We start from the raw sequence: 130,027 nt of genomic DNA on the forward strand, positions 1-130,027 counted from the left end.
TAGACTTTTATAAAGTATTTCATACTTTTGAAAGTATAAAAGTACAAAAAGCATGACATAGCATTTGTATTATGTACTTCATACTTTTTGTTGGAAAACTTTAAAAGCACGAATTAAGCATTTTATACTTCGTGCTTTTGGCGAGATTGTGCTTTCGTTTTCGTGCGAACGGGTGGTACCACCCTTCGATAAAACTCCTGATCCTACCTCCACTTGCAATTTCTAGAGTCAGATTGTCATCATTGGTCTTAGACCCCGAAACCACTGGAAACCGTTATGATGAAGTACAAACGAGCTTGCTTTTGCCAAACAAAAAATGACACTTTTGTTTTGGAAAACATACTTTTCAATTTTTTATGTACTTTTTAACGCAAAAATACCAAAGTAAACATATTTTATGTACTTTTTAAAAGTACATAAGTAGAAATATATCTAAACAATACCTAAATTTGGGTCCCATTTTGAAAATCTCATATTAGCTTTCTAGCTTGTATGCATGTATGTATATATGTATGTATGTATTATGCATATGTATGTGTGTATTAATATAAATTTGAAACATTGAATTTGTTATATATATTGATTTATATAATTATAAAAATTTCATATATTAAAATCAATATATATTATAATTATAATCATATTCAAATTTTAATTTAATTGGATGGAGTTAAATCCAAATCAATAAAATACATGTGCGTGTGAGAGACAACATTTACAAAATAGAGGAAAAATATAGAAAGACTTAGTGCCCTCTACAATCTAGACAATGAATGCATCCATGTTTAATAATTAGTTGAATGGATCAATGGGCCCATCCCAATTATCATTATCTAGGCATATGTGCATTTCATAAAAAAGTGATTATGGGTTCCATTAGAAGATTAGCAAGTGTTAGGCCAGGTTGTGATGCATGATCTCAACCCACAGCCAGTTGGGTTCCTTTTGGATGGCCATTACAACTAGGATCGTCAATGGGTAGGGTTTACCTAATAGAATTAAATTGGCCGAACTGAATATCATTGGTTTTGGTTTCATGATTTTATCTCAATTAATAATTGGGTTAGTTCTAATTCTTGTCTGTCTTGAACCAATCGGACCCGAAACTGATTGTTTTATTAAATGTGTATAATATTTTCTTAATTCTTTATAATTTTATCATATTTTATGTTTGAAGTAGTAAATTTGATAGATGATAAATAAGATAATATTAGTTAAAAAAGTTTTATTTATTAACATATTAATAATCTACTATTTTTCTATCATTTTTATTAAGGTTATATCATCAAAATTTAAATTTTAACTTATTATTTAAATAAACAAATATAGTTTCAAATATAATCAAGTTTATTGGATCTAACTAGGATGATTTTGGGTCTATAATTTTGTCCCAATTTTCGAAACAAGTTCTATTGAGACCTGACCTATTGACAATCCTAACTAGAATAGTTATAAAGTTATAACTATTACCTAGGCTATAAAATGATTGACCCCTTGTATGTGATTGCACCATTAAGGTGGTGTTCGATAGCATATTTATATCGTGGACAGTCATCGTCCCCAATAACTCATGGACTGGGACCTTCCCACATTAGTTTCTCGTCAATGCTTATTTTTTGTGGATGGAGACCATCCACCCATGGACAAAAAAGATAATTTGGTATTATACATCACATTACACCTAGAGGCTATGTTTTTCTCCCTCCTTTATGGATAACAAAGCAAAGATCCATTATTGACCAATGGAACCTATAATTTGATGATATATCTTTTAATTTTTTAAGCATAAGTTCAACTAGGACTGCAATTAAGCAAAGTCGAGCTGAACTTTGGCATATCTTAACTTGGCTCGAATAAAATCAATATTTTTAAAATCAACCCAAAGGTCAACCTGATTTTCCCAACAGGTCGCGCGGATCACCGGTTCGATCCAATGACATCATAATTAAAATAATAAAAAATATTATATATATGTATATATATAAAAGCTGTATAAATATCTAGAAAGTGATAATAGGTCATGGGCTTCCAATTCACAGCAGATAGAGAACCACGTAGCACAAGATTCTTTCTTCCCTTCTTGTTCAAAATCAAACTGACCTATTCATGGGTCCCTCTTCATCCAAAGGTGCACACGTATCCTTATGTTGTCCACATACATAATCTTTGTATATCAGCCTTCCAAATGTCCTAATTGAAAGTCTGTGGCGGTGGGTTGTATAAAAACATATGCATCAATTCATGTCTTAGGCCTCCGTTTGGGACGGTTTTTATGTTTGGTGCAAGTTGCATTAATTGAACCATTTTGGTTAGGCATCCATGTTTTGAATAAGTTATGCAGAGTACCCTCATCCTCTTAAATCCATATGACAACAAATTGAAGTACATACTTCAATTCAGTTTTCTTGCCTCAACCAATGAAGCTGAGTACGAAGCCTTACTTTCTGATCTTCAGCTAGCTAGAGACCTCAGAGTTGAGCACATTGAAGTTTTTAGCAACTCACATTTGATTGGAAATCAAGTAAATGGAGAGTATGAGGCCAGAGAATCCAACATGATCAAGTACTTGAGTAAAGTCCAGGACTTGGTCAGGTAGTTTCAACACTTCACTCTGAATCAAGTACCCCGGGCCGAGAACTCTTGGGTTGATGCCCTTTCCAAGTTGTGCAACTTCTTGGGGTTGGTCCTCATCCACACAGTTCATATAGAAAATTTGGCATGACCTAGAATAGAGGAGAAGCATGTTGCGAAGCGAGCCAAATCTCTCTTGTGATCATCCAAGGCCTTATAGTCGGCTATGGCCCACGAAGAGAATTCCTCGAGTTGTTGCTCTAATGAGTTAATAGAAGACCTTAACTCCTTCACTGAAATCTTGGCATTGGCCTTCTTCTGCCACTCGTATTCCTTGCGAATTCTCCCCTCTGCCACCTCTCGCTCTGATTGCATCTCGGCCACTTAGCGCTTGAGCAGATCGATCTCTTCTTGTGATTGGCAAAGCTGTTGAATTAGGACCTCCACCTTGTCGCAAAGTCCGACGGAGCAGGTGACCATCTGTGGATAGAAAGGTACAAGTTAGTAGGGGACCAGCAACATACATAATAAACAACGAAGTTCAAATCGGTATCTCAATTGCTTTGTCCAATAAGGTGTCCTAGACATAGTGAATAGAATGTTAGGTCTAGGACTGACGACCGCAAGGGAGCACCATCCCTACAAGAAGTAGTTGGTCGATGCCTGCTGTCGACAAGGTATCCCATTCCCTAACATTCCATGATGGCTGGAAGACCCGATGTGCAGCCAGAGGCTCATGATCTTGAGGATCAGAGGAGCGTGGCACAGCGGGGTGAGACCCACCAGAAGTCCTCTTGGCTTGACAATCCCTTATTTGGAGCTTTTTGGTCTAGGAAAACTTTAAGCAAGCATGTTGTAGAATATGAGTGAACCTTACCTGTCTTCCCCCTCCTTTTAAAGGAAAATGAACAATGAGATTCACTCCACTCGATGGCCATAAGTGAACCGCCTCTCAAGCCCGTGTCAACAGCCTCCATGTGGCGTCAACCTCGAGAAATGCTAAGGTCAGAATCCGGTTCACCCATCTTCCCCGGCTTAGCACATGCCAAACCGACATGACTATTTGAACACTCGTCTCATACATGGTCTCTAAGCAGTAGAAACCAGGCTCATCCTAGATACGATTTTTGAATCACTCAATCCGATGTCCTTCCTGGATACAGATGTTAAAGTCAAAGAAGGAACACCCGTACGAGACATGGTGATTGAGCCACAATCATGGCCATTAGTTCCGATCATGACTCACAAACATTAAAACTACGCGAGACTATCAGCTACTCTCATCAGATGAGACCAAGGCCTCAGCATGAATCACTTAGTACCCTTGGCCTCAACCTCAAGAGTGGGAGGCAAGTGATGTGGGTATATTTGGTCGGCTCGACGAATCCTGACATGTCGCATTGGCCAAGGGTATTACCAACTAGCAACTTTTCGTTAAGGGCAATCGAGTATTTCCCATCTTTAATGGTTCACTGAGCACTTAATGTGGACGCACATCCTATGTGCATTTACTCCTTGGCCAATGGCATGGGGTCGTTACTAGCTGATATCCCATCATATCCCCTTATGTGACCGTGATACACAGAATGGTTACATGTCGTGCATTACCCTACCGGGCGATTCTTGCTATAAAAGGGATACTGCAACCAGAGGTAGACACACTTACTAAAGTTATCATTTGCACTCTTGTGGTGATCTCTGTTCTCCTTGAGCCCTTGGATAATTTGACCATTAGAATCCCTACCCCCTAAGAACACTCCTGGGGCCTCTAATGTCTTTCCACTATTGATAGCTTTGGACCTCAGAAATTACTTGGCTGCCCTGTACTCGAAATTTGGCAACATCATGTATATATGTCTATTATTGTAAATACCCAAAATGAAGAAGCCATAAGTCAATAAAAAGCAACACGGCAAACAGTTTCAACCTAGTCAAGAGGCCATGCCAAATGCAAACTAAGTTTCTATGTTAAATGAGCTGTGAGACACAAGTAATTCATGTAGGATAAGTATGGGTAGAGCACATGGGAAAGGAGACTAACATCATAGAGAGCAAGATAGGTGCTGGCTGAATAAATGATAAGTAGAGGTGCAACTTGGGAGGGTTTAGGTTGGGCTTTTGTTAAATTTTGTATGGGCCTCGGTTACCTGGCCTAAAGGTCCAAGCCTGAATACATGATAAGTAGTGTAATCGGTAAGTGGCAATACTTGGCTCCTGTCATGGTTGAAAAGAAAGCGTTTGACCACTTCTTTAATTTAAAACCTAATAAACTCTGAAACTTAAATTCTAAATTTTTAAACCCTAAACCTTAAACCTAAGGTTTAAACTCTAAACCCTTAAATCATAAAGTTAGTGTTTAAGTGAAAACGAGAACTATGATAGAAATAATAAAAAATGGATATGGATAGGAAAGATGAGTCTAAATGGCTCAAGGCCTCAATCCAACCCATCCACAATAGGTTTGTATCTAGGGGTGCAAGTCAGGCAAGTTGGGCCGAGTTTATGGTCAACCCAAGTCCGACTCTAAAACTTGGGCTCAAGGCCCGAGCCCAAGGTCAAGCCTGATTTTCTCAACCCGAGCCTGGCCCGTATTGTAATTTGATGCACTCGGGTTGGGTTTGAGGTTGGGCTGGGCTCGAGTTGGTCAATGAACCCATTCTAAAATTATACATATATAAATGTATTTATGTAAATATGTATACATATATTTGTATATATATATAAATATGTAAGCAACACTTACATATATACACATATGTATGTATAAATGTATATAGTTGAGCCAAGCTTGGGCCTGGGTTCAGGCTACCTAAGGGCTAGGCCCATGCCTGAGCCCAGGCCAAAGATCAAAAATCCAAGCCCAGCCTGTATAAAATTCCGGGTTGGGCCAGTTTGGGCTCCAGCTAGACCCACCCAAGTTGCACCCCTAGTTGTATCAAGTCTAGGCCCCTCTTGGTTCACAGGAATAGGGATCTAGAATCAGAATCAGAATGAGGTATTCCAATTTCAACTGTTTGGTTGAATGGAATTAGAATCTCATTTCCATTCTTACTAGATTGGCATTCCTGCATTTGAGGGAATAGCCATTTCCTACCCTTCCCTTGGAAATGAAATCCCATTCATGTTGATTCCAATTCTCATTTTCATTCCTGTCTAAACCAAACAGACTATAAAAATAGACCATTCCGATTCCAATTTTGAAGAATTTCAATTCCAACTCCAATTACAAACCAAACGGACCCTAAGATTTGCCAAAAGAAACCCGCATTTAAGTTGGTCTAAAATCTGATTGAGGCAGTCGGGTTTAATGTTGGGATGATGATGATACGGTCAACCCTCGCCATCAACCAAACTGGAGATATTTTGGATCATTGTCCATGTGCTCAATCCAATCACTCGGTATATGTGAGTTCTACTTCCCATTTCATCTCACAAACAATTTTATTTTCTTAAATATTAAAAAAAAAACAAATATTTTATTTTAACTTGTCAAAACTTTGAAATTGTATCAAATAAAGCAGCTGAGGGCCCACTTAAGTGTGACCCATGAACCTTATGACTTTGTTTGGTACCATTAGTGTTGAACCTTTTGGATTGATTAATACAAATAGGTGACTTGTTACATTATATATTTATATCTATGAGAACCATTTCGGTTAAAATGATAAGAAACCTACCCATATAACAAGAAAGTGAATTTGACAGTTCTACAAATAGCCTCCCACATGTGAATTTTTAAGGTATGTTTCTTTCAATTATAAAGAGCCTCAAATACTTGTTGTAAGCCAATTTCTATTAATCAATCCAAAAAATGTTGTAGGTTGAAACAGCAATGGTATTGAATTAAATTATTGTTTTTAAACTATCTTTGACCTGGACAGTCAGACTATTTGTCTTAAGAACCGTCCAGATAATCAGTTTTGTTTTACCCTTTATCCGATTCTTGACGAAAAACCATTAACTTGCTTAATAATTTGCTACCCTAGGCAATCGAATCGTCGACCTATTCAATTTGGATAATAATTTTTGGCCATTTTTTATTTTAATTATTTTTTTTATTTTTTTAAGTTGGAGCAACCATCCATTCAAACTAGGCAATCTAACCGCTAACCCAGAAACTGGTTGCCAAAGTGGTTCCGGTCCCGATTCAATTTTTAAAACCTTGAATTAAACAACCAGAGTTCATCAATAGGTAGTATGCAAGCTCAATGGAGAAGTGTAGAAAACATGGAACTCTTATAAACCCCAACCCATTCTGCCTCTTGGAAGCATGGTTCAAAGTTCTAACTTTAAAATAATAGTGTATCATCATGTTTGGATCAAGTAGTGTTGTAAAAATAGTAAAGAAGGCAGAATGAAATTTATCTGTAATCGCTTTCCAAACTGAAGATGTGGTGTTGTGATATTATTGTAGGAACTCGAAACTGGGAATTGCAGGAAGAAGGAGGGCTGAGTTGTGCCACTTGGTCACTCCCCTTAAAACCGCATTTGCCCCCTATGGTATAGCCAGGTGATCGCAAATCGGTTGCCAAGATAAAACAACCCACAAGCCACTGGTAGGCATGCACTCGCTTACCAGACCTCCATGAACCACAGAAAGATGATGCTTAGATTTCACAAACAGAAAAGAGAAGAAGAATATCGGAACTTGTTGGATTGACTAGGTCGGCCAAGCACTCTTTTTATAAAGTGCTCTTAGACCCAAATGGACACAGATGTGTCCTTTCAAACAGGAGCCTCTTCAGAATAGTGTACCTGTTCGAAGAGGCACAAGGAGGAAGAAGAAATACAAAATAAACGTTTTAATTTTAAAATTAAATTCAAAAATTGAAAAGGTTTAATTCGATTAAAACAAAATGATTCGGTGCATCGCATACCTGCACCCACGCCTATGTGCCGACCCGGCTCGGCTTGGCTCGACGCCCGCGTGTGAAAAGCACCCCCAACCCCCCTCACATGCATGGAATATCTATAGTGCTTTCCTCCTATGAATCCCTACCCATAGAGAAAACAAAATAATAAATATACTTTTTATTCACTTCTTTCCCAAGCAACATGGGACAACGAGTTTTCCCATGCACTCAAGGGTGAAAAGAGCAAAAGACAAAACAAGAGAGAAAGAAGAGAGATTCTTGAAAATTTGAATCTCCCTCCAATAGATAGGCACAAGATTGTAAGCATGGTAAATGAGCACTTGAAATTTTTTTGGACACTAGCCTGTCCTTAAGCCTACCCTCGAAAAAGATTAATATCCTTTGACAGTTGTCAAAACATTTATATAATATTTATTTAACATGCTTAATTCCTTGTACCTATTAGACCCGGTCCCATATGCAACACGCTAAAATTGCATATCACACGATTTAAAGGAACGAATACAGTGACAAATTGCCATATGTTGAATCTTAGTTGGAGGAATGCTTTGGACAATGACTATTCGAAATGCCTACTTTAGAAAATAGGACTGGATGTATAAGGATCTTCTTAAAATTTTTATGAATCTAATGTCTATTTCAGATGAAATGTAAAACTTTAATGTAATGTAATTTGATTTTGGTTGTACTAAAGTGTGAAATAATTTGAGATTACATTTTCTGCGACCCTGTTGCATGATAAACCCCAGACCCCCAATAATTTTTGAATACGAGTGTTCGACATGGTTTTAAAAGGCTATTGAGGCAAGGCTAACCAAAAAGGCCTGGCCTCAATAGCCTTTTTCTCTATTGTCAAGGCTTAGGCTTTGAGTTGTTAGAGGCTTACGCCTTTAAGCCCTTAGCCTTGTGATTATTAAATTATTATTATTAATAGACATTTTTTAGAAATATTATTAATGGAAGTTGTTATTAAATTATATATGTTTGTGTGTGTGTTGGGGGGAGGGGTGCGTGCGTGTGTGGTAAAATTTTCAAGGGTATAGCATTATACCCAACTTCAATTTATGCCATTAAAGAGTCCACAGCCTCTTTGAGAACTTATTCACTAAAAGATAAATCCATTAGTTTTTTCAATTCAGCATATTCAGTTATTATCAAATAATATCTAAGTTACCTCATCCAAATAAGTTTTTTATGGACTATGTAAATAAAATTAAAAGTCTAAAACAAACCAATGGAACTATAAAGCAATTTCTTTTATCAATAATGGAGCTACAAAGAATAAATCAACCTCAATGCTTTTAGACCATAATGAGAAAAAAACCCGAGGAAAAAGTATTAGAGAAAACATAAAAATGAAAAAAAAAACAATAGGTTTGGCACTTTAGATATATGATTAATTAATTTTCTAAAAAAAACTTTTGTTAGATTGGTCCCTAGATCGGGTCAAATTCAGGTTGTGTCACGTAATGCAAATATAGAAAAAATAACTAATCTTTCCTCCATTTGCTTTTTCTAATAAATATAAATACATAGTTTTTATTTTTCTTTTTTTTGGTTTGAGGCTTACGCCTCAAAATGCCTTGAGGTCTTGCCCCTTTCACACTCAACCGCCTCAAATAATTGAATGGGTCCTTGCGTTGCCTTTGGAGAAGGCCTGAATTCTCTTTTAGACCAGCAATGTCTATAATCAAGACAGCCATTAAACATCTCTTCCACATGGAGAAGAGTGGGTTTCACCTACGGCCATTTAATTTAAATGGCCCAACTATTTCATTATCAATCCTTTAAAGCTTTGATTGGTTTGAAAGAAAAGGTAAAGGAGCCTTTTCTCTCTACTTTCTGTTACTCTCTTGTTTTCTATTAAGACAACCCTTTTGCCTTATCATTTTGTTCTTAATCTAACAATTAATGAATATTAAGGAATTCTGATTAACCCAAGATGCTTTTCAACCATTAAGGCTGAATTTGAAAGGAATACAAATTTAAATATATAAAGTGCAAAACATATATTTTGTATTATTTTGTATATATTTATATTGTACATAATTGCATTTATAATGCTTCCAAACTGAGCCTAAGAAGCTCATAAATTATTTATCCATGCATTTTTCATAGACTTTGATTTTGAGAGCAATACAGTACAAACCAAAAGTCATTTGGATACAAGTAACGAGGGCCGCCTCATCACAGGATTGGAGGACTAATGCCACCCAACGTGGCAAATTAAGATGAAAACAAGAAGCTCTCCCTCAAGTTTTGGTGCGACTACGACCCATCAACAATTGAACTTTGTGTTGATAATGGAGCAGGCCCCATGTGTGATGCGTGGGGCGGGCTTGTTGTTTAGCAAGCGTCAGCCACACCCACCAATACACTGTAATCGTCCATACATGGTTTTCAAAATGGGATTGGATTGGACAGTCATATCGGAAAAACTGGGAACAAGTTAAGTGATTGGTTCTGTTTTTTTTTTAAATTGGATTTTTTTCTAAAAATTATTGATTTTAGCTAATAAATCATTGACCCAGGTGGTTAACCGTTCAAACCATTTAAACTGTTCAAATGATTTTGACTGTTATTTTATTTTATTTTTGTTAAAATGAACCAACTATTTGATTTGAATAATTAGATCATTTGACCTAAGAATCGGACCTCTGACTGGTTCAGTTTTAAAAACCATGCGTCCATGCTTTCAACCATACTGAGACTGGTTTATCGGCCGGCCGGCCCTTAATTTTGATAAATAAACACTTCACCACTCGACAAGAAGCTAGCTCGGACCAATCAACCCACAATATCTTCTCTGTCAAATCACTCGGCCAATCAACTGCAATCTCTGTTGATTGGTTTTTCATTATTTTTGTTAATCCAAAAGAAATATTACTTTTATCTTCTGTTAATTGAAATAGGGGTTAATATTAGTTAAGATGGAATTTTATTTTCAAGAAAGAGGGAGGGAATAACCATTTCGTCAACTGAGGAAAAACCATTCCACCAGGAATGAAAATGGGATTCTAATTTCATTCAAATATAATAATTGGAATTTTTCATTTTAATTCTGATCCCAAATCCCTATTTCTATGAACTAAATAGACCTGTTTAGTTTCCAAATTATTGAATCCATCTTTCTCTTGGATATAAGAAAGAAGGGTTCAATTATGATATGGGAAAGATATGATATTTGAAAATTTTTTGACCAGTCAACTAATATCATAAACATGATAGCCAATCAGGTATTATTTATCAAAAATTTATGGATAGATTTTGATTGGTCAAAACTCTTCGGATACCATATCTTTCCCGCATCATAGATTGGGAGCAATTTGTTGTTTGTGTCGGTATAGTTTGCTTGATTTCCAAATTATTGAACCCATCTTTCTTGGGAGCAATTTGTTGTTTGTGTGGCATATTGAAACTTGCATGGCATTGTTGTTTAGTTAGAGTCAGTCATACCCACCAATACATTGTATTTTGTCAACACTCAATCCTCAATGCCAGTGAAAGTGGTTATTCAATGTGATGTGATAAGACTATTTAAAAAATTTGTATTTAACAACTTAAAACTTGCAAGTAGAAGTGCAATGGAACCAAACATAACCTAATTTATATTTATATTTAAATATTTAACAAAACTTAAATGTGCCATATAAACATCTGATATTTTTTCAATCCAAATTTGTAAGATTAAACAATTTTGTGAATTATATTTATTTCATCAAATTATATTATATCTTTAAATTTTGAAACAAAAATATACATGGAATTTTCTTCCCACATTTTTTTCCATAAACCAAATCTCTCACAATGTACATAACCTCTCAACCATTCTAGGTGAACCCCCCTACTATAGGGTCTGTGACAAAGACCCCTGTACTTTGTTTTGTGATAAAGACCCTCCTGTACTATAACCGTGAGACAAAACCCCCTTCGGTTAACCTTCCATTAAAATCAACGGTTACGAAAGAAAAACACTGTTCAGCTTCCCAACCTTACCATACACGAACAACAGCGGGGCGGACTTCCGTTAAGTCCTCCACCCACAACGTTCATCCCCACCGCACTTATTTCCTGTGGTTGAGAACTAGTCAATTCAAATCCATTCCTCTTCTCCAGCTCCGAGAATATGCCATGTCCCTTCACATCCACCGTCGTATATGGCTGTAGCTTCGTTCCATCATAGCTTCTGTATGCTTGATAATCTGCCAAACCCCCAATACCATCTAAATCCTTCGTTGGAAATACTGACACACAACCCATGTCCAGGTCATTCCTCTTAACAACTGGGACTGGTTGCTTCCCTACCCTGTAGGATGGTGCTGAATAATCACCGAATGCTGCTGGATATTTTGCGAATAGCATAGCAGAATCTGGTTGTGACGAAAGCCCAGTCTGTATTCTGCTCCCATTCCAGAAACCATGACTCCTCGCTGGAAATCTTCCAATCCCGAATAATTGCTATGATCAAGCTTTATTAAAATTGCAACTCCATCAACCGCATGATTGGAAGTAGACTTCAAGTTGAATGAACTGCTGCCTAGTTTGGACGATGCCCCATTTTCATTGTTCTCTGGAGAACTTGAATTTCGCTTTGAAGCAGGAGTCGGATGGCTCGGTATCTCCGAGAATATGCCATGTCCGACAACAGGGAAGCAGGAATGAACGTTGTGGGTGGATGTTCTCTGGATGAACGTTGTGGGTGGATGTTCACCACAACAGGGAAGAAGTGCGGTGGGAATGAAGTGAAGTTCAACCCAGAAAACCCAGAAGCAGAAGCAGGAATGGCTGTAGCTATTGCAGCTATTGAACTGTAATTTTGGAGCAGTTAGTACAGGGTTGGCATCGGACACAACTAAACCTGCCTCCGGTGTCGATGTTCACCCAGAAATCTTGTTTTGATGTGCCCAGTTCGATTTCTCTCCATCTGCAAAGAACGGAAAACAGAGGAAATTGGAAAGAAGAAAGGGAAGGAGAGAAAGGGGAAGAGGAAGAAGAGGGATATGGGGAGAGAGAAGGAGAGAGAGAGGGAGGACTTCAACGGAAGTCCACCACCGCTGCAGTAGTTACCGCCTCTTCTGTTCGTATACGTGAAGAGTGTTTTTGTCTTCCAAATGTTTGAATAGTTATTATGAGGGTAATGTAGGGATTAAAAAAAATTGTAACGGCGGATTTCAAGGAAGGCTAAAGGGGGTCTTTGTCTCACGGTCATAATGCAGGGTTCTCCGGAGGCCTTTGTTGAACTTCTACAGCTGTTGATTGATTTAATTCGATAACCACTTGAAGCAATATAACCATTTAGTCGAAGCACACCTGAAGAGCATACCCAATTCCTGCTGTACCTGTGTTTGAGTCCGAATTTGCTCCTTACACCTGAGCGCCTCACAGGCGCCTCACATGCACATACTATCATTAATTGAGAACATTTTCCGTACTTATAATTATTATTTACGGGAGATGTTCTCAATACAGGGTGGATGTGCCTGTGAGGCGCCCATTTGTGAGGAGAAGATTCCGTCACACTTGTGTTGGGGTCATATGCATTGGAACGGGTGGCCATAGGCCCTTGATTTGGAATCCTCAACGTATAGGAGAATCCACTAGTCATGTGAAAAGTCACACGTTGATGAAGCAGCTTAATAATATCATCCCTATGAACACACTAAAACACACTAATTACAGTTTTTATTATGTTATTATTTATTTCTAGTAAAAATAAATTTGTTTTCTATAAACTATTTTTGACTTGTTCACAGGGTGGTTATTGGGTCTAAGTTGGATCCATTTCAGCCTTTGACTAAGTCAGCAAGAGGACGTTTTGGCTTAGGATGGGCTGAGTGATCATGTGGTTTAAAACCATGATCATGGAGACACTTGTCTCAATGTGAAGGGGTAGAACAAGATTAATGTTGGTGAAGTTTATCCTTTCTAATGGCTCTTATTTCCTCTTTCATACGTGAGACATTGTGGCAAATACCTATAAAAGGGAAAGAGTAGAAGTCTCAAAGGCACCGACTGAATATCCTCTTTAATGGAAGGCTATCAAAACCTCCAAGAAGTTTTGCCCAGTTCGAATTGTATTATCAACTTTGTGAAGTCCAAGGTTGTGGTCAAGTGTTGCTGGATCCATCAAGAAAAATGGAGTTATTCTTTGTTTGCAGAATCTTATTTGCATTTTATTTTGTCACTATTTTGTTATTGTTTTACAATATGATCCATCTATAAATAAACGAAAGTGAGCATTATTTCTTTTCTTAGAAAGAGGCTAGATGTTGCTGAGGGACCACTGCGATGCAAAGTATTCTCCTCATAGGCTCCCATAACCCTTTTGATTTGGTTTAAGATGGTCAGTTGGCATCCCTCCAAAATAGAAGACATTAATCAAACTTGCAGAACCATAGGGTTTTTGTAGTGTGGTCGCTATACTTCACATGAGCCCTGTTCTGTCCAGACCCCTAAGGGGTGTTCGGTTATGTGGAAATTGGTGTAGATCGAACAATTAGAAAGGGACCACGGGTTCGACTATGATATGGAAAAGATGTGATATCCCAAAAACATCTAACCAATCAAGTGGAATCATACACATAGTAGCCAATCAGATGTTATTTATCAAAATTCAAGGATGAATTTTGATTGATCAAAACTCTTTCTATACCATATCTTTCCGGTATCATAGATTTTCTCCTGAATATATTACATTGTTTCTTCCATGCTTGTGGATTGGTCGATGTCATGGCATGAATGATCCGATTTTTATAGCAAAAATTGATTCAATGTTACATGCTACTACCCATTTTTCTCCTCTTGCCTTTTTATTAAATTTATTAATGTTAGGTATTTGTTTACTTTAATTTTTATTATTTATTATTAGATAAATTTGTCTCATCTTTCACTATTTTTTATTAATTAATTTCATAACTAATATTTTATAATGATTATTTTTATTAGTAAATACATATGTTCATGTCTTATTTTAATCATGGATAATTTATGGTATTTTTTCAGTCTTATTTATGAAACATTATAATTTTTATACTAGATGAACAATGTAGATCACCTCATACATGTTATATGTGAAGCATGCAATCTTATGTTAGGTGTGGGCTGACCACACAAGACCTTGTGGAATGACTCTATAAGCATGATGTGGTTTGGTGCATATGGTGTGGATTCATCGGCACCTTAGCGATGTGTCACACTATCCAATTTCTCCTCACACTTTACACCATAGTTTTAAAAAATGATTCGAAAATGAAACTGTTTTAACCACCGGTTTTTAGATCGACAGTTCGACTATCTGGTTTGAATGGATGATTTATTATGACAAAAAAATTTAAAAATAATAAAAAATTAAAAATAAAAAATAAAAAATGACTAAGAACCATTGAATTGATTGATGGGTCAACAGTTCTGTTGTTTGAATCAATAGGCCATCGATTGATTTAATGGTTTTTTGCCAAAGACTAAGTTTAGGGTAAATGAAACTGATTGACTAGATAGTTTTCGGGCTGAACAATCCAACCGTACAAATCAATGGTGGTTCAAAAACCATGCTTCACACCATAAAATCCAATAGGTATATAAAAATGTATTGCACTGTTCATACTTATTTACTAAATAGTCCAAAACAAACAACCTGCTCCCAATGTTTAATACCCTATTTAATTGGGAGCTCAAGGGGAACCCAAGATTAATTAGTCATGAAGTCATTCTTATTTCTTTGTACTAACAAGGTTAGGTGTTATACTACTGTTATCTAAATAATATAAAAAATAAACACCATCTCGTTGATAAGATTGTTCCCAATACACGGTTACAATGTGCTGTGAAGTGTTGTGAGACGCTGGTGTGAAATTGTGAATTCCATACCTCTTCCAAAATTCCCAATCTATCATGTGAAAGTCACGTGATTCCAACAATGTGGGCCCCCATTCCTGATGCCCATGATGTTTTTGGACGTCTAAATACAGTGGGCCCCAAATGAAAGAATCCTGGGTCCGTCGAACATGCAAAATTCTGTCCCCTCTCCCACTTTGCACGTGTGCCACGTATGCCATGTGAAACGAAATTACCACTGGCTCCGGTTCATGTGCCGAAAAACCATCTTCTCAATGTCTTTTTCCTTAAGATATCTTGCTATCAACATGATGCTTTAGTCGGATGTAATGTTACATCCATTTTTCCAGCTAATTCATCAATTTCGATATATTCATTTTTTCTGGCAAATTCTAAGTTCCAACTCTCAATAATAATGTTAGAGCAAAATGCTATACCAAAAGAGAATTGAATTACAGCTCTTATGGGAGCAAAGATGAATAATCAACACACACACAAAAAAAAAAAAACTCTCAATTTCCCATTGTCCATAGTTTTATCTCCACCAACCCACCGACAAAAATATAATTTGATCAAATTGAATACTTTAACATTTATATGCTTATATTTGCATATTTAGTGGAAAGGTGTGATATGGGATGAGTTTTAATCAATTAATACACCATACGTCCATACCACCCTGAATTTTGATAAATCCAACAAGCTTTCACCAATTATTAATACCCCCTTCCACCGTGAATTTTGATAATAACCACCTGATTGGAATTATATATTCTTTCCTATTATGGTTTGACGCATCACCTATTGGTTTTTATACAGAAACCTTAAACCTTAATCCCAAATTAATAAAACCCAAATCTAAGTCTTCAAACCTAAACCCAAACCCTCCTTCAAACTTAGCCTTAAACCCTAATTTTTAACTAAAAATGCATTTGAGAGCTATCCTTATAGGTCTTTCACTTGAGTTATAAAACCAAATTAGATTTTTTTTTTTGAACTTTTATTACTGGGTATGAGGTAATTTTCTGAACTTGTTTAAAATTCAATTTCAATTTCTGAATTTGATAATATTATATTCAATTATGAATATTAATGAATCAACTTGGATCAATACAATTTGACAACTCCATATATTTGCTCTCCCAAAGTAACCTTAGATTATCTACCTTCAAAATTTTAGAGAAACTTTGCAAAATTTTGCTTTCAGATATAGCAAAAGGAATTAAATATTAAGAAAAAAAATCAGTTGTCAAAAGAATTGGGATTTTAGCCACTTATTTTTCCAAAATTTTGTATTATCATTGTCAACTAAGCCTTATCCCAACTATATGGGATCAACTATAGATCCTTTCTTATTACTTTCACACGAGTCATTTTCGAGATACCCCTAGATCTTTTAGCCTTTCAACTTGTTACAAAATAGGTGTATAAGATACCCTTGGTTCTTTTAGCCCTTCAACTTGTGACAAAATTGGTTTTTTATGCACGTGATTATTTTTCCAGAATTTTGAGTAAAATGTTAATATGGACAAAATAATAATAAGTATAAAAATATAAATACTAACAAATATTAATAAAATAACATTTATTATAAAAATTTGTTCAGAATACCAAAACTAAAACAGAATTTTGAATAAAAGGTCATCTGCAACTTAAAACCTTGCATGCAGTGTGTATCTTTGTCACCGCACTACTTAGAATGGTTATTGGATGAGAATAGACTCTCGGCTTAGCGGTTAGACCAGGACTTCTAAACAGGGTGCAACTTGGGTTGGGTCGGGTTGGGAATTTATCAAATTTTCACTGGTCCGGTGGTACCGAACCCAAATCCAATTAGCAGCCCCCATCATCAACCCTTTTATTAAATATTAGTTTTGGTCTATTAAAACAACACCCTCTTATCAATATAAAATGCGCTTAAAATAATGTATCTGTTGGATTTTAATCTCATAAGAGATTAAATCCAATGGGTTTGATTGGTCAATTATATGAGAAATTGCATTTGCACATTGGATTGAAAAAAAAAATCAGTTTTTCTCTTACAAAACCCAGTTTTGAACTTGTCCCACATTGAAAAATTACAAGTTTTGTTTTCAGTATTTCAATAGGAGCTGATTTACACTCCTTAGAATTAGTAGAGGAGAGTATGGGGATTTGATACTGTGCAACGCGCGCACATGTGCGTATGCGGCGCAATGAGGCGCACTTTGCTCGCACCTGCGTGACTCGCGATGGGTAGCTTTGGTTTTGGTGCGTTGCTGACCGATCACCGTTGATGAGATCAATGGTCACGATTCGATCGGGTGTGATCAAGAGGCACAATTCAAAGTTAACAGTCACTAACTGTTAACTACTTTTTAAACAGTCACAATGTTTGAAATTGTGACTGTTCAAGGTGCCTTCTCTAAACCAGCACCTACCTTTTCCTCATACCTCTTCACAAATTATTTAAGGAGCATGAATCAGACTCCAAAGCACACAATTTCGAAATTCACTATATCTCTCTCTCTCTCTCAGTCCGGTCTGTTACAGTCTCACAGAAGGTTTCTTTGGAGACTCTTCAATTTTGCTGGTTGCAGATTCTCGCCCAAGGCTCTGTTGTATCCTGAGAACAAATTTGCCTGTAACCCAACAGCAAACTCAGTGCAACTGAGTGAGGGCAAATAACGTTCTAAAGACAGTGTCTTCAGACGCGCCTTAGAGCTTCTTCTCCTCCAAAGTTACAGTGACCCACTTTGTCCAACAGTATCTCTCATGGATTACCAATGTTTTAAAAATTGATCTGGAATAGAACCACTTTGGACACCCAATTTTAGATCAATGGTTTGACCATCGGGTCCTAATGGATCAGCCTGTGACATTTTAACAAATAAATAAAATAAAATAAAAAATTGGTGCAAAAACTGTTGTCTAGGATAAACAGGTCGATGGTCCAAACGTATCCGGATTGAATGGTCTAATCATCTGCATAAAAAACGGTTTTAAAACCTTCCGTGCTACATAATTTGCCTCTTTTCTTATTTGGTTTTAGTGCTTATTTGATAAAGAAGTACTTATTAAAAAAGCACTTGTAGGTATTTGGTAAAAAAGTATCAAAAAATTACTTATTTGATAAAGAAGTACTTATTAAAAAATCTACTTGAGAGTTGCTTTTTTAAGTACTTATTAATAAGTGGATCTGTGAAAATTTTGGGACTAAAAAGTTTCTATTTATGTTTTTAAATACCCAGAATACTCCCGTTTCTCCTTAAACCCCCTTCTTCCTCACTTGAATAAGGTTGAGCATACCAGTGGTGGCACCTTTCTTGGGAGTGAGGAACGACCCACAACCGTCAAACGAGCTGCAAATTCACCGGTGACCTGGTCGTTTTCATGTTTGGACTTATTTTCTACATATATTTTTAAATATTTTAGTTTCTTTTGAGATTTTAAATACTTGAAACTCTCTTTACCAGATTTAGTTTTTTTGGGGTGATTTCAGGCATTCTCACTATGTTCATGTTGGCAACACTCACGTCAACCATCCTCCTTCTTCGTATTTATTTTAAAACTACTTTTAATATAATATTTTGATTAAACCCAATCTATGAATGAAGACCAAAATTATCATTTATGTCAATATAAACATTTACCGAAAAAGTAATTTACCAAATATCTCAAACCTAATAAATACTTAAAAACACTTATTAAGTAGCTTACCAAACAACCTTAAACAACCTTTTAAGTGATGGTTAAAATAAATAGCATTCATCTTTCGATGTCTTTATGGTACAATCCTACATGGCAAATGTAAACCGGCCATCGACATGACCCGTTTCGACAAGACAATTGGCCGTAAGCCCATAAACATTAATACATGACAGATATGGACTATTCGATTATCACCTATGCACGACATTCTAGCTCGATCATCTCTCAAAGTATAATCCGTTGGATCGGAACATCGGATATTGGGAACTGGCAAGCTGCATTTGCTCTACAGTAAAAGCCGTGTAACCCGATTGGGGTCGGAAGATCCAATTTCAACGGTTTTCATATACGGGGCCTATAGTTTTCTGGCAGATCCAATTCGGGCAGCTTTTACTCCGTACTTGTATGTTTTATTTGATGGGAGATATTCTCAATGCAACAGGCAACAGCTTTGATCCAGTACCAGTAAGGACAATTGGAATCGGCCCATTATCTAGAAGGAATTCAAGACAGTAAAACGAACGAAATAGATAAAACTCGGACCACCTCCGTTCCAGTATTTACACGTGTCTTGCCACTCTTAAAGTTATCCATTACCGTACGAACAAAACACCACGTGTCATCACCAATCACAGAAACCATGTCAGATGCTGACTCGGATTATAGTCATGTGGGCCACGCTCCATCACGGTTTCACCCCTTGTGAGGCTCGATGTGCGCTTTGGCTTTTTCTCAAAATATACGCCGCAAGCTTAATAAAGTTGTCAAAATCTGTGCATATTCACAACCGCCCATTTTGGACCTCGTGGTCCATGTTGGCATGTTCAAACCAAGCCGCCTTGGACTACTCTCTCTCCCACTTGATAAAATTTTTCATTTTAGTTATTTTAATCCAAATCATTGTCCTCTACCGACTTGCTGCATAGAATTCGGTTTCATTTTGTATAGGCGGTTTAGGTTTTTATCCCAATCGAACGATTGAAAACATGCTAAGCAGAGTGATCAGAAGGCGGAGAATATTATTCAGATCAGGCTTATGGTGGAATTGGTGCAGCATATAATTTCCTGGCCTCCTGCCAAGGGCAATAAAAAGGCGAGAAATTGGCGAGATGGCATGTGACGGTCAGAATAATCCAGAGAAGTTTGTGCTGGGAGCTGACGTCTGTGGGTCCACGTGTCACATAAAGAAGTCCAGATTCACTAACCCACCCTCTGTTTAAGAAAGCTGTGAGCTTCATCACCCCGGGGGGCAGTGGGGCCCATGCTGACACAGCACACAATCAGATCCAGCCGTGGCTCCAATTTGCTGTCAACGTATTGATCAGCAGTGGGGCCCTTGCTAGATACGAACGAAGAGCTGGCAGCTTGGGTTACGTGTACTTGACAACGGATTTTTTTTATACATCGAATCACGATGTGGCCGATAAGTCAATTAAAAAGATCTACTTCTCGTTTCACCAATATATCGTACTCCCTTCCTTTCCGTGACTCGGGATCTTCTAAGCAGTGTATCACTACATTGTGCCGATCGGCCCAACGAGGTATTTCTGTTTTCTGATGCTTTGATTACGGACCACGCATTGGACGGCTCAAAATATCCATATCTGGGTCCCACTTAGCTTAGTACATTATAATGCTGTGAGTTGTTAATCAGATGCCGTTGTTTTTTGTCGCTACTGATTCAGGTGGCTTGTCAAAGAAAAGGAAAGGATTTGCTTCCTTTTGGAATTTACTCGGATTCCGAAGGCACTCTCGACCCCGCAAGAACCCTGCCCACGCCTACCCACATGTCCAAATGTTCTCCATGTGTGACTGTGATATACATGGGCAGGAGATCCGGACTCCGCTCGACTCATTTCTTTTTCTTCCCATGTGAGTGAGTGTTATGTAAGTATAAATTACACGATATAAAACGGCACATCGAGATCCCTAGTCTCAAAAGATCTGCACCGAACATCATTACTGGCTCGTCTGTGCCCTGTGATAGGGAACATCGCTGGACTTTCCTGCACCAAAAGGGAAATACGTCTATTGGGTCCTTTCCAAAATCCTTCTTTGTTGTGATATAGTTCGAACATTTTAATAATCTTATAGAATAGTAATGTGAAATCATTGGACGGTCTTTCTTGCCACGTGTCGTTGCGAGGTGAGATCTAAGAATGGAATATGCTCGACGTTTAACGCTTGGGTACTATATAAGAATGTTTTTCCAGCTTTCTCGTCATCCATCGTATTTGTACAATATATTCAACCAGCAAAGCTGTTGAGGCATTCCTGTTGGATTACACTGTACCGAGTGATTCCAGTTTAGGCTTTTCGATTCTTCTCATTAAATCTCTCTCCGTCTCTCTTCTATTCGATCGAGCTCGAACGGATAAAAGCTCGCGCATCGCCGGCTAAGATCCACAAAGGTGAGTTCAAAATTTGAACAAATACAAGCTCTCTGTGTTGAGTGGTTTAGTTCTTTGGAGGAATTTTTTAGTTGTTCTCGCGTGTTTGGCTATGGTGCATTGGAATCTGAGGTTGGTTTTTTTGTTGATGTTTAAGATGCTTAAGGAGAGAAATGCAAGGCGGTTGCGCTTTCTCTCTAAAAACTGATGATCCTATATGTTCTTTTGATCTTCGGTCTGGAGATTTATCTGGTAGTTTCTGGGGTAAATTAGATAGTTCTGTGAAATTTAGGTGATTATTTTGTTGTTGGTAATCGCACGATCAACTTGAGATTTCTAATTTGTAGTTGTGGAGAGGTTTGCTGCAATAATTGGTGAATCTGGTGATTGAAACAGAAAGTGATAGTACGGACCTCCTCGGTATAGTGAGGAGCTTTGCTTTATCTGTTGATACATCTCGAATAAATCTGGAGACTTCGGTTGGAGTTCGTTTCGTCATTGAACTGCGTGTCTAAAGCCTAATAAATCATACGCGGAGGTTCTAGAATGAACTTATCTGGGACCAAAATATCTGGAATCTCTTAGCAAGATCCTTTTAATTTCGATTCATATTTCTAAGCTGTCGTGGTCGGACATGTAGGTTTTTCTTAGCGTCTTTGCATTTCAAAATCCGTCCGTCCATTTGCCATCTCTTTCCCCATTCTCTGTCTCCTTTTAATTTAGAGCCTTGATTTCATTTCCTCTGCATTCCTCCTGTTTTGAAGTAGTTTTTACGCGTTTCCCTCTCAAGACTAAACACGAAATTTCGAACGTACAAATGAAGCAAAGAGTTCTTATCAGTTTATGCGATCTATGCATCTCCTCCCTCTAGGGCTGAGGGCTCCAACCTCATTTTCTCTGTTCGCTTTTCTTTCTTTGCAACGTTTCATGGTTTGTCCTATTCGGTCTTTCACTGTCCCTGTTAACTTCTGTCTACTACGAATATGTCCGGTGATGGGCATCAGTATGCAGTGCCATTGAATATTTAAGGGTTTCTAACCGAAAAGGGCAACTTTTTGCCCTGAATATCAATAAAAGATAATAGTTTTATAAAATAACGACAGTAAAGTAACTTTTTTTTGAAAAATATCAAGGAAGGGCAATGACACTGTTCATTGTCTTCCTGTTTCAGGCCTCTTATCTCTCTTATGAAGCTTCAAAAGTTTCATAAAGATCCACGAAGCTTCGAGTTCTCAAAAGTCGCACATCGGGTTTGAGGTCATCTCGAGCGAGTCTCCGTCTCTCATGGCGTCGCGTGCTGAAGCTTCCTGATTCAGAAATTGGAAAAATCGAAGCTTCTTGGATCTGGAAACCAACTTGCATTCTTTACACCACGTGTGCTGTAAGATCTGTTTTTCCTCTTCAGTCTTCCCTTCTGCAACAACATCGAATCCAGGGAGAAATGAAAAGAGAGAGAGAACCTCAAACCCGATGCGATACTCAGCTTCAAGAGAACGGTTTCATTGCAATTCTAGAATAGTAACTGTGAAGAAAACGCGCCTGTGCCTTACTCCGCCTCTCGTATGAACAGTGTATTCGGATGAATAAGAGGTAGAAGAAGACAATGAACAGTATCATTGCCTTTTCTTGATATTTTTTTTTAAAAGTTACTCTATTTTAATTATTTTATAAAACTATTATTTTTTATTGATATTCAAAGCAAAAAGTTGCCCTTATCTGCACAAAAACCTAATATTTAATTCTTTTGAAAAATTTAGAATTCGATCCACCTCGTTATGGCTTCAACTCTGAAAAAATGAATCCCCACTGTCCACACTTTACAGTAGAGCGCTTGCCGTTTAGTGGGTGGGTATGTCGGTTTTGTTGATGAGTGATACCTCCTAACCTAAACCGCTTAAGGCGCAAGGCGTCATGGCGTCATGGCGTCATGTTCATAATTGATGATGTCACCGACAACTAAAATTAAGAAGTCAAGATCTGCTCCTCAGATATCCCGTTCCCTCAGAGAGCGCAATTCACACCGACTTCACTACCCATCTGGCCGTGTAGTGCGAAGCAGATTCCGATTCCAAATTAAAATCTCGGACTTGGAGGCCCCATGCCCCCAAAATTAACGTATCGGCTGATACATATGATCCACCGATACGCAATACAGGCTCGCTAGGGGTAGCCGGGCCAAAATTAACTTATCAGACTGTCTGTGTGATATTTTAATTCTTGTTCGGGCCTAAGATTTGGGTTCAACAATAAAATTTGGGGCTAGGCCAGATTAATATCAGACATGGCCTAAGGTCCGTTTAAGTTCGACCCAATCCAATTGGTTGATCATTTCTAATTCGTCCCAATCCAGTCTCAGCCCGGCCGTAATATATTTATATATTATATTTTGTATTTTATTTAATAAAATGACATATGATATTTTATATTTATATAATGTGTGATAAATTATATACAATTATACATACAATATAAACTATTATATATTAAAAATATTGTGAATAGGCCAAAAAATGCTTATATATCAGGCTCGTGGTCACGGTCTATAGACCTTGATAAGGTGCTAAGCCCAGGCCCAGCCCATGATCATCCTGTTAGTGCGAATTAAAATTTGCTAGCCTCAGATTTGGACTTAGCCCTCAAACAGCCCATAAAATTTGAATGACTCGAATTAGGCTTAGAATCAGGACAGCCAGGGTGGTTAGTGAGGATCTTTTGGGCTCAATGATGTGTGTTTGTTTGCACGCACATCTCAGGCTTCCCCCCTTCCCGAAAAAGAAACGCCCAAAATTACCTTCTTTTGTGGGTAAAATAACCATGCATATTTCAAAAAGAAAAAAAAAACAACTATATTAACTTGTAAAATTAGAGTTTACATGCATTCTGCTCAAAGCAATTTGGTAGAATATCTCACCAATAGTTAAACCTGACCATGAGTTTTCAATCAAGCTGAGCGGCACCGTGCCAAGAGATTATGGGCTCCTGGAATCGGACTTCACAACCAAAGAATTACACCCGACTTAAAGTGATGCTTCATAAATTTCTTTGCTTCAGTGGTACGAGACCTCCCAATCCTGGTCAATGTGGGAATCGATCCTAGAGCCACTTGGCACCTACATTACGTAGCGCCCATAAATGCTATGACTTGCATGAGACAATTGAAGTGGAAAAGCTTTTCAATGTGATATTGTTTGTCTGTTTGAAGTGAAATCTGTTCAATTTTGTTTTTTGTATGTTTTAGTTAAACGCCTGCCTGCATGAAGTCAAAATTGGAACGAATATCATCGTTTCAAACATCGCCCATCTCTAATAGATCGATGGCTTAATGCAATTCTTTGCTTTCTTTTTTCTGGGTTATGATACTGAAATGCAGTGCCAACGGTGTTGTTTTCTGTTTTATGGCAGAGTAAGCATAAAAATGACGGTGACACCTAAGATCTCCATCAACGATGGGAAGTTGGTTGTCTATGGGAAGACCATACTGACTGGGGTGCCGGACAACATCGTCCTGACTCCCGGAACTGGCGCCGGACTTCTCGCCGGTGCTTTCATCGGTGCAACAGCCTCCTCTAGTAAAAGCCTCCACGTCTTCCCTGTCGGTACCTTAGAGTAAGCCCACCTATTCCAACCCCTGATATAATTCCTTTCTTTTAGAATTTTTGTTTGTATGAACATGATTCTGTCTTCTGTAATTTCTCTCTATTAATCATAGGAGAAGCTTGCCAAGACAAAGAATTTCTTTTCTAAGGTCATTTTGAATTTTGATCATTATATCATCTATTCTAAAAAAATGCATTAACATTTCCATAGTCGCTTCATTACTCTGTATTTAACCCTAAACCATTTATATCCTGTTCTGCAGTTTTTGTAATGAGTTTTTTTTGGCAGCTTTTATAATGAGTTGGAGTTGTTTCTTTCTATAGGTTGAACTTTGAACGGAAGGGGGATAACCCCGCCCAGCCCGGGCTTAGCATTAGATTTTGGATTGGTGCCGGTTTAGCCCGAGCTGGCCAGGGGACTAAGAAGGATCACTTCATGTTGTATTTTCGTGTTATTAGAGCCTGCAGGCTGCAGGCGGCCTCCAATTTTGGAGTGATGCCGAGTGATTATCTGAAATATGCCATTGGTTATTTATTTATGGCTTATTTACCGGTCTGCACCCTTTATTATCGAACCTTTATAGGAATTTACCTAGTCCTATGTATCAAAATATAATTTATTTGTTTTATTTTCAACAGGGGTCTCCGGTTCATGTGCTGTTTCCGGTTTAAGCTATGGTGGATGACCCAGAGAATGGGGATGTGCGGTAAGGATGTTCCTCTGGAGACCCAATTCATGCTCATAGAGAGCAAAGATGGTACCGTAGAGGGAGGTGACCAGGAAGATTCCCCAACCATTTACACCATCTTGCTGCCTCTCCTGGAAGGCCAGTTCCGTGCCGTTCTCCAGGGCAACGAGAAGAACGAGCTGGAAGTCTGCCTTGAGAGTGGTGAGTTATCAAGAAAACATTTTCAGTGTACCCAGTCCTATCCCATTCCCGTCGGTGAACGATTCATTTCAAAGGAGACGAACCGTCACGAGATTTGGGGAGGGTTGGAGCTGTCGTTACGTTCGTTACTCGGTTGTAATATGACAACTACTACAATTCGAAGTCGGATCAATCAATCAACCTATGAACAATCAAATTTATGGAGTTCATAGGTTTTGGTTGGAGAACAAAATAAGGGTGGTGGCGTTCGAAAGAAACGAAACGACTTTGTTTTTGTGTTTGTTCTGTGATTGATTTTGCAGGAGACAATGCTATTCAGACCAACCAAGGCCTTCACCTTGTTTACATGCATGCCGGGGCTAACCCCTTCGAAGTCATCAACCAAGCAGTAAAGTGAGTTCATTTCTCTTATTGTTCTCCTAAAACTATTTCCCCTTTTCTGGAAAGGGCCCTGAGCAACAGGGAATTTCCCCAAGATGTTATTTTTGAGGCATTTATGACTAACCATTCGTTTGCTTGCCTGTGAAAACACAGGGCCGTCGAGAAACATATGCAAACTTTTCACCACAGAGAGAAGAAAAGGGTAAGACGTCTCTTTCTTTGTTTCTTTCATTTCATCAAACCTCACTCCGTAGCACAGAAACATCCGAGTGCTTCTGAATTAATCTGACGATTATTTTTTCTTTTAATTGCTATGCAGTTGCCTTCTTTCCTTGATTGGTTCGGCTGGTGCACATGGGATGCTTACTATACCGGCGTGACAGCCGAGGGCGTCGAAGAGGGTCTTAAAAGGTAGCAATCGAGGTTAATTTTGAAAATCGATAAAGGGGTATAGTTCTGGAGAGATTGTTTCTCAACTTGAGTTTGGATTTTATTGCAGCTTGTCGGGTGGAGGGACCCCTCCACGATTCTTGATCATTGATGATGGTTGGCAACAAATTGGCAATGAAGTAAAGGATAACCCCAATTGTATTGTCCAAGAAGGAGCACAGTAAGATATTTTTTCTTCTCTGTTTTCGCTGCACATTCAATGTGCCATCTCGTTATAGTTGCACCCATACCAGGTCGTTTATAGAACATTTTGATATTTGCTATGCCTAGAGTATACTATATTTGCTATGTCCTACCCAACTTAAGTAACAGATATCATCTCTCATGATTTGAGCTTGGTTTTGATCAACTGTTGTCATACTTAATTTGTCTGGTCATTGGTGCTCTGCATTCTGGATCACACTTGAGTAGCTTTAGGAAATTTGGCAGGGGATTGGTTGTTTTCTTCTGGTCTTTTACCATGTGTGATGTCCCCTTCATCTGTGCACGATGCTAATTTCTTTTTATGGATGATTTGAAATTTTGAATGGAATAGTTGACATATTGTTAAATTGGTTCTTGACAGATTTGCTAGCAGACTAACAGGAATCAAAGAGAATGCAAAATTTCAAAAGAGGGGCAAGAACAGTGACCAAGCCTCGGGCCTAAAGCACGTTGTAGAGGAAGCTAAAGAACATCACAACGTTAAGTAAGTAGCTCATCTTTTTCCTTTGTTGGTTCTCTTTATATTTGGCTAGATGTTTTTGAATGCTTAAGGGCCTTCAACCTATATATAGTATCCACTCTGACATCAAATATGCCCTGTTTTTTTTTTTCTTTTTTTTTTTTGTACCATTGTTGCGTGAAATCAAGTACATGAAAAAAGCTATTAGGTTTTCTTCTCTCCACATTTTCCAGTCTGTACAAAATCCAATACAAATTAAAATCACTAATTCAATTCATCAATCCTTTAGGGCCTTGACCAAGGCCCCTAGTGGTTCATGGTTGTCCATACAAAATAAAAATCGTAAATGAAAAACCAAAACTATAAGACCATTAGACCATTAAACTGTTTGTTTCATTTAGAATTTTCTTACGAGCTAGACTTGTTGTGCAGGTTTGTTTATGTATGGCATGCTCTAGCTGGTTACTGGGGTGGTGTAAAGCCAGCTGCTGCTGGCATGGAGCACTATGACACTGCATTGGCATACCCTGTGCAGTCACCTGGGGTGTTGGGCAACCAACCAGATATTGTCATGGACAGCCTTGCCGTGCATGGTCTTGGACTAGTTCATCCAAAGAAAGTCTACAACTTTTTCAATGAGCTCCATGCTTACTTGGCCTCATGTGGAGTAGATGGAGTTAAAGTTGATGTACAGAACATTATTGAGACCCTTGGTGCAGGCTATGGTGGGCGTGTTTCCCTCACCCGTAGCTATCTTCAGGCACTTGAAGCTTCCATTGCTCGTAATTTCTCCGACAATGGATGCATTTCCTGCATGTGCCACAACACTGATGGTTTGTACAGTGCCAAGCAGACTGCTGTGGTAAGAGCATCTGATGATTTCTATCCTCGGGACCCAGCTTCTCACACCATCCACATCTCTTCAGTTGCGTACAACACTCTTTTCCTGGGTGAATTCATGCAGCCTGACTGGGATATGTTCCATGTAAGTACTAATGGATCAAACACGCATTCCATGTAGTCCACTGGGTTCTTATTGGAGTGATTAACAGGTTCACTTCTTCTAAAATTATTGTCTTGATCATGATGTAAACACTCATTTAGCCATGTCACTAGGCTTTCAACGGACTAATACTAGATTTAGTTGTCCTGAAGTATTATCCAGTTATAGAGAAGGCCTTTAACATCAAGCATACTGATAAGATACCATTCTACCATGCAGAGTCTACACCCTGCTGCAGAGTATCATGCTGCAGCTCGAGCGATTGGTGGATGTGCAATCTATGTCAGGTATATCATGCATAACGTTATCAACAACTTTTCTCTATTAAATTATTTTGTTAGGCTAGGAAACAATTTGAAACTTTATAGCCTGAAATTACTGGACCAAACGTAAATGGCATCTAATAAGTGTTCTCTTTGCCATATAACAGTGACAAGCCAGGATATCACAACTTTGATCTCTTAAAGAAGCTGGTTCTTCCTGATGGGTCAGTGTTGCGTGCCCAACTTCCTGGCAGGCCTACCCTTGACTGCCTTTTTGCCGATCCGGCTAGAGATGGAACCAGGTCTGCTGCTCTATATCCATCCTTAAGCATCTATTGCTTTTCCACATTACTACTACATCCTTGCTTGCTAAGGTGAAATCAATCTAAAGGCATAGAAATTTATAATGTACAGCTTGCTCAAAATATGGAATGTGAACAAATGCTCTGGCGTGGTGGGTGTATTCAACTGCCAAGGTGCAGGATGGTGCAGTATTATCAAGAAGACACGCATCCATGATGCATCCCCTGGTACTCTCACTGGCTCTGTCTGTGCCACAGATGTTGACCAGATTTCTCAAGTTGCGGGTTCCAATTGGGATGGTGAAGTTGTGGTGTATGCAAATAGATCAGGTGAGCAAGGTCCCCAAGTTTGTTGCGCCCACAATGTGCACAACACCAGAGGGCCACCCAGTATCTTTTACAGTCAACTGAAGGTTCACTGTTGCATTGCAGGGGAGGTGGTTCGGCTACCAAAAGGAGCTTCACTGCCAGTGACCCTCAAGGTGTTGGAGTATGAGCTTTTCCACTTTTGTCCCCTGAAGGTGAGCCTATTTAAATCTTCAGCTCGAGTGCAGACCAACATCTTTCTGGATTTTGTGTGATTTTGAGCATACTTAATCATAAGTTAGTTGTTTTTTCCCCCTCATCCTTTATTCTGTCACTGCAGGAAATAACATCCAACATCTCCTTTGCACCAATTGGCCTTCTTGACATGTTCAACACCAGTGGAGCTGTGGAGCAATTTGATTTCCAAATGGCAACCGAGAAGACGGGACTTTTTGATGGGGAGGTTCAATCTGACATCCCATGTTCCCTCAGTGAAAACCGGTCACCAAGTGCGACAGTAATCCTCAAAATCAGGGGATGTGGAAGATTTGGTGCCTACTCATCCCAGCGCCCACTGAAATGCATTACAGAAACCAAGGAAATTGACTTCAACTATGACTCCAACACTGGATTACTAACCTTTACCCTTCCTGTCCCGGAGAAAGAGATGTACAGATGGCCAATAGAAATTCAAGTTTAAATAGATGTAGAAGCAAAGTAATAAATCATGTCACTATTTTTAGGGAAAGGCTGAGGTTGTGTAGGTGGCGTTGGGAGTGCTAGATGACAGGTAGGAATTTATGGTGACATGCATCTGTTTCTGATTAATTGATTATTCAATACTTATGTATTCTGATTTCTGAGAAGGAAAGTAGATCACTTGTTTGTTCTTTGAAATTCAATTTTTCATGTTCCACTGTTTTCCTATCTATCATGGAGCCTGAATCTCTGTTGGACTGTGTTTCCTTTCTCCTCTACTCAAACCAACCATTACTTGCAGCTATCTCTGTGATCTGTTCTGAAAAGTGTTTTCAGATCGTTGTTGACCTGGCGGTTAAGCACTGATTTAAAAAGTTGCCTAGGGGAAGTTCTAGCTTCTTTTCTTGGTTCTTTCTGACTGGGTCCATGAGCTTATCACTCAATTGAACTGTAATATCTGTCACCCTAAATCCTAATAGCTTTTCGGGTTCAACACTAGTAGGAAGAATTAAAAAAATTTCATCTTATGTAAATGAAGCACCCAAATATGCTATCAATTCAATGAAGTATGGAGATTTTAAGCATTTTGTGGCATTTGTAATTGGCTGTTTTTTGCTAATTTGTTCGCATTAAAGTGCCACCACGGTTTAATGGTTTTGTACTTTTGTTCTACATGTTTGGTGTAGCTCATGTGCCGAATTAATAGAATAGCAATTATGCTTTGATCCAAGTATTAAAAATGCCAATAGTTTGTAGGAAAGTTAGATTTTATAGGTTCCAAGGGAAACAAATTAATGTGAAAAAGACAAAAAAATGTAGGTTAAAAGTGATCAACTGTAGGCAACCCAAGAAATGGGGATACGAATTTGGGCAGAATCTGGTCTTGAGAAGGTTATACAGGTTATTCTTCAGAAAGTTATACATGTTCTAAGATTCTACATTTGAAATTGGAAATACATACGATTATCTTTCTAAAAGCTGGCCATGTATGGGATTTCTGTATTATCCGTTATATATTTGCTTTCATTGTTGTAATGAACTATTGAGTTGTGATAAGGGTGGATTTGGCTCTCCAATGATATTGTGACACATGGTGACACCTGGAATCACTTTGGCAACAACTTGCCTTATCCAAGTTGATGGTGTTCCAACACAGGTGCGACCTGCCGGCCTGGCCCAGGCGTGACCTGGTGGTCTGCGAGACGTGCTTGCCGACGAATTCGGCATGCATATCCTAACATTCCCACGATCCTTGGAAGTTGGTCCACGTGCCGAATGATCCGGAGGGTGGTCAACGTGCATGGCGGTTACCTCTAGGAATCTCGTACCACTTAGATGATCTCGCAAAAATCTCGGATATGGTACGTGAAGCTCACACCAAACAATGCCTATATAAAGGCACCAACCCCAAAGCAAGCGAGCAAGTAAGCAAATTCTAGTTCTCAGACTTTGTGGTTTTTAGCTCGTAGTCTACTATGAGAGTACTGACTTAAGCATCGGAGTGACGTTGCCGGGTTAGCCACCCCGGGTCCTCTGACATTTGGTTCCTCACAGGTCTCTAAAGAGCAACGAAGCTTATCAATCCATCTTGGCACCTGGTCAGCCCGGCACCTCCCAGGCAGCTCGGCACCTGGTCAGCCCGACACCTCATAGGCAGCTCACCACCTGGTCAGCTCGACACCTCATAGGCAGCTCGGCACTATAGTCAGCTCGCCACCTAGCCTGCCTAGCTCAACTCAGCTCGGCAGCCAAAGTTCTCCACTTCGGCCTGAGTCATCGGCCACTTGGAAGCAGACCAAATGATGAGGTTCTTAGCCAAAAAATCGATACTTCATCAAAAATTGATCCATCAAGTTGTACAAATAGGATCTTTTTTGTTAACTTGTTACTTGTTTGTTTCTAAAATGGATTTAAAATTCTTTTTTAATTGTACGACTGTACCGAATATTAGCAATTCATATAAAGTTTTTGTTGGAAAGTGTATGTTCTTAGTTTCAATCACATTAATGTATATAGATATTTATGAATGAATACATTATTGTTTTACGTTCGAATTGATGTATTTTTGTGAATTATCCCTTATAAGACTTGTGCTTGTTTAGAAAATTCTTAGCCAATGGATATTGGTGAGTTTTATCCTAATAAGGCCAATACTAGTGTATTGTTAATTTGGTGGAGTGACTTGTTTCAACTATTAGGATTAGAACCCAAGCATAGCTAATAGGTGTTTGGAAGAAACACTAAACCCGAACTAATTTTTAGTTATTCTTTGGACCTTAGAGATGGATGAACAAAATTGTAAAGTTGTACTTAAGTTAAAACTTGATTATAATATTACACTAGGTTTTGGACTGAACTGCTTTTAATATGTTAATTAGTGAGATCCATCATGGGTTAAATATCTAGGCATATTAGGCAGTTAAGGAAATTACCTCAATGTGTGATCATAGTAATAGAATCAACCCCACTATTAGACAAAATGAATATTAAGGTTTACATTTTCTCTAATGGAAATCTAAACTCCTAGTAGTGGATTCAATTGAATTGAAATCTGATTTGCAAAATGTATATATATGATACACTATTATTTTATGAAAAAAGATTTGCAAAAAGTTTTATTCTTGGAATCCATTCAAGCAGAGAGTGTGATATTACATTTTAAAGTTAAGGAAGAGGTCCTTCCCTATGAATAGTGCTTTTGATAATTATGTGCCAAGAGGTTTAAGTATAAGAAACTATTGTAGGGCTGATTACTTAATGTGCTTCACTTTACATAAGTCTATTATCTTTGGGCCTTCATGGGGTGGTTGAATTCAATGATCATTCATGTTTAAATGTTGGGCTTAAGCTGAGCCCAAGTTGATTAGGTCAAGGGTTCACTACCCCTATGCAGTAAATTCACCCTAACCTTTTTCAGGGTAACTTACATGAGCCCTTTAGGGTCTCATGCCATTGTGATGCCTAAGTAAGTGAGCCATTAAAGAAAAAATGGGCCCAAGGCCATTACTAATATGATTAGTTACATAGTCACATGGCTTGGGGCAATTTTGGGTTATGGATATGGGTATGGAGCATCCATTCTTCTAATAAGATATTGCTTATCATTATAAGGATGAATCCTGATCCAAATATGATTGGGTTAGACCCTAATTGGACTAAGAGAGTGCTCTATGTAAGGGAAGAGAAGGATGGGACGAACTAAACCATTCTTTGCTCTTTCTAACTCATTTTCTCTATTCCCTTGCTCCCCTAAAACCCTAGTCCAAACCAACTATAGTAGGGGCTGACTTCTTTAGTTCCTGGCTGAGTTTTTAGAGAAAAACATCAGTTCTAACAAGGTTTAGACAACAACATCGGTCCCAAGAAGGTTGGAGATTCATATTACACAAATTGCATCAACTTTACTTCATTACTACAACATTTTTAGCTAAAGGCCGATTCAGGTCTAACATCGGGTGTGAACTACCACTTTAGAAGTTGCTTTTGTGGACTTCATATTAGATATTGATAAAAAATTAATTTGGGTTTCAAACAATGCTTTCAAAATCGGACTAGACTGGATGGTCGAATTGGTTGACCCGAGAACCGGTCAGGTAACTAGTTCTGTTTTACCCAAAAACTACTTTTTGGTAAAAAACTGTTGATTTGGTCAACGAACCGTTGACTCAGGTAGTCAAACTATTGACTCGAACAATAATTTTTGGTCATTTATTATTATTATTATTATTATTATTAAGTCAAAGTAGGTCACTCATTCGAAGCAAATGACCAAACTATTCAACTTGGTAACCGGTCCGTAGAATGGTTCTATGTCTAGTCCAGTTTTAAAAACCTTGGTTTCAAATATGGTTAAGTCTAGTGAAAGATCAATATTAAAAATTCAAATTTCAAATTACTGAAAATTGATTCCAAGGTTGGGCAAGAAAAATTTTAAAAATTCAACCAGCTACTAAATTTGCTTCTTACATGCTTAATATGATCTCTAACTCTTCCAACAGTCAAAATTGGGGTATTATAAGCTTTTTCACTTTTTTCACTTTTTCACGTATTCGTGAAAGTGACGAAGGCTGAACTTTATGAGACCTCAAATCTCATGATTAATATGATGATCATCAATTTTTTATTAGAAATGAAAGAATGACTCTTCCTTATTGAATTAATTCAGTTTCTAATCAAAACCAATCACGTAAACGTGTAGGTTAGCGTGAGGGTGAGTATCGTAACGCAGTCAACTCCATTCGTTAGAACAGCTTCCATTGAGTCTCTGCACCTATCCTTTTTTGATTCTCGCTTTCTGAACCCTTGTTTGTTTTTTGAAAACAGGATTTGGCTCAGGATTGCCCATTTTTAGTTCCAGGGTTTCTCTGAATTTGAAAGTTTTCACTTAGTAAGTTTTCATACCAAGGCTCAATCCAATCAAGTCCGTAGCGTCTACCAATTTGGAAGCCATGGTAGAGAAATGGTCTTTGCCAAGAGGCTTGGTAAAGATGTCTGCCAACTATTGAGATGGAGTGTAAGAAGTTCGAAGAAGACCAGATTGCAATTTTTTGCAAATAAAATGACAGTCGAGATCTACATGCTTGGTGCGCTAGTGGAAGACTGAATTATGTGCAATGTGTAAGGCGGCTTGGTTATCGCAGTAGAATTGAGCAAGTTGGAGAGGGACACCGAGATCTCAAAGTAGGAAACTGAGCCATTATGCTTCACATGCTGCAGAGGCGATGGAACGAACGGTACTCAGCCTCGGCTGATGAACAAGCAACTATTGATTATGTCTTGGACTTCCATGATATGGGACTATTGCCAAGGAGATAGCAATAACCTGTTATAGAGCGACGTGTGGTGGGGCAAGAGGCCCAATCGGAATCACAATAAATGTGTAGCTGAAGTGTACCGGTGTAGTGCTGTTGATGCATGGCGATGGCTCGTTGCAATTGATATATGCGAGGTCCGTTACTCACCGTGAAGCGTTCCTTGAGGTCCTTTCAGACTTGTTCAGCCAATTCAGCGTAAAGAATAGTAGGAGCTAAATCTTTGTGGAGAGCGTTGAGGATCCATGAGAGTACAATATTGATGTAACCGTTTCTGATCACGTACCAATTTTTTTGTGATGTACCAATTTTTTGGCTAAGTACCTCGTCATTTGACCTGCTCGCATGAGAGGATGGTGGAGCTCCCTGGTGGTGAGCTACTTGGTGACGAGCTCCCTGATGGTGAGCTACGTGGTGATGAGCTCCCTGGTGGTGAGCTACCTGGTGACAAGCTCCATGGTGGTGAGCTACTTGGGTGGATTCGTCATTTGACCCACTCCTAGGCGGCCTGTTACTCAGGGGATGGTGGAGCTCCCTAGTGTAGCGCAACCCGACTGCCCTCTGCATGAGGTGATCTCCTCTCCTTTGTAGGCGGCGGGAGCTGAGGGACCTGCGAGAACTGAATCAGAGGACCCGGGGTTATTTTCCCGGCGGGGACTCTCCGATGCCTAAGTTAGCATTCTGATTGTAGGGAGTTTGGAGAGAAATGAGAGAGCTAGAGAGCAGGGATTACCTCCATTTTTTCATTCTCTCCCCCTTGTCTTTGGGGTCGGAGTCCTTATATAGTGGTGTCCTGTCAAATCAGGCGTAATAGCCTCTGTCAAGTCAGGCGTAACCGCCTCTATCTCTCTGGTGCAGCCGTTACTGCCAGAGCTGAGGTGGCGGGTGCAGGTGGTTGCTGCAGAGTACGGCTCTGCTAGTCAAGGGACAACTCTCAGGACTGGCAGGCACGGTGCCGCCCAGCGAGAGATGTGGGTGCAGGTCTCCAGATCTGTCAGGTACGGTTGTCAGGCAGGAGATCTTCCTGCGATACGCCGAGCTGCCCCTAAGTGCCGAGCTACCTATGCCAAGCTACCTGTAATTGCCGAGCTGCCCCTAAGTGGCGAGCTCTTCATAAGACACCAGGCTGCCTGTGGCGAGCTGCCTATGCTGAGCTACCTGTAAGTGCCGAATTGACCCTAAGTGGCGAGCTCTTCGTAAGACGCCAAGCTGCCTGTGGCGAGCTGCCTATGCCCATCTGCCCCTAGCTATACCGAGCTCCCCAAGCTATGCCGAGCTGCTTGTGGTGAGCTCTGCCGAGCTGCCTGTGGCGAGCCATGCCGATCTGTCTGCAAGTGGCAAGCTGTGGCAAGCTCTGCCGAACTGCCCGAGCTTCCCGAGCTGTCCAGTTGTCAAGAAGCTGCACTTTAGTTTGCATGAAGTGCCAGGTGTCACAATTTCACTAGAGGGCTAAATCCGCCTGACATCCGAGAGTTCAGGTTGTTGAATGATGACATTGACAAAGCCCAATTTGTTTTTGGCAGACAAGGCCATGGTCACGGCAGGACTCCACATGTTGTAGTTTTCTCCTATCAGAGGAGAGGACATGAGCAAAATGCCTGGGTTATCAGAATGGTGCAGGTAATAGGGGCTCTCTACTGAATTGATCAAAGAGAACTCATTGGTATTAGCGGAGTCGGTAGCCATTGCAAAGTAAAAAATAAACAAAGAAGAGAAAGAAGAGACTTTCGATGCTCTGATACCATGAAGGAATGACTCTTCAGTCTGCATTGAATTAATTGAGTAGAGTACAAAAGATAGAATCAAAGTAGGAGTTTGACTCCTTTGCGTATCGTAACAAGAAACTATCATTTTCTTTTGTAATTGGATTCGCCTATCAAACTAACTTGGCTTATGAATGATGTATTTTCATCTAAATATTTTCTATTTTATGTAGACTTACAGAGAAACATTTACTAGAAAATTAATCATAACAGAAAATAGAAATGAGGCGGATGGGAGGTCGGATTTATTGTAAGCAAAAACATTGCTCATATAGAATCTAGCTATACATTAGGAGTACTTCTTGTACATTTATTTTCATCTATGGTGGGATTCCTATGCTTTTGCAGTGTGTAAGGAGTTTTTCTTGCAGAGAATCATGTGTAGTTCTCACAGAGTCACAGTCAATTGCTCTTGAATGCTACGAATGAGACTATAGCATTACTAGATGGCTTAATATTGATAAAGAATATACCCATATAGAAGATCATCTCCGCATATCTAGAACCTCCATGGAGAATCAATGCCATCATTTTGCAATGCTAAGTTTAACATGAGAATTTACATCTGGTACATGTACTAGATTGGCCCATGGGTTAGCCCAATTCGTCATTATGTCACGGTTTAAAACTAGGCTTAGTCTACATAGTCTTGGTGAGATGCGTTGAGTTATTGTAGATTCTTGTAATACGATTTTTTTGGAAAACTGATGTTATTTTCCAATAAAAGCTCGAAAGTTTAATGTTAGGAATGTTAATAGGGCGGATTCAGGGTGGGGATCATATTTGTAGTCTCTAACCCCAACTTTTAAATTAATCCCCTTGCTCGACTCCGGTATTAGTCTCCATCTTTACCCCTGATGGAGATGGGATCCCCATTGGGGGGCCTGAATCCTCAAATTTTTTAATTAAAACTTGTTTTTTTTTTAAATATTTAATTAAAATAAACGATAAAATTAAAATATAAATAATATTATTTATAACTTTCAGTTGTATTAATTTTTTTTGGAGGAAATTAAGTCTTAAATTATTCGTTTCAGTTTTTATAATTATAATTTTCTATTTTCCATTAATTTTGTTTAAAATATTTATTTATTTAGTATTTTTATAACCATAACCATGGATATGGATATGGATACAAACCTTGATTAAAACAAGTAAAAGCTATTTTTAATAGTTTGAACAAAATTACAATGTAAACTAATTACCAGAAGGAAGGATTGCTGCTGGATCGTTAGTGGAGGTAATTTAGGCTCATAATTTCTTCGATGGAAGCGGAGACCCCATGAATCATTTTAGATATCATCAAGGAGGTAAACTTCATGTAAAGAGATGGATGAAGAAATTTGGGTTGTAATTAGCAAATCATTTGAAGAGTCCAAGGCATGCAACTGAAGCAATTAATTAATTAACCAGGTGAATGTGCATGGAAGATGTGTAGGTACGTCACACTAAAAAGAAAATAAAAAGAAACAATATAGTTATCAAAGTATTGATTTCGAAATAACTAAGAAATCAGCTTAATATGCTTCTAAACATCAAACAAAGATAAGATATGTTTGTTTTTTTTTTTGTTTGAAGAGGCATGAGTTAGATTTTTCCATTTTCCACATATTACTTTAGGTAATGTTTGAAAGTGTTTATGTTAAAAATAAGTACTTATTCGAATAAGTACTTTTTATATTTAGCATTCAGCCTTTTCAAATGCTTATTTTAAAAAATAAATATTTATTTAGTATTTAACGTTTGGTAGCATTTTACTATAGTAATCGCTTATAATTCTTTTATCCTTCATTTTCTTTCAAATTTTTAAAATATGTCCCCTGCGTGGTAAACGCTCTCTCTTGAGCTTGGACGAGAGAAGTGATCCAACAGGCTCATCTTGAGCTTGGACGAGATGCTGATCGAATTCGTTCTGACAGTCTCTGGCGTGTCCCTGGATGAAACCCCGGGATTGTCGAAGGCTCCGGGCAGTGCTCCTGCCAACGTTGCCATAGCGGACTTGTGGCGGACTCCAACACCAATTCTTAAGTTCGTAAGCTCTTCAATTCTTGTTCATTTGGTAACTGCTGAATAAACAAAAAATGGATGAACATCTGCCAATTCCAAGATACGAGGGACTTCCTTCGCCTAGGTTTTCACATCTCAGATTGAATCGGGAAATGTCCCTGATGTAATGAAGAATTGCCTTTTTTTTTTTTTTGTCTTCTATTTCGTTTTTCCTCGCAACCGTTAATCTCCCTCCCTCTCTATCTCTTGGCTCTCCTTGGAATTTTTCATTTTTATTATCTTTTTTTTTTTTTTATGATATCTTTCATTATCTCAATAGGTATTTCATGGTTGCATCAAAGATTGCAAGGCTTTCTCCAAGTGGAGTCCTTCTAATGGCAGTCTCGACTATTTACATGTTCTCTCTAAATTTGCTGCTTTGTTTTGTGTTTTTCTTTGTCCCAAAACTTTTTACTTTCAGTTGTGATGCGAGAAACAACTTAACGTAATACTAGTTTCTTTGTTGGTGGATTGAAAATAGAGCAGCATGTTGTCGTTCTGGTCCAGGATTTTTACATAGAAAGGGTATATATAACTAGTATTCTAAAATTTAAATGGAGACAATTGGGGAGAAAAAAATTGATTAAGTGCTTATTGTTTAAGCACTTAAGAAAAGTTGGAAATTTGGAGTTAAAATATAAGTTCTTATTTTTAAAATAAATACTTATTTCGAATTTATTTCTCAAAGACCAATAAGTGCTTAATGGTATGGATCCGACCCAAATAAGCACTCATTTTTAAGCACTCCCAAACATGGCCTTACGTATTTACTGTGAGATTGTCTTTTAAAGAAAAAGGGTTTCTAATATTCCTTTTTTAACTGTGAAATGAATAATCAAAGACCTAGATGAGCAAATCAATAAATTAAAGTCTATTGTTTTGCTGCAATCATCAAATATAATCATCTGACTCACAAGATTTTGTAAAAAGATAAAAGGCTAGGTTAGAAAAGGTTTCAAGCAGACCCAAACTTCTCCTAGACTGATTGCATGTTGGAAACCAGATCTAGGGGATTTGAACCTCCCCTACCCACCTTCCAACCAAGAGCCAATGCCAACAGGAGAGGGCTTCACAGGCCACTTGGGGAGCCACTCCTCCTACACACCCCCTCCAACTAGCCCTTCATTTTATTGATGATGATAACAAACTTTTGGGTCTAACTAAGAATGTCTAATTATATTCTATCCAATCTCCAAGAATCTTCTCTAACTGCCGTAGTAGGGAGGCCTTGCATTGATTGCAAAATACAATTTTCCATTCTCTCACATCAAAGTTTGCAAGAAAATCCACAGCTTGGTTGTTCTCTCTGAATATGTGAATTCCATCTTGGTCATCTTGTTACAGATGAAAAGATACAAAAAGATCAAAGAATAAAAAATAAGTCTATTAAATTGGTTAATTAAGAGAAGATACGAATTTAATCTACTATAAACCTGAATATGATATTGCCAACTGTCTGCACTGTATTTGCATTGCTCTATCTTATTCCCAACTCAAACATGTAAACACAATGCCTTTAGGCATCCAAATTCTGAAGTAACCATTCAACTTAAAATCTTAAACTCTATTGAGGTATCAAATGGGTTTTTATTCTCTAACACATCTCCTCAGATGAAAGTTGATTGGGATTTTTTCTGAATCCAAAAAGGCAAATCCATTCAACTTGTAGCATGGTTTTGAAAACTGGATTGAACCTGACATCTGGACTGATTGACACAAGAGCTGTTCATGGGTCTAGGTCTGGTTTTGAACCCCAAAACCATCCAACTTGGCTTTGGACCAGATGGTTGAACTGTTTGATTTGGGAACTGATGGCCAAAATGGTTCTGTTTCTAATCTAGTTTTGAAAACCATAACTACTTGTAAGCAAATATTACATCTCTTCCTTAACCAATGACCCAAAAAATTGGTATGCCTGGTGGTATGTTGAACTAGCCTATGAGCTACCCAATTACAAAAACAAGATGTATGAATAAATGAGCAATGCGAAAAACTAGCACAGAAGTCCATTGGACTTAAAGCGTAGACAAGCACAGGCTTATACATACCTTGCAGAAATTTAATTAATTGTAATGGAGGCAACGAAGGTCTCATACCATTTCAAAGAACCACTTGGTGAAAAAGTCTCTCATACGATTTCTAAAAACCATTCAGCCTAAAAGCTTAAGTTATTAGATGAAGTCCCTAAATAGATTTTGATCCTACAACACAATTTCTAGTGACCCATAGAAGATTTGCAATCTTTACTAGGACTGAACTATAGGATCAAGAAAAATGGTGTAAAATAGAAGAATAACTATTGGCTGTTGCTTCCGTCATATATGGTTGTTCCATTACCCAATGCTGGTCCTGGATATCCATGGTTGTGAGAGGGGCAGACAGGATCCAGATCAAATCTTCGGCAACTTTGTGCAAAGTGGCAGTTCTTGGGCTTGGGCTTGAACCTATAGCCCATGCTTCTCATAATCAACCTGAGATTTTAACATTAATTGCACCAAATAATGGAGCCTGTATGATTCTTTAGATGTACAAGAAAGAACTTTTCAGGCAACTGGTTGAGGTAGCATGGTCTAATATGTGCTTTGTTTGTTTGATTTTTGGGGTTTGTAGAATTGGGTTGATTGTTGGGATATAGGCGTTATGATGGGAATTCTATTAGCTGGCTATGTAGTTGGGCTTTTGGGTTATAGGGTTTTTATTCTGTTGGGTTAAGTCAGTGGTATGGAGGTCTCGTTTGGGCGTTTAAAATTTTGTTTGTTTTCTTCTCTCTTGAGTGACTTCTGGTCACTCTCTTTAATATTTTATTTTTTTAATAAAGTTTTCTTTTTATTACCAAAAAGAGATATTGATATTACATGAATTTTCCCCTTAACGAGATCATTAATGCATTAATGGGACGCAAACAAGCCTTTTACTTTGTTGTGATGATTATGCTTATACGAGAAGAGGAAAAACCAAAATGCATTATCTAAGTCAAAGCAAGAGGTATAACAAAAATTGTAATTGATTATTAATGTAAATAGATCTTATTGTTGCTATATATTAGTTTTCCATCAAAAGAAAAAAAAATGTGTTAACACTCAAAAGAGTTATTAAATTATTTAGGATATGCACAAAGAAATTGTATTTCATAAACAAAAAACCCAATTAGCAAAATAATAATAGCTTCATGTTAGTGGAATTTTAAACAAAGGCTCGTTATGGGAAGAATACAAATACAAATATACACAACATATATGCAAGGTTTTCCACTCTACATATCTGTATTTGTATTCCTACCAAAGACTCAGTCCTAAAAGGTTTTGTATTTGGGAAAAGTACAAATACAAATATGCTTGCTGGAAAACATTGTATTCGATATTTCTAAACCTTATACATATTTGTATTTGAACTCTTTCTAAACTGATCCTAAATGCAACCATTTTCTATTTTCAGGGGCAGAGTCAGGGATGGTGAAGGGGAGCCATGCCCCCTATCCCTTAAAAATTCCCACCATCCCCATTAATTAAATCCCACTTAATTATATTTTGACCCCATCCATATTAGCTTTTGTTTTGGTCTACCTGACAAAAAATCCATATTAGCTTTTGTACACTTGAACCCTGACAAGAGTTGAAATCAGAAATTCTCCAGTTGTTATTGGTAAGAGGTGCTCTTTGCCCGCCATGCCTACCTGCCACTGATGAAAGGCAATAACACACGTTTACTTCTAACTAGAAAACAAAAATAAGTCCAATGAATTCATAAATTAATTATGAGGATAAACTGACCACGAACCAGAGGAAGAAGAATTAACATCTTCAGGCACGTTGTGGATGGAATAGAGGCAGTGATAATGGCTTGTCATTTGGAGCTGCGTGAACGCCAAAGTTGAAACTAAACTATGCAAATTTATTTCTCCGCAGATCAGATGCCACATATAACTAACTCTGGAATATGAGATATCTTTGGCCAATCTTCACCCTTATTCTCTGAGCATCTTTCCTTTAACTTGGGAGAGCATTCAATCGTTAGACATTGTAGTTCATTTAAACGCCGCATACCTTGAGGTAGAGATGTCAAATTGGGACACTCCTCAATTTTAAGGCTTTCAAGGGATTTAAGGTCACCCAGCTCATCAGGCAGCCTAACCAGTTTTGGCAATATCATTGATCCCCAAAAATTTTAGGGCTATAAGACCTCCAATGCCTTTCAATGAATGGAAATTTGGACATTGGTAAATATATAGCGCATGCAGTGCTGTTAGACGATTCATCCCTTCAGGTAGAAATGACAGATTGGGACACAAAGAAATATCAAGCTCGTGAAGAGATTTGAGGTCTCCAAACTCCTTTGGCAGCGCAACCAATTTTGGCATACCCCTGATATTCAAAACTTGTAGGGCCGTAAGACCATAGATGTCCTCCAATGAATGCAACTGTGCACAATTTGCAATATGTAGTGTTTGTAGTGCCATTAGACGCTGCATACCTTGAGGCGGTAGAGATGACAAATTCGGACACTCCTCAATATAAAGCTTTTGAAGGGATTTGAGGTCACCCAGCTCATCGGGCAGCCTAACCAGTTTTGGCATTATTACTGATCACCAATTCTTTTAGAGAGATAAGACCTCCAATGCTCTCCAATGGAGTAAACTCTGTACAATTCTCAATTCGTAGCTCCTCAAGGTTGGTGAGGTATCGCATCACTGCTTGTGGGTGCATTGACGTCACGTCCTGTGGAAAAGCTTTTAGGTTTTGGCATCCAAAAAGTCTTAAACTCCTTACTTTGGGGCAAAAAGAAGTAGAAGAGTTGGTACTTGTCATCGTCGAGATTTGATCATCTGTCGCCCTTAGAATTGATTCTAATAGCTTGGCACTATTACCTTCCTCCAGAATCACATATTCACCCACCGGCATACCCCAAGGAATACTTTCCAATTTAGGACAATGTCTTATCTTCCAATACTCGGGAAGGTGAGGGAATGATGGTAATGCTTTTTGTGGCTGTGCTGCATCATCATCATCTATTACTATTGAACAACTCTCCAAATTAGGCATGTACGTGAGTTCGAGTTCTTTTAAGGATGGGAAGAATCCTTCTCTTTTGCTCAATTTACTGGTAATGTTCTTGATGGATTCCAATTCCGATAGCTTTAGAACCTCAAGGGAAGGGAGCGGACCTGAGAACTCTAGAGATTCGCATCTTGTACAATTCCATAAGTCAATTCTCACTAGATTTGGGAGCAACGAGGATTTAATCATCCAAGAAGCAAATTTCATCCCTCCATACCCAGTTATATTCAACTCCTTTAGATTTGGATGTGGCTGGAGCCTTTCTAACACATTTTCGGCTTCTGTTACTGCATCATTATCCTTCATTTCTCTAGACGAGTATGGCTTGCAATTCCATACTAATCCCAAGGATCGAAGGTATGGCTTCTTCTTCAAGTTGGCTTCCTTGGCATCCGTGGCATCTCTCACTTGATCAAGCTCCCTAATAGTTAATTTACCGCTTATCTGGCTCAGGCTATTCAAGTGTTTAATACCTTCAAGAAGCAAGGTGTGCAAATTCTCTAGCTTTGTAATAGAAGTAGGGAGTGCTCCCGTAAGCCTGCTATGAGAGAGGTCAATATGTCTTAGGCTCCTTATATTTCCAATATCTTGTGGCAATCTTCCATTTTCACACCCGCGGAGTTTTAAGGTCTGTAAATTTTGTCGCTTAGTAATAAACCTTGGAAACAAGTAATTATTAGCGTCATAGATCTCAATATGCCTTAGGCTCGTCATATTCCCAATATCTCCAAACGATTCAGAACAAGAAGAAAAGCCCAACAAAGGACACCTGTAGAGTTTTAGGGTCTGCAAATTTTGCAACTTACTAATTGATGGTAGGAGCTCATCATCTACCCTGTCCACAGAGAGGTAAAGGTTTCTTAAGTGCTTCCATGAACCAATAAAGGAACTTCTCAGCGGCTCCTTACCATTATAATTCAAGTGTAAGACACCGTAAGCAACTTGCATTAGTAGCAATTATTCTTCTTGTTGGTATCGAATCAAAATCGTAGTGGTTCCATATTAGTGTCCGCAGCTTCTTAACTGCCGCATGTCTAACCCTTTCGAGACTTTGGTTCAATTAATTCTTTGTCATTGTAATCAATGAGGCAACACTCACCAGGGCCCCTGCAACTGATTGGGCAAGGTCATGCACAAGGTCGTGCATTTTACAACTAATTATATTCCCCTCTTCATCTTTCTGTTCATCTTGAAACAAGCATCTCCCTAATAAATACCTGAAATTCTCTTCACCCATTCCCTCCATACTCTTGTGGATCCACTGGGGTGATTGAATAATGAACCCCTGAGCCATCCATAATTGGATCAACGTCTCCTTGTCAATTACATGATCCTTTGGAAACAAGGAGCAATATGCGAAGCAGGGTTTCAACACCGCCGGCAAATGAAAGTAGCTTAGCCTTAATGTATTTAAGATAAAGTTCTCCTTCGCTTCTGGTTCCGAAATATGCTTGCTATCCAACTCCCAAAGCTGGCTATCTCGAATTTCCAACCAGGTTTCCTCAGATGCATCAAGCAAAAGACCTCCAAGAGTAATTGCCGCCAGAGCCACGCCCCTGCACTTGCTCACAATTTGTTTCCCAATCTTCACTAGCTCTGGTTTTTCTTCCTTTTCTCCTTGCTGGTTAAATGCACGTTGCTTAAATAAGGACCAACAATCATCTTCGCTCAGCTCACCTAAGTCATATGCCTCAACAACACCCATCACCTTTGCAACCTTCCGACTACGGGTGGTTACGAGAATCTTACTTCCCTTAGCACCAGCTTCTGTTAAAAGTATTTTTAAACTCAAGCCATTCCTCACCACTCTCGTTCCACACATCGTCCAATACCAATAAAAATCTCTCGTCATTTTTCAATTTATTCCGAAGGCGTTCCTGCAATTTTTCCATTTCTAAATTGGAACAAATTTCATTAGTGTCGCCACATTCTATAATTCTTTTAATGAGACTTCTTACATTAATAAATTCCTCCGACACGCAGACCCACATCTTTAGGTCGAAGTGGCTCTTAATCCTCTCACCAGCAAACACTAATTTGGCAAGTGTTGTTTTCCCTAAACCCCCTATTCCAACTATGGCAATTACAGAAACATTTCCTTCATTCTCGCCCACATCATTTAACAATAAATTTATTATATACTCTTTCTCTTCACTCCTTCCGATAACATCGGATGCAGATACGTAGGAGTGAGTGTCCTCTCTTCATCTCCTGTTATTATTAAAATTCTGCTGGAAATTAGAGAAACTGAAATTTCTCCTGTTTTCTGCAATCTCAGCAAACCTCTTCTCAATTTTCTTGACCATCTTAATGTTATATGGAATTAAACGTGAAACTGAGTCCCGCACCTTTCTTTTGGATATGGGGAAGAGTCTGCGTACCTTTATTCTCGCGAGATTGCGTAGCTTTGTTCTGATGCTAACTTGACGCTTCAATTGTTTTTGCTTTGTTCTGATGCTAACTTGACGCTTCAATTGTTTTTGCAAAGCTTTTGTAGCGAAATCATCCACCACGTCCTCCGCATCATATACTGCATCTTTAAGCTTGGCCAACCAATCAATGAGTTCAGGGTCTGTTGGACGCGTTGCTTCTGCATTCAGAATTGCAGCTTTGATGGTAGGCAGTAGATTCTCGAGCATCCGCCTCTTTTCTTCCAAGTTCCAGGCCGATGATGCCTCTTCAAATATGCGGTAGCCCGTATCCTTGAGAATTGTTGCTGCAACACCATAAAGAGCGGTTAATGCCATTATTCCTAGTCTTATGCTCTGCTGGTTTCAGATCTTGAGAACAAAGAGAAGCAAGAGATGATGCGATGAAGGTTTAGTGGAAAGAATCAAAACCAGAGGCGTCTTAAATGGTTAGGAAACTACAGGTTGGTCCTTCACAAGTCACAAGACAAGAGGTGGCCGATATAAATTTCAACTTAGCTTGCAGTTATTCTATCAAGGAGTAAAGTTGTATCCGTGAATGGCTGAATCTTATATTATTAATCTCACCAATAGAAAGAGGTTCTTGTTACAATCCGACTGGCTATTGCAAATTGCAAACCTCTATCTACAAATCTCACAACTGGCTCTAGCTTTTCCTCTTCCTTTTTACCAATAAACTAGCGGGGACCCGGGAATATCTGAAAGATTTAATAGTTTCATTTAATATTGATGAATATTAAATTAATAATCAAAATTTGTTATTAATTAACTAAAAGTATTCAAAGTTATTGTTAATATCTAAAATTTTAATAATTATATTTTTTATTTAATATTGATTTATAAAAAATAATTATTGTTAAGTTAATACTTAATATTAACAAGTATTTTTAACAAATTTAGTTTTATTCATAATTTATAGTAATTTTAATAATTGTTATTATTTTTATTATTTTTAAATGAAATTTTGATTAACTTTAAATAAATAAAAATAATTACAAAAGTAAACAATTTTATTAATTTCACTAATAATTAACAATTATATAGAAATGACAATAGGATGGGTTCAGGGCAGGCACCCCATCCCTGTCCCTACCCCATAGTTAAGACACTTTACCCCATCCTCGCCTTGTCCCACTGTTAGGTCAGTTTAGGGCAAGGCAACCATTCCTCAATGCCGGGCAAGGCACCCCACTCCTCATCAAGTCTGGGGAATCCTCTAATTTCCCCACCCCATCCCTAGTATTGGGCGAGTTCAAGTAGAGCTATAAATCGGGTCTTGCTAGGTCATCATGGCACGACCTGAATGCGGCCCGCACAAACATGCTGTCCCACAGGGTGTCCCAGGTTGTACCTCCTCTCCTGGGATAATTTGGGGGGTTGGTTTGGCATGGCTCATGACCCGAGCCCGCATAGGCCCGAGCTGTGCCCTAGGCCAGGTTGGTCCATTGGCTGAGCCTTGGGCTAGGCTAGGCTGCAAACTGAACCAAGTTACCAGAGATCCATTTAAAAAAAATGAAAAAGATGTTTAAATATTTATTTCATATGATCTTTGATGTATACAAGTGTTTATATATATAATTGGACCTATTCGTTGGTCGGGTAGCTTGACGACCTGGCCCATAATTTTTTAGGCCTGTTAGCTCGAGCTCGGGCTTTCTCAAATAATCCTAACCTGGGCCTGAGCCTAGCCCAATACTATTAAATATATAAAAAAGTACTTATATATAATAAATATAATATATATTTATGCTTCTTAAATTATTAATAAATATCAATTTACTATTAGGAAATATAAATTAGTTTATTAATTAATTAAATTATTACTTAATTAATATAATATCAATTTTAAAAGTATTTAAAATAAGACATTTTTTGTATAGATCGGGCTTTCGGCTTAGTCTCAGGCTTGAGCTTCGGGCTTTATATAAGGGTTAGGCTCAGGCTCAAGATCTAGGCTCGATGGTCGAGCCGAGCTTGGGCTTGCACATTTTCTGTTGATAAAGAGTCACGCGTTAATTATAAAACTATGATATTTTTACAAATTAACTTTTTTATTTAATTCTAGTGTAGTATAAAAAATTTTATTTAATTCTATATATATTAATATAAAATTTGTTATTTAAATATTATATAAAAATATTTGTCATATATGCATATAACTTCCAAGTTGAGCTTATTAGGGGTTGTTTAGCTTGGGCCCTATCCCCATAATTACACTTCGAATCTAATTATCCCTGATAGGGTGTGGGCATGGTGCATATCTCAGCTAGACTTAGCTCAAAAGAAAATAGTTGCTTGAGCCTGCAAATTTAAAGATGTAATCGGGTTAGGTTAAGTTATAAATGATTTATTGCTTTTAATTATTAATTATTAAAATATTGTTAGCTATTAAAATATTGTAACTTTTTATTATTTATGGCTTAAATTATAATCATTGTTAATTACAGTTCAAAAATAAGTATTGATAATTATATTACTATTAATAATTAAAACACATGTTTTCATTATTATTTAATATTTTTGCAATAAAATACAATTAATTTAATTTTTAATTATTTTTAGTATTTTCATTAAGCTTTAGGTTTTTCAAATTTTTTGGATTTTTTAATTAATTTTGGTTGTTTTCCATTATTATTCAGTAATTTTTGCATTTGAGTATTTTTCAATAATTTTCAGTATTTTTAGCATTTATTTTTGCATATTAGTCACTACAAAAATAATTTGCATTTGCTTTCAGTAAAGATACATTAAATAACTAAATAAATACCATAGTTAATAAAAAATACAACTATGTTTCAATAATTTCTGGCTTGAATAATTTTTTAATAATTTTTGGTATTTTTAATTAATTGTACTTTTAATTATTTTAGTAAATACCCTTATTAATAAAAAAATATTTTTAATTTTCAACATTTTTAATTATTTTTAGTATTTTAATTATGTTTATGTTTTTCAAAAATTTTTGGATTTTTAATTAATTGATGGTATTTTTTCATTATTATTTACTAATTTTTGCATATGAGTAATTTTTAAATTTTCATTAATGTTTATCATTTTTAATGAGTTCATTATGCACAATAAAGGTCTCAACTCACAAAAATTATTAATTAATTACAAATGTATTAATACAAAGTTATCTAACAATATCATTAAAACTATCAATTAATATTTTTATATTTAAATTTCTTATTTTTAATGAATTTTTTGTATTTTTTTTCATTATTATTTAGTAACTTTTGCAATAAAACACTATTAATAAAATGGGTTCTACATTTTAAACTTTCATTAATTTTTATCATTTTTAATAAGTTCATTATGCACAATAATGGTCTCAACTCATAAATTATTTAGTAATATTTTTAAAACTATAAATTAATATTTTTATATTTAAATTTCTTATTTTTATTAGTGTTTATTAAGTTTTCTTTTTAAGTGGAACTGAAACACATTTTTAATATTTACTAAGCTTTGTTAATATTTATTTTTAGTGAAAGTTTAGTGGATTTTTGAATTATTAATTTTTTTATTGTTTAACCTTTGACCTATTTATATTATTTGATTTATATTATTAATATTCTCTCTATCTCTTTTAAATCTAATAATAGTATGCATTAAAATAAGAGGCCTTCAAAACCTCAATGGTCTCTCTTTCTCTATTAAAGTGTCAAGAGACCTTGGAAAACGCAAAGGTCTCTCTAAAATGTGCAGCTTCTTTAATCTAATCAAGATAAGCAATGATTACTATTTTATATGTTTAATAAAAATACCAAAAGTATAGAAAATAGATAAATAGCTTCTCTTAAAGGAGAGACATGTTGACATGGACAAACCAATTTTAATATATTTGAAACACATTTATTATTTTTAGCATTTATTAATTTTGATTTTTAAGTGGAATTGGAACACATTTTTAATATTTTTCTATGTTTTGTTAATATTTATTTTTAGTGAAAATTTAGTGGATTTTTAAATTAATATATTTTTATTGTTTAACCTCAACCTATTTATACTACTTGATTTATATTATTACTATTCTCTCTCTCTCTCTCTCTCTCTCTCTTTCTCTCTCTCTCTCTTAAATGTAATAATAATTAAAACAAGAGGACTTGAAAAATCTAAAGGTCTCTCTCTCTTAAATGTCTTTTTTAAATGTAATAATAACATATATTAAAATAAGAGGCCTTGGAAAACCCAAAGGTTTCTCTCTAATTATGTGCAACTTTATTAATCTAATCAAGATAAACAATTATTACTATTTTATATTTTTAAAACAAAAAAAATAAAAAATAAAAAAATGGAGAAAATAGATAAATAGCTTCTCTCAAAGGAGAGACATACTGACATGGAGAATATATATATATCCAACTTGGCCTCAAAACCTTTTTTTTTCTTTTTGTTTAATAAAGTTTGGCTTTTTGCATATGAACGAAAAGTGCTCGGATTAGGGATGGCAATTTCCCCTGTAAAACTGGGGCCTCACCCCACCCCTCCCCGAATAGGGCAGGTTTTCCCCGATCCTAAATGGAGATGGGGGAAATATTTCTTTCCCGAATGGGGGACAGGGCAGGGATGGATTTTGTATATAATTCCCTAAACCCGAAATTAAAATTAGTAAAATATCTATAGGTTTAAAACAAAATTTGAACAAACTGAACAGGTCTAAAATGGTTGAAAACATTCCTTAGATTGGATTGGACTTGATCCATTTGTAATTGTTGTTGCCAAATATGAGGCCGAGGGCAACAATGGGATTGCACTAATGTCCGAGGCCAATAGGTCTGATTTGCAAACAAGGGAAGAATACACGTCAAAGGCCCTGAGTGTTTGGTTAAAGACTCCGATGGTCAAGTTAGCCAAGTGCTTAAGAGGGATCAGACCAGACAAGAGATGAGAGTTCAAAGTTTAGTCCTTAGTAATCAAGAGAAATTCCCTTGGGATTTTGAACGTGTATGTGAATATCCTTACCTTGAGATGAGAACTCCCTTTTATAGCTAACCTTGCCTTAGGAGTGGTTGGAAGCAGTTGGCGATGGGCGGCAAGGATTTGATCTGGCTTATGCCATGTGGCATGATCTGAGGATCGCCAAGTATCCCTACATCACTCTCAAGGTCGTAGTGGTCGAGGTCAAATGGCATGCTGTGTAGAGACCTTGACTTCAGCCAAAGAGAGTACCATTGAGTTGCCCGATGGCATCAACCTTGGTTGTAGAGGGTTCTCCTTAGCTGTTGTGTGGCAACTGCTTCCTTGTTCATTCTCTGTCTCAATGGAGGATTGTTATGGGCCGAGAGCATGTGACTATAGCCAACATGGGTGTGGGACGTCTATGCATGTTAGTTATGCCCTATACAGGTGTCTACATCATTTGGTGCAAGTCTATGCATGGGACATGTGTCAGTGTTGATCGGTCGTGAACATTTGTGAATAGTGCAGAGGAGCATCCGGTTTGGGTTTGTTTTTGACCTTGAGCTATCAAGCGAACCGATCCATCCTTTGGCACCATTTCATCTTCCAAAGGTCGATGCCATGTGTAGCTCATCAGTTCAAGCTATCAGGTCAGCTACTTTGCGGCCATTGGATTAAAGAGATCTGAGCCATACGTTCTTCTTTAAATAGGGACACTGGATGAGTGAGTCTTCACCATTCACTCAAACCTTAGTCTCCACCTGCAACAGCAGAGACCTCGGCTATTGACAACTGATCCCTTAAGTTTTCCTTCCTTCAAGCAAGCTTTAGATAAAGAACTCCCATCTTCAACATGTTGTGCTTGGACTCTAGACCTGAATGCTATGCCCTTCCTAATTGGAGTGACCCTAGTAACTCTCCTTCCATCTTGTCTAATAGTGGGAGCGATAGCAGTGACTTTGAGAGCTCCTCTCGGGCATCTAACATACAGGTACTGAGGGAGAGGACTGCCTCATAGGGAGCCGAGTGTGACCCATGGGGTTAAATTCTCCTGATGAAAGTACTGGCTCCACTAGGCCGAGTGCCAACACCATGGGGAATGCTCCTAAGCTTCCTGAAGTGGTGGAGCTGGAGGAGGCTGAAGAGCCTACAGTTGAAGAGTGGGTTAAGGCTACACGCCAAGGGGCCTTCATGAAGGCTTGGTGAGAGTGAACTGCCGAGGCCAAGAAGAGGAAGGTGGCCATGCCAAAGCGACTAGTGAATCCTCCACAAGATGTGAGGGCGAAGAAGGTGGTGGTAAGGGATTGCCAAGCTGAGGGTGCTGTTGAGGGATCTTGATAGTGGGGGCCGCACTCCTTGGACCTGCAGGATGACATTCTACTAGTTGTACGTCAGGTGTTTCGCTCGAACTGGAATGTTAGGGAGGGTGACTCCCTGAGCCATGCAGGCATCGGCCACGTCTTGATCATTGGCATGCTTCCTACAAGGGATCGACAATCATGGACCCAAGTCTCCTTATAGGCCATCCATGACAAGCTGGTTGAGGTAAGGCTATCTTTACTCACTTTCTGCTAGTTCCTTATTACTTAGGTTTTCCCAACTTGAGTTGATTCTTTGCATTTTTGCAGACATCTTCTTGCGACAAGATGGAGGTGATGCTCCAACAGCTAGAAAGGCGGTGCATGGGGAGCATGAGTTTATTCTCTAACAGCTGTAGACATTGTAGGAAGAGAACAAGTAGCTAAAGCACCAGTTGGAAAGGCGGAGCGTGGGGAGCACGAGCGCCACAAAAATCTCAAGGCTGACGTGGCAACCAAAACGGAGCAATTAAGGGCTGATAGGGCCTCATTAAAGGAGGCAGAGAAAAGGCTCCAAGAGGCATCTACCCATGCTATGGATGAGTACAAGGCCTTCGAGGCCCACAAGGATGAGCTGGCAAAGTTGTTCACCTCTTCTTATATGGAAGGGATAGAAGAAACCAAGGCTCAGGTGCTAGCATTTTTCCTTGATTTTGATGTCAACCAATTGGGGCCTCATCTTCCAAACCAACAGGCAACTGAGGCGGCAAGACCAACTGAGGGCCAGGGTGATGTTGAGCAGCTAACACAGTAGGAGATGGTCGATGAGCACATTGATATTAAGGCCGAGTGAAGATGCTCACATGGGGTTGGGGTTACTTTAGATAGTTTTTTTGCTTTTTTCTACTTTCTTTCTTTCTAATTTGATATACTTTTTGTTAGGGGCTTATCTTCCCCCATCAAAGGCCTCTTTTTGTAAAGATGATTGAGCATAATGAATACACAATCATTTTGATCGTATAGTCTTCTTCTCTTCTTCTTTTCTTTTTTTTTTGGTCAAAGTTATGACGTTCCCTTCTTTTCCTTTCTTTTTCCTTTTCTCTATCACAAGGGGATTGCAAGGGGTCGATGCCTCCCTCGAGGAGGCATATTTTGCAAAAAAGAAAAAAAACTAGCATGTCTTGACTTAGTTATTCTCAAAGGTGTTTTGCATTAAGGCTACTAGACCAAGGCCGAGCCTTGTCGCTAAGGTTTCAGGACCCTCTTCCTTGCAAGAAGGAAGGGAGGCGATTGCCTTAGCCTACCTGGTGTGCTTTCCTTAGGTACTTAGAGATCAGACTTGTATGCGGCCAAGGCTAAGTGAATGGTATGTGGTCGAGGTCATAGAGTGTCTTTGCCTTGATGGGATAACATTTTTCTCTTAGTGTGTTTGTTCATCATGTTTTGTGTTAAGTAATGAGTTGATGCCAACTCTTTGGCCTACGCAAAGACTTGCTTCTCTTGGGGGTCTTTGAGGCCGAGGACGGCATCATAGGCCGCTCATTAACCATGGGAAAGGTCCCAAAGGATCTTGCCCTTGCTAAAAAGGTGACTAGGCATGTAACTCCGGAAGAATCATGTGCCTCTGGCCGATGTCTATTCCAAGCGTATAACCTTAGCGAAGGTTGTGAGCTATGGCCAGTCGTTCATCCAAGGGGTCCTACCAATTAGATAGAACAAGAACGTTTACACTAAGGTGCACCAAACCGAGGTGAGAGAAACTTGCACACTTTATTCACAAAATTTTCACTGGCCATGTTTACATCTTTCATAATACATGCGGAGGTTCTTAGAGTTCCAAGTATGAAGTACTGGTCTTCTATGCATGTACTCTCACCGAAAGGTGCCAGGATCGACTTGGGTAGGATACACTTACTATTCTTCAATGCTGGAACCGACTAAGCTCTTGATGTGTACTATGTGGCCGAGGACCGATCTCAAACAACTTTCTAGTTTGGACAAGGTGTTGGCTCTTGTGTTCTCAGGCCACGGAACCTAGTGTAGGCTGAAGCGTTGGAAGTGGTTGGTCAATTCTCAGGCTTTAGCCAAGCACTTAGCCATATCTGGTTTCTTGGCTTCGCATTCCCCATTCATTTGGTTCACAACCATCTGTGAGTCACTAAAGACATCAATGTGCCTAGCTTTTAGTTCTTTGGTGAGTTATAAGCTGGCTCTACTTCCTTTGGCAATGGAGGGCCCATCTACGAACAAAATCCAAGTGGTCGAGGCTTCTCGCCCCCTCCAAGGGTCTAGTTGAGGGTGTGCTTGAAAGTGCATTTGATCAAGAAGTTTATCAATGCCTGTCTTTTCATTGCGGGCTCGGCCCGACTATTAGCACCCAATTTTTTCTCGGTCCCTTCACCCTACCTCTTTGTACTCTCTCTTAAACCCCAAAAAACTTAGAAACACAACCAGATCAACCTGACACTTTCCAAAGCTTGGAATGCCCTCCTTTGATACAACCCACATAACAAATAATAACCTTGAGATCAACATCAACGTCCAATCAGACACCATCCCCAGACTTTGACTAAACTTCAAAGATCCACCATTCATCATGTCAACCCTTTTCTAACGGCCCCAATCTATACAACATTCAAAATCCAACTCCTCAAATCCAAATCAAACATATCCATCACCTCAAGATTATTAAGAAATCAACCAATGAATCCCACAAGGAATCTACGATGATCAACTATAAAAATATCAAGATCCCATTATGATGGCCCTGAATGATTGACAAGATTGACCTTATCTTTCTCAGATCAAATCATTCACTTGACTCCTCCCCTTAATTCATGACTACCCACCCAGTTGTAGCTCAAAATTTACCTGTTTGACCCCCCATCAAATCTAGATCCTATTCCAGTAAATCTCATTAATTAGAGCTTACCATCCCTCATCCCAACTTCATATGACCAATCAGACCTTATCACTGTGTTCAAAGACACAAAAAACCCTAGAATGACAAATTCAACGACCAAACACCTCCATTTGACCATTGAAAAAGCAAGGTTCCATTTCAGGCCCTTTCATTGATTGAAAAACCATAAGTTAAGACCATGATCTCAACTAAACCTGTTAATCAAACCTTTGATCAAAGATCCAACACTTTCATTAGATTCAGGATGCCCAAAAGTGCCAACCCACCAAATTTCATCCCAAAATTCCCTAATTTGACCCTTCATCAAATAAAGATTTTATTTCAGCAAATCTTGTTGATCCAAACTTTTTCAGCCACAGATCTCAATCATCCTGACCCTATTTGACCAATCAGATCTCACCACTATGTTTAGAAACCCAAAAAACCCCGTCACACCAAATTTCATGATCAAATTCATCCATTTAACCATTAAACTAAAGAAATACCATTTCAATGCACCATATTAAATCACCACATCACCTGTCCCAACCTGAAACCTCAAAAGGGTGATGGCTGATGTCAGACCCATTCTTGACCCATTAAAACACTTGGACCAATGAATTAGAGCCTAATAGGCTTAAAAATCTCAAAATACTAAACAAACCCTTACTTAAGACCAAGAAAAGACAAAATAACTTTTAAAAGTTCATCAAATTTATGTTTTTTGCCATTGTTAACCCCAAATACGGGGCTGCAACGTCTGGTACACCCCAAGCTCCCATTGGATGCATAAAACCCATGAAAACTACCCCCAAATCAAAGAAAATATTTTACCAAACAAGAAAGTTTGACTAGGCACCTATTTCTTTGAAGAATCTTTACCTATTTGCAGGAAAAGTCTCTGTAGAATCTCAGTCACTAGAGTTGAGTGAATTCAAACTTGACCCCCTCCCATTCTCTATAAATACTAATCTAATTCGAGCTCAGGGGGGAGGACTAAAGGGAGGAAACCTGAGAGAGGTCCCTAGAGAAAGAAAGAGAGAGGATGAGAGTTTCCCAACTTCTATGATACATTCATTCTACCCATTCTGCTTGAAATCCTGAAGTCCTTGAAGCCAAGCTCAAGCCTCATCTCTTGTCTTCCCGAACTTAACACTAGAAAGCTCAACCTAGCTCCTACCTTGCTCAAGTTTCGTTTGAAGTCCTCCTAGCTACTGGAAAACTCCCATCAAGGTACATACGAAAGGTAAATCATTTTTCAGTTTTTTTCTAGGTTGCTTGAGGTTCTGAAATGTTGGAGAACCATTGCTTTCAATTTCTTGATGACTGAGAATAGAGGCAGAGAGGCGAGGGTCTTAGGGAAATTAATACCTAAGACCCGACAACATCACCTCAAAATTGGTCTTAGGAGAAGTTGAAAGCATGTTCCTCTGGATTTAAGGAACTCTTGCAACCATTTTATTTTTCTTTGAAAGAAACTAAACCTAAAAAACTCTCATATTGGGTTGCTACAGCAACTTGGGGAGAGAGGTTCCTAATACCTTCCCTCTCCTAATTCTTAGAACCCAAAATCTCTTGGTTGTACCTTTCCCATGGAAAATGGAGTCACTATCAAAGACTTAAAATGAACTTTTCAAACCTAAAAATGAGAGCCCATTTCCTCTAAAAAATGGGTGGCAACTCCATTTCTTTTGAGCCGGCCATAAGCTTCCCAAAGCTCACACCGACTCATATCGTCTTTTCGAACTCGATCTTGTCTAGGAGAACTGAGATGAGGTCCTCAGCCAGCTAGCCTTGGCTCGCTGGTTCGTCCCTAAGGTTGAGCCCTTCCAATTATAAGGCTTCTTAGTTATTTCCTTTTAATGCTGCAATGTAGTATTGTATGGTAGCTTGCTGATTTCCCCTGACTACTCCGATGCCATGTTCGGTGGGGAATTTCATGGCAAAGGTGACAAAATGAAATGGCCACCTTGGGTGCATGAAGGGTTGGCCTTCCTATGATGGCATTGTATGGGGAGTCTATCTTTACAAACAAGAACTCAGTCATCTAGGTGACATGTTAAGGCTCGGCCTCTACTGTGACTAGTAAGGCAATCTTCCCTTTAGGCTTAACGATAACTCTAGAGAACCCGATTAGTGGCACATTCATAGGTTGCAGCTGATCTGGCATTAGATGCATCTTCTCAAATGTATCGTAGAACAAAATGTTGGTTGAGGAACTGTCGTCTATGATGATTCTCTTCACCATGTAGTTAGCGATGATCATAGACACTACCAATGCATCATCATGGGGTAGTGAAACCCCTTGTAAGTCATCATCGAAAAATGAAGGGTGTCTTCCGACCTCGGCCTTTTAGGCGTTAAGCCCTGGATGTTGTATTGCTTGGTGTATACCTTCCAAGCTGAGGCCAATGCTCCACTTGAGGCCAAGCCCCCAACGATAACTTCAATGACTCTAGCTAGGGGGTGATGGGCTTGGGGCCTAGCCTGTTGCTGTTGTTGTGAGGACAAGATGCCTACATTGCCCCTGATATACTCCTTCAGGTACCCACGACGGATGAGGGATTCGATCTCATTTTTGAGTTTGTAGTAGTCCTCGGTATCGTGGTTGGTGCCGTAGTGATACTTATAGTACTGCTTGCATTAGAGTTCCTCTTCAGATTGGCCGACCACTTCATGTATTCCTCCTTCCCTACTTGCATTAGTATGTGTTTGGGTGGAATTTGGTGGCATGTATTTGTTGAAGGGGTCGATGGCCTCTCGCTATCTTTGTTGGTGTGGTCGTGGCCACGGTCTTCCCTTTCTTTCCTCTTCTTGTCTGTGACCCCTCAGTTGGGCTCGGCCTCTGGCTCCTAGAGGCGTTTGTTGGCTTCAGCCTCCAAGATGGTGATGTATTTTTGTACCTTTTTCAAGAACTTGGCCTTATTCCAAGGCAGAGTCTTAGAGATGGACCAGTTGAGGAGTCTGGGCCGAAGGCCGCTAATGATCGCATGCATGAAGATCAAGGGGTCAAGATCCGTTACTTTGAGCTCTTCTCGGTTGAATCGATCCATGTATGCCCAAAGGCTTCGTCCGCATTTCTACTTGATGGATATTAGGGAAACGGCAATCATCTGACATTGTCGGCTACTGACAAAGTGGGAGAGAGATATGCAAATTGGTTCCAAGAGTTGACAGACCGAGGGGGGAGCATGGAGAACTATCTATGTGTTGCTCTCTTGAAGGTGGCTTAGAAGGCTCGACACATCAGGGCATCAGAGTACCCATAGAGGAGCATGAGTGCCTTAAAGCTTTCCAAGTGGTCATCTGGATCTATGCTCCTATCATAGGTTTCTAGAGTGAGAGCACTGAAGTAAGGTGGGAGTGGCTCCGAGGTGATGAAGTCAATGAAGAAGGCCTCCATCTGGGTGGATGAGAGGTTCTGACTAGTGGAGGCATCACCTCAGCCCTCTTTTACGTGTTGAATCTATCTTGGGTGGCGCCTATTTGTGCCTAAAGGTCACTAAGACATCAATCAATTGGGGTCTTGACCTCGTCTAGATTTCCTTTCACATGGTATGGGTTGGCCCTATTCTTGGAGTGCTCAGATGTTGGCATGTCTTGGCCTTCGCAAGCTTGGCGATCGTTGAGAAGAATGCAAAGGTCAGACACTGGTGGGGGAGAGGCGTAGCGTCGGCTTCTAGCCCTTGGAAGAAGACTATAGTGGCCAAAGCACCCACCTTCGTCTCGGTTGTTCACTGTGTGGCAATGGTGACGATTGTGGTCCCTACGATTGTCGTGGGAACCTGCGGTCTCACCTCTCCAGCTGAGGAGCCATGAGGTCTTCGATGGGGGCTTGCTAGCCCATTGACTGCTACTTTTGGATGTTGAGGGGTTGGCCTTTGCTTGGCCGACCAGGCGTTGCCCTACGTTGTCCAGCCTATCTAGGACCAACTTGAATTGGTCTATCGTGACTAGGTTCTGAGCACTAGGGATGTTTCTTGCTTGTCAGCCATGTTGGATGTTTGATTGATTAAGTTAATTTGCTTAAATAGAAGTCTTGAAAACATTCCAACAAACGACTTCAATTATTACTGCCAAATATTAGGCTGAGGACAACAAGGGGATTTCACTAATGCCCGAGTTCGACAGGTTTGATCTACAAAAAAGAGTATACGTCAAAGGCCTTGGGTGTTTAAGAAGGGTTAAGAAGGGTTAAACCAGGCAAGAGAAGAGAGCTCAGAGCTTAGTCTTTAGTAATTAGAAGCAATTCTCTTGGGATTCTGAATGTGTTTGTGAATATCCTTAAGAGTGGTTGGAAGCGGTTAGCGATGGACGGCCAGAATTTGATTTGGTCAATGCCACATGGCAAGAGAAGAGAGCTCAGAACTTAGTCTTTAGTAATTAGAAGCAATTCTCTTGGGATTCTGAATGTGTTTGTGAATATCCTTAAGAGTGGTTGGAAGCGGTTAGCGATGGACAGCCAGAATTTGATTTGGCCAATGCCACATGGCATGATCTGAGGCCTGCCAAGTATCCCTACATTAGTAATGGACTCACATTGCATTGGATTGGACCAAATCCAATTCAATTGACACCCCTACTTTCCAGTATCCTAGATGTTCCCTAATTGTCCCAATGGAAAATTCTGATACAATGAGTAATTTTAAACTCCCACTATTGCCCATGACAAACGATTCATAAATACTCCCAACGATGTTATTCGATTTATTTAGGTTGGTTACGTGGTGCTTTTAATTGATTGAACAACGAAGGCCAAAGTAGGAGTTGAACATAATTACTTAAACCACCCTATTAACATAAACACCATTCTCATTCGAAGCTAGAGTATACAATGTTGTATTCTGAAATGTATACTTTTTTTCTATACTAACACCGACAAGGGCATATTTGTAGTTTCAATATCTCCATTACAAAACAATTGACGGGAGTAGTGCATTTGGATATTTTCCTGGAACTTCTGTTTCCTATGCTAGTGTCTTCGTTTCTATAAACAGTGATCATTGTGGCAATTGTTAGGAATTACACAAGAGATCATATCTTTCTCTCCTTTTGTTTTTTGTTTCTTCTCTGTTCTTCCATTAATTTTAACCAGCATATTAGTTCTAGGGTTTTTCTTTTCTTCTTATATCTGAACATCCAGTTTCCCTTCTGTTGGATTTTAATCTTATTAAAGATTAAATTTAATGGGATTTGATTGATCAATAACATGAAGAAAACACCTGTACACATGTTTTGAAAAATAGTTTTTTCTCTTACTAAAATCAGTTTTTAACTTGTCTCGCATTGTAAAATTATAAAACTTATTTTGAGTTTTTAAATAATAACTTATTTACATTCCTTAGAAATAATAGCTTATTTTTATTTTCTATTATTCACTACTGATTTCTATTTAATTTCTATAATTTTGATTTATTGTAACATCAAGAGTAGAGTAACGCAGTTGCTTTTTTGGGGGGCTTCTAATCACTTTTCTTGTAATTCTTTGTTTTTTTAATAATTTTTTTACTATAATAAAAGAATAAAGATTAGTATAATGCATGAGACGTGTGTATCTTTCTAGATGAGATAATAAATATCCCCTTGTTCAAATTGCAAGTTATTCTATTCTTTGGAGTAGTTGTTGCTTGAATCTTGTATTATTAGACTTATAACAGTTCCATGTCACAATCCAGCTAGCTTTTTGAGAACAAAACCTAGATAAAAATCTCAACATTGGAGCTTATCTTGGCTTCCTGGAAGTAGCTGCTTGCTTTTTGATGGTGGATGAAGAACCCATCCAATTCAATATTCCAAGTTTAAAAAGAAAAAGAAAAAGGAGCATCGCAAAGAAATACTAGATATTAATATTTTCTATTTTTTCATACTGGATGCTAGAGTCATCATTTTTTTTTTTTAATGTTAAAGTCTACATGAATTCATGGTGGATATTTATATCTTCTACTTTTTCTTTAGCATCCACTACTATTAAAAAGAAAAAGTACCCTAACGATGCAGGAGGAGCGAGGCTGTATATTTTCATTTTCATTTATAAGCTTTAAATTACGGGTTAACTAAGTTGTTATTTATTAATTTTAATAATTGATAAGGGCATTTAGGAAAATGTACTACAATGATGGGCTTTTGTAGATGTCAAACTATATAGAGGAGGTTCAAGTAATTTAAGAAGAATTTATTTGACTAAAACCCTAACGGTAACGGTGGAGTTTATATAGTGAAAATAATGCAGACTAAAACTAATATATTAATAACTCAATTGAGTTACATAAATTAAGAGAAAATTCCTGGTTAGTACCTTGTATCTTGGGCCTAATGGTACTTTGATCTCCAAACTTTAAAATACTATAATTCAGTACCCACATTAAAAATGTGCCAATTTAAAATCTATCATTATCCAGCCGTTAAGTGGCATTTGAAAAGACACAAATTTCCTTTGAATGTCATCTAGTTTTCTTTATCAACTGTTCAAACATTGACAAAAAATGAACAGTCCCAAATCCTGTCTCTTCTATTCAAGAAAGTTGGAGTCACTAGAATGCCCCCCACTAAGATGTGACCCTAACTTTCTTGAATAGAAGAGGCAAGGTTTTGGGACTACTCATTTTTTGTCAGCACTTGGATGGTTGATAAAGAAAATTAGATTATACTCAAAAGAGAATTTGCATGTTTTCAAATGCCACTTAACGGCTGATTAATGGTAAATACTAAATTGGCACTTTGATAGAGGAAATTTGCATATTTTCAAATGTCACTTAGTGACTGGTTTCCATTAATTTATTTTTGTGTCCATCTAAGCTTTTCAAGGTGGCATGCTATATTGGTACTGCATGCCAACATTTTTTTTTTATCACAGATCTTGTGACTGTGATGCCACATCAGTTCTTGATTCTCAAGCATTTTTGGCTTCTCAAGCTTTCCTCATGTCAACACCGTAATTACTTAGGCCCCATTTGGTTTCTGGGTATAGGGGTGTGGAATCGGAATCGAAATGGTTTATTCCAAGTCCAACTGTTTAGTCGGGAAGAATCGAAATCCTATTCTCATTCCTACTGGAATGGCATTCCTCCATTGGAGGGAATGGCCATTTCCTATCTCTCCTTTAGAAATGAAATCTCATTCCTACTAACAAAACAAACTATAGGAATAGCAATTCTGATGCCATTTCTGAAGGATTTCGATTTTGATACCGATTCCAATTAAATGGATACTTAGTTCCATTTATTTTCATACTAATAGGGACCCGTGTGATGCATGGTCTTCGTTAAGTGAAAGCTAAACAATACAAATACCTAAGAGTATACAATTATTTTATATTTTAATTTTTAAATAATCAGTAATTACTTATATTTTATATAGTACTTTTAATAGTTTTTTTTTGTAATACAAAAATAACAATAATTAATTTTAGGTAGGATGGTTCATCAAACTAATGAAGCTGACCAACCCAACCAAACTTGACTTGAGTTGGTTGGTTCTCTAGTATTTTCTAATCAACTTTGGTTTAGAAATTTCCTAACCTGACCAGGCTGGTTCATTTTTGGTTTGGCCATTTGTAAACAGACCAAAATCGAACCAACCTGACTATATAGATAGATAGATAGATAGATAGATAGATAGATAGATAGATATAGATATATGGGAAAATTCCCGATCAGTACCCTGTACTTTGGCTCGAGTGACAATTTGGTCCTTGAACTTTAAAATGCGACAATCCAGTACCCGAACTTTTAAAATGTGATGATCCAATACCTTATGTTAACCAGTCCATTAATCAGCCGTTAAGTGACATTTGAAAAGTCAAAAATGCCCTTCAAATGTGATCTAATTCTCTTTATCAACCATCCAAATGTTGACAAAAAACTGAACAGTCCCAAATCCTAGCCTCTTCTTTTCAACAAAGCTGGTGACTATTTAGAAGAATTTAGAATTTGAGACTGTTCATTTTGTTGTCAATTTTTGGATGGTTGATAAAGAGAATTAGATGGCATTCTTAGGGCATTTTTGACTTTTCAAATGTCACCTAACGGCTGATTAACGGACTGGTTAATGGAAAGTACTGGATTGTCACATTTTGAAAGTTTGGGTACTGGATTGTCACATTTTGAAAGTTCGGGTACTAGATTGTCGCATTTTAAAGTTTGGGGACCTAATTGTCACTTGAGCCAAAGTACAGGGTACTGATCGGGAATTTTCCCCTACTGACTAGGATGCTCCCGGCCAGGGACTGACAATCCTGGACTGAAGTGAGTGTGCATGGTGTCTCGAACATCTTGTTGGATTGGATGGCCGAGGTGAGCTTCTTCTTCTCGAATGCTTAGCCAAATTTCCTCTTTTTCTTATTTCCCCCTAGCTAACAGTCATTTCTTCCTTGCAGGCATCTTCAACTACCATCAGCCTTTGTGACAAGGTTGAGGTCCTCTTGGAGCAAGTGAAGGTCTCGAAGGAGAAGAGGGAGCAGCTGGAGCATTAGTTGGCCAAGGCTGAAAGTGGCTGAGAGGCGGCCTTTTGTGCGATGTGTGAGGAACGCACCCACCGAAAGGACTTGGAGGCCAAGGTCGCGGCTGAGAGGGAACAACTGAGGGCTAATCGGGCTTCTCTAGGCGAAGCAGAAGGAGATGGAGGGGAGGCTGAAGGCGGCCAAGGAGAAGCTACGCTCAGTGCAGGATGGGCTCGAGGTAGCTGAGAAGAGGGCCAAGGAGGCCTCATCCCAGGCCACGAAGGAATGGAAGACCACCCAGGCCTACGCGAAGGAGTTGGCCGAATTTGGTGTCACCTCTTACTTGGAGGGCATCAAGGACACCAAGGCCCAAGTGTTGGCTCTGTTTCCTGACTTCGTCATTAGCTAGCTAGGGATTCAGCTCGATCTAGTGGCCGAGGGACCCTTGCCAGCCGATGAGGTGCAGCCATCCAAGGGCCAGACCAGCGAAGAACAGCCCGTGTAGACTAAAGTGGCTAAGGAGAGTGTAGACGTTAGAGTTTGAAGAGTCATAGGGTCTCCTTTTGTTCATCCTTGCTCACATATGTTTTTCTTTTGTTTAGTCTTTTTTTTCTAAGGGGCTCGGCCTCCCCTAACTGGGGCTTGACAATTTTTAGAGCTTCAAAGGATACAACAATGAAATGAATTGAGTTTTTGTCTAATTTGTGTCCTTTTTCTTCTTTCTTTCTTTTTTGATGCGTTAGGGGCCGATGCCCCCCTCTAAGAGGTCACAAGTAGTAAAAATTGGTTGCTCATTACTTAGCCATTCACATAGGAACTTAAGTTAAGTGGCTTAGCAGCCGATGGCCCCCTTCGAGGCCGAGCTTCGCTGTCGAGGGATCGGGGCCCTTTCCTTAGAGGGAAGGAAAGGGAGCTAAACGCCTTAGCTCTCTTAGCTTGTTCCTCATTCCCTCCAAGGTAGTTAGGTCGAGGCCAAGCTCTATCGTTGAGGACTCGGGGCCCCTCTCCTTAGCGAGAAGGAAAAGGAGGTGAATGCCTTAGCCTTCCTAGCATAACCTTCCTTAAGGACTTAGAGGGTGAACTCGCATGCAGTTGAGGCCTTGATAATGGTGTCTAGCTGAGGTCACAAGGTGTTCCTGTCTTAGCTAAGTAGCTGATTCATTTTAGTGCATTTGTTCATTAGGTAGCGGGCCAATGTCATTGGCTGAGGTCCTCGAGGTTCTCAGCCTTAGCAAAAAGGCATGTAAGTGTGTGACTCTCTAAAAGTCATTTGCCTTGGTCATCATCCAATCTAAGCATATAACCATGGTGAAGGTTGTGTGTTGTGGCTAGTCGTGTGGCCGAGAGGTCCTAGCAGTTGAGTGTAGTAAGAACGTTTACACTAAAGTTGAAGCCAAGGTGGGAGGAACTTTGCACTTTTCATTGATAAGCTCTGTTTACAAAAGATTACATATCATTGGTAGTACATCTAGAGGTTTTCAGAATTCCAAGTATGAGGTACTAGTCTTCCACACAAGTAATCTAGTTGAAAGGTGTTGGGGCCGACCACCTGTCTAATCCTGTAGGGTCCTTCCGAATTAGGACCGAGCTTTCCAACACCGAGCTCGGGCACCATGACTTTCTTAAGGACAAGGTCACCTTCTTTGAAGTGTTACTCTTTTACTCAAGAGTTGTAGTAGTAGGCAACTCTTTTCTAATAGGCCATAACTTTGAGTTGAGCCTGTTCTCGAGCACCTTCCAACAGGTCTAAATTGTTTCTAATTTCTTCATCATTCTTAGCTTCATTGTACATCTCAGTTCGGAGGATTAGCTAGTTAATCTTTGATGGAATGATGGCCTCGGTCCCATAAGTTAATTTGAATGGGGTCTCACTTGTGGCTATCCAAGGTGTCGTCCGATAGGCCCATAGGAGACTATATAGCTCATCATCCCAAAGGCCCTTGGCTCTATCCAACCTTGCCTTCAGCCCTTCCAGTATGGCCTATTGGTGACCTCGGCTATGTTGTTGGTTTGGGGGTAGGCTACCAAAGTGTACTACTGCTTGATGCTGAGGCTCGCACACCACTCTTTAAACTTGGCATCGTCGAATTGCATTCCGTTTGTTAGTAACAAGCATGTGGAGGATGCTAAAGTGGCAAATGTTCTTCCAAAAGAAGATTTGGATCATCTTGGCCATTATGATTTCCAAGGGCTCGGCTTCGACCCACTTGGTGAAGTAGTCTATTGCGATGATGAGGTACTTCCTGTTCCTAGTGACTTATGGGAAGGGGCTGAGGAGGTCCATTCCCCACTTGCTGAAGGGCCATGGACTATTGAGGGCTAAGAGAGTAGTGGCTGGTCAATGGGAGATGTTGGAATGTCTCTGGCATTTGTTACACTTCTGCGCTAGCTCGACTACATCTTTCTGTATGGTCAGCCAAAAGTACCATTGACTTAGTGCTTTTTGTGCTAAGGCTCTACCCCCGAGTTGGTTGTCCTGGATGCCTTCATGCATCTCTCGGAGCATAGAAGGGCAGGGTGAAGAGTCTCCAGTGTAGCTTGCCTTTGAGGACGATGTAGTGTGAAGCCTATCTTCGAACTCTCTTTTCTTCATTCCTATCAGAGGGGAGTTGCACGTGCTACAAATAGGCCAGGATAGAGTCCATCCAATAGGACTCCGCTTGTACTAGTAGCACTTGTACTTCCTCAATGTTGGGCCATGGTAGCTTCTTAACATGCATAGTGTGGCTGAGGGCTAAGCCCGAGGTACTCACCAACTTGCATAGGGCATCGACTCTCATGTTCTCGACTTGTGGGACTTTTTGCAAGGCGAGGTGCTAGAAGTGGTAGGCTAGCTCTTGTACCTTGGCCATGTTTGGTTCTCTAGCCTCGTACTCTTTGTTCATTTGGTTCACCACCAACTGAGAGTCGCTGAAGACTTTGATGTGTTGGGCTCCAAGGTCCTTGGCAAGTTGTAGTCAGGTGAATAGGGCTTCGTACTCGGTTTCATTGTTGGAGGCTGGAAAGCCAAATCTCAGTGCATACTCCACCACGTTTTTGTCTAGGGTGAGAAGTATAAGGCCTGATACACTTCCTTTGGCATTGGAAGATCCATCTACAAACAATCTCTAGGTCGATCGAGGTCCCTCATCTTCCACGGGAGCTTGGCCGAGGGGCTTGTTGAAGGTACACTCTGTCAAGAAATCCACTAAGGCATGTGTTTTGATGGCAAGTCTCGGCTGATAGTGTAGGTTAAACTCAGATAACTCAATGGCCCACTTGGTCAGCCAACCCGAGGTGTTGGGCTTGAATGGCACAGGCTTTAGGAGTTGGTTGGTCAAGGCCGTGATGCTATGAGCTTGGAAATAGGGCCCGAGTTTCCTGGCCGAGACCACTAACACGAAGGCTAACTTCTCCACCTTGGGGTACCTGGTCTCAGTGTTGCATAGGACCTTGATTATATAGTTGATTGGTTGTTGCATGCCTTCGTCCTCTTGAACAAGAACAAAAATGATGGCCTCATCCCCGAACGAGAGGTATAGGAATAGTGTTTCTCTTGGAAGGGGTCGTGTGAGTAAAGGGGACGAGGCGAGGTAGGTCTTCAGCTTGTCGAAGGATTTCTAGCAATCTTCGGTCTACTAGAAGTCCTTTAACTTCTTGATGGGTTAAAAGAAGGGTATGCAGCGTTTAGCTGACTTCAACACGAATCGGTTAAGGCTAACCACTCAGTCAGTGAGCCTTTGTGTTTCATTGATAGACCAAGGTGGCGCCATATTGAGTTTGGCATGGATCTATTCTGGGTTGGCCTTAATTCCTCGTTGAGTGACGACGAAGCCCAAGAACTTGCTCGAAGTGATGCCAAAAGCACACTTGTTGGGATTGAGCTTCATGTTGTACTTTCTCATCCCCACGAAGGTCTCGCCAAAGTCCAAGGTGTGCTGGTTGGCCTTCAGGCTCTTCATTACTATGTCGTCCGCATAGGGTTCGACGTTTCTTCCCATCTAGTCCTTGAAGAGTTTGTCCAGAAGCCGTTGGTAAGTTGCTCTAGCGTTCTTCAAGGCGAAGGGCATAACCTTGTAGTAGTAGGTGCCATGCTCAAATGATGACTGAGGTCCTCGGCTAGTTGGTCCATGAAGCTTAATAGCTTGTACACTGCGGTGGTATCGATGAGGTGGCTAATCCTCGGCAAAGGAATGCTGTCTTTGGTGGGACAAAATTGCTTAAGGTCTATGAAAACAATATAGATCCGCCATTTTCCATTAGCTTTCTTGACCATGACCACATTGGACAACCAATTAGGGTAGTGTACCTCTCGAATGAAGCCAACATCGAGTAGATTGTCTACCTCCTCTCTGATGGCTTTCTAATACTCCAGTGCAAAGTTCCTCTTTTTCTTTTTCTAAACTGGCCTACAGCTTGGGTCCATGCTTAGCATGTGAGTAATGATCGAGGGGTCAATTCCGGGCATGTCTACGACAGACCAAGGAAAGATGTCGGCATTAGATCTAAGGAAGCTTACCAATTCATAAAGGGTGTCTGGAGGAAGGCTGGACCCGATGTGCAACATCTTCTCAGGCTCGACCTCATCTAGGGGAACCGAGACGAGGTCCTTGGCTAGTTGGCCTTGGCTAGTTGGCCTTGGCTTGTTGGTTCATCCTTGAGGTCGAGCCCTTTTAATGGTAGGGATTCCTTATTCTTGCCTTTTAGTGCTACCACATAGCATTGCCTGACGGTCTGTTGGTTCCCCTGGATGACTCCAACATCATGGTCGGTGGGGAACTTCATGGCAAGGTGGTAGGAGGAGATGGCCGCCTTGAGTGGATGAAGGGCCGGTCTCCCAATGATAGCATTGTAGGGGCAGGCTATTTTTATGACCAAGAGCTTGGTCATCCTGGTCACCTACTGAGGCTTGGCCCCTACCATGACTAGCAGGGTGATTCTTCCTTTAGGCTTGATGACAGCTTCAGAGAAGCCAACTGGTGGCATGTCAACTGGTTATAATCAATCTGGTGTCAGTTTCATCTTCTCGAAAGTGTTGTAGAAGAGGATGTCGGCCGAAGACCTGCTATCCACAATGACCCTTTTCACCATGTAATTGGTGATGGTTATTGAAACCACCAATGTGTCATCATGGGGCATCAAGACCCCCTTTAAGTAATTGACCAACAAGGAGATGACATCGTCCATCTACGATGACGTCGATAACCCTGACCAAGGTATGATGTTGTTGTTACTGTGAGGATGAGGCACCGGTGTCTCCACCCATGTACTCCTTCAAGTGACCACAAAAGATGAGGGACTCGATCTCATTTTTTGGATTACCCCTCTTGGGGTTCCTCTTTATCTTGGTCGACCACTTCACATAGTCCTCCTTTCCTACTTGCATAAGAATATGAATTTTGGTGGAGTTGAGTGGCATGTATTTGTTGAAAGATGGGGCCAGTGGCTTCTTGTTGGCATCTTTGTTGTTGTGGTGGTGGTTGTGATAGCGGTTGTCTCTATCCTTTCTCTTCTTCTCTGAAGACCCTCGATTGGGGTTGGCCTCATTTTCTTGGAGGCGCTCGGCCGAGGCATCCTCGGCGGCGATATACTTCTACGCCTTTTTCAGGAATTCTGCCTTGTTCTTGGGCGATGATGGCTGCATGCATGGAGACCGAGGGGTCATGGTTTCGGACCTCGAGTACTTCTTTCTTTAAGCGACTAATGCGGGGCCGGAGGCTCTCTCCGTGCTTCTATCAGATTGACATGAGGGAGATGATGGTCTTTTGGCACCATTGGCTACTAACAAAGTGGGAGAGGAAGAGGTCGGAAAATTGTTCCCACATGTTAATGGACCGAGGAGGGAGCATGGAAACCATTTGCACGCTGCTCCCTTGAAAGTTTCCTGGAAAGCTCGGCACGTCAAGGTGTCAGAGTATCCGTACATGAGCATGAACACTTAGAAGATTTCCAAGTGGTCATCCGGGTCAATGGTTCCATCATATGTTTCTTGTGTGGGAGCCTTGAAGTGAGGTGGGAGCACCTCCGAGGTAATGAAGTTGGCAAAGGCATTCGTCCTGGTGGAGGAAGGGTTCTACCTAGTGGAGGCATCACCTCGGCCCTCCTTCACTTGTCATAACTCGTCTTTCATGGCACTAAGTTGCACCTGTAGGTCACTGATTTTTCTGTCAATGGGGGCCTAGGCCTCATCCTAGTCCTCTCCAATGTGGAACGGGTCAACTTGGTTCTCGGAGATCTCAGACATTGGTACATCCTAAATTTTTTGAGCTCGACGATCATTAAGGAGATCACGGAGGTCCGATATTGGCAAGGGAGAGGCATGGTATCGGCCTCTAGCTTTCGAAGGAGGGTTGTAGTGACTAGAGCGCCCACCCTTGTCTCGATGGCTCTCTACACGATGGTAACGTTCGTGGTCCCGGTGGTTGTCATGGAACCCAATTGGTTCATTTCCCCGTTGGTTGGGGAGGCATGATGTCTTCAACGACTTGCTAGCGCATTGACTACTACTGTTGGATGCTGAGGGGTCGTCCTTGTGATGGCCGAGGGGGCGTTAGACCAGCGGGGTGTGAGTAGAGCGCCCGTTGTACTGCCCCCGGCTCCCAATGGGGTGGCTACCTTGTGGGTGGCCTCCTGTCAGGTGCCCCACCTTGTCTAGTCTATCAAGGACCATTTTGAATTGGTCCATGGTGACCAGGTTTTGAGAGTTAGGATTATTGTCCTATTTATCAGCCATTGTTGGAAGCTTAATTGTTTTGAATTAAGTGTTCACTTAGGGAAAGTCTTAGCAATGTTTCCCATAGACGACACCAATTGTTGCTGCCAAGGATGGGCCGAGGGAAACAAAGTAAATCCGCTTCTTTAGTTGAGGCCGATGTTTCCAATCTTGAGAGTAAGAGACCACACATCAAAGACCCTAGGTGTTATCCCAGGGGCAGAGACTCCGATGTTCAAGTTAGTCAAGTGCGTAAGAGGCCTTGGATGAGGTCTAAGATGATAGCTTAGAAGAGGTCACTCAGGAGCAAGAGGGTTGGGGAGCAAGAATAAGCAAGGTGGTTTACTTGGAGAGGGGGGACCCCTATTTATACTTGACCATGCCTCGGAGTAATTGGAGGTGGTTGGCAGCACGGCTAGGATTGCATCCGACTGATGCCATGTGGCTCCATCCTAGGCCCTACCACATGCACCTACATCATGAACAATATTAAATCTATTATAATTATTTTTTTGTGTTTTTAATAAATTTTTAGAGTTATATATAATTTTGTTCGAATATTTAAATAATTTTTAAAAAGTAGGGGAGAGGATAAAATGGAACTAGAGATAATTTAGGAGAAAGTGAGGGATAGTGGGGGATGTACTTTAGGAGAGGATATTATTTAGGTTATTGAGAATCTGTGGGGGAGAGAGAGAAAGAGATTTTAGATAATTTTTATGGAGAATGAGAGAATCTCATTGGTTGTTTTAAAAATGACATGGAATAAAAAAATAAAAAAGGAGAAAAAGGAGAAAATTTCTAGGCTGTTGTATTTTAGTATACCTACAAGCGGGGCCCTGTGTGATGCACGGGGTGGCGCACTCCTCCATGTCCCTTGCCCTCGTAGTCAAGACACTCTACCCCATCCCCACCCTGTCCTTGGTGGTGGGATGGGTTCGAGGAGAGGCAACCATTCCCTGTTGGCTATGGGGAATTCCCAAATTTTCCCCACCCGAGGCAACCACCTAAAAACAATCTAATTTGTGGATATTTTACAAATAGGATATGGGAATTTGGGGGTATTTTAGGAATTAGATTATGGCAATCTAGGGGTATTTTATAAATGAAATTGTGGGATCCTAGCATTATAAGAATATGAGGAAAACTTAAAGATATTTTAAAAATCAATGTTAAATCTATTGATATTTTACAAATTTACCATCGGGTTTGGGGAATTATATGCAAATCCCATCCCTTCCCCATCCCTGATTAGGAGCAAAAATATTTTCCCTATCCTTGATTTGGAGTAAAAATATTTTCCTCATCCCCACTCTATCTCTTTACCATCCTTATTTAAAATTCGAGAAAATAGGTGGGGCAGGGTAGGGCCCTAGTTTTACAGAGAAAATTGCCATCCCTACAATTCTAATACTTTTCAATAATTAATTAACTAACAATAAATTAAATTACAATATTTTATGATAATTTTCAAAAATTACTGAAATTGTTGTTGATTAGCAAAATGTATAGTAAATTAGTTATTTACAATAAAAATAAATTAATGTAAATTATTTACTTTTTAAGCCTAAATTATTTACTATTAGTCAATGTGATGTAATTATAGTAAACTAATGTAACTATGGTAAATTACATTATTTTTAATTAAAATTATATCACTTGTTGTTAATTAATGTAAAGCCAATAGTGGTTGAAGTCAACCAAGTGGTCTAGACTAGTGTCGATAGATTTAATAATTTTCCTAAGTTATTTCATAATTATTTACTAAAATAATAATAATGGATTGTTATTTAAATAAATATGAAACAATTTCTAGTAGATTAATTTCCTAATTTAATTTTCCTAAGATTTTTAATTATTATTTATTTAAAAAAATATGGATTATTAGTTAAAGAGTTTCCTTGAATTATTTGATAATTGTTACCTATAATTATTGATTTTTAGTAAATTATGCCAATTAGTAATATCATTTATGAATAAATAATTGTTGTAAAAATCTAATGAAAAATTATTATATTACAATGACTAATGTAAATTACGCTAAACATTAAAAATGTGAACATTTATTAATTAACCAATGGTTAGTTTTCACTAATGGTTGGTCGATCGGTTTTGAGTGACCAACTCCCTAACCTGATTAGATTAGTTTGGCTAGCTAAACAATCTCCAAATAAACTGAATTGCCTAGTGAACACTCATAATTTTAGCTAAATTAATAGTCTAAACTTTAACAAGTAACAATAGTTTATTCTCCAATAATTATTGAAAACTTATAGCGAAAATACACAATTATTGAAAATATATTTATAACATAAATACAATAAATAACTAATAAAAAGTAGGACTACAAAGTCAGGCCAGGCCATGTTAGGTCAGGTTGAGGCCAACCCTAGTCCAACCCTAAGTTCTAAACCCCCAATCCTAACCCTAACCCAAACCGACTTACCCAACCCTAACCCTAACCCTAACCCTAACTAAATTCCTTCAACCCTTGCCCAACTCAACCCAACTCGAAGTTTGGGCTAGGCCCGACCCAACCTTCATCCCATCCCTTAAAAATCTCGTAGAACTTCTTAATCTCAGATCTTAACTCAACTTTCACCATATATATATATATTAATCCTATATTTTATTAGTATTTGTTTGTTGATATTTTTATTTGTTCTTTAAGTATAAAATTCAGAAAAACATGTTTGAAATGACTATAGGTTATTATGAATTATGACTTATAATAGATCTTTCATGGGCAGCAAGCTATGGGTGGAAGACAACAAAAAAGGAGATAAAGAATAAAATATTCAAAAACATAGAATATGTTATTAAGGTTTTAGTATTTATAATTAGGTTTTAGTATTTACCTTAGTAAAAAGCTCTAACACCTCTAAGTTATTAAATCTACTTCCGCTATTTCAATAATTTTTATTTTTTCATTTACTTATATTTTATATTCTTATTAAAGTTAATACATAATTTTGTTATTTAATCTATTTTTTTGTTTTTTTATATAATGTTTAAAATATGATTTAGTATTCAATTTTTTTATATTGAAAATATTTAAAATTTATTTAAAAATAGTATATCAAACATAAATAATTATTAAAAAATAGCACATAATAAAACATAAATAATACCCTGCCCCGCCCTGAACAGGGCAAGTTTTCTCAAATCTTAAATAGGGATGGGGAAGAGACAGGGTGGGGATGGGGAAAATATTTTTGCTCCAAATCAGGGGATAGGGATTGCATATAATTCCCCAAACCTGATGGTAAATTAGTAAAATATTAGTAGATTTAATGTTGACTTTTAAAACATCTCTAAGTTTTAAATCACATTCTTATAATCCTAGGATCCCACAATTTCATTTATAAAATACCCCCAAATTGTTATAGTTCAATTCCTAAAATGCCCCAAATTCCCATAATCCTATTTGTAAAATATGAACAAATTAGATTATATTTAGGTGGTTGCCTTGGGTGGGGAAAATTTGGGGTTTCCCCATCCCTAACAGGGAATGGATACCTCGCCTCCAACTTGCTCGCCACTACGGACGGGGTAGGGATGGGATAGAGTGTCTTGACTATAGGGGCAAGGGACAGGGAGAGGTGCCACATCCCGTGCATTGCATAGGGCCCCAGTAGTTATAATTACTTTTGTACTTTTGATAATTTTTTTAAAGTTATAACATAATTTTGTTATTTACTCTTTTTTTTGAAATAATATATAAGATATGATTTAGTTATTAATTTTATTTAATTATTTAAAATTTTAAAATATTAAATTTTTATTAAATTTAATAATCCTTGAAATTATAATTTATACTATTATAAGATAATTTCGTTATTAATATTGTAAAATATAAAATTATTATTAATTCAAAATTTATGAAATATATTATAATTATTATTCTACTTTTAAGAAAAGGTTTTAAAATTTATTAGATAATTTCGTTATGTTAACTGGTTAACATTTAATTATATTAAATGTTTAAATAATACGTAAAATATTTAATATTTTTGTTATTTAAATTTTATTTATTTAATTCTATTATGTAATTTTAAACAATTTGTTATATAATTATTTAGCTTTTTTTAATACTTTGTTATTTAAATAATTTTTTATTTATGTTTTAAAATATTATTTAGTTATTAAATTGAATAATCCATAAAATTATAATTTATATTATCATTACATAATTTCATTATGAATTTCATAAAAATATAAAATTATTAATAACATGAATATTATTAAACCTATTATAATTATTTTTTGTGTTTTTAATAAATATTTTAAAATTATTAATATAATTTCATTATAGTAATTAAATAATTATTAAATGTTTTAATTGAAACTTTGCTTTATATTGACATAGATGAGAAGTGGGAGAGAGGATAAATATATATTAGAGATAATCTAGGAATTAAAGAGAGATAGAGATAATTTAGGAAAAAATAGGGACTAATTAATTTCCTAATAAAAAGTAGAGTTAAAAAATAGATAAACCATGTTAGGTGGCTAGTGGCAATTCCTAATGCCTATAAAGAAAGTATATATTTAATATACTTTGTTTAATGTATTGTCGGTCCTTTATTTGTGAGTGAAATGTGAGAAGCATGGTATCAAGTCTGTCTTATATATGTGTGAAAAAGTTAGGTTTGTGTGTGAAAAGGGTTGTTTCCTTCTCTTTTAACGTGAGAAATAGAAGCGTTTTACCAGAAAACTTTCTCTTTTTTAGAGATAATAAAAAAAGGACTAAACAGTAAAAACCCCCAAAAGCATTTGCTTCGTTTCTTTTCTTCGTGAATTCATCTATATTTTATTTGTTTTTTCTTAAAAGTCTACACACCCTACGCACTCATGTGGTGGGTTTGATTGTTGCGTGAACAACACGCCGAATTGATTCTCCGCTTTTGCATTGTTATATACAGACAATTGCTGTGAGTCCTCCGTGCTTCATAGACTGCCTTACAAACTCCTCCAACCTAACTCCCAAAACACTCGCTTGAGTTCGTTTTCTCTTTTAGCCTCTCCTGCTCTTGGAGAGATTGGTGGGTTGGCATGGAATGCCCAGGAGAATCTTGAAAAGCTCAGAGACAAACTTGGTGAATTTAGCCTCTCCTGCTCTTGGAGAGATTGGTGGATTGGCATGGAATGCCCAGGAGAATCTCGAAAAGCTCAGGGACAAACTATCAGCGATCAAAGTTGTACTTCTGGATGCAGAGGAATAGAGAAAGCCTAGAACGACTCAGTGAAAGATTGGATGAGAAGGCTAAGGACGCTGTTTACGATGCAGATGATGTGGTAGATGGTTTGCAACAGAAGCTTTGCGACTTCAATTGGGGATCCGTGGAAGCATAATAGAGGAGGTAAACAACTTCTTCAATCTCATTGCGTTTCGCGTTAAGATGTGCCATAGAATAAAAAGGACCATTGAGAATCTTGATGCGATTGCATCAGATATGTCCAGATTCCATATTTTGGAGAGATCGCATGATAGTAGGCCAAGTGCGATTGTGGAGAGGGAGCAAACTCACTCCTTCGTACACACATCTGATGTTATCAGACGAGATCAAGATAAAAAGAACATTGTAGATCTTTTACTGAACTCGAACTTGAACTTGGGGGGTGGCGATAATCGAGAGCAGGAGCAAGTTTCCATCATTTCCATTGTTGGAATTGGGGGACTGGGGAAGACCACACTTGCCCAGTTGGCGTACAACGACCATAGTGTTGTAGAGCACTTTAAGCTGAGAATGTGGGTGTGTGTGTCGGATGACTTTGATGTGAAAAAGCTAACAAAAGAGATCATGAAGTGTATTAGGGCCAATATAGATTGTTCCAACCAAGAAATGGAGCAGTTGCAGGCTGATCTTCGAAAAGAATTGGATGGGAAGAGATATTTACTTGTATTGGATGATGTGTGGAATGAAGATTTAGATAAATGGGTTAAGTTGAGGGGTTTGCTAACGGGTGGTTCTGTAGGTAGTAAAATCTTAGTAACAACTTGGAGTGAAAAAGTGGCATCAATCATGGGCACATCTAACATCAGAGCATACCATTTGGGGGGATTGAGCGAAGATGAGTGCTGGTCCCTGTTCAAACAATGGGCATTTGAGCAAGGATAATAACAAAGGCATCCAAATCTTGTGAATATTGGAAAGGAAATCATGGAAAAGTGTAGTGAAGTACCCCTTAGCAGCAAAGGCACTAGGAAGTTTGATGTCCTTTAAACCCAAAGAAAGCAAATAGTGGTTGTATGTGCAAAATAATGAAATATGGAGAGTGGAAGAGGAAGCACTTGATGGTAAAGAAAATAAAATATTGCCTGCCCTGAGATTGAGCTATGATCATCTTCCGTCCACATTGAAGCAATGCTTTGCCTATTGTTCAATATTTCCCAAGGATCATAAGATTAAGAAAGAGACCCTAATCCAATTATGGATGGCACATTGGTTCATTCAATCTTCTCAAGGGAATAGTCGGAGTATGGAGGAAATAGGTGAAGAATATTTCATTGATTTACTGTGGAGATGCATGTTTCAGGATAGGTGAAGAATATTTCATTGATTTACTATGGAGATGCATGTTTCAAGATGCAGAAGAAGATTCAAAAGGGAAGATAGTAAGTTACAAAATGCATGACCTTGTACATGATCTTGCTCAATCAGTTGCAGGGGTTGAGTGTTGTCGGATCAAGGTGGGTCTACGGTCCAGCATTTCAGATATTCATGAAAGAGTTCGACATGTGTCACTTCTTGGTCATGGCTTGACCTTGCCAAAAAGTAGTACTGAACCCGTATTGAGACTTAGAAGACGCAGACTCTACTCTTGCTCAATAAATGTAATTGGGAATCAATAGTTGACAGAATAGTTAGTTCAAATTTCAGTTGTTTATGTGTTCTAGACTTAAATCATACATATATTATGAAGTTACCAAGTTGCATGAATGAACTGAAGCACTTAAGGTACCTTGGTCTCTCTTCTACTAGAATTAAGACACTCCCTGCATCAATTACTAAGCTGAAAAGCTTGCAGACCCTAAAACTCTGAAACTGTAAACTTCGATAGTTGCCGGTGGATATTGGAAATATGAGGAGGCTAAGACATATTGACCTTTGTTGGAATAGTGACATCAAAGCACTCCCTAATTCTATCACAAAACTAGAGAATATGCACACCCTAATTCTTGAAGGCTGTAGTCTTGAAAGCAAGAAAGCATGTTGCAAGAACTGCAGCCACATCAAAATCTAAAGGAGTTAACCATAAGGGGGTATGGTGGGATAAAATTTGCTTATTGGATGATTAAACCCTCATTGCTCCCAAATCTAGTAAGAGCTGAGTTATATGAATGTGCAAGATGCGAATGTCTTGAGTTGTCAGGTCCATTTGCTTTCCTCCAGGTCCTAAAGCTATTTCATTTGGAAGCCCTCAAGAACATTATAATTGAGAAAAGGAGAAGAAATATTCTTCCCATCCTTAACACAACTTGACCTCGTCAACATGCCTAATTTGACAGGTTGGTCAATAGTAATAGATGATGATAATGATGATGATGCAACTGCAGCAGATCCAGAAAAATCATTTTCATCCCTCCCTCATCTTCCCAAGCAATGGGTGATAAGCAATTGTCCTAAATTGGGACATATTCCTTGGGGTATACCGCTGGCCAATGAAGAAGTGAAGCTGGATGGTTATAGTAGCAATGTTAGAGTTAATACTCAAGAAGAGGACAATACTAGATCAAGCCCCAATCTTGACATCAACTACAAACTCTTCTACTTTTTTCCATCCTGAAGCAAGGAGATTGCAAATTACCCACTGCCAAGACCTAAAGGCTTTTCCAGAGGAGGTGATGAATGACTTGACTTGTATCCGATTTTTAGAAATTTGCAGGTGCAAGAGTTTGATGTCATTGCATCCTCAAGCAGTGATGCAATACCTTACCGACCTTGAGGAGCTACAAATTGAGGATTGTCCAGAGTTTCATTCGCTGGAGGGCATCGGAGGTCTTATAGCCCTAAAACTTTTCAAGATAGAAAATATGCCAAAACTGGTTGGACTGCCACAGGAGCTGGGAAACCTCCGCTGTCTCTGGCACCTTGAAATCAATAAAATACCAAAGTTGGAATCTCTACCAGAGGAGCTTGGAGACCTTAAATTACTTGAAAAGCTTTCTATTTGTGGGTGTCTTAAGTTGCCATCTGTACCTAAGGGGATGAATCGTCTAACAACACTGTAGATGCTACAGATTGAAGATTGTTCAAAGTTCCGTTCTTTGGAGGGCATTGGAGGTCTTTCGGCCCTACAAGTTTTGAATATTGTAGAAATGCCAAAATTAGTTAGGTTACCACAGGATCTGGGAGACCTCAAATCCCTTCAACAGCTTCATATTCGGTGGTGTCTCAATCTGTTTTCTCTACCTGAAGGTATGTGGCATCTAACGGAACTAGAGAAGCTACAGATTGAACATTGTTTAGAGTTACATTCCTTGGATGGCATTGAAGGTCTTATGGCCCTTAAAGTTTTGAACATTAGACATATGCCTGTTTTGGCGTCTCTACCGAATAAACTTGGAGACCTCAAATTGCTTGAAGAGCTTTGTATTGATTGGTGTCTTAAGTTGTCATCTCTACCTAAAGGAATGAACAGTCTAACAATGCTACAGACACTACATATTGAATATTGTCCAGGCTTCCATTCACTGGAGGGCATTGGAGGTCTTATGGCTCTAAATGTTTTGAATATTAAATATATGCAAAATTTAGCATCTTTACCAGAGGAGTTGGGAGACCTCAAATCCCTTCAAGATCTTCATATTCAAAAGTGTTCCAATCTGTCATCTCTACCTGAAGGTATACAGTATCTATCAGAATTGCAGAAGCTATCAATTATAGTTTGTCTGCAGCTAGAGGAATAATGCTCAACCCATACAGAAGAAGATTGGCCTAAGATATCTCATGTCCCACATATTCATGTATCACGTTGGTGTTCTACATAGAATTAATTTATTTGGGCTAAGATATCTTATATCCCATGTGTCATCATCACTACCTCTGTTCCATACACAATGCCGTTGATCTCATCCAAAATTTTCTTCTTCTGGTTCATAGTCTCTTTACTCTATCTTCACAACCAATTCATTGGGCTTATTTCTGTTTTCTATTTAGGAGCTAATGTTATTGCTCCCTTGTTCTATGTTCATCTGTAAAAGGTAGAAGTAAGGAACTTCTCTTATTACTGAAATTCAAAATTAATGTGATTTAATTTCAAGCCACTGTTTGTGGGCAACACCTGTTAGGGTTGAAGTGTTCTTTCTACCAGTTGAACAACTTTATTCGATGCAGATCAATTGACGACAAATGATATATTTGATGGTAATAAACTCATTGCTATATTTATTCATTTCTCTTGTTTGTGTATAGTTCATGCTATGAAATTTATGAGTCCGATTGTATTCTGTCTGCTTTCTTTTTCAATCCTAGCAAAAGAAGAACACCAAATTAAACATTGGTTAATTAATTATTTATTAATTCCTATACTCTTAATTGTCTTTTATGGGGATGTTAACAATTTACCTTACAGTTTTACCCAAGAAACAGGGTCAGGAGAAAAAAAAATGATAATATGGAATATAATTCATTGGTTCATATCCTAAGTAACTTCAATAACAGCTTATTAGATGAATTTTCTCTTTGCTCTATTGAGTATTGTTTTTATCAATAAAGCAAGAAAGGTGTTAAATATGTGTAAAACCTATTTACATTGACTAATCAACTAGAATATTTCGTTGACCTTCTTCTCTAACTTTATGATGCATTTTGGTTTTTTGTCCCTTCTCGTATAATCGTTGTAACAAATTCAATGGACTATAAACTACCATCAATTACCAGAAGGAGTTGTCCGACCAGGCAACCACAAATAGGGCCTATTTTAGTGTCATAGGCACATTTGAAGTCTGTTATTGTAGCTACAGAATGAGTTCACTGTAATCTATATTTCCATAAGAAACTTCAACTAAATCAAACACCCTTCTAAGTCTTGTTTGTGTTTCATTAATGCACTAGCAGTCCAATTCATTTCTCCAGCCTCTTTCAAAAATCTACCTAATTATTGAAAGTCTGAACAGATTAAGAATAGCTAAATATTCAGCATGTTTGCTGCTTGAATTGCATGATAAAGAGTCCTGCATTGAGCTTCTACATTCCCCTCTTTTGGAAATGTTTTTCCTTCTGTCAATACTCTAATAAATATGATGGTAGGAAGTTATTCAACATGCAAGTTCTGTGCTTGTGTTTTTGGGTCTGCACATGAGCATTTATTTGTACTCCTCATAAGTGCTAGTTTCATATATCATCTAATTTTGTGAATGGCTTCATTTTGTCCATTTTACTTTCTTTTCCCTCTATTATTTCAACATTAGATCAATAACTGCTAGTCTCAATTTGGCAAGGGTACAAACGAAAAAGAAAAAAAAAATTGACAAGGTTGACCTCTATGGATCTTCAGTTTTCTTTTCTTCCTTTAAATTTTATGCTAGCTGGGTTTAAGCCATTGGGTTTCTAAAAGAGAACTAATCTTTGCAAATATGTATTCTATTCAAATGGAAGAATCCGAAGAGTAGTAGGTTTTAGAACTTTCCTCAAGATCTTGGTACAGAGTCCATACAACCCAAAAAAATAAAAAAAGATTTCTAAGGTTAGGGGAAATTTTCATTCGGGTGAGATGAATATCTTGCCATTATTTGGTGAAATGGTAAAATCTCAGGCTGAGAAGCGTAAGTCATGGCTTCAAGTCTGAGAGTGGCCACTTTGTTTGAAGTTGCCGAAGGTTAGGTCTGTATCCTGTCTATCCCTTCCAACTACCCTGCAAAGGCCCTGAATAGCCAGGGCAAACACTGGGTGATGTCTCTAAGGAACTGTATGATAGCAGCAAAAGTTTTCTTCTGTTGCACACCTTTATTTATTTATTTATTTTTTTGATCAATAACTTTGAAATTTTCATTAATAAGATTTAGAATACATTAGAATACAACAAGAAATCATCAAAATCTGCTGACCCCAGACAGAATTACTGCACACCTTTATTTTTTCCTTGAAACCATGGTTCAGTCCTATTAATAATTGCAGATCTGTGGTTCATTAGAATTTGGACGTCTGAATCCATTAAGTGAATTTACATATTTGAGTTGATGATAAATAGAACCATGCAAAGTAAATTCCATAGGCACATGACAGCAGCATATTCAGGTTTATAAAAACTCAAATTCATTTCTTTTCTTAACAACCAATGTAATGTATTTGTATTAGGCTGTTTGTTCCTTCTGTATCTTTTCATGTGTAACAGGGCCAAGTGGGGATTGGCCATATATACAGAGGGCAACCAAATTGTGGATATTCTTTCAAACATTGACGTAAGAGGATGGAAAATTGTATTTTTCAATCAATGCAAACCCCCTCATGAAGCATTGTTAGTTAGATCGGGATTGCCAAGAATTAGGCATTGTTAGTTAGATCCAAATGTTTTGTAAAATGAAAATTGGAATTAGAGCTGGTTTCCTTTTCTTGTTTTCTTGTTTCCTAGTTTTATGTCCAAGACAGGCCTGCAGAGCCTGAGAACCTGTATGGCCAGCCTTCTAAAGACCAGATTCTGTCCAAATTCGTATGCCCTTTCTTGGGTTGCCTGCACTTGATCCCAATCGACCTAATTTCCTTTGAAGCCTATAAAATTGTTTCTGGATTTTCTTCGGCTTTTCTAGAATCTACTTATGTATTAGAGAATTTTCCTTTTCAATTATGTGGACTTGGCCAACAGAGGTTCATGGTCCATGACAAATGGGGGGAAACAGCGGAATGACAAAAACTACTCTAAACACTCGTTAACATTTGCGCCCCACAAAGGCGCACTCCAAAATGCCCCACAGCACATCCCCACGTGGCATTGGGAACATCTCCTGACAAAAAACTACTCTGAAGACTCGTTCACATCTGCGCCCCAGAAGGGTGCACCCCACTATGTCCCATAGCACATCCCCATCTTGTATTAGGAACATCTCCTAATGATGTCATATCATCTCCCATACTTGTTATCGGCAGATGTTCCCAATACAAGGTGGGGATGTGCTGTGAGGCATTTTGGGGTGTAGATGTGAACTTGCTACTTTCCCTCTCATAATACATAAGCATTGAATAGGTAATTAATTAATGAGAAACATATACATGTCATCATAAATTCCTACTACCCTCCAAACAAACCAAATACCACCTATGCACCTACACAGGTTCTGCCTTTCTCTAAAAATAATGAGTAGTGACATGCTTTTTTTGTTCTTTTGTTCTTTGTTTCTATATCTACCTAAACTTTGAATGCCAACTTTATCTTCTCTTGGCCCGATCTTCATCTCATTAGGAATCAGATCACTTGGCCAAAACGTGAAATTAGTAACGTCTCCCCTTGAATGATTGACAAGGAAGATATTGTCTATGCATAGCTGTAATGTGTCATAGGTAGAGATGTGGGAACAGCTTGGGGTATAAGTAGGGATGACAATTTCATGGGAATTTCCAGTTATCTAACTTGTCCGGACCCTAATACGACCTATTTATCGAAACCTTTTAGGGCTTGGGATTTTAGATTAAAACCATATAGGGTTTGGGATTTTAGATTAAAACCCTATAAGGTTTGGGATTTTAAATTAATACCTAATAGGGTTTGGGTTGAGTTTAGGGTATTCGATACCCAATTCTCGGGATGCATAAATATGAACCTATTATATTATATATCATACACAAATTTATAAATTTTAAGTAATAAGATAATTATTCTATTATTAATATTTTATTTGTATAAAGTTTTGGGATTAAAATCATCATTTGATGTAAATTTGGATTTGATAGATTTTTTTTTCATTTAGTTATAAAATGCTAATTTTAAATATTATTTCTTTTAATTTTTAGTTGAAATTGTTAATCATATATATGGATCTATTGTTTTGATGAACACAAAAGTTAATAAAATTTATTTTATTTCATTAAATAACATAAAAAGGCAAGATGGCTTAGTAACTTAAAATAGTGCTAAGAGATTTGGCACTATCATTAATTAATTCTGGTTCAAGTCACGCTATAAGCATTAAGAAACTTTTTTTAATAGAAAATGTTTGGTCAAGGGGTTTAACGGGTGGGATGAGATGAGTTTAACAGGTTTGGGAAATTGAGAGGAAAAGTTAGACGGGTTTGAAATCAGGGATACATAGGCGGGTTCGAGAATGGATAGGGCAATTTGCACGGGTACCCTACCTGTTGCCATTCCTAGGTAACAGATCTGAGCTCCATAAAGAATTGTCATGCCTGTGCCTCAACCCTTGTGTTGGAAATTTCCCCTTGCAAAAGTCAATAAGAGGTCCCCATTACAATCTCTTAGAACTCTGTCTCCACTTATCGATATCCATACGAGCAGAGAATGTGACACTGCATTTTGCAGTCAGGGGAAAGATCTTTCCTGTGAGTAGTTTTATGATTACCATGGGCTATGAGGTTAGGTGTAAGAGGCCATTACAGGGTGATGGGCTTCATCTTACATAACTCCATTGTCCTTAGGTCTTCATAGGGTGGTTGAATCCAATGATCATTTATATGTAAATGTTGGGTGCAACTGAGCCCAACCGAACCCCTATGGACTTTCTTGAAACCTTTGTAGGTTCCACACCATACATTGTTTAGGCCTACATGGCCTTGCAATTCATAGAAAAGCGATCCATTAAAAATGGGCCTAAGGCCCATTACTAATGTGATTAGTTAAATAGGCACATGACAACTTAATGTGACATGGGGTGAATTTAAGTTATGGATATTGGTATGGAGCACCCATTATTTTAATAAGATAGAGTTTATCCATAATGGTAAACCTTAATCCAAATTTAATTTGAATTCAGCTCCTAGTAGGACTAGAAGAGTGCTCTATATAGGTGAAGAGAGGGATAGGCAAACCATTCTATCATAAGTTCTTTCCAGCTCTCTTTCTCTCTCTCACTTCCCTTTTTCCCATAAAAGCGTAGTCCATTCTAGCCCTAGTAAGGACGTTCTATTCCTAACTGTGTTCTTAGAGAAAAAATCAATCCTAAGAAGGCTCACACTATTACATCAGTCCCAAGAAGATTAGAGGTTCAAAGTGTAGAAACTACATTGCTAAATCGATTTCACTTGTAGGTTCCATATTAGGTATAATCAAATTTAAATTTAGATTTCAAATCTGGTCGGGTTTAGTGCAAGATTCATCTCGAAATTTCTAATTTCAAAATCATCAAAAAATCGGTTCTTAGGTTTGGTTAGGAAATATTTAAAATTTTGGCAAGCCAATAGATCTAGTTCAGCCATATCTAATATGATTTATAACTCATCCAACAAGAATGATTTTGTTCTTCATATAAAGACTTCAATCATTCTAGAATTTCTTTATAGGTAGAGACATTTTCATATTGTTTTTGGATGGAGTTGTATAGGGAAGCAAGAATATAACATTTGGCAAGAGAATTCCTATCCTATCAATCATTATGTTCTCTTATTTATTCTTTAAAGCTTCAATTCTTAAGTGCTTCTAGTGTATTCTAAGTGAACTTATCCAATTTCTTAAATGTGAGAACAATTTTGTGAGAGAGTTTTCCATTTTATGTAGGCCACTTCCAATAATCTGTAACGTCCCTATCATCCAATGAAGTGATCCAAGAGCATTGATGATCAAGTAGATAGCCCCATTTTAAGGTGTATCTCCATTTACCACATCAACTCACCTTTAAACTATTGATGGAAAGCCTTCAAAGATAGTCTAATAAACATATGATGGAACTTAATTCAATCCTAAGTGGGTCTAGGGTTTAGTTAGCCTTAGTGACTCCCAATTAGATTTCCGATTGGTTCAAAAGGTAAGTGGCAATGAGAGGATCCTCTTGGGGAGGAATCTAATAAAAGGCCAATTCATCAAGAGATATCATTCAATTATCTTAAAATTATCATGGGAATGATGTACATCCACCCATGATAATAGGATAATCACATTAAGTCTTGACATAATCAATTGTTTATAGCCCATGTCACAAATTCAATATATTCAGCAAGTTTAACAAATTAAACAACATAACATATCATAAAAGTAAGTGGGCTCGACTTAATTACCACTATAACACAATGGGCCCAATAAATAACATAGTGACATAACATTCTTATGACTTAATGCCATCCCATGTGTTGAGTTGAGCCCAATTGCAAAATGCAATTCAGCCCAAAACATGGACAACTTAAAATAGGCCTATCATGTTATAACCTTAATTGAATTGGGCCTGATTTGCATAAGGTCTGAGAACCTCATACCCTCTATTACAGATCTAAAAATTCACAATACAATGTGATTCTCATGGTTGCAGCATCTTGCCACCATGACAGCTTGAATCCACCATACGTGCCAGGGTTAATCATAGCAATAAAGTTGGGTTTGTTGTGTTGTAACCTCATGTAAATCATATGGTGTGATATGATCAATCTAACATGTAAAATTACATGAAAAGATAAAATTGAGACAATATCTAATTGTGTGTAGTGGTTTCATGTTTACTAGCTGCACATAATCAGATTTCACTACAATTTGATTATCACCCGTCTTTTTTCCTAGATGCATCCCCATGAGAAGAGCTTGAGCTTCTAAAAAGATAGCTGATCTCTGAGTTTGGAGACTAGAACATGAAACCCCTTTAAAGAATCTGGAGTTTTCATCCAAAATAACAACACCATAGCAAGCAGAAGAATGATATCTTAAGTGAGAAACAACCCTTTCTGTTTTATTTTTCCTGTTAATAAGGAATCTAAACTAATACAATAGCCCACTTTTTAGCTAGGACTAACTGCTTGAAAGGTGAATGGTTTTCCTCCCCATAATAATCCATTTAAATCTCACATATTTTGGCCCACCTACCCATATTTACTTGCTTTTGCCTCCATCTAATCATCCAAGATTATTAGCTTTGGGCCTTTTTCTGGAAACAAAAATCCTAGTTTACCCTCGTACTCCTTCGTTGTTAAACATACTTATCTTATTATAATCTGGTGTTTAGCTTTTATTTAATGAAATTTAGTCTTTAATATAAAGGCTGAGGACTATGTTGGTTAGTTTAGGTTATGTTGGCTAAATTTTGGAATGTATATACCAGCAGGCCATGATAGTCAGGAAAAAATATTGTTTTTCTTGTAGGTTATGCTTGGTTTGAAGGAAAAAGTAGGGAAAGGTAGGAAAACCTTTACAAAACTTGTATAGGTTTCCTTACCTTTTCCCTTCCTTTCCCTACCTTTTCCTTCAAATCAAACACAACCGTAACGAATGAAGAAGTGATATAAATTTAGGTTACTACCTTCATGTGCAATGTCCCTATAGTATTAAGGATTTTTTTTAGGTAAATTAAATATTGTAACCCTTGACTTTGGGGCTATTGAAACTTAGCACTCCGAACCTTGTTTAGCGACAACCTTGAGATTTTGGATTTCGGAAGATTCCCCTATTTCATTAACTGGTTTGATGGAATCATGGAATGTCAACGTATGAAATTGCCTTGATGGACTGACAGAAAAGCTATAAAATGATGAAAATGGGCATGTTAAAGCACAATATTTCTTTTGAATTGGGTCACTGTTCTTTTAAACCCTTGATCTTAAATTCTATTTCTTCATTGACAAGGGTTTGGAAGAATAGTGCTGAAATCATTGACAAAGGTTTGGAATTACAACTTTTTTTTTTGAGCATGTCCCTTTTCTACCAAAAAAATGCCCATTTTCATCATTTTGATAGCTTTTAATCTCATCCTATTCAATCATTGATGGGCAATTTAGTAATTTTATCTTTCCTACAACCTCACCATTCACCAATAGTGGGCAATGTGTAGAAATCCATAAATCCAAAGGGGTCTAGCTACAAAATAAATTTTGAGGAGCAAACGTAAGCCCAATATTGGGTGGCAATCTACAAGTTACCATTTTTTTTAAATTTATCTAATGCACAATTAAGGAGTTTTTTGAAGGTTTGTACATTAGAGGGACTTGATATTATATCATCTATTATTTACCAAAAACAGAGACATTATATGAATTGTTTGGATGAAATTATGAAATAAAGCTCTAGGATTTTTGAGAACAAGTGATCATAAGAAGGTAAATAGTAAAGAAGCAATGTCGAGTCTGGCTTTAGTCAGGGCAAAGCCCATTCCATCAGCCTTTATAGCCTTGCGTTGGGAATGTCTCCGTAGTTATGTGATTTTTTTCATGGGAAATATTCTCGATGCAAGGTTGCAAGGGATTGCTCGAAAGGTGCGAGCACCGACTTGCCCTGATAGAAGCCAAATTCAGCAAAATCGATCTGATTTATTGGTGTCTATTAATGGTCATATGACCTTCTCAAAATTTATAAGAGAAATTTATGATTTGCTCCCACTTATAATTTTTTATTGATTTTTGAATGCATTATCCTAAACCCCCCACTACTCCCTTTTGTGATACATTTCCTCTCCTAACACTGTTTATAGTTGTATACACCAATAAGAATTTATGAGATGGAGGAAAACCCAAAATTATAATTCTGATCCCCATAAGCTATTCCGCGTGGACCCATTCCAACGAAAAATGCTTGAATCCAATACTACCTGTTATTCAAGTTATTTTCTACACATTAATTATCTTGGTCTACTGTTACTTTAGCATCACTTTCAACTTTCAATAATAGACATTTCCTTGTGGACTCATCTGAAGTTAAAATAATTGATTTGAGTGTAGTCCTGCATATAAATGTCTGTTTGGTTTGTGCCTATGGTTGGAATCAGAATCCCCACAATCAAAAGTAGAATCACCTATTCTTGAAGCTTGTTTGGTTCTACTAAGAATCAGAATTGGATTATTGTTTGGTTCAACTAGAAATAGGATTTGGAGTCAGTCAAAATTTATAATTTTCCCCTTATTATTATTATTATTATTATTATTAGAAGAAGAAGAAGAAAAAGAAGAAGAAGAAGAAGAACATGATGATGATGATGAAGGGAAGAAAGAAGAGAAGGGAGGGGGAAGAGGGAGAGAAAGAAGAGAAAAAAGGGGAGAAGAGAAAGAAAATGAAGATGAGAGGGATATAGGGGAAGGACAACTAACTATACTGGTGTATCTTTGTAGGAGACGGTGGTCATTTGTAGCTATTAAGGATATGAATTGGGTTTGTTATGTTGTGATAGAGTTTCAGATGGATTGAGATAGACCACATAGAGTCCTAGGTAGAGTCTAAGAGTTTAAGTATGAGTTTGAATAGGTTTGGTCTGTTTTAGTCTATAAATATGATGTTATTACTATATTCAAACAATGCAATGTTTTATTGGTTTTCTCTGAAGTCTAACATGGTATCAGATCCAAAGGTCTGAACCTAGAGGCCTCCCACCATGCATCCTATGTTTTCGGCGGGTGGTCGGAATCTTAGCCACCCTTCAGGTCTACTCTCTCTGTTTACTTGTTATGTTTCCCATTCAGTCACATTTTTTAGTTTCATTTGTTCTTAATATTGTTGTTATCCTTATTCTTCTAGTTCAATTTTTAGTTTTACTTTCAGTTTCTCCCTTCTTTCTATTTATAGACTTTAAAGACAAACTCACTTATTAGATTTCAAGCCCTTATTCCATCATAACTTTAGATCCTATTGGTTCAGACACCTTCTGCATCTGACATTACCCTTATCGACTCTTTGCTATTGGGATCTTCAATCATATCATCCTCAAAAATAGATTTACCCCTTCCCTACCTTTTCTTACGCTCTTACTGCTTCATAGATGATTCATCCTCGTGTATATACCTCTTATTTACTCTCTTATTAGACTTCTTTCTATACAATTTACCTTCTTTACCTCTCTCTTCTCTCTCTTATACTTGTCTACCTCTCTATTTCTATTCGTACATGGCCATTGTTGGCTCATTTTAGATAGATTCCAAAAGCCAACCTGTTGAGGCATCTTAGTTGACCCAATGAAGTCTATTGGTAGCTTGTTTTGGCTTAACTTCAATCTGGCTTGTATTGGCCCAATTTCATTCCAATACAAGCCCATATAGGCTCTTTTTATTTTGAAGAAGCAACAGGTTCTTGTCATTATGATATGCGATTGTCATAACCAGTCATTCATTACTTGCCACACCATTTTCACAACTGGACCGCTTTCTACATTGTCATCACTACAACTTTAAGTTTTGAATGTATGCACATCGCTAACTCCTTACCACATCATATCATAGCTGGGAGATGCAAACACATCATCATCATTGTAGCAAGGTTGAAATAATATTGTATTTTAAACATCATTTGAATTACATCAGGACTTGAAGTGTTGGAAGCCATCATCATCAACTTACAATTGTTTTTGGTCAAACACATGATGATCATTGATCCCCATGTGTTTGAGGGGGCATATTAAGGATATGGGTTGGGTTTGTTATGTTATGATAGAGTTTGAGATGGATTGAGATAGACTACATAGAGTCCTATGTAGAGTCTAAGAGTTTGAATAATTTTGGTATATTTTAGTTTATAAATATGATGTAATTACTATGTTCAAACAATGCAATATTTTATTGGTCTTCTCTAAAATCTATTAATAACTAAGTTGGAGGGAGGAAGGCCTGTGAAATGTTAACACCTTTGGTTGAATAGGAAATGGGGATCTTTTTGTAAAAAAATAATTAAATAATATATTAAATTCACTATTAGCTTGCTATTGTGATTGTGAACAACTTTCTTCTTCCCTTGAGTTATTCCAAAAGATGGCAATAAGGAATGTGGTTTCATTGAATATTTTAATAGTTGGGTGAGTTATTCCATAAGAGCAATATTTCTATGTGGAATACTATGATGACTGTGCATGTCGAGAGCAAAAATTCCCAAAATGCAGTTGCCACATTCTGTGAATTGCTTCAAATAGAAGTTGAACCTGACCATATAACAATATTGACCTTGATCTCAGTGCGTCTTCAATTAAGAAGTCATAACCTCTCATAATGCATAATTGCTTATATATTTTCAAGGGTTTTGAAACATACTCATTTACAACACCCTTATAGATTTAAATTCCAGATGTAGAAACACCGTTATTGCAAGAAAGTTGTTTGATTTTTAGGCTATGAATCATGCCATATCTTGGAGTGTAATGATCAATGCATATGGGATGCATGGTAATGGTGAAGTTGCACTTTCTCTTTTCTCACAGATGAAGAACTCTAGAGTTGGACCTGATGACATTATTTTTGTTAGTTTGCAGCCATGCAAGTTTATTTGAAAACGGTCGGATGCTTTTCAATTATATTGCAGAACATGACATGCAGCCAGGGGTGGAGCACTACTCTTGCTTGGATAACCTTCTTGGCCGAACAGGTCATTTGCATGAGGCATTTTCCCTTGTCAAGAGTTCCATTTAAACCTTCTACAAGCTTGCTTGAATCTTTATTGGGTGCTTGTTGCATCCATTAGTAATTATAATTTTTCAAAAACAAAAGATCTTTAACCATCTAATTACATGTTGCATGGTTCTTACCTTAAAAACATGCAACAACCATGGTTTTTCATGTTGTTTTAAGAAGAAATGTGGCAACTCAGATGGTGTCACCCAATCATCACCAAAAGGGTGGTCCTCTATCTCTCTTTTGCTATGTATAGCAAGAAATATGTGAAAATTTCCAAGGAGTTTTAAGGTGGCCACACAAACATAAAAAGTGAATTTTGCAACTTACATTGTTTTGTGTTCCCACTTGATTAAGTGATAGCAAGAATTAATTATATGCATCCGTGTCAAATAAAAGCTTTTGCAATTCACCAACACTATAGAAAATCAATCACAAAACAATAGGATGAGATCATAATTACCACCTAAAAATACATAATAGAATGAGAATGAAATGGCTACAGATTCAACCTCAAGAATTTATTAATACACTCCTTAAACCACTATAAAGAATAAATAATCATAACAGTCTACTCCAAGCACATAAAGGCCTAAAACCACTTGTAGGGGCCCATTGCAACCATGTTACATTTTTTCATCCTATTTTCAAGATTATTTTGTGTTATTTTAGTGTCTTTATAGGTTATTCAATAATCTATCCAATAAGGCCTAAAACCTTATGTTTAAAGACCCTCCACTCTCCTGTAATGACCAGCATATAACAAAAGGGAGTACTTTCTGATTTCCAAAAGATTGCCCTTTACACTAAAACCTTTCACCTACCTACAAGATAAAAGCATATGTAATATTCTAGGATCACCCAAACCCTACTAAGAAGACTTAGAATGTACAACCATGCACCCCAAGATGGACCATTTTGTATGAATATGTGGTTGATTGACTTCCCTGCTTGGTTGAATAGCAAACAAATATAATCAATAGCCATCCCTCTATGAATGAGATGGTCAATCATTAGAATCCTGCCAGAAATCACAGTCCACACGAAATTCCTTTATGAATGGGAAGAAAGATCTATATTGAGAATGACAAACTTATTATTAAAAATCCATAAAATATTTATTTGCATTGGCTTTTTTTTTCTCTCTCTAGTGATTGAATGCCTATGATGTCTCTCAGATTTTTGTTTCCTTCTTATTACCTATCAAACCAAATATAACTTAAAGTGCATCAAGAAGAGTAATTGCTTCATATTCATGACATGAATCATCTAAATTTAGCTTTATGAACAAAAAAGTGTAGACATAGAGTTGCAAACAATATAGTAGTTTAGAATAATAGCAAAAGCACATTAAAATAATACATTATAGAATTTGCAATTCATACATAAAGGAAAAATAGTAATAGTAGAACAATAGAATTTAGTTGGAAAAGAAAGATAGGATGGACCTAGAGCTTTTGGCCTTACCTACGATGAATGGACATGAAAGATGAGAGTGGAATCGTGGTGAGAAATTTCAAGGGTTCCCTACCTTTGGTGTTAAGGGCCTTAAGGCTTGACGCATCGATTGAGAGAGAGAGAGAGAGAGAGAGAGGGAGAGAGAGAGAGGAGATAATTTGTTGATTCTTTGCAATGGATAGATGCTAAGAAAATGGAACTCTATAACAAACCAAACACACTTGAATTGAAAGGTTCAAGCTTTGGTCCTTAATGATCGGTGTTCTTTGAACAAGTTAGAAGTAATGGAAGGGGAAGGCATTCAAGATCTTATTATCAATAAATTCGATAGTTTTGTAAAATCATTATTTTATTAATTTTGGTAATCTTAGAGAAAACTAATATAAAACAATTTTGTTAATTTACAAAATTAATATTGGTGAATTTGGAAAGATTAATTTTGATAGATTTGTAATTAATTGTGGTAAGCTATTTTTTCAGTTTCGTAACTAATTTAGAAATATTATTATAGGTAAATTTGGTAACTAAAGTTTGTAGATTAGTTTTGGTAATTCTGTAAAATTAATTTAACAAAAATTTAATTAATAAAAAAATTGTAATTTACCAAAAAGATTAATTTCGGTAAATTAATATTGGTTAATTATGACAATTTATTGAAAATTATTAATTTTATCAATTTAATAAAAATTAATTTCTGTAGATTAATATTGATTAATTATGAAAAATTAATAATTTACCAAAAATTAAAAGATAATTAGTTTTTTTACTAATTTATTCATTAATTTATATTGAAAATAAAATAACAATAATTCAGTTGTCAAAAAATTATTACATTTTTGGAAAGTTGTTGAAAAAAAAAGATAAACTATTTCACTTTCATAAAATTCTTGATAAAGTATTACATTTTTAGAAAATTATTGATTAATTTATATTTGAAAATAAAACAAAATGAATTGTGATTAATTTTTATTGGAAAATAAAATATAAATTATTAAATTTTAAGAAATATTATTTAAAATTAATACATTTTTCAAAAAACATTATTGCAATAACTATTGAAAACAAAAGATAAATTATTTCATTGACAAAAAAATATAGATAAATTAATACATCTTCAAAAAATTATTAATGAATTTATATTGGAAAAAAGAAGATAAATTATTGTATTTTAAAAAAGTAATTATATAAAATTGTTGAATTTTCAAAAAATTATTGATTAATTTATATTATAAGGAAGAAGGTAATTAATTCGATTAATTTATGATTCATTTTTAAGGAAATAAAAGTAATTTATTAAATTTTCATTAAATTGTTGAAAGTTATTATACTTTCAAAAAATTAATTATTATATATTCAGAATATTATTGAATTATTTAAATTGGAAAATAAAAGATAATTAATTTGTTGATTAATTTTTATTGATAAATAAAAGATAAATTATCAAACTTTCAAAAAATTTGAAAGTGATTACATTTGTAGAAAATTAAATAACTAAAATAATAAGATAAATTATTAAATTATTGAGGCATGCAAATAACACCGATACTGAGGCAAAAGTGGGAAGCCTAAGACCCATCTCTCCTGCCCACACAAATTCTACACACAACACACTAACCCCTCTAGACTGGGCAGGAGATCTGAACTCCCCTCAATTCCAATAGTACTGACATAAAGGCGTGAATAGTAACAGCATCGCCAGTTGTGATTTTTGATGTGGTAGTGGAGAGGGTCAGCAGCGTGACACTGTCAGTTAATAGGTGGTCGTATTGGCACTTTCGCAGTGGCATTGCCTAGGCCTCTAGGGGTGTTCAACCGAACCGTGGGCCTTTTTTTGTGAATCGAACTGGTAGTATTGGTTTTTGGAAAATCGATAATTGGAATTGAACTGAAGTTAGTCGGTTAACCGGGTGATTGGTTTGGTTAACTGACGATTCGCTTCGTTGGTTTTTTGGTTTTTTGACTTTATAATATTTATTATAAAAATATATAATAAAATATTATATTTTAAATAATATATTATAACTATATATATTTATATATAATACATATTTATTAATTTATAATATAAAATATATATAACATACATAAATATATGGAAATTATATAGAAAAACATGTATATCGGTTGATTCGGTTAACCGCAGATTTTTTGAATTGGTTAACTGAAACAGGACCGGTACCTTTGATTTTTTAAAAACACCGAATCGAAACCGAACCGGTCGATTCGATTTCGATCAGTTTTTCGGTTTTCTTTGCTCACCACTAACATTGTCACTTGCTTTTGGTGTTTTTCTACTGATCTTCGTTCCCCGTCTCCTCCCAAACCAACCACAGTATTCGTCAGTTATAGTTCTTGCCAAAAGAAGAAGAAGAAGAAGAGATGATTTCTTCCAAATATCTTTTACCCCCTTTTTGGTCCGCACTATTTCATTAATAGTATCTTCCCAGCTTCGTTTCCTGAGAAATAAAAGGAAGGGCATGTGACAATGACATGGGCTGGTAGAGTGACAGTGGAAGGATGTAGGAGTGGGACAGACATAAAAGCCCCAGAGAAGACGTTGTTGGACTGGGGTATTGGCATGTTGCCATGAACAAATCGGGGATGTGCAAAAAGTTAGAAATAAAACGCTATATTTATCAAAAATAAAAAAAGAAAAAAAATAATAATAATAAAATAAAGCGTTATGATTTTACGGGATCCTCCGTACTCTCTCATCGAGGTTATTCTTTAATCAAACTACTAGGCAGGGATGGGGTTAGGATTTTTAGCCATCAGGGTTCAGGGTTTAGGGTGAGGATGGGGCAATGAATTTGAAACTTGTTCCACTAATGCTTTGTTAGACAAGTAGAAACATGCAGTTGTAGCTTGGGTATATGACATTAATCTTAGAGATCAAAAAATTCCACCAAACACTTTAGGAATAAGGATAGACTGCTGTCCACCTATGGAGGATGCAACCATGGCCAATTTCTTTTGTTTTTCTTTAATTCCTATGTTCTCTCTCCTTTAAAAGTCCATGTAGATGTGTTTCTTTAATGAGGGTTTTAAAATTGAATTTCAATCCAGTTGATACCCATTCAATTACAAGGTGAGCCTGATTAGTTAAGCTTGCCTGATTAACTAGTTATATGAAGTTACTTACATGGTCCTAACCATTATGCAGGTTTGTGCAAACTAGGACTTCTCCAGGAGTTAGATCTTAGTAGCGTGGGTAATTTCCACCACTCATGTTTGAAAAGTTTGAGATCCCTTTGGCTATTGGATCTTTCGAATAATCAATTGGAAGGAAGCATTGACACATCAATCCTTACTACTCCTACTTCACTTGAGTACCTTTTTCTTTCAAATAACTACCTTAAAGGTTCTTTTTCATTTAGCTTAGCTAACCATTCCAAACTTGAGGTGTTTCAAAGTATAAATAATAAGCTAGTGGTGGAAACTGAGTATTCAACCTGGGTTCCAGCCTTCCAATTGAAATCTCTTGTTTTATCAAGCTTCACAGTAAAAAATGGTGCTATTCCAAGCTTCATGTACCACCACAACATGAATTGAAAATAGTTGAACTCTCCAATAACAACTTAAAGGGACAGTTTCCCACATGGTTATTGGAGAACAATACCAGATTAATGAAACTAGATCTAATGAATAACTACTTTATAGGCACTCTTGTGCTTCCATCTCATCCATGTCTAAATTTGTCTTCTCTACTAGTTTCACAAAATAAATTCTTTGGTTTGATCCCAACAAATATCGGTGTTATCTTTCCAAATTTGAAAAGTATTAAACCTATCAACAAATGGGTTTAAAGGAAAAATTCCTGTGTCAATTGGTTATATGAAATGGCTATGGATTCTAGATCTGTCCAACAATAATTTATCAGGTCAAATCCCAGAATACTTGGTCTTATCCAACAATAGTTTGCATGGAAAAATACTCCCTACTATTATGGGAAATCTTTCAAACAGTTTGTTGAAAATTTCCAATTTATATCAATTTGATGTTAGTCATAACAACATATCTGGTCCTTTTACCTGCATGGTTGGGAAATTTATCAAGTCTTGAATATCTTGCCATGGCAAATAATCATCTTGAGGGAACAATCACCGATGAATTTTGTCGATTATATGCCCTTAGATTCATGGATCTTTCTAAGAATAATCTCCATGGCTCAATATCATTTTGCTTTAGCCCAAGATATTTGAGACATGTACATCTTCAGAGCAATGGGTTTGAAGGACCAATGACAAGTGCTTCCTCTAATAGCCCAACCTTGGTTACTCTCGATATTAGGGATAACCATTTAAGTGGTACTATTCCAGAATGGATCGCTAGGCTTTCATCTTTGAGCGGCCTTCTCTTGAAAGGAAACCGGTTTGAAGGTAAAATTCCCATCCAATTGTGCCAATTGGAGAAGCTGAGCATAATGGATTTCTCTCTAATTATTGTTTTTGCACTTTTATTTATGGATATAGCTTCCATTTTCACAAAGATTATTAGGGAGATGTTCAGCAATAACCCTCTAGAAACTCATTATAAAAGCCAACATACATTGAAAGAGAAAAAGGATTATTGTATTTTTTCAAGGTGAAATTCCAGACAAGGCCCGACCAATTTGATAATATAATAAAAGCCCAAAAAGGCAATTAAAATCTTGGCCCCTTTAATTTAGAGCCAAAATTTTGTTTTTCACCTCTTTTACATTTAAAGGAATGCAGCCCCCTAAAAGGATTCCAATTAGGTACCTAATATGACAATTGAACGTTGAAGCAAACCCCTACACGGAGCAATAATGGATTTCCTTTAGTGTCTTCTTTTCTCCAATATCCTTTGTATTAGATGCTTCATTGTGCTAAGAAATGAATCTACCTCAATGTCCAACATGGGACCCAAATCCCATTATATTCAAAATGATTTTTTTTTCTTGAAAACTTGGTGCACGGGGCCACTGAACCGAAGTCAAGGAAGCTAAATTTTCTACGTGGGTGGGTTATGGGTATGAGGACAAAAATTCAATAAAGAAAAAAAAACATACTATTCCAAGTCAAGTCGTCTAATCGGCCAAACAAATTGCAACCTGTTTGAATTTTCCCTCAACTGAGTGAAGTCCCAAAGCGATATTTGCACTATCGTCCAATAGGATTTTAAATACCCTCTATCCCAAAGAGTCCAGATCTGCTCTTCACTAAGCGCATCTCACATAGGCCAATTTAGCACTATCGTCCCAAAGGGATGACAATCACAACAAGATCAAGGTTCAATTTAGCATGTACGATTGATGTTTCAACCTAAAGCATTTCAATCTTCAATTCAAACGCCAAAAGTATCAAACAGGCAAACACATCCAAAGAAATGAAGTGATAGAGGATTAAACGTCAGTCTCCTCCTAAAGTTTGGTAATTGCAATCACGTCTACTAAAGTTTAGAATCTTCCAAAAAGAGGCATGAAAATGTCAAGGTACCTATTTAATTACTTTTGGCCAAAATGTTTATTTTACAAATTTTCTCTTCATATGAATTGCTACTCCAAAATTCTTTCAATATCTTTTTTGAAATTGATTTATTTATCAAAGTTTTCCTTCTTATTAATTGTTTAAAGGTGAATCTGCAACTTCAAAATTTCTTTATTTTTCTTGTTCTTCATAAACTTTGTATTGTTTTTTCTACAGAAACCACCAAGGTTTTAGGTCAGAGGTTTGATCATCTAGGTCAAATAGTTCAAGTGGTTGATAGATTTAACCCTTAGATAAGAATGCTAGGGTAGAAATATATACATATATATATATATATATATAATGGGCATGGGCCACTTTAATAAAGTTAAAGTGTCTTTTAATTAATTTCTATAGTTATAATGGACATGGAAATAACCTGCCTTTCGGGGCAGCAAACCAGAAAATGTGAGCTCCGTTTAAAAGAAAGTGTTATTTTCGATAGTTGGTCCAAAATCACTCCTTCAGACTCAAATTTACTAAAACTAATTAAATCACAACTCCATAAGATTTAAAACTAGTGGAGCTGTTGAGACTTGACAAAAGTAACATAGCTCGAAAGAAAATAAGAAGAAAACTGTTCTGTATTCACATGTAGGTCCATAAATCATATAATTCTGTATCATCCAACCGTGTACAACGAGTTAAATAATACAACCATGACTAAACACATTCCGTCAAATGCCTGGCTTTTGGGGATGGGAAGCTTTTGTTGATTAATTGAGTGTCCAGTTGTCAACCAATGGATAGTTGTGGAGGGTTAGTAAGGGTGCAACTTGGACGGGTTCGGGTTAGGTTTTTGTCCAAATTTATAAAGGATCTGATCCAAAATAATATAAAATGCTAATTCGGGTCAACCTGATTTGTGGCCCTATGATAAATTATAGGGTTTGTATTGAATTTAGATTGACCTCAAGAATGATCCATTAGAAAAAAAAGGATTCATAAAACATCTTCAGGAACATTCTTTACTCCTGATCCCTTGCACACAAGAATTCTACCCATATCTATCCACATCACATTATCCTGTATATTGAAAACATCTTCCCATACATAATATTGTGTAAGAGGATGAAATTTTCTCCATGCGTGGCTACGATGTTATGTGGGTAACGATGCACAGAATTCTTTTGGGCAGGAGATTCGGTCTATTCCAATCCATTCTGGGATTCAACCTATTTGACTAAGATTTTTCATTTTAAACCCACTGAGGCTCAATGTGGACAGCGTGCTCACAATCTAAGGCCCATAACTACAACAATATTAAGCTAAAAAGAAAAGGAATTAAATAATATTCATTATATATTTTCAAAAAAAAAAGTGCTTTTACGCCAATATCAGCCCATTCAAGCTCTATCAAGGGACGAGCTTAAATTGTGGTCAAGGACGAATTAACCTATCTCAGTTCATTTAAGTTTCTAATTAGTCAAGCCACAAGATCAAACAATCCAGTCAACGGATTTGTCAAATATTTTGACTATCATTTTTTTTTCAAAAAATTATTGCTTACACGGTAAGGTCTCCATTTAATAAAAGAATGCATTCCCACCCCCTATAAGCAGTTAAGGTAAGGAAAAGGAATTCACCCCAGGTATATTTCTCTCTCTTTCAAACAGTGGTTATAAAAAGTTGGATGGGCTTTCCTTTACCTTTTTCTTTGTTCCAACATAGGGCTCAAAGCCCATTATATTCAAAATTCATTATCTAGAATTCTAGATTCTAAATAAGCATTAATTCCACATAATGACTTTTTCTTTCTTGAAAACTTGGTGGACGGGGCCCGCTGAAGCAAAGTCAAGGAAAACAAATTTTCTATGTGGATGGGCATGAGGACAAAAGTTCAATAAATAAAAAAAAACATGTGATTCTAAGTCAAGTCGTCTAATCGGACAAATTGCAGCCGGAGAAATCTATCAACGTGTTGTCGTGCTATGTCATGCCGGCCCAAGGGTTTCGAACCCCCGACCCAGTACTGCACGAACCTCTATGCCGAATCTGACACGGCGCATTAGTCATTGTGCCATATCAAGCAATGCCGGGCTATACCGGGCCACGAGCCACCCGACCCGATTTACACCTGTAACTATCATGCAACCATAAACCCGTTTTAGTAGTTTGGGCTTCCAGTTTGATAACAAGAGTATGTAAATGGGCCCATTGAAGCCATACAATAAGTCAAATTAATTATTGTTAATGTAATGACTCTAATTTGATAAAATCCTTTTAAGTATTTTGCTTTAAAATGAATAAAATTTATTTTTTAACTAGTCAATTTTTTAACATCAAAAGTGACCTTTCAAATTTTATAGTCTAAAGTAGCTTTTCAAGTTTCATTTTAAAAATTATTTAATTTATATTTGAAACTGTAAGTAATAAAATAAAATTTTAATTTAAGCTATAAATAACAGAAAATTACATTTAATGAACAGAAATTAGCCAAGAAGATAACCAAAAATAAAGTATCAATATTTTTGTCATCATTACTTATAAAAGTGCCTGCTGTTTGTCGTTCGTATGCATCCTTAATCCGTGAAACACCCAAGCCGTTTGTCATACATATGCATCCTTAATCCTTGAAAAAGACAACGTTTTCATCATCCTATTCCCATGTTGAAAGTTCAACAACACCGGAAAAAATTATAACTTTTCTTAAATTTTTTATAAGATACAAAAGAAAAACAAGGGAGTATAAAACTATAATGGAAAAAGTATGGACAGACAAAATGTAGATTTCTGAATTTTACTGTAGATTTATAAACATTCAAAATGTTAAAAACCCCCATTTTATACATCAATGTCCGCTCGTGAATTGACATCAATTCTGACCTAGCAACTACCCCAAGTATACTTTGCGCCTAAAAATTCTAACCTGGATTGAACCGTCATTCTCCCAAAATATAATAAGTAGAGGTATATCAAAAGGCATAAGTACTTCCCCCATAGGCGCTAATGCACAATTTTTTAGGTTTTCGGCCCCTGCCCAATTTCTGCTTCCAAGGGGAGTGCTGAATTGAGCCTTCTTTATAGGGTGTTGGGACTTGGGAGCGGGCCCTTGAACCAAGTCCAATCTTTAGTATCAGCCAATTCAATATGGGAAACTAAAAAGAGAATTGGGCTCCTAAGGCCCATTGAACATTACTGTATAATTTAAAGGGTAAATTGTTGAAACTTCCCTTGAAGCTTTCTGCTTGTTGCTGAAACTTCTTCTAAAGTTTGGTAATTGCAATCACGTCTACTAAAGTTTAGAATCTTCCAAAAAGAGGCATGAAAATGTCCAAAATATCTATTTAATTACTTTTGGTCAAAATGTTTATTTTCCAAATTTTCTCTTCATATGAATTACTACCCCAAATTCTTTCAATATCTTTTTTGAAATTGATTTATTTATCAAAGTTCCCCTTCTTATTAATTGTTTAAAGGTGAATCTGCAACTTCAAAATTTCTTTGTTTTTCTTGTTCTTCATAAACTTTGTATTGTTTTTCTACAGAAACCACCAAGGTTTTAGGTCAGAGGTTTGATCATCTAGGTCAAATAGTTCAAGCGGTTGATAGATTTAACCCTTAGATAGGAATGTTAGGGTAGAAATACATACATACATAAATATATATATATATATAATGGGCATGGGCCACTTTAATAAAATTAATTAAGTAAATTAAGAAATTAAATAAATAAATTAAATGAATAAAGAAAATGAAGTTAATTGTTTAATTTAATAAACAAAACTAATCGATCTAAATGAGCAAGTTAAGCCAATTAAGAACCTAAAATGGAATCACTTTTGTCATCGTTTTCTAGGTCAGTGGGTTGATTATTTGGTCCGAATGGATCATCCTTATCACTACGGTTGATTGTTTGTCATCGTTTTCTAGTTATGAATGAACTATCATAGCATTGAGGGGGTGACCACATACAAACAACCCTCTTGGGCTTTGATCGATTGGATATATTGAGAAAGTCTAGACATATTGGACATATTGGCACGTGGCAGCAAACCAGTAAATGTGAGCTCCGCTTCAAAGAGAGTGTTATTTTCGATAGTTGGTCCAAAATCACTCTTTCAGACTCAAATTTACTTAAACAATTTAAATCTCAACTCCATAAATAATATTCATTTAAACTATTTAAGCTAAAAAGAAAAGGAATTAAATAATATTCATTTATATTTTCAAAAAAAAAATTAAGTGCTTTTACGGTAAGGTCTCCATTTAATAAAAGAATGCATCCCCACCCCCTATAAGCAGTTAAGGTAAGGAAAAGGAATTCACCCCAGGTATATTTCTCTCTCTTTCAAACAGTGGTTATAAAAAGTTGGATGGGCTTTCCTTTACCTTTTTCTTTGTTCCAACATAGGGCTCAAAGCCCATTATATTCAAAATTCATTATCTAGAATTCTAGATTCTAAATAAGCATTAATTCCACAAAATGACTTCTTCTTTCTTGAAAACTTGGTGGACGGGGCCCGCTGAAGCAAAGTCAAGGAAAACAAATTTTCTATGTGGATGGACATGAGGACAAAAGTTCAATAAACAAAAAAAAACTTGTGATTCCAAGTCAAGTCGTCTAATCGGACAAATTGCAACCTTTATTCTTTTTCTTAAACAAATTTCTTTGAGAATTTTCCCTCAACTTTCTTTTTGTCCCTTTCTTATTTCCTGTCAAACCAAACATTGGCCGGAGAAATGCAATTCCTCCTACTCGATTACATGCATGTAGAAGAGAAATATAGGAATCTAAGAATTGATCAAAACTTAACTTTCAAGAAGGTCCCTAGAGTTGGCAACAACTGAGTGAAGTCGCCAAGGGATGTCCGCACGATCATCCGTTCAATAGGATTTGAAATACAAACCATCCTGATCCACTTGCTTTCGGTTGAGAAAGGGATGACAATCACATCCAAAGATACAAGTATGAATGATGTTTCAACCTAAAGCATTTTCAGCTTGATTTCTCAAACGCCAAAAGTATCAAACAGGCAAACACATCCAAAGAAATGAAATGATAGAGGATTAAACCTCAGTCTCCTAATCAACCCTTTGAAGAAAAGATTCCAGAATCTAATGGCAGGAGACAACTTTAGTTGCCCAAGTCGGGAATCGACCACAAGTCCCTGTCTTATCCATGGCTACGTCCTCGGCCTCTGCATCACTAACATCCATGCAATGGCCTTTCTTGGTAAGGATGACTAACAATGGGTCCACACAGATGAGATGCGTGGCGGATATTGTCCGGGTCTACCAATGGAAGAGGGTCATAAGTATCTCTGAAGATGACACTTATGGCAGCGATTCAGGGATGGTCATTCTTCTCTCCAATGCCCTCCGAGTAGTAGGCTCGGAGATTGAATATCGAATGCCTCTCCCACCTTTGCCTTCTTTGTTTGATCCAAAATCCACAATTCGACATGGGCTGGAGAAGATGAGGATCTAGCAACTCAGGGTGTTCATCCATCTCTAGTCATCCTTACCGTTAGTTGAGTTCTATCTCAATCTGGATAGAGTTACATCTGTAGAAGGAGATCTATCTGATGACATGGCAGCTCCTGATGATGTGGCAGTAGGGTTATGGATAGCATGCTCAGGATTTGAGGCCCATAACTACAACAATATTAAACTAAACGAAAAGGAATTAAATATGAGGTCCATAACTATCATTCTTTTTTTTTTCTTTCCAAAACAACTATTGCATATAGTTATGGTAAGGGCTCCAATAGTACCACATGATCACAGAACTATTGTATTTTTTCACAAGGTGAAACTCCAGACAAGGCCCGACCAATTTGATAATGTAATAAAAGCCCAAAAAGGCAATTAAAATCTTGGTCCCTTTAATTTAGAGCCAAAATTTTGTTTTTCACCTCTTTTACTTTTAAAGGAATGCAGCCCCCGAAAAGGATTCCAATTTGTTACCTAATATGACAATTGAATGTTGGAGCAAACCCCCACAAGGAGGGCTTTCCTTCAGTGTCTTCTTTTCTACAATATCCTTTGTATTAGATGCTTCATTGTGCTAAGAAATGAACCTACCTCAATGTCCAACATGGGGCCCAAATCCCATTATATTCAAAATGACTTTTTTTCTTTCTTGAAAACTTGGGTATGAGGACAAAAATTCAATAAAGAAAAAAAAACATACTATTCCAAGTCAAGTCATTTAATCGGCCAAACAAATTGCAACCTGTTCGAATTTTCCCTCAACTTCCTGTCTCTTTCTTATTTTCTGTCAAAACTTCCCGTCTCTCCCTTATGTATGAGAAATGTAGAATCTAAGAATTGATTAAAACATTGCAGAAAGGTCCCTAAATTAGCAGCAACTGAGTGAAGTCCCAAAGCGGTATTCGCACTATCGTCCAATAGGATTTTAAATACCCTCTATCACAAGGAGTCCAGATCTGCTCTTCACTAAGCGCATCTCACACGGACCTCACAGCATGTTCTGGTCATACATTGAAAATATCTTAGTATTTATAATTAATTTATAATTATTTTATTGATATTTTACTATTTTGTTATTACATTAATAATATTTTATTATTATTTTTAATGAATGGTTTACTATTTTATTATATTTTCGTATTAGTTTAATAATACATTATTATTTTTGTTTTTTATTTTAAAATTAATTTTTTATTATTGAATCATTCATATGTTGGTATTTTATTATTTTTAATTATATTATATTAATTTTTATTTAATAATTCATATCTTAGTATTTATCATTAATTTATGAATGTTTTATTAATATATTGTTATATTATTATTACTTTTATAATATATTTAGTATTATGTTTTATTTCTAATTTATTATTTTATTATTATTTTCTTATTTTTAATTAACATGCTATTATTATTTTTTATTTTAAAATTAATTTATTATGATTTAATAAATCATATATTTGTGCTTTATTATGTGTTTATTAATATTTTATTACAGTAATATTATTTTACTGATATGTTATTATTATTTTAGTTATGAATATATTCTTATTTTATTATTATTTCATGAATTATTTATTTATATTGTATTGTAATTATTTTAATTATATTGTATTAGTATTTTATTTATACTTATTATTATATTTAAGAATTAATATGTTTGTTTGTTATTGTTAATGTAATAATATTTTATTATTTTATTAATATTAGGGTTTGAGGGTTTTCTTGCCATGAGCTCTTTACTTCTTGAGAGACTCGAATGGGAATCGCAAATCCTTAGGGGAGGCCTAGAATGGTCGTTCCTGCATGTGGGGGAATCCCTTTCCTCCAAAAATAGAAATCAAAATCCCATTCCTGCCAAACAAATAATAGAAATTAAAATGAGCCATTTGTGTTCCTATTCTAGACACGCATTCCTAAAATCCAAACCCTAAAATCATATTCTTATTTTTCACTCGTCAGTAACTTATTGACTAGAAATACAGACCATGTAACGATTGATTTTGATTGTGAAGTCAAGTTGTCCAATCAAACAAGCTCCCCAAACAATTACAAACTACAAAGACATAAAAATCGTGCAATGCCGGTTAAAGGGATGACAGCCACATAGTGTTCTCAAATAATCAATTCAAGATTGTACTCTGAAAAGTAAAATTATATACAATTTCGTCTCAATATGAAACTTTAGATTAATAGATTCATTAACATCGTAAATATTGTTCCCTCTCTTTACTCTCTTTCAATTTTTCATTTTCAACTTTAAAGTTTAAACACAAGCAAGTAGTCGGGGTGGAGCCCAGATTTCCTACTCACTCCCTATCCATCATGAATTGCGGTCACACATCTCTCAATTTATAATAAAGTTGTGTGGCTCCAATTTACGACAGGTAGTGAGTGGATAGAAAAAGTGAGTAGGAAATTCCGAATGGTTGGGGTGACTTACAAATTTTGGAATTAGTGCAGAAATGGGGTGGAATTTGGACTTCTCATATATACATTATCATCAATCCCTCTTGGAGAAGACATACTAAGGTAAACAATAATTAAATATTCCCAGGATAAAATAGAATAAACACATAAGGACATGAAAAACTCTAAGGCTGTGTTTGTTTTAGGTGTAAATTTAATTTTTCACTGGTAGAAAATATGAACCAATTTTATTTTAGGTGTAAATTCAATTTTACACTAAAATATGAACCGGTTTTGTGATGGATGAAAATTCGAACTGGTTGCTTTTAAATGTTTACACGAATCATGTTTGGTTGTCAAGGTGTGTAAATTTCCAACCATTCTTCTCTGGATGTTAATTTAGTCTGGATAGCTTTAGCTTGTACCTAGGGGTGGCAACGAGCTGAGCTTTTCACGAGCTGCTCGAGCTCGACTCAATTTCAACCGAGCTCGGGCCCAATTCAGTGGCTCGATAATTAAACAAGCCGAGCTCAAGCTTGCTAGAGCTTGACTCGTGAGGCTCGTGAGCTGGCTCGAATATATATAAATATATAAAATAAAAATTATAGAATATATATAAAAATATATAATAAAATTATAGAAAATAATATATATATATATAATAAAAATATTATAATTCTTAATTTTTTAAATATAAATTAATTTTTTATATAATTTTTATTTTTATAAAACATTTTTTCTCAAAATCGAGCTCGAGCTCAAGGTTCTGGCTCAAACCGAGCTCGAACTTGAGCCTTGTAGAATAGTCTCGAGCCAAGCTCGAGCCTTGTACTATTTGGCTTGGCTCAGCTTGAATCCACCCCTACTCGTTCGTAGCTTGTAAATTTCCAACCGTGCTCTCCATTGTCTAGAGAGAGAGGTAGAAACGGGTAAGCTTTATAATTCTGATGCATTTTTTACATTGATTATCGGTGTAAAGATATTTCAAAATGGAGTTTTACATCAATTTACAGTGTAAATATATACTAGCCAAATGCCTCCAAAATCAAATCAGCCAAATAGAAAAACCAAAGCGGTTAAAAAATTTTGTCCTTTTTCTGAATTACTTATTTATTTTTTATTCCATGTCATTTTTTAAATAACCAATGACATGCACTTTCCAAATAAGCTAAATAATCTCTTTCCTGAAATTTCTCCTAACTACCACCCTCACTTTCTCCAAAATTATCTCTAATTCCTATTTATCTTCTAAATTATCTCTAATTCCTACTTATCTCCAAAATTATCTCTAATTTAGTAGAGTGTTTCTTACCTAAATTATCTCTAATTCCTATTTATCCCCACCCTTAATTTTTATCTATATCTATCTAAAGAAAGTTTGGATTAAAAAATTTTAGAATTATTTAAATATTCTAACAAAATTATACATTAACTTTAAAATATTTCTTAAAAACATAAATAATAATTTTATATTTTTGCAAAGTATATCACGGAATTATGTACTAACAATTTAAATTATGTTTTCCTGGATTATCAATTTAAATGTTTCTCAAATATTTAATAATATGTAATAGCTTTAAATAAATAAAGTTCAAATAATAAAAAAGATTAAATATTTTATAGATTATTTAAATATTTATCATAACTGGATTTTAAATGTTTAAGATAACGAAATTATATAATAAATTTACAAAAAAATTCTTCAAAGTAGAAAAATAATTATAACATAATAGTAAAATTGATAATAAATTAATAAGTATAAATTATGATTTTGTGGATAATTAAATTCAATAAATAATTAATACTTTAAAGTTTAAATATTTTACATATTATTTATGTATTTAAATAAATAAATATTTTAAATAAAAAAATATTTACTTAATCAACTTTTTATTAAGGAGTGTTTGTTTTGCCATTTGGCCCATGATTTTTTATTCCAAAAATACCCTTAACACTTTTTTTATACATAAAACAAAATTAATTAAATATAACCAATAGAGCGGTTGCCCTGTCTTATAAAGGGTAAAAATGGTATTTTATTTTTATTTCATTTTAGTTAAATTTATTTAAATGAACATTAGGGTCAAATTTATTATTTTCCGCTGTCATCTAATTAAAGATTGATTAAATCGTTTGGAAATTATAAATGATGTTTTAATAAAATTTTAATTTTAGGATAGATTTTAATAAATCCATGAAACTAGAAAAGGTGTTTTAATAAATGACCATTTATATTTTTAGTAATGATTTTATAAGAGGTTATTTTCTAAAAAGGCTAGACTCATAAAGTCACAAGTCATACATATATGGACCGTTGACGAGTCCCTGGTTCCAAGTCATCTCAAATAACTTCGACTTTTCATTTTGCAACCATGACCATATATTGCTAAAGCGTGGAACTTACGTCTATCCATCACAGGAACAAAAGAGACTCCAATTTTAGTTCAAGTCTATAAGATGTAGAACTTGTGGGTATGTTGTGGTAATATGTAGACCACAACGCTTATTATTCATTTTGCTCTAATTACAGCGAGGAGAGGGGAGTTAGAAAGCTGAAACAGGGGAAATCCATCCATTTCTCAAAATCATGGAGTGGGCTTTGAGGATGAGAACATTACGGGCATGGCTTATTGTTATGCTGCTGCTACATCAGTTTCATCATCATCATCATGAATCAATGGCATGTTTGGAGCAGGAGAAGATGGCTCTTTTAGCTTTCAAGGCTTCTGTTCCATGGACTGATCATGATGATACTTCTTCCGGCCGTCTCCCATCTTGGGTTGAGGACGATGATAATGATGATTGTTGTTCCTGGGAGAGAGTTCAATGTAATCTCACCACTGGCAGAATCATCCAACTCTCTCTCAATTTTACCAGAAACAGATGGCCATCATATGATGATGCACATCTACCAATTTGGCTTCTAAATGCCAGCTTGTTTCTTCCCTTTCAAGAGCTTCAACATCTTGACTTATCTGAGAACGGGTTTCGAGGTTTGGCAGACAATGAAGGTATTGCTAATTAATTAAGAAAACTGCAATTTGTTTTATAATCGTCTTTCAATTAAACCATGACTGTCAACACAAGCCCATAAGTAATATCCAGCCGTTGAGAGCGAGATGGATGGATGTATTTATTCTCATTGCAGGGCTGGAACCGTTGGGTAGATTAAAGAGGCTGGAGGTTCTCGACTTGAGTTGGAATGCTTTCAACAACAGCATTCCATGGGCCCCATCACACATTACTCCCAACATTCATTAATAATTTGTAGAAGTAGGTGGTTGCAAGTGTTGGATTGGTGTTACAATAGTTTCAATTATGACATTGCTCCACCAATAAACGTGTAGTTTGCGTTGACGTTTTCTGCTTTTATTTCAGGTCTCAAAAGGTTTAACAAGTTGGAGGAAATACATTTAGATTACAACAATTTTAACACAACGATTATACATTATATTGGCCTGCTTGCACCGGTAATTAAGAAATTGTATCTCGGTGGAAATCCATTGATGAGTGGATCAATTACCAGTGAAGGTATGTTAATTGTAGATTCATTAATATATAATTGCTTGGAGATAGTACAGTCTTATTCAACAACAAATTTCTAAATTAATATTTTTCATTTTTTTGCTTTATAGAGTTGGATACTTTGAGAAACTTGGAGCTATTAGATTTATCTTATTGTACGCTCAACAACAAATTTCTCGAGAACATGGGCGGAATGATTTCTCTCAAGTTCTTATCAATTGCTTCAGCTATTGGACTCAATGGCACTCAACTACCACATAAAGGTAAGTTAATTATTGGCAAACCAAAAATCTATTGATCTATTTTGTGTCATTTCTTATGCTCTCTCTAAATAATACACGGTTAGTTATATACAGAATCATTATTTAATTTACATATATATGCTTTGAATCACCATGCAGGGTTGTGCAAACTAAGGAACCTTCAGGAGTTGGATCTTAGTGGCAACGATTTCGTGGGTAGTCTCAACCATTGTTTAGGAAACCTCACATCCCTTCACGCATTGGATATTTCTTACAATCAATTTGAAGGAAGCTTTGACACATCATTCATTGTTGGACTCACTTCTCTTGAATACCTTTCTTTTTCATATAATCGCTTCCAAGGTTCATTTTCAATTCATTCATTCGCTAACCTTTCCAAACATGACTCATTTGAATGTGAAAATAACGGGCTAATAGTTGAAGCCGACGACTATCCAACCTGGGTTCCATCCTTCCAATTGAAGTCTCTTGCCTTATCAGGCTTCACATTCAAAAATGGTGCATTTTCGAGTTTCCTCTACTACCAGCATGAGTTGAGAGTAGTTCAACTCTCTAGCAACGATTTAAGGGGGGAATTTCCCATTTGGTTGCTAGAAAACAATACCAAACTACGTAGCTTAAATCTAATGAACATCTCCTTGACAGGCCCTCTTGTTCTTCCTCCTCATCCTTGTGTAAATTTGTCTGTTTTGATCCTTTCTAACAATAACTTCTCTGGTTCAATCCCAACAAATATCGGTGTCATCTTTCCAAATTTAAAAGTCTTAAAGCTATCACAAAATTGTTTTCAAGGAAAAATTCCCCCATCAATCGGTAATATGAAATCTTTACGGATTCTAGATCTTTCCAATAATAATTTATCAGGTCAAATTCCAGAGCACTTGATCATGGGATCCTCCAACTTAGCGTTTCTTAAGTTATCGTACAATAATTTGTATGGAAAAATACTTCATACAATTACAAACCTAACTAGATTGAAGTTGTTATACCTGGCTCACAATTTCTTTAGCGGAAATCTCCAAGTAGTTTGTTGCATGGTTCCCAACAATTGTTTGAATTAGATATCAGTCATAACAACATATCCGGTCCACTACCTAGATGGTTGGGAAATTTATCAAGTCTTGAGTCTCTTGTTATGCGTAATAATCATCTTGAAGGATCAATTCCAAGTGAGTTTTGTCAACTACAATACCTCAGATATTTGGATCTCTCTGAAAACGATATACAGGGCTCGATTCCTTCTTGCTTTAGCCCACAAGATTTGGAACATGTGCATCTTCAGAAAAATAGGTTGGAAGGACGAATGACGAATGCATTCTCAAACAGCACTTCCTTGGTGACATTGGACATTAGGGATAACCACTTAAATGGTGTAATTCCAGAATGGATTGGTGGGCTTTCATCTCTAAATGCCATTCTTTTGAAAGGGAATCAATTTGAAGGTCAAATTCCAGTTCAATTGTGCCAGTTGAAAAATCTCAGCATAATGGATTTCTCTCACAACTTTCTCTCAGGTTCGATACCTTCTTGCTTAAATAACATCACATTTAAAGGAGAATCAAACTCAAATGGAAGAAATTCAGAAGTTAAGCTTATTGGATTCGGATATGGTGCGTTATATTCATATAAAAGTATGCTTTTTGGATTTGGATTTGAAAATGATGCGGATGTTGAAGACGTCATAGTGGAACTAGAAGTGGAGTTCACAACAAAATTCCGGTACGAAACTTACAAGGGTGTTGTTCTTGAGCTCATGTCTGGAATTGATCTCTCTTGCAACAAATTAGTAGGCAATATCCCACCTGAAATTGGAGATTTAAGTGATATTCATGCATTGAACCTGTCGCACAACTATTTAAATGGGCAAATCCCACCAAGCTTTTCAAATCTGAGACAAATAGAGAGTTTGGACCTTTCCTACAACAATTTGACGGGAATGATCCCTCCTCATATGATTGAGCTAAACTCTTTGTCGAATTTCAATGTGGCTCATAACAACCTATCCGGAAGGACTCCAGAGAGAAAAGGACAATTTGCAACATTCGGAGAAAGTAGCTATGAGGGCAACCCTCTTCTTTGTGGAGAACCCTTAAAGAAGAATAATTGCACAAACAGTTCCAAGGCACCACCATCTATGCAAACAGCTCCTGATGGCATGGACATGGACATGGACACCTTTGTTGTAAGCTTTATAGCTTCTTATATAACAGTGTTGTTGGGTTTGGTGGTAGTCTTCTACATAAACCCCTATTGGCGACGAGTTTGGTTTTATCTAATTGATGTTTGTATTACCTCTACTTACTACTTTGTTACGGACAATATCCACAAATTTTAACTTAGTGTTGTTTGGATAAATATTTTAGCTTTTTAAATATATAGATTACAGATCACTTAACCAGAGGTCAGGATTTCTCAGAAGAAAAGAAAATTCAGAATTCGTCAGTACATCTCGGATTGTATTCTCTTTGAATGTGATTTGCTGGGTACGTACCCTCAAATTCCTTAAGTGTCTATCGCTTATAATTACCAATTAAGAAAGAATTGGTTAAGTCTACTCCCTAGAATTCCCCTCCAACCCTAAAATTTATTGATTTTCTTCATTGTTTCACATTCTTTTTTATTATTCTGTTTTATGTGTTTTCTGAAAAACCAAGGTAATTTCAATCACTTGTGAGCACTTAATGTTGGGCATCTCTGTGCATCAGTATCCTGTAGGGTTCTTGTAGTGACAAAAAAACTCTATCAACCCCGACCTTGCTGCAGCATCGGTTACCAAATTAATTAACCTTCATGGAGCACTACCCAAAGGAGGCAGCCAAACTAGAGAATAGCAACTTTAATATCCCTTACACACAAAAAGAACTTTCTGCCAAAAGCTATCAATGTGCTGTCGTGCTATGTCATGCAGGCCCATGGGTTTCGAACCTCCGACACAGCACGGTATGAACCTCTGTGCTGAATCTGACATGACGCATTAGTTATTATGCTGTATCAAGCTGTACCGGGCCATGCCGGGCCACGGGCAGTTCGACCCAATTTACACCTCTAACTATCATATAATGATAAACCCGTTTTAGTAGTTTGGGCTTCCAGTTTGATAACAAGAGTATCTAAATGGGCCCGTTGAAGCCATGCAATAAGTCAAAGTGTGAAATACACAGAAATAATTTCAAGGCTTTTGGAAGTCTATTGGCCCGTCAACAAAACTTCGATTCAAAAAATAAGAAAGAAGACCACTGTAACATACATGACCCCAAGTGTTATTTCGTTGCTCCAAATAATAATTCAGTTCGGTGAAATGGATTTGACCAATTAAGAATTCAAAATACTCCCATCCGTATTTATCTTCCAATAGCCAAAGGGGGAATCGGCATTAACATCAGTCTTAATTTGAACAATTTGTTGACCAATTAAAAGCTTTCCCTTATGTAAGACTCAATTTTTTTCGACAGATAATATTTTAATAAATGAAAGAATATTAAAAGTAAGTTTTAACCAATTAAAAGAAAATGAAATCATGTCATTTAGTTTAATATATGAAATGATTGTTGAAATAGCTGCCTCTATATTTCTTGAATTCTATAACCAGATGAAAGTATTTCTTCATCAATCTCATCGCCAATTACACGCCTCTGGGATCAATATTTAGGAGGTTAAATCCATTTACAACATTTCTATTTAGTAGAGAAAATGCATAAAAGAAAGCACTTTTCCAATTATTATTTTTGCACTTATATTTACACAAAGATCACTAGAGAGATGCATGCTCAGCAAAAGCCCTCTGAAATCTCATTAATTATAAACGCCAAAATACTTTGAAAAAAGAAAAATTATTTAAAAAATCAAACTCGAATAATCTATAATCTAAATAAACTTAAAAGTAGTACAACTTAAATAAAAATTTTGAATACAGTAGACTTAACCAAAAGACAAAAGATAGCAAAACAGAATAAATTATAAATGAAACCACTTGGCATTGCCATGTGACTGATTACTTTGTCATCGTAAGAAGTGCAAATGCAAATATGCGTGGTACATGAAAATATAAAGTTGGTTTAATTTTGTATTAATCGATTTTGCATTCTTAGAAACTGGTTTTGATAGTGATTAGTGCACAAACATGGATCACTTTTGTTTTACATTGATCGATTTTGAGTGCAATGTTTGCATCTAATTTAGGTTGCAAACGTTCCCCCATTTTGAATGCAAATATGTCTTAGAATTCATAATTATTATCATTTTCAATGTACAAATGTACTCTTACGAAATGCCTTAAAAAATTGAACTAGATCACAATATTGCTTTGATTCAGGTTGGGCCACAGATAACCTACCTATGGGTGACATTGCCTGCTAGTTAAAAGGCTTTGAGTGTGGAATCAATAAGATTTAGGATCAAGAAATATGGAGATTTCACCACCAATTAATACAAGGGTCCATAAATTATAATTATGTGTAATACATATTTGAAAGATTACCTAGTAGCAAGGATTAAAATATCAATACGGTATGCCAATACGGGGCATATTGTATCAGTATCATGTTATACCGACGCAGAATACGCTACGATTGGAAAGATACACTATCATATCAGTGTGTATTGTGCAGCATGATATAGTGTGATATGGAAGCGAATCAACACTCAGTTTGACAACAAGCCAAATTCAATATAAAAATGTGCTACTAGCGTAGTTCAAACCTAAGACCCCAACTCGCCTAATGCCTAAAAACGATGCATCTTTAACCACTTAGCCAACTTTTATTCCATGCCATTAAATGGAATACATTAACTTTTATTACATAATATCTACATAAAATCCCAACAACCATCTTACACTTATCTTCAACAACTCCAATTACAAATTAAAAAGAATAAACCAAAGGAATAAATAATCTATCAAATCCACATTTATATCAAAAATTTGATTTTTAATTTAAAAAATTTAAAAATATTAATAATAGAATAATTATTTTAAGGACTTTTTGCAAAAGAAAATTGACCAAGTTTGGTCAATTGACAATTGTAGTTACGTTTAGAAATAATAGCAAATTGAGTGAGCGGGAGAAAACATGAAGTTTTTAGGATAAAATTACCCTTTTGTTAAAAATAGAATCCACCAAATCCAAAAAGCATTCATGTTCTATTCGTCTTCTCCGAGTTCGAATTTGACTCCATCCATTTAGTTGGAAGCATCTCCAAGTTCCATTCAAATGATCGCTAACAAAAGGCATTGACTCTAGCCATTCAAACAATTTCAGATTGGGAAGCATCGACTCCATCTGGCTGGGAAGCATTAAATCAATCGATTCAAATTACGGTTGGCTGGAAATCATCGACTCCATCCATTCAAACGACTTCAGATTGGGAAGCGTCAACTCCATCTGGCTGGGAAGCATCAATTCCATTGATTCAAACTATGGATGGCTAGGAAGCATCGACTCCATCTTCAAAACAAGTGTACTAGAGGAAGGTGGTGAATGGTAATGCTAGATTGGCTAAAATAGCAAGCAATTTAGTAAAGCTCATAATGCTTATCTATGTGATTAATACCCAAACTACATATATATCTACCTATATGATCAACAACAAGAACAGATATTGTGCCTAGATTATCTGCTATGGAGAAACTTAGGTGGTGTTTAACAGATTTAGACACCATCTAGCATGGGGAGGACTAGATGGTTTATTACAGAGTTGGAAACCGTTTGGCATTACATAGACTAGATGGTTTATTATAGAGTAGGAAACCATCTGGCATCACATAGACCAAATAGTGTTTTACAGAGTTGGAAACCATCCGACATTACACAAACCAGATAGTGTTTTACAAAGTCGGAAATCATCCGACATTACAAAAACCAAATAGTGTTTTATAGAGTTGGAAACCATCCAACATTACACAGACCAGATGGTTTATTGCAGTGTAAATTTCAACCCCTCGGGTGATAAAATAGTATTTACACCTTCACAATCATCTAAAGCCCAACATTTCATAAGGTAGTATATGATTTTCACAAGTGTATAAACCATCCGGCATGGAGAAGACCGGATGCTTTATTACAAATTTGGAAACCATCCAGTATTACACAAACTGGATAGTTTTTTACAAAGTTGAATACCATCTGGCATTACGCAGACAAGTTTATTGTTTGCAATATTGAAACATAATTTTTTTGAATGCTTTTTGAAACGTAAATTATAGTTGCAAATATCTATCCCTCCGCGTAATAGTTACACCATCAAAATCATTTAGAACCCACTAAACCTCTTTGTTCTGTATGATTCTCATATGTTTACGAACTTAGAAATTATCCAGCACTAAACAGATCGAATAATTGTTTACAATTTTGATACATAAATTACATATTTGATCATCTATCCCCCTAGAGGTAGTTACACCATCAAAACCATTTACAACTCAATGAACCTCTTGGATCTGTATGATTCTCATATTTTTTAGACTTAGCAACCAATTAATCACATCAATTACTTAAACAATGAAATACAAATACAAAGAAACAACAAACAAAAAATAAAATGCGTAAAATCTCCCTAGGCCTATCAAAAAGAATTGGAGAAACAATAAACAAGAAAAAAAATAAAGGGAATGGGACCCCCAAATCGAGGTTAGAAGAAGAAACCACTTCCTGCTAACTCTAAAGTTTGTGAGAAGACAAACAATCAAATAGTAATTTCGAACTCGAACTTGGAGAATGGGACCCCAATTCACTCAAACTTGAACATGGACGAAGAATGAGATCCTAAATCGCTTGAACTCGAACTTGGATGAAGAATGGGACCCCAAACAACTCGAACTTGAACTAGGAGAAGTATTGCTTTGAAGATGGAGTCTTCCCATCTAGCCGTAGTTTGAATCGGTCGAGTTGATGCTTTCTAGCCAGATGGAATCAATGCTTCCCAATATGAAGTCATTTGGATGGAGTCAATACTTCTAGCCATCCGTAATTTAAATGGATAGAGTCAAACTGAACTTGGAGATGCTTCCAAACAACCACAATTTGAATGGGTGGAGTCGAACAAAGTCCATAGCTAACTTATCCATTCAGGGACAAAGCAACAAGCTAGTAAGTTCACCCACTTCAGCCATTACGAACGGACCCTCAAGTCTGTTTCTTGTCTCTTCATGTCTTTTTTATACTTGAATAATTAACAATTACACAAACATCTACATTTTATTGAGCAATGAAAAATCATAAAATCTCTTTTGATCCCAAACTTGTCGAATATTTTTCCGGTTATCTACTTTGTGTGACAACATTTTCTGAGCCATCAGAATACCAAGAACTAATTTGGAGTCCAACTAGACTTTAATCAATACCAGTCCATGATAAGAGTTGGGTTGGTTGTCCTCAAGTTGAAGATATAATAGATTTTAAAGGGAAAGAGTTTTCTCTAAATCTATTAAGCAGGACAATTCAGGCTTTTCAGCTGCTGTTTACCATTCTCGTAAGTAAAGAATGGATAAATCTAATAGACCAAACCAAATCTACAAAGTATTTGAAATTAAACTCAGTATTTCAGTTTTAGAATTGATCATGGGCATCCAAATAATCATCTAGTTACCCACCATCAATTTTAGATTTTTTCCACATGCTTGCACATGGAAAATATTGGATACCCTCTTAAACATAGGTCTCATCAAGAACCTTGATAAGGCCATGAAATAGATGAAAATCACAGGTGATGCATTGTTGCTACTACAATTAACTCATTTCTTTTCAGTTGCCTTTTCAGAGTATGTTGTAGGATTTGGTGAACTAATTGTAATATTTGAAAACTGATGCTTCCTAATCACTGCTTCTAGACCAACTACCCCCATTAAAAAATAGTATACAGTAGGTTTTTCATGCGCATCCAAATAACCATCTAGTTACCCACCATCAATTTTAGATTTTTGCCACATGCTTGCACATGGAAAATATTGGATACCCTCTTAAACATAAGTCTCTTCAAGAACCTTGATAAGGCCGTGAAATAGATGAAAATCACAGGTGATGCATTGTTGCTACTACAATTAACTCATTTCTTTTCAGTTGCCTTTTCAGAGTATGTTGTAGGATTTGGTGAACTAATTGTAATATTTGAAAACTGATGCTTCCTAATCACTGCTTCTAGACCAACTACCCCCATTAAAAAATAGTATACAGTAGGTTTTTCATGCGCATCAAAATAACCATCTAGTTACCCACCATCAATTTTAGATTTTTGCCATATGCTTGCACATGGAAAATATTGGATACCCTCTTAAACATAGGTCTCATCTAGAACCTTGATAATGCCATGAAATAGATGAAAATCACAGGTGATGCATTGATGCTACTACAATTAACTCATTTCTTTTCAGTTGCCTTTTCAGAGTATGTGGTAGGATTTGGTCAACTAATTGTAATATTTGAAAACTGATGATTCCTAATCACTGCTTCTAGACCAAGCACCATATATCACTCCTCTTAAAGCATTAGAAACCACAATTTTAATCTTCCAAACCAAATATCTTTCTAGACCTTTAACCGGTCCTTTGTTTCCCTCAAAAGAGCTTATACAAAAGCATGATATAAAGGAACGAATACAATTACATTAGAAACTACCCTTAAACCTCAAATTGAGACCAAGAAGGATTTGATCCCACATACAGATTGAGAGATCTCACCCACCAAATCAGGGTGTTTTCAATTCATTGTGTGCAGATGCTTTCACAGCTTTGCTCGAGCGTTTGAAGAATGAATACAAAACTTATAGGCTGAAAGCTGCCATCTTTCCCGAGGCTCTTCTGAGTTGTTTGTCTTCAACTAATGGGGTACCAAGTGCTGTATGGGATTTAACAAGGCAGGGATACCAAGTGTTGTATGGGATATAACAAGGCAGGGATACTAAAGAAGGGATGAGAATCCATCACATGGATGCCCAAATCTTGCGGAATAGGGTGAGCGAATTTCAAAAATTTTCTCTCCCTTCAACTGGGAATCATATTCCCTATTTTAGAAAAATCATATTTTTCAAGGATCAATCTTGAACCATAAACTGGACCAAATTTGAAACGAAACAGTAAGAGAGGGATATACCTAATACAGAGAAATAGTATCTCTCAACGGAGGTGTTCACGCCCAAAGAAGATCACCAAAGACTGCTCCCACTGAAAATGACACAGTGGATGGAGGAGCATAATCAGCAGGATCCGTCCCACGAACCGAATTCTTCAACAAGAATCCAATGGAGGCAGTGAGCACAACTTCCTCTCAGCCTTTCACCAAAGACTGATGTCAGGATCCAATATTGACCACTCCTATAATGTTGGTTAACGAAATGGCAGTATGGCGGCGGCAAGAAGGGATCACAGGGAGAAGGCGCAGTCACACTATGTATTCTTCTCTCTGTAATTTGAGATCTGGTATCTCTGGAATTTCTTGGATGGTTTGGATGGTTCGCCCCCTCCTGCTTTTATAGGCTTAAAGAGATCAGCTCATGATCCTATCAGGAGTTTCCTAATTCAGATCTTTATCTGAATCTGGACTCTCTTTAAGTGATAAGGATAAGACCCTTATCTTATCTGCAGATTAGATCAGCCTTCTCCTGATCTTATCACGAGGTTTCCAGATCTGAATTCAGATGTGGACTCTCTGAGTGGATACGGTAGGACTCTATCCTATCTGCTGATTTAATCCCAGATCCGCCCCATCTATTTAACTAATCAAATTAGGCCAGTTCGAAATGGGCTTTAGGCCCAATAAGTTTATGTGCTCAAAACTGCTTCCAAACTGCTGCCCAGTTGGGCTTCTTGGTATGGCGTGGGACCCAAGCATTGATCTACACATCAGCCGCATGGGTTCGGCCCAGCCTTTGTTACAAGGCCTGGCCGAATACACTGTTGTGGATAGTGCACCACCTGAAACCCATCGCATAGGCTTCTATTGGGCCCAACACTTACATTAAGTGGTCCCTGGGCCAAGCCACCTTATAAAACCCAGGGGCTGTGGGCAGATGCAAGATTAGCCCATCAGACATTACCCTCAGTGGCCTTACACTTAACCTCTCAGCCCATAATGATCAAACACTGCTCGACAAAAGAGGACTTCTCCCTCAGCTACAAGGAACAGTGTTGCACACTTTGCTTATATGGATCCCGGGAATTAAAACCTTTTGCAAACATTTTAAAAAATGTAATATATATACTTTTATATCTCATATAAAATATATTTTGCAAAATAAATCTCAACGATTGAAATTGGCTACCGGTAGTCTTGGTTTCCATCAGAGAGAGTGCATCCCCGATCATTACCTTTGTCCGACAAAGGGGCTGATCCTGTCACTATGATCACCCACTCAGATGAATTCTCAAATTGTCCCAACATACCCAGGTTTTGATCCCAACTAAGAATCTCACAGATTGGTACATCAAAGACAGCCCAATCCGACACCTAGTGCAGTATCATAATCGAGTCTAGAGGTCAGGTGTAACTTTCCAGTTTTGCCCATTAATCTCCAAGGTCCAGGGCAATACTGCAAATCTGGTCCAATTCAAAGATTTAATTAATCCTACACTACATGTTCCTTGGGTCTCACCCTGGCGGCTGAGACAGGCCACCCCAACTGACTTGGTGGCACATCAATGTCAGCCTTATCAGGATAGGTCGCCCCAGACCGATCGACTGGCTGTGAACATTCTAAACTAACACGAGCCTCTTTAAGTGTCCAGTTTAAGGGTATAACACAGAAACACACCACAAGAACATGAATCAAATATGCACTTTATTTATTTACAATAAATGTCAAAAGTACATCATTCTGATTGGAGCTAAGGGCATACAAAGACTGTCTAACAACTCCCACTTGCACTTAGGTCCAATCTGGTACAAGCCGAAGTCCCATGCTTTCCACGTGTTTCTCAAACACTTTCTGTGATAGTGGCTTCGTCAATGGGTCTGCTACATTTTCCGTTGATGCTACCTTCTGAATCAGGACGTCCCCACTACCAACAATCTCCCGCAGTATGTGGTACTTCCTCTCGATGTGCTTTGACTTCAAGTGGGCTCGTGGCTCCTTAGCCTGAGCAATTGCTCCATTGTTGTCACACAACAACGGGATGGGTGATGTACTGGATGGAACTATTCCCAACTCGTGAACGAACTTCTTCATCCACACGGCTTCTTTGGTAGCCTCGCTTGCGGCAATGTATTCGGCTTCAGTTGTGGAGTCTACTGTGGACCCCTATTTGCTGCTTTTCCAGCAAACAACACAGAATCCTATCGTGAAAACATATCCAGATGTAGACTTTCTATAATCTGGATCCAACTAGAAATCAGCATCAGTATATCCTTGGATCTGTAGTGAACTACCATCGAATACCAGACAAAACTCTTTTGCCCTTTGTAGGTATTTGAGTATATTTTTCACAGTGGTCCAGTGCTCCTGCCCTGGGTTGGCTTGGAATCTACTTACCACACTCATTGCCCAAGCAATGTCAGGGCGAGTGCACAGCATGGCATACATGATGCTCCCTACGGAAGAGGCATAGGGAACGTCCTTCATGCCCTCAATCTCCTCAGAAGTCTTGGGAGACATCTTCTTGGAGGGAGTGACTCCGTGCCTGAAAGGAACATTTCCTTTCTTGGAATTCTCCATGCTGTACCTTTTGACTATTTTGTCAATGTAAGTAGATTGGGATAATCCTATTATCCACTTTGATCTATCTCTATAGAGTCGAAGACCTAGTATATAGGAGGCTTCTCCAAGATCTTTAATGGAGAATTGCTACGAAAGCCATACTTTCACCGTAGTTAACATTCCTACATCATTCCCAATGAGTAGAATGTCATCTACATACAGAACCAAAAAAGTAACCTTATCCTCACTAGACTTCCTGTAAACACAGGGCTCATCTGGATTCTGCTTGAAGTCAAACGATTTGACAACAGAGTCAAAACGGATGTTCCAACTTTTAGAATCTTGCTTAAGTCCATAAATGGATCTGTTAAGTTTACATACCATGTGTTCCTGACCAGCAGCAATGAAGCCTTGCGACTACTGCATATAGATATCTTCAGTAAGATCTCTATTCAGGAACGCAGTTTTGACATCCATTTGCCAAATCTCATAGTCATGGTATGCTGCTACAGCTAGCAGGATCCTAATGGATTTAAGCATGGCCACAGGCGAAAAGGTTTCCTCATAATTGATGCCCTCTTTCTGAGTGTACCCTTTCGCCACCAGATGAGCTTTGTAGGTCTCAACCCTACCATCGGGGCCCGTCTTCCTCTTGTAAATCCATTTGCAACCAATTGCTTTTACCCCGAAGGGCGGATCTACTAGAGTCCAGACTCCATTGGTCTCTATTGAGTCCATTTCAGCTCTCATGGCCTCTACACACTTCTGGGAATCTATGTCCAAATAGCTTCCGTGTAAGTCACGGGATCCTCTTCACTAGTCAAGGTTTCCACCAGGTAACTATCCTGGTCATAACCATAATGGACTGGTGGCCTGGATACCCGAGTGGTTCTTCTAGGTTGGTCACTACCTGGAACTTGTGGGACATCTCCCACTGCTCCTGAGCTCTTCTCATCAAGAACTACTTCCTGACGATGGGTGTCCAGGATGTAGAATAGATAACCTTCTGCTCACTTGAGTCATAGAATAGGTAACCCACAGAGCCTTTCGGGTAGCCTACAAATAGGCAACGACTGGTCTTGGATTCCAACTTGTTTACACTTGTTCTTTCAACGTGTGCGGGACAACCCCAAATCTTTAAGTGTCTAACACTTGGTTTCTTTCCGATCCAAAGTTCATATGGAGTGTTCGGAACCGATTAATGCATAACCCCAAAAGGATGTGGGTAACTCTGAGTGTATGAGAAGTGACCGGACCATATCCAATAAGGTCCTATTCCTCATCTCTGAAACACCGTTAAGTTGTGGTGTAGCAGGAGGAGCCAACTGTGATACTATCCCATTGTCCTTTAAGTAGTCCCTGAATTCGTTAGAGAGATACTCGTCACCTCGATCTGATCGAAGGGCTATAATTTCTCTCCCTAACTGTTTCTCGACCTCTTGTCTGAACTATTTGAACTTTTCAAAGGATTCAGATTTATGTTTCATTAGGTACACGTAACAATATCATGAAAAATCATCGGTAAAGGTTCCTATGGCCGTGGCTGCAACACTTGCAGAAGTCCCCAAGTGGAGTGTAACTTCTCCCTCACTCAGCCTTCTACTTACCTTGAACCCCTGCAGTGAGTTACACGCATGAGTTGAAGCCCCGGATTCAATACACCAGGACGTAGAAGCTACCAATAAATTGGTTTCTATAACACAAGATTCGAAATTACCTTTCTTGGATTCCAGGTAGGCAGGACAGTTCCTTTTCCAGTGGCCGGTCTGTTTGCAAAAGTGACAGGCATCCAATGCTTTGTCTTTCTTCTGCTTCTTACCCTTAGTGGCTTTCTTTTGATGCTTCTTTGCCTTCCTCTTTCTCTTGCCTGTCTTGCTAGCTTCAACAACCCTTGCTACAGGCTCATCCTTTTTAATCAGTTCTTCCACTCGTTGCAACATGTTGCTGAGCTCTTGTAAGCTGACATTCAGCTTATTCATGTTATAATTCATGATGAAAGGATTAAAGTAAGGAGGCGAAGAATTAAGGATGACATCTATTTGGGTCGCAAGATCCAGCCCGGATCCAAGAGCTTCAAGCTCATTGATGTAGCACATCATCCGGAGACAATGGTCGTGAACTTGTTGCCCTTTGGACATTTGAGCGGCCATGAACTTTTTCAAGACCTTTTGGCGAGTACAACGATTCTGCTCTTCATACATTGTTCTTAAACTATCCAATATGTCCTTGGTGAGCTCTATTTGATCGAACTGCCTCTGTATCAGATTGTCTAACGAGGCAATGACGTAACACCGGGCAAGGGAGTTTTTCTCCTCCCAGTCCTGATAGTCTCTCCTCCGGGCCTCAGAAGCCCTATCACCCGGACGCTCTGGGGCAGGATTTTTAGCCACTTTGTCTAACTTTTCGGAAGTTAGAACCAGCATAAGGTTCCTATACCAGTCGACATAATTCGGGCCCTTCAGCTTGTTGTCATCAAGAAGCTTTGCAAATTGTCCATTTGCCATTTTCTGATAAAAAAGCAAACATCAGTCCACAACCTAATTTGATTCATGTTCATTACATAGATATGACTTTTAATCTATGTTCCATTCCCATTTATTCATCTCTGAGATTTTCCTCCCATCTCAATGACGGAGACTACGAGTTGTCTCTGGAAATGTGGAAAATCACATAGGGTGCACGGAGCCAACTGTTTCAGCTGCATAACCCCACCACCTTTCTTTGAAGGATCATATCCACTCATCATATGAGCTTTCCCTTTGGCCTCTGTTAGACAAGGTTCAAAGCCATTTTCAGGTAAACCTTTCTGTCTAGTGAGTGCTTACCCATCATATTCGTGAACGCCAAGGTACAATGAGAGAGTTCCCATTTTCTGGTGAAGCCCCTCCCACATCGGTCTATGACGCCCCTATCATCTTATGAAACACTCAAACAAGCCCAACAGCAAATGGATAGCCCATTTTCTGGTGTGTTTCCTCATTACTGAAGGACCCATCCTCATGCTAATGATGGAAGGCCTTTAGAGAGTTCATCATATGAATCTCCCTATCACATGCACTCATATTAGCTGGAGGGAACACTAATTATGCCCTAGTTTGATCTAGGTCAAACCAAAGTGGCTTCCACTGACTTTCATAAAGCTAGATTTCGATGGGCCCAATTTAGCTAGGGTTCCGCACATATCCTCTCCAGGAGGTGTGTGACCCACCACTAAGGGAGGTCATCCAATGACCAAAAGGGACACCATGGCAATGATGTACATTCAACCATGGTGTGCGCAAGAGCCACTATCGAAACTGCATGGACCAAATTCTTATGGTCTATGCTTGAAGCACATCACACATCCATACATCACATGCAAGGATAAATTGATCCAATCAATTAAATATCTGTAAATCCCATTTGAAGTCCATTTTTAATCCATAATATTAACCATTAATATTATCTAGGTATATGGGTTGAATTAGGGTTGATCAGTTCGGCCCATATAGATTTATCCGCAAAGTGGGCTTTTAACAGTTTTAACAACTTATAACTGGGCCTTTACAGGTTGGGCCAAATTAAACATTTAATTAATTATCAATCCTTAGGCCCATTAGTGGGAAAAATAGGGTTTACATTCAGCCTTGATCGAACCCTAGATTCGGTCCAACCAGTTTGGACCAATCTGGTTCGAATGGGTTTAGGATTTGATCTTTAATTAAAGATTTAATTAAAGAATTAATGTGAAATTAAATACTGATAAAAGATCAAACAAGAATCAGTCAGGTAGGGCTATTCGCACATTCCATTTTGCAAAATAGAGGTTAGATCCCAGTTTGTAGTTTCTCAAACTACAAATCGCAGATAGCGATTTTCCCATCTGCGAAATCTCCTTCCTGTGCTGCCAGCTTTGATCCAAAATAAAATAAATAGAAATCCTAATTTTCTATTAATATTACATCAGATCGAATCCTATACAAAAAAAAATTATTTACAAACCAGAATGAATGAATAGAAACTGCAAATCGCAGGTTCACTACGCCAATCAAGATTTCAATCTCCAGTTGTACAAATAGCCCATAAATCAAGAAAATATTAAAGAAAAATTCTAAATAAATTCCAGATTTATAAAAATTAATTTCAGATCATTCGCCCATCAATTGGGAACAAATTTCCCAGAAAAACTTTAAAATGCGCAAATCGGGTAGAACACCTTCTGCTTATTTGCGCAGGTTTCAGATCTGGTTTATTTGGTTCAAGACTTGAACCATGGCTCTGATACCACTGAAGGGATGAGAGATCCATCACATGGATGCCCAAATCTTGCGGAATAGGGTGGGCAAATTTCAAAAATTTTCTCTCCCTTCAACAAGGAATCGTATTCCCTATTTTAGAAAAATCATATTTTTCAAGGATCAATCTTGAACCATAAACTAGACCAGATTTGAAACGAAACAGTAGGAGAGGGATATACCTGATACAGAGAAATAGTATCTCTCAATGGAGGTGTTCACGCCCAAGGAAGATCACCAAAGACTGCTCCCACTAAAGATGACACAGTGGATGGAGGAGCAGAATCAGTAGGGTCCGTTCCACGAACCGAATTCTTTAGCAAGAATCCAATGGAGGCAGTGAACACAACTTCCAATCAGCCTTTCACCAAAGACTGATGTCAAGATCCAATCTTGACCACTCCTATAATGTTGGAGAACGAAATGGCAGTATGGCGGCGGCAGGAAGGGATCACAGGGAGAAGGCACAGTTACACTGTGTATTCTTCTCTCTATAATTTGAGATCTGGTATCTTTGGAATTTCTGGGATGGTTTGGATGGTTCGCCCCTTCCTGCTTTTATAGGCTTAAAGAGATCAGCTTCTGATCCTATCAGGAGTTTCCTAATTCAGATCATTATCTGAATCTGGACTCTCTTTAAGTGATAAGGATAAGACCCTTATCTTATCTGCAGATTAGATCAGCCTTCTCCTGATCTTATCAGGAGGTTTCTAGATCTGAATTCAGATTTGGACTCTCTGAGTGGATAGGGTAGGACTCTATCCTATCTTTAATTTAATCCCAGATCCGCCCCATCTATTTAACTAATCAAATTAGGCCAGTTCGAAATGGGCTTTAGGCCCAATAAGTCTATGTGCTCAAAACTGCTTCCAAACTGTTGCCTAGTTGGGCTTCTTTGTATGGCATGGGACACAAGCATTGATCTACACATCAGCCACATGGATTCGGCCCAGCCTTTGTTACAAGGCCTAGCCGAATACACTATTGTGGACAGTGCACCCCCTGAAACCCATCACATGGGCTTCTATTGGGCCCAACACTTACAGTAAGTGATCCTTGGGCCAAGACACCTTATAAAACCCAGGGGCTGTGGGCAGATGCAAGATTAGCCCATCAGGGATTACCCTCAGTGGCTTTACACTTAACCTATCAGCCCATAATGATCTAACACTGCTCGACAAGAGAGGACCTCTCCCTCGGCTGCAAGGAACAGTGTTGCACACTCTTTTTATATGGATCCCGGGAATTAAAACCTTTTGCGAACATTTTAGAAACCGTAATAGATATACTTTTATATCTCATATAAAATATATTTTGCAAATCAAATCTCAACGATTGAAATCAGCCACCGACAGTCTTGGTTTCCATCAGAGAGAATGCATCCCCGATCATTACCTTTGTCCGACAAAGGGGCTGATCCTGTCACTATGATCACCCACTCAGATGAATTCTCAGACTATCCCAACATACCCAGGTTTTGACCCCCGCTAAGGATCTCACAGATTGGTACATCAAAGACAACCCTATCCGACACCTAGTGCAGTATCATAATCAAGTCTAGGGGTCAGGTGTAACTTTCCAGTTTTGCCCATTAATCTCCAAAGTCCAGGGAAATATTGGAAATCTGTCCGGTTCAAAGATTTAATTAATCCTACACTTCATGTGCCTTGGGTCTCACCCTGGTAGCTGAGACAGGCCACCCAACCGACTTGGTGGCACATCAGTTTTAACCTTATCAGGATAGGTCTCCCAGACTGACCCACCGGCTGTGAACATTCTAAAGTAACATGAGTCTCATTAAGTGTCCAGTTTAAGGGTATAACACAGAAACACACCACAAGAACATGAATCAAATATGCACTTTATTTATTTACAATAAAAGTCAAAAGTACATCATTCTGATTGAAGCTAAGGGCATACAAAGACTGTCTAACAACTAAGTGTTGTCTGGGATTTCATGGGGCCTTATGCACGGATTTTAAATTCCTTGTATTTTTTATATGTCAATTGGATATTGTATTTAAGTAATTTTTTGGATATTATAATAATTAATAATTTAAATATTTTTTTTTTATTTTTATTTGCATTTTTTGTTTAATTTGATTTTTATGTATTATCTGCCATGAGATTTGTATTAAACAGGTACAAAAAAAATGTTGAAATCAAATTGATATAAAGAATAAAAAATAAAAAAAGCAAAGGCAACTGTCATACAACTGCTGCCTTAGATATAAAAAGACCTAAGGCGGCAACCTAAGGGGAGTTATGCCGGCGGTCCAGACCGCAACCTAAACATGGAAGAAACATTTTAACTGACCTAAGGCGGTCGTCTAAGGGGATCTAAGCCAGCGGTCCAGACTACCACCTAAACATGGAGGAAACATTTTAACCGACCTAAAGCGGCAGTCTAAGGGGATCTAAGTCGTTGGTCCAAACCGCCACTTAGAAAAGGAAGAAACATTTTAACTGACCTAATGTCACGGGGTTAATTGTTGAGGCCTTGTGCGGCACTCGAATAGGGCGAGTAAGCCTAAGCAACAAAGCAAACACACACAAAAAGGCAACAAGATGGCACACGAATTAACAAAAGGCTATTTGTATTGCATTAATAGATGGCATTCACAAGCACACAATTTAGTGTCAAGGGGATCTTGTGCTTAACATTTACACGCTACTGATTTACTTGACTACCTACCTCCCCTCAAAGAGTACGTTAAGCTTTTGGGGGAGTGCAAAAGAAAACATCAAAAGAGTGGAAAATCATACTAAATAATTACAATAACGCCATTGGTGGTCCCCCCTTACAAGATACATACATAGCCTACCCATGACACCCATGATGACACCATGGAGGCACGCTGTAGGCACTCTGATGGCACGACGGTAGGTGCTTGACGGCGCGGTGAAGGAGTCACTTGTAACACTAAGGCGGCGGCCTAAGGGTATCTAAACCGGTGGTCCAGACCACCAGCTTTATTAACTCAAACCCAGTGGTTCTGATATACCACCGCTTTAGAAATGATTGAACCATGTTGGACTGGGCTTTAGAAATGATTGAACCATGTTTGGGAAATTTGACAACCCTTTGACTATTGGATTTTCCTTTTAATCAATACCAAGGAAGCATTCATACATCGTTCATTACTAGTCTCACCTAAGGGTGTCAATGGACCTGTTTTGGATTGGATCTCATCCAGTCCAAAATCAATTTGGACGGACTGGACTAACCAATAAGACATATTGGGTTGTACCAATCTGGTCCAAAATATTTATTAGATTGGATGGGACATAGTCCGTCCGTAACAAATTTATTTTGGATTGGGTTAGATTAAGCCAATATTTGTTCCACTGATATAAGATAAGAATATATATGTCAATGGACTGGGTTTGGGTTGAAACCAATCTAAATCAAAATGAATTTGAACAGATTGAACGGTCCAGACATTGAATTGGGCCGATCCAAATTGATCCAAAACATTCATTGAATTGGATTGGACCTGGTCCATTTATAATAGACTCACATTGGATTGGATCGGACTGGCCAGTCCCTTGACACCCCTAATCTCACCTCACTTGAGTACTTCTCTTTCCTATAATCGTTTCCAAGGTTCATTTTCATTTAGTTCATTAGCTAACATTTCCAAACTCGAGGTGTTTCATTCTGTAGACAACAACCTAGTTGTAGAAACCGACTCTTCAAATTGGGTTCCAAGTTTCCAATTGAAATCTCTCATTTTATCAAGTTTAACATTCATAAATTGTTCCATTCCAAGCTCCTTCTACCATCAACACGGCTTGCGAATAGTTCAATCTTTGACAATGAGAACTTGAAGGGGAAGTTTCCCATTGATTGTTAGAGAATAAATCCAAATTAGAAAGTTTAGATCTAATGAATAACTACTTTATAGGCCCTCTTCTTCTTCCACCTCATCCCTGTGTAAATATGTCTCAATTTTTTCTTTCTCATAACAATTCTTTGGTTCGATCCCAATAGAGATATCAGTGTTATTTTTCCAAACCTAGAAATAATTACTTAAATGGATTGGACCGACATTTTAAAAAATGACTTGGAACTGGAACCGTTCTGGCCATTGGTTTCTAGGTCGACAGTTCGACCATCCAGTCCGAATGGATGATCCATTCTGACAAAATAAATTAAAAAAGGAAAAAAATAATTAAAATTTAAAAACAGCTAAAAACTATTGAAAGGATCGATGGTTCAACTGCTTGGGTCAATGGGTCACTGACCGATTCAACCATTTTTGGTCAAGCACCAGATTTAGGGTAAAACGGAACCAATTGCTTGGATGGTTTCTAGGCAGAACGGTCCAACCATCCAGGTCAACGGCAGTTCAAAAATCATGAACCCACATGCGAATTTTGTACCTAGACAACAAGTTCTTTACGGGAAACCTTCCTGATAGCTTGCTGAATAGTTCTAATTATTTGCAAGAATTAGATGTCAGTCATAACTACATATATGGTCCTCTACCTGGATGGTTGGGAAATTTATCAAGACTTATATCTCTTTCCATGCCTAATAATTGTCATGAAGGACCAGTCCCACATGTAACTATGGCAATTGGACCAACTTCAAAATAATAGGCTCAAAGGACCAATGTCAAAAGCATTCTCTAATTGCTCCTCCTTGGTGACTCTGGATGTTAGTTATAACCACTTAACTGGTGCCATTCCAGAAAGGATTGGTGAACTTTCAAATTTAGGTGCCTTCTCTTAGAAGGAAATCAATTTGAAGGTAGAATTCCTAAGTTGCAGAGGCTTAGCATAATGGGCTTCTCCCACAACATTCTTTCTGGTCAGATACGTTCATGCTTCAACAACATAACATTTGCAAGGGA

At 37.5% G+C, this 130,027-nt stretch overlaps 2 protein-coding genes and 2 pseudogenes across 5 annotated transcripts; 3 read left to right on the plus strand and 1 right to left on the minus strand.

Moving 5' to 3' along the window:
* The first annotated feature begins 20,861 nt into the window (after positions 1 to 20,861).
* LOC104612986 (putative galactinol--sucrose galactosyltransferase 2) lies at positions 20,862 to 30,110 on the plus strand. 2 transcript variants are annotated; one of them, XM_010280660.3, is made up of 14 exons: positions 20,862 to 21,379; positions 24,761 to 24,964; positions 25,594 to 25,844; positions 26,147 to 26,237; positions 26,379 to 26,427; positions 26,545 to 26,636; positions 26,725 to 26,835; positions 27,241 to 27,363; positions 27,772 to 28,324; positions 28,562 to 28,629; positions 28,773 to 28,907; positions 29,020 to 29,237; positions 29,340 to 29,428; positions 29,554 to 30,110. In XM_010280660.3, exons 2-14 carry the CDS (start codon positions 24,774 to 24,776, stop codon positions 29,911 to 29,913), a joined length of 2,331 nt encoding a protein of 776 aa, XP_010278962.1. In that variant the 5' UTR covers positions 20,862 to 21,379; positions 24,761 to 24,773; the 3' UTR covers positions 29,914 to 30,110. The 2 variants fall into 2 exon arrangements, with proteins under 2 accessions (XP_010278962.1, XP_088753338.1); XM_088897212.1 differs by lacking the exon at positions 20,862 to 21,379 and adding an exon at positions 22,815 to 22,948.
* Positions 30,111 to 41,576: 11,466 nt separating this feature from the next.
* Positions 41,577 to 46,333, minus strand: LOC104613035 (disease resistance protein RGA2-like; annotated as a pseudogene). Its single transcript, XR_016082461.1, has 4 exons — positions 45,870 to 46,333; positions 44,650 to 45,788; positions 42,303 to 44,531; positions 41,577 to 42,211 (listed from the first exon to the last, which is right to left on the minus strand). The product of XR_016082461.1 is annotated as a disease resistance protein RGA2-like (transcript).
* A 28,792-nt stretch (positions 46,334 to 75,125) lies between these two features.
* Positions 75,126 to 96,738, plus strand: LOC104612985 (cuscuta receptor 1-like; annotated as a pseudogene). The gene is made up of 4 exons (XR_016082462.1): positions 75,126 to 75,608; positions 90,547 to 90,666; positions 95,314 to 95,927; positions 96,031 to 96,738. The product of XR_016082462.1 is annotated as a cuscuta receptor 1-like (transcript).
* Positions 96,739 to 107,991: 11,253 nt separating this feature from the next.
* LOC109114259 (cuscuta receptor 1-like) lies at positions 107,992 to 111,627 on the plus strand. Its single transcript, XM_088898609.1, is given in 5 exon segments — positions 107,992 to 108,495; positions 108,863 to 109,015; positions 109,120 to 109,272; positions 109,411 to 110,333; positions 110,336 to 111,627. Coding segments are annotated over 5 exon segments (2,925 nt in total). The 5' UTR covers positions 107,992 to 108,071; the 3' UTR covers positions 111,608 to 111,627.
* The last annotated feature ends 18,400 nt before the right edge of the window (positions 111,628 to 130,027 follow it).

Source organism: Nelumbo nucifera, chromosome 2 (genome assembly GCF_055504915.1).
Source record: "Nelumbo nucifera cultivar China Antique chromosome 2, China Antique-T2T, whole genome shotgun sequence".
NCBI classification, from domain to species: Eukaryota; Viridiplantae; Streptophyta; class Magnoliopsida; order Proteales; family Nelumbonaceae; genus Nelumbo; species Nelumbo nucifera.

Bases quoted from the DNA above. Each gene is read 5' to 3' on its own strand.
- LOC104612986 (XM_088897212.1), top strand. The intron at 28,325-28,561 runs GTAAGTACTAAT...TCTACCATGCAG, and splicing joins CTGACTGGGATATGTTCCAT to AGTCTACACCCTGCTGCAGA. The intron at 28,908-29,019 runs GTCTGCTGCTCT...TATAATGTACAG, and splicing joins CCGGCTAGAGATGGAACCAG to CTTGCTCAAAATATGGAATG.